Raw genomic sequence first — 122,649 nt, 5'->3', positions numbered from 1 at the left:
GAATAAACCATAGCTGAGAGAGTTGAGGTTGTTCAGCCTGGAGAAGAGAAGGCTGTGGGGAGACCTTCAAGCAGCTTCCAGTGCTGAAAGGGGCTCCAGGAAAGCTGGAGAGGGACATTTTACAAGGGTGTGAAGTGATACGATGAGGGGGAATGACCTTATATTGGAAGGGGGAAGATTTAATTTAGACATTGGGAAGAAATTCTTCACAATGAGGGTGGGGAGGCCCTGGCCCAGGTTGCCCAGAGCAGCGGTGGCTGCCCCATCCCTGGAGGTGTTCCGGGCCAGGTTGGATGGGGCTTGGAGCAACCGGATCCAGCGGGAGGTGTCCCTGCCCATGTCAGGGAGTTGGAACTGGATGGGCTTTAAGGTCCCTTCCGATCCAGGCCATTCTGTAATTCTATGATTGGGGGCCACCCTGCCCCACAGAGGCCTCATCAGCACCCTGGAGCTCCTTGCTTGATCTGCAACAAGGGTGAAGGCATAGACGGAGTTGGAGCAGCTTCTCCTGGGCTGTATCAGCACTGAGCGGGGAGGGCTTTTGCTGAGAGCTGCAGCTTTTCCTCCACCACTCACCCTGAATCCCCGAGTAAGCACCAACTGCCATGCACTGAGCACAGGCTCTTTAGCCAAGAGTCAGTCTCCAGCCTCAGCACCGTGTTTCCATGTGCTCCACACAGGTGTCTGTGGTGAAGGATATTGGGACATCATTAAGAAGCTGAAAATGCCAAGAGGAAAGACAAGACACTTGTGTGGGACTGAGGCACCTGGAAGAACCTGCTTAGTCCACAGCAGACAAGCCCCTTGGAGAAACAACCCTCCCACTCCCCCAGCTCCCACCAGCACACCCAGTAGGGAGGGACAAAGACTCATTTCTGTCACCTGCGAACCCCACAGACTCCTCTCCACCAGGGCTGACAGTGTGGGGATGAGGCAGATGTCCCACTCTCCCTGGCCAGGCACGTTCAGGGTGCTTCCTCCAACAGAGGCTGCAGATAATTGCCCAATTCTTGAACATCTTTTAGTCATTCTGGTCTTTACAACACCCCGTGGGAAACTGCTTCACAACTAATTTGGGTGCTGGGTGGAAAGATGCCTTCACGGTCACCAGGAACTTCCCAGCAGCTCTATGGAAGCTGCCCCAGGTCCCACTTCTCCCCACACCTCTCTCGTTCCTCAGAGAGGGTGTTCAGCCCGAGACACAGGCACACCACTGCCATGCCCAAACAACATCCCGTCAGCACGTACAGCCCCACACGGCTCAGTGACGGCAGGGTGCAAGGACACTGACACCCATTGGGTCCCCCTGGTTCACAAGCACATGTTGGGTGAGCAGGAGACAGATAGACGGACAGCACAGGGTGAGGAACAGCTTTGGTAGGGCCATGTGGGTTGCATGGCCAGGTGTGGTCACAAGAGCTCCTGGAGGCCCACGGTCACACAGAGCTGGAATCCTCCAAGAACTGAGGTCCTGGTGGAGGACACCCACCCCAGCAGCCCAGCGTGGCAGCTCAGCACAGGGATAAGAGGGGCAGAGAGCCCTGTTCCTGCCCCACAGTGGAAAGGCCAGCAGAGCGCCCTGAGGAGCAGCAGGCTCAGACAGCCCTGCCCACCGGCACTGGAAAGGAAGGGATGAGTCAGTGCACCAAGGCCACTCATGCATGGTGTGGGTGGAGCAGAGCAGCAATTTCTTCCCCAGGAAATTGTATTCTTTGCAGAAGTTCTTTTTATTTATTTCTTCTTATGGAGCACAGCAATTAGCTGCTCCTCCATTAGCTGCTGCATGTGGGAAGGGGACACTCGCCATTCCTCCTCTTGTGCCAGGCGGGCAGGCGCGGACGACAGCATGACACTCAGCCAGGGCTGGGAGCTCCTCTGCCACCGATGCGACACTGAGGGATCAGGGCTCGACCACCCAGTCTCACCCCCAGGCCACGAGTGGTTCCCATCTGCACCCACAAAGGCGCCACACTCCTGGACGCACGTCGGTGCACTCACCACGCCGGTGCTGCAGATCTTGGCACTATCAACCATCACACCAGCTGTGGTGGATAGCCGCGTACCAGTGTTGTTCCAAGGGTCAGAGGCAGCCTTGGCTGGGGTGTGTGGTGGTGGAGAAGCAGGAGAAGACAAGAAGATCATGGAGTCACAGATTCATTAAGGTTGGAAAAACCTCTAAGCTCATCCAGTCCAACCCCACTGTGCCGGCTAAACCATGGCCCCACGTGCCACGGCCACATGGATTTTAAACCTCTCCAGGGATGGGGACTCCACCACTGCCCTCGGCAGCCAGTTCCAATGTTTCATCGCTCTCTTACTAGAGAAATTTTTCACAATATCCAATCTAAAACTTCCGTGGTGCAACTTGAGGCTGTTTCCTCTCATCCCACCCTTGTTACCTGGGAGAAGAGCCCAGCACATGCTTCCCGACAACCTCCTTTCAGGAGCTGCAGAGAGCAATGAGGTCTTCCCTCAGCCTCCTCTTCTCCAGGTTAAACAGTCCCAGGGCCCTCAGCCGCTTCCACAACCCCTGTTCTCCAGACCCTTCCCCAGCTCCGTTCCTTTCTCCAGACACGCTCCAGCCCCTCAATGTCTTTCCTGGAGTGAGGGGCCCAAAACTGAACCCAGGATTCGAGGTGCGGCCTCACCAGCACCGAGCACAGGGGGACGATCCCTTCCCTGCTCCTGCTGCCCACCCCATGGCTGACCCCAGCCAGGCAGCTGGTGGCCTCCTTGGACACCTGGGCCACTGCTGGCTCATGTTCAGCCACTGTTGACCAACACCCTCAGGTTCTTTTCCGATGGGTGATATTTGGAGAAGCCTTGGGTCTCCTCCTGGCTCTACTGCACCCTCACTGTGGAAGATAAGGGCAGTTTCCCTGGGCAAGATGCAAGCATAACTCTTTGCTACCTACAGACATATAGCACATCCAGTGCTTGGGCACTTCCAAATACTTTCCAGGGACACACGCGAACTTCATCCACCTTACAGAGCCCACCTCAGCTGGGGCCAGCACACTGCATCTGCCTGTGGCGTAATGGAGAGCAGCCCTCACCAGGCTCTGCAGGACCTCAGTCCCAGCTCTGCAGGGGTGGCCACCACCTCCTTCCAGCTCTGCCAGGCCTCAACGTTCCGGACACTGCCTGGCCTGGTTCATGGGGAGATAAAGAACTGAATGTGTTTGAGGGCACTTGTTGGACGAGCTCTCCGAAGCGGCGCTATTCCCAAGCTGTGCTGTCCTTTGGGAAGGGAGCCAGGCTGAGGACCGCACCCAACTTACGCTGTGCCTTGCACCACACTGAAGCATTTGAGCTGTCTTCGATCAGTGTTACAACAAGGGAGAGCAGCTCCCCTCCAGCGAGCATCTTCAGGCCCCATCTCTGCTGCGAGAGAACAGAACATCTGACAGCTGTTGCCCAGGCAGGATCAGAAGGAAAGCAGAAGCGCTCCAGGAAAGGTGACCCCAAGGAAAAGCTCCTCCTGTTGTCCTCTACACTGTCTCTCTTTGCTTGCAAGGACCCAGGGAGAAGGATTATTTCCTGAAGCCTTCATAGCACATCATCTGCAGGGGGAACTGAGAGGCAGAGTGCTGCTTGGTGGGGTTTGCGACCCAGAAAAGGGGGATTCCACCGACAGAAGGGCACAGGGAAGCATCGATGTCCCCCGTGTTCTAACAGGCAGCGCTCACCCCATGGAAGACTGCATGCTTCAGACCCCGCACAGCCATCAGCCTGTAGGACAGATGGGGTGTTCTTGCTTTTGCAGTCATCTCCTCCGCAGAATATAGTGGCGTTCAAGACAACGCCAAAGAGTGTGGTGCTGCCACTTGGGCTGGTCACTCCTTACACACGGGTTCCTCTCCAGCCAGGCAGCTCAGAAGCACATCAAGGTGCAGGAGCTGGAAAAAGGATGTCCCTGGAGGTCTGCCCCAGCTCTGGGCAGAGCTGCACACACAGCAGTGCAGGTCCTCCCCCACCCCTCTCCCTGCTGTCCTTCAGGGGGAAATCCTGCTACTCAAAGTCATCTTCCTACCAGCACATTTCCAACTCACATCAAGACGTGACTGCCAGGTGCTGGTTGGGTCACTCCCTGGAGAACTGACATCTCCCAGGGGCACTCATGTATCTCCGTCCCTGTTGTGAGCTGCAAAGACCAGAAAGGGGCAACCTTCTATAGGCAGCTCTCCGTGGACACCTCCACATGGTCAGATCTCCATGTGGACAAGGCCAGGTTGGTTGGGGCTTTGAGCAACAGGATCCAGTGGGAGGTGTCCCTGCCAGTGGCAAGGTGTTGGAACTGGAGTCCCCTTCCAACCCAAACGATTGTAGGATTCTATGACCCAAAGCCCCCCAGCTGCTTGGTAACATCAGCTGTGTGATGTGCACGTTGGTAGCTCAGCTCTGTGTACATCCACACACCTACAAGTTCATGGCACAAGCTTGTCAGGCAGCTCTGGGGGACCCTACCTGGTGGCACTGCTAAATCCAGCCAAAAGATGATTTTACTGAGTGATGACCAGACAGGAGTATGGAAAAAAAATTGGTTTACTGCTGGCACAAGACAAAACCTGCCGTTTCCTTTCAGTACTGAAGCATGGGAAGGCTGATGGAGTTAAGTCATAGTAGAATTGGACTAGGACCCGTGACATGACAAGAGAAGTTGTCTGGTCCTTTGAAGCAGCAATAAATGTTTTGTCATTGAAGAAGCAAAGGAAGAGGGAGGCAAAATGTAAATCAAAGGTAACGTTTTCTTTGGGAGTTTAAAAGAACCCTGGCAGGGAATGGTGGATAATAAGGAAGGTGGAACACCTTGCTAATGCAGGAGAGCTCTTGACCTGCCTGCTTCTGCTGAGGAATAAAGTGAGTTAGAGCCCCAGAAGGAACATTAGATCACACTGGTTATTGGTCTTGTTAAGAAAATAAGTCCATTAAACGAACACATTTAGGCAGCGTGAACTTCCAGCATGGATGAACATGCCCGACCCTCCCCAGTGAACTCCTGCTAATGAAAGAAAGCCATTACCGGCACCAAGAGACCGTGCACCGCAGTGGGGGGCTGTGTTTAACAGGTCCCTGCTGGATTGCACATGGAAGGTCTCTCAGAAGTCTGTAAACCTCACAGCAATGATCAGCACACTCTCAAGTGACGCTTTTCAAATCCTGAAGTGGCTGTTTGAAAAACAAAACAAGAATACCCGCAGACAAGAGGCTGTGCTTGGCACTGACAGAAGAATTGAGCCCACAGGCCACCCAGCGCTTCTCCTCCCCGAGTCGCCTCCTCTCCCCAGTTGCTGCGAGGTGTGTCAGCTCATCTCTCCTCCAGCATCTCCTGTCCAGATGTCAGGAATTCAATTCAGCGAGATGCCTGAGTCTCACAGATGGGGTTAGGTGTGAACAGGGGGTCCTGGGGCAGGAACTGGGCTGCACCCCATGTCACCACCCTGCTCCGGACCCACTAACCACATGTTTCCCAGGAGCAAACCATCCCCACCAGCGGAGTTGTCAACTGTGACCTGGCTTGGGGTCCCCTTGGTTCACACAGGGGTTCAAGTCCCCTGTACTTAACCTGTTTCGTAGCTCACAGTAACCTGAAGAGCCCAAGAACTTACACAGAGGAGGAACAAGCAGCATGGAGTGAACACCTGGTAATGCAGCCATATAAAAACCTCTAGCAAACCTTATGAAAACAACAATTCACTTCCTGCTACTGCGAACAGCTGACCCCTGCCTGGAAGGAAAAACTGTCCCTGAAAATCAGGTTATTGCAGAACTACACGCACTCACCAAGCATGTGCAGGTCAACCGGGGATCAGGCCCGGCCAGTACAAGTTCATGAAGGGCAAATCCCTCTTGAAACAACCTGATCTCCCTCTATGACAAGGTGACCCGCTTAGTGCAGGCTGTGCATGTTGTCTATGTGGACTTTAGTGAAGTCTTTGACATTGTTTCCCATAGCATTCTCCTGGAGAAGCTGACAGTTACGGCTTGGCCAGTGCTCTTCACTGGCTGAAGACCTGGCTGGATGGCCAAGCCCAGAGAATTGTGGTGAACGGATCTAAATCCAGCTGGTGGCGGGTCGCAAGCGGTATCCCTAAGGCTCAGTGTTGGGGTTGGTTCTGTCCAATATCTTTATAAATTATCTGGATGAGGGTTTGAATGCTCTCTCAGTTTGCAGATGACACCAAGTTCAGCAGGAGTGTTGATCGGCTCCTGGGGCTGCTTAGCCTGGAGGAGGCTGAGGGGAGACCTCATCGCTCTCTGCAGCTCCTGAAAGGAGGTTGTGGGGAGGGGGGTGCTGGGCTCTGCTCCCAAGGGACACGGGACAGTATGAGAGGAAAGAAAGTCTCTGCAAAAGGAACTGGACAGGCTGGATCCACAGGCTGAGGTCAATTGTATGGGGTTCAAGGCCAAGTGCCAAGTCCTGCACTGGATCACAACAATGACATGCAGCTCCAGACCTGGGGACAGGTGGCTGGAAAGCTGCCCCATGGAAAAGGCCCTGGGGGTGATGGGTGACAGCAGCTGAACACGAGCCAGCAGTGGCCCAGGTGGGCAAGGAGGCCAACAACCTCCTGGCTTGGATCAGCCATGGGGTGGGCAGCAGGAGCACGGAAGGGATCGTCCCCCTGTGCTCGGTGCTGGTGAGGCCACACCTCAAATCCTGGGTTCAGTTTTGGGCCCCTCACTCCAGGGAAGACATTGAAGGGCTGGAGCGTGTCCAGACAAGGGAACAGAGATGGGAAAGGGTCTGGAGAACAGGGCTTGCGGGAGCAGTGAGGGCCCTGGGGCTGTTAACCTGGAGAAGAGGAGGCTGAGGGGAGACCTCATCGCTCTCTGCAGCTCCTCAGGAGGCTGTGGGGAGGTGGGTGCTGGGCTCTGCTCCCAAGGGACAAAGGACAGGTTGAGACTAAACAGCCTCAGGTTGTGCCAGGGGAGGTTTAGATTGAATATTGGGAAAACATTCTCTACTGACAGAGTGGTGAAGCACCGGCAGAGGCTGCCCAAGGGAGTGGTGGAGTCCTCATCCCCGGAGAGGTTAAAAAACCATGTGGCCATGGCACTTAGAGACAAGGCTTAGTAGTCACAGTGGGGTTGGGCTGACGGTTGCGCTGGATGAGCTGAGAGGTCTTTTCCAGCCTTTATGATTCTGTGATTGTATACATGGTGTAATGCCCGCTTTGTTCCTCTGTGGAGTGGGCAGTACCAGGTGTGGAGCAGCCAAGCCCCTTCCAGACCAGCGTGTGGCTGCAGTGCCTCAGCACGTGCGTGAAGCATCACCTTCCCAGGCAAGACATCCAGTAAAGACTCAGGATATATCACCAGTGTTCAGCAATGAAGCTGCGCTCCCTGAGCTAACAGCCTGCTATAAGCAATTCCTTGGACTGACTGGAGTAAGACTGTCTCCAGCTGGCTGCATTCCCCAGGCAGGAATACCCACTGCTGCCAAGTACTTAAAACCTAAGGATGGATCAGGAAAATAAAGTTGTTCATGCAGCACGCATGCAGAAATACAATATCCAATGCCAAACCTGTGAAGATGGAGCCACCCAGAGGTCTTTCTCCTTCACTGAAAACTCCGTCTCTGCAAAGAAGCAGCTTTCTTGATCCAATCCAGTTTTATAGAAACATAGATTCATAGAATGATTTGGGTTGGAAGGGACCTCAAAGCCCATCCAGTTCCACCCCCTCCACTGGACACCTCCCACTGGATCCGGTTGCTCCAAGTCCCATCCAAGCTGGCCTGGAACACCTCCAGGGATGGGGCAGCCACCACTGCTCTGGGCAGCCTGGGCCAGGGCTTCCCCACCCTCACAAGAAAACATTTCTTCCTAAGATCTCATCTCAATCTCCCTTCTTGCAGCTGAAAACCACCCATTCCTGTCCTATCCCTGCACTCCCTGATCCAGAGCCCCTCCCCAGCTTTCCTGGAGCCCCTTTCAGTACTGGAAGCTGCTTAAGGTCTCCCTGGAGCCTTCTCTTTTCCAGGCTGAACAACCCCAACTCTCTCAGCCTGTCCTCATACAGGAGGTGCTCCAGCCCTCAGATTATCTCCGTGGCCTCCTCTGGGCTCGCTCCAACATCTCCATGTCCTTCCTGTACTGTTTTTAACAGTAAAGCTTGTTTTGCCCCAACCAGGTGAAGCCTCTGCTCCTCCCAGCGATGATCTCCTCGCAGGAGTCTCCACAGGGATGGCAGAGCAAGTGGCCTCGCCCTCCTTGAGCACGACGAAAGATATTTTAGGGGGGAAGCTGTAAGAACTTCCATCATGAACAGGGCTGCTCGTGGAACATTAACTCCCAGGCTTCTTGCCAGTTCAGTAAAGTTATGAGCAAGTTCCCCAGTAAGGGAAGAGAATCCCAGGCAAGTTGTGCCACTTCTATCTCCCAGCTACAGAATGAGCTTGGGGTATCCAACACTGGCTCCTAAGGAACAATTAACAGCAACTCACAGTGTTTAAGCAGAGCTTCATTAAAAAAACCCCCAACCTCACAGAACAGAAGAGGTCAGATTCTCAAGGAGATTAGTGTGCCTTGGAGATCCCTTCCTAACAGATGTGGCCACCTCTTGGCTTGCTCAAGAGGAAGGAGAATCCCAACTTCTGTCCAGATGAAAGAAACAGCTCTTGTTTTGTGCAACATCCGATACCTATGATGAGCAAAACCAGACAGGGGTGCTTGGGAATGCTCACTGAACCCGTGCTGTTCGTTAGCAAAGGCTTTAAAATTTGATAACAAGGGAGCTAACTAGCAGAAGTTCACTGATAACAGGGGATTGCAACGCGCGCCCCAGCAGAAAGCTGCCTGCATCTTGTTCAGTAGTCTGGAAAACAAACAGAAGGGGACTGCGCCTGCGCACAGATCGAGAGAAAAAAAAAAGTTCATCTTGAGGAAGACTATTGACTTCATCCCTGAGACCCCGGCCCACGGCCATCAGGAGGCACTATGCAGGCGCAAGACTGGAGAGAACCTTCCGGAACTAATTATAATATGGGGAGGAAAATGTTATGAATATGTAGTAGGCGCTTATAACTATGCATGTCTTTACACTATAAGTAGCTGTTTGTTAAGTTATACGGTGTGCAAGCTATGAGGAGAGCCCCCTTGCACCCCAGTGCTGGAAACAAACATACCTGCTTAATAACTCATTTCTGGGTTATAGGGTTTGATTCCACAAAACACCTACAAAGCAAGGGCAAAACTGGGCCTACTTCAGCGCTGGGAGGGGACTCTCTTCCAACCCCAGCTTTTCAATAGTAGCATCCTTGATGTCCCTCACCTCCAAATCTCAGTAGCCTCCAGGGACCTCACAGCCAGCCCTGGGTTAAGTCTGTCTGGATGCCACCTGCTCTTCCTTCTGCTCCCCAGCTAAGGGATTTTTGAATATAAAACAATAATAATTTCCTTGAATTGTTATTAGGTTTCTTTAGAAATGCCTTTAAACTTGAAACTTCCCTGTGTTAAGTTTTACATTTACTGTGATGTATAAAAATTATCAGAATCGCCTTTACTCTACCATCCTAATAAATTCAGGCACAGTCATCAGAGCTGGGCAGGAGAAGCAACATTTGCTTTTAAAACTTCTTCCAAAAAAATTCAAATGTGGTTAAAGTTGCCTTTGGGAGAAAACAAAGGGCTGAAGCCTGCAGCACAGGTTAAAAATACCTTCTCTTCTGCAAGTCTTGCCCATGCCCTAAGCCAGAGCTGGCCCCCAGCCTCCAGCCCAAGCTCCAGCAGCCAGAGCAGCCGTTTGCTCCTTGCCCACCACCACCCGCTCCGTGATCACCATCTGCACTCTTCACTGCTCTTTCTTTACAAATTCCAGTTGATTTCCTGCATTATTAATGGTTACGTGAGGAAGAGATGCAGTTTTTACAGGCAGGGAGACAAGTGAATTACAAAGGGTCCTGCAGGAGTGGTCCTGCGCGCTGGCCTTTCTCTTACCAGCCTTGCACGCCATCTGTGTCTGCGCTGCAAGCTCCCTTGCAGAGGGGGAAACATTCAAGCGTTACAGCTTCAGGCATCTGAAGTGGGAGAAACATCTGTACTTCGGATCTGCATCCCATCGGATCCCACCCAGCACAAGGAGTCGCTTCAGCTCAGCATCTCACCTCATCTGACACAGCTCTGCATGAGATGAGAAGTTAACCCACCCATTTCCTTCTCCCTCACACACTTCTTGTCTGCCCAAAGCTGAGACCAGGCAGGAGCCACCTTGGCTTTGGGCCACGCCACGACCAGCACAAGCACAGCCTTTATCTTTCAAACCTGTGGTGCCCCTTAAGCGGAGGTGGGTGAGCACTGCTGGCACAGGAGCTCTGCTGGAAGTGGGCAAGGGGCAGATGTGGCACCTCCCTGTCCAGCCTGCAGCCGCACGCCCAGTTCTACTGTGTCCTGACAGCAGCTTCTTCCTTACAAAGACCCCCCGACCCCAGAGCCAGCCGAATCAGTCCCACCGAGGCAGGCTTTGGACCAACACACGCAAAGCAGCAGCTCCAATAGTCTGTATATATGGATTTTTCCTCCTATTGATTAACCCATTTGGAGTTTATTTGTAATAAGGCTGCCTTGCAGCTCATTTATGCTCTCTTAATGAGGCCCCTGCAGAGCTGTTGCCTCCTGTGCGTTAATTACAGCCTCCAGCAGAGTCCATGCTTTCCAGAGCATCCTCCCACCCATGCTCCAGCTCCGCTCCATGGGTCGCACACCGCTTGCCTCTGCGGGACAGGCTCCTGCACTGCCCAATCCCAGCCCTGCTCTGCCAGGCAGACGGCAGCTCCAGGAGGTGGAGATTCTCAGGGAGGGAGCAGAAATAGCTATGAAATCACTGACCGCACCAGGAAAGAATGACCACAGAACTAGGAAGGAATGACCATGCCCAGCACATCCCTTTTATAGTAACGGGGCTGCGGAATCACCCGCTGTCACAGCTTCATTGGACAATGAACAGCAGTATCTGAGGATGCTGATTTCCTTTTACAGTGACAGGAATCAAAATGTTCCATTTCATCTTTTTCCACAGTCCAGGAGCTCAGTGGCAGCTGCTCCATCTGCAGCAGCAGGCACAGCCCATGTCCAGCTGTGAAAGCAAGAGCAGAAATAAACACTGCTCCAGAGGGGGTGTAGTTCTAAGAGACCCTGAAATGTCTCTCACTCCTGGTATTTGTCAGAGGTACAAATGGCAAATGGATATCAATCACTTGTTACTTGTGGATTAGAAAAATAAGGGTATAGTAGTAACAAACACTAGAAAAGCCTAATAAAAATAGAAACAGACTGGAACTGAAACAGAAAGGCTGAGGTTACCAAATGCATATATTCAGCAAACAGCCACAAATCCAACTTACCATTAAGCAGTAAAGGTGAAAGCGTCACGAAAGAGTTGCTGGGTCAAATAACGATTAACTCTAAGCTCCCTTCCAATGTAAAACCACAGCACTAAGAAGCTGCACAGTCAGTGATCGCTTTCTGCAGCTTTCTCTCCTGCTCCCTTTCACCTTCAGTTTGCATCTAGAGGGTGAAAGCTGTGGGACGAGAACACAGCCTCCACGTGCACGGGTAACGCCCAACACTGTACAAACCTGGTGCTGTTCAAGGCTTGGAAGCACTGCTGTTACAGGAGTTACAGCTGCCACACAAATCCAATCTGGATTACAAAACAACACTGTGTATGTTCATCACAGAATCACAGAATCGTTGGAAAAGACCTCTCAGCGCATCCAGTCCACTATCAGCCCACCCCACCGTGCCGGCTAAACCATGGTTTTGAACACCTCCAGGGATGGGGACTCCACCATTGCTCTGGGCTGCCAGTTTCAGCGCCTCACCACACACTTGGTAAAGAAATTTTTCCTATTATGCAATCTAAACCTTCCTTGGTACAACTTGAGGTTGTTTCCTCTTATCCCACCCTTGTTACTTGGGAGCAGAACCCAGCACCTTCTTCCCCACAATCTCCTTTCAGGAGCTGCAGAGAGCGATGAGGTCTCCCCTCATCCTACTCTTCTCCAGGCTAAACAGCCCCAGGGCCCTCAGCCGCTCCCACAACCCCTGTTCTCCAGACCCTTCCCCAGCTCCGTTCCTTTCTCCAGACGTGCTCCAGCCCTTCAAAGTCTTTCCTGGAGTGAAGGGCGCAAAACTGGACCCAGGATTCGAGATGCAGCCTCACCAGCACCGAGCACAGGGGGACAATCCCTTCCCTGCTCCTGCTGCCCACCCCATGGCTGATCCAAGCTAGGAGGCTGGTGGCCTCCTTGGACACCTGGGCCACTGCTGGCTCATGTTCAGCCACTGCTGACCAACAGCCACACGGCTTTTTCCATCCAGCTGTTTTCAGCGACACAACAAAGTCATTAGCAGAAAACCAACTGAAGAAAACTGAAGCGGTCTGGGTGCTTTTCTGGCAGCTGGGGAGGAGGTGGTACAAATCCCCAAGGAAGCTGCATGAACCAGGAAAGCAAGAGGCACCATTTCTCTTCCCAATGAGAAAAGGGTGAACTACACCACTGGAAGAGGAAGGCCGCATTCCACACCTCAGGTGGCAACATTCCACATCTCTGCATTTAAACAGTTGATGGAATAAAAATCAAGTCTCTTTGGGGTGGTGCAGAACAACGCAGAGCCCGCATACAGGACAAAAGTCTCCAAACTTGGGTTTAGCGAATGCTACTGAGCCTGTGGGCAAGTGGAAAAAAAAAAGGAGGAGCAGCTCTCAGGGCTGGAATCACTCACACTGGTCTTTGTGTCCTCAATGAAGCATGCGGTGCATCTTCTGGTGTACCCGGTGATCAGCTGGAGCCACTGCTGATCCACAAGGAGTACCCTCACCCAAGGCATGGCAGGGCCCACGCTTCAGCACAGCCTGTGACAGTGTCACAGGATGGGAACGATGCCAGTCTGCCTCTCTGGCACAACTCTGGCAGCTGGACAACTCTCTGCGTAAGCAGGAGGCCAATGTACCTCATGCTTCAGTGGTGCTTCACAATGCACCAAAAGCTACTTGTCCTGACCCTAATTCATCGCTGGATCAGTGCTGCAAACACATCACATATTACACTTCATTAGCTCACAGCAATGCTTGTTTACATACACACACAATCGCTCTTCCACTCTCAGATCATTACGTTCATCTCAGCTGGAAGAAGGGCCAGTGCTATCACAGTCAATCCTCGCCTAAGGCTACGTAGGAGCAAGAAAACGTTCCTTCTACTACGTCTTACCCCTTCCCTTTTACACTCTCCCTCCTGCTGACTAAAATGGTAACAGCAGCACTCTTTTCCCTCCCAAAATTTTTAACCTCCACCTTGCAAACATCCAACACATGTTGCTTCACATGCTCCAGCTTACCTTCCCCTCAGTGCGCAAATGATTCATGGAATAAAGTTGAATTCTCAACACCTCAACCTTTATTTAACTGAAAGTTCACAGCTTCTGTTTCACACCCAAAGGGAATGGATGTAAAACAGGCCCCCAGAGGCGTTTCCCCCCACCTACTTTGTGGGTCTGATAAGAAATATTACCTCTCTCTATAGCAACCTGACAAAAAGGAAGAAAGCACAATGGAAGAACAATTATTTTCTCTTTCCTCATAAAATCCCAGAATGGTTTAGGTTGGAAAAGACCTCAAAGCTCATCCAGTTCCAACACCCTGCCATGGGCAGGAACACCTCCCACTGGATCCAGTTGCTCCAAGCCCCATCCAACCTGGCCTGGAACACCTCCAGGGATGGGGCAGCCACCACTGCTCTGAGCAACCTGGGCCAGGGCCTCCCCTTCTTCTTCCTAAGATCTCCTCTCAGTCTCCCCTCTTTCAGTCCAAAACCCTTCCCTCTCATCCCATCCCTGCACTCCTTGATCCAGAGCCCCTCCCCAGCTTTCTTGGAGCCCCTTTCAGTACTGAAAGTTGGTCCAAGGTCTCCCCACAGCCTTCTGTTCTCCAGGCTGAACAACCCCAACTCTCAGCCTGTCCTTCTACAGGAGGTGCTTCAGTTTCCAATCATCCCAAACTCTGAACCCCAAACTCCCTCAGCCTGTCCTCATACGGGAGGTGCTCCAGCCTTCGCATCATCCCGTGGCCTCCTCTGGACTCGCTCCAATACATCAATGTGCTTCCTGTACTCCGGATTCCAGAACTAGATGCAGGGCTCCAGGTGGGGTCTCACCAGGGTAGAGCAAAGGGGCAGAACCCCCTCCCTGGCCCTGCTGGTCCCACCACTTTGGATGCAGCCCAGGACACAGTTCGGCTTTTTGGGCTGTGAGCATACACTGGCAGCTCATGTGGAGCTTCTCATCCCCCAGCACCCCAAGCCCTTCTCCTTAGGGCAGCTCCCAATCCATTTTTCATCCAACCTGGCTTTGTGCCGGGATTGCCCCAACCCACGTGCAGGACCTTGCCCTTGGCCTTGTGGAACTCCATAAGGTTCCCAGAGTCTCACCTCTCCAGCCTGTCAGGTCCCTCTGGATGGTGACGACACACCCAAATTACCATGCCCATCAAACAAGGGTGGCACCACCAGGACAGCCTGCAAAGCCCCAACAGTGCCTGGTGAGATTGGTTTGCAGCTGCACAGCGCTGTGCCCCTCTGCCTTCCACCCAGGCAGGTTCTCAGGCTCTATGCTGACTTCACTACTTCCTACTCACAGCAGTGCCTGGTGTCCTGCTCCGACGGAACAGAACCAGCTATCAGGTCGGTGCAAAGAGCCAGACGACGGAAAAGGCATCTTTGATGAAAGCTAGGACCATTCATCACAAATTATTTGTCCAACTGGCAGGTGCAAAGATGGCACTAACGCTGCCTGTGGACACAAAGAGCAAGACAAGAGGAAAGTACAGCCAAAGCTCTGTACTGAAGATCTCAGAGGTGTAAAGGACAAGACAGCATAGAAAGCAAGACTTGAGAACCAAGCACGTGCCAAATCGGAGTACCCTCCCCTATGGGCCTGCAGTTAACACGGAGTGCATTCGGAACAGACATCGCGACACGGGAGTCATGAAGTGCAGAGCCCTGGAGGGCAGCGAGGGACAGCACCGAGTGGGAGATGAGGGCTTCCAGCAGCTGATTCCTGATTACCTGCAACCACCGCATCATATACCTGCTTCCCAGAACACGCTGCCCTTTGTGCCATGCTGTGTACCGCTGTACTGTGAATTGTCCTAGGATGTCCCCAATACCACTGTGAGGTCCCTTCAGGGGACACCAGAAATCCCAGTGAGAGAGAGGGCAGTGTCACTGCACCACAAGCTTTGGCTAAATAACTAAACAACCATTCACGTGGATGTTTTCTGTAGGCAAGGGTCTCTTGAGATTTATTTTGAGCTAGAAAAGACAAACAAACAGCATTATCTCATTAGAAATGCATACAGACAAACTCCTGAAGGAGTCTAAGAGCCGAGGAAATACCAAGCAAGTGGCAGGACTGAGTCCCTGTGCAGCTCTGAACAAGCACCACACGTTTCCTTACAGCCTGCCTGTGGAAAACGAGGAGAAAGAAGGGACTGGCACCAGTGAAAATACACAAGATTTCCAGCCGTCACAAACCAGAGGATTCAGTTCATGTGGAAGTCCAACCTTTTTTCTCACACTGGCTCTCTTCTTCAAGACATACGTGTTCAATAACTCTATTTCTTGTTACCAAACTGTTAACTTTCTTTTACACTGGGCTTAAACAGAGAGTCAGTAGTAAATACAAAAGGTTTTTACAGAACAGTACGGATAAGGTATTAGGGGTATGAAATGGGAGGAATTCTGCTGTGGCTTTGAATCCTCCTCCAAAAGAGGTCACTGCAATATATCACAGTGAGCAGCATAAGCATCCAACACAGTTTTGCAACAGTTGAGGTTACCTCCCTGCAACGGGAGCCTAGGAAGAGCAGAGCTGCTCAGTTCACAGCCTGGGTCCAGGCTGTCAAAAGCTTCAATAACCAGTCCCGTGGGCTTAAAACTGCTCGCTCAGGAGGCACCAAATCGGAGCAGCAGAGGCTTCAAGTGTGAAGCACAGCTGGCCTCCAAACAGGGCGACCCCTCCAGCCCAGGAGGAGGTAAGGGAGCCGGGATGTAGAGTTTACCTGTGTCCAGAACAAGGAGAATCTGCAGGAGAGCTAGGGGAGAAAACACGGTGCCCGAAGTAACTGCATGGCAATACTCAAACTCCTCCAATAATTCTGGTCTCCTTACAAAATTAGGAATCCTCCTGGGTTTTCCACATCTGCCTCCATGGCAGAAAGAGTCGTCAGCCTCACAAACATACCTTAGGAAGCTCACAAGGTTGGAGAGTTACTGTAAAAAGCTGTTTCTAAGCAATCATTTTGCTTAGTCCACCTGCACGCCCTCAGGAAGTTCTACCACTATAGGAGCACAGTCGTCAGGCTCTGCCTCAAAGTCCCATTTAAATTTCTTCGTCAGGTGAGCCTTGAATTTTTCAGCCTTCTTCCTTAGGGTCCCATCAACAGCAGCGCTGCACGTGCAGGAAAAAAACACCTAAAAGAACAGAGCAGAGGTCAGTGAGAACTCAGCCACGGCACAAGCTGTGCATCTCTTTCCTACAACAATCTCATCATCAGGGTGCACCAGGGAAAGTTTCAGGATAGGCCACTGTAGCACAGGGCCTGACAGGTTGTGGAAAAAGTACAGAAGGATTGTTTAAGGGGGATGTGCTGGAACTCGTCGGCCACAGACCCTGGGAAGGATTAAGATAAGAACCTGGACGCGTAGGCAGTCTCTAGTCTCTCCTTATTTATGCCCTTGAACATTGTTGTTGTAGAACAGTAGGACTTAGATAAAGAGGTACAAAGAATCACAAGAATGTATCTTAAGGAGGAGTTGTCCTTTAACGATGTAACCAATAATGAGCTCACCTTTTGCAATATGTATGAACCTTAATTAGTTGTAACAAGTAGTATAAATATGTGTTAGCTGCACAATAAAGTGGAACACCTGCTTGCATCAAGCCGAGTCCCGTCTCTCCATCGTGGCAGGCCACTGGTAAGAGATCAACCACCCTGGAAACTGCTCCGGCTTTGAGGTTACCCAAACTTTGCACTTCTCCTGCCATCCCACCACAGAGAGAGACACAGAATCACAGAATCCTAGAGTGGTTTGGGGGGAAGGGACCTCAAAGCTCATCCAGTTTCAAACACCTGCCATGGGCAGGGACACCTCCCATTGAGATGTCCCACTTGCTCCAAGCCCCATCCAACACAACCTGGAACACCTCCAGGGATGGGGCAGCCATGAGTCTTCTGGGAAACCTGGGCCAGGGCCTCCCCACCCTCTCAACAAAACATTTCTTCCTACGATCTCATCTCGGTCTCCCCTCTCTCAGCTCAAAACCATTGCCCCTCATCCTTTCCTTGCACTCCCTGATCAAGAGCCCCTCCCCAGCTATCCTGGAGTCCCTTTCAGCACTGGAAGCTGCTCTAAACATCTCCACGGAGACTTCTCTTCTCCAGGCTGAACAACACCCTGGCCAAAGGGACCCTCATTCTACTGGGTCCACGTTAGAAATATTCACACTAAGGTAATGACTTTGTTTGAAGCAGAAGTATACATGGAATTCAATACGTACTGTGGAATTCTGAAATGCTTCTAAGTGGGAGCAAAGAAATATGTCTGAGCAGAAAGACAAAAACTGAAGAGGACTCAGTTTTCATTTGCAACATAACTGGTTTTACAGCAGGTGTCACAGAGGCCAACAGGTAATTATACTCCAAAGTATTTTTGTTACATGGTATCACCAGCACCTTAGGATGCAGAGGAAACTGGATAAAATGATCTTGAAGGTAAAAGAGGACTGGGGGCTCTCTGGATATAGTCCAATTTTCCCCAGCCACTCCCTGGAGCATAGGGCACTGCCATCCGGACTGACCTCTGCAGCTGGCTCCCCTCTGTCATCCAAACCCCGACAAATCTGTTTTCACAACATCGAGAATTAAAGTGTCTGTATGTGATTAAAGAGGGCATTTGGCCTCAGAGCCCATCCCTCACCAGCCTGATTCTTCTCCTCTTTGGAACTTGTCATCCCAAATTCATTTCCAGAGGAAGAAAGTTATATTTCAAAGTAAGAGGAAAAAAAAAATCATCGGATGTTGGAGGTGAAGGGAAAGCCCTGTGGGCAATAAGCAGGCTCTGATTTGGGAGAGACCTTCTGACAGCTGGATAAAACACTGACAATGAGCAGCAAGATTCATTGCCTTGTTTATGATCATTTGCCTTTTCCTTGCTTATTCTACCGTGAAACTGCCTCTTTAGAGCAGAACTCTCGTACTCAGCAAGGCTGCTATTCAAAAAGAAAGAAAAGATGATACTTCCCACTTCTCCTCAATGAATTGCACATTAAATTAGTTATTTCATCAGTATTTTTCTTTCTTCCAACATTGTTAGGGCTGCACACTCAGTGGAGATTACGCTGTACTCGTCTTGCCTTCGATCAAGCTCCAAAAACAAAGCTGTCATATTGAAAGCTAGCGGAGATAATCTGCTCCCACCACACAAATCGCTCTGCACTTGTCTTGATCCACCTGCTCACATTCCCTTCTGACTGTTGGGTGCGTACAGTGATGGGAGAAGGCCCAGAGGCCCCCTGGCACCAGGGAAATCACAGGAGCAGAGGAACGGAGAACTTTTAACACGGAGAAGCTCAGTTCAACAATAAGACTAATTTCCTCATTGTTACCAGAAGTGTGGTGACTCCTGTAAAGGCTTAGCAGTGATCGCTGAAGGCAGCGCAGCCACCTGAAGGCATCAGATTCTAACACCTATGATGAAGGCAGCTGGTGGTTGGTCACAAGCGACATCCCCGGGGCTCAATACTGGGGCCAATTCTGTTCAATATCTTTACCAACATCACGGACAAGGGGATCGAGTGCTCCCTCAGTCAGTTTGCAGATGATACTAAGTTGGGCGGGAGCACTGATCTGCCTGAGGGTGGGCAGGCTCTGCAGAGGGATAGGGACAGGCTGGATCCACGGGCCGAGGCCAGTTGCAAGAGGTTCAACAAGGCCAAGTGTCAGATCCTGCCGTTGGGCCACAACAACCCCCTGCAACGCTCCAGCCTTGAAGAGTGGCTGAAAAGTTGCACGGCAGAGAAGGACCCAGGGGGGTTGACTGACAGTCAGCTGAACATGAGCCAATAGTGGCCAAGAAGGATCAACCACAGGCTGGCCAGAAGCAGGGATGGGATTGTGCCCCTGTACTCGGCGCAGGTGAGGCTGCACCTCAAAGGCTGAGTTCACTTTTGGGCCCCTCACTCCAGGAAAGACAATGAGGGGCTGGAGCATGTCCAGAGAAGGGAACGGAGATGGGGAAGGGTCTGGAGAACAGGGGTTGTGGGAGCGGCTGAGGGTCCTGGGGCTGTTTAGTCCGGAGAAGAGGAGGCTGAAACCTCATCGCTCTCTGCAACTACTTAAAAGGAGGTTGCAGTGAGGTGTGGGTTGGTCTCTTCTCTGTAGTAGCCAGTGACAGCACAAGGGGAATGGCCTCAAGTTGTGGCAGGGGAGATTTAGGTTGGATATTAGGAGGAATTTCTTTACTGAAAGGGTTGTCAAGCACTGGGAGAGGCTGCCCAGGGAGGTGGTTGAGTCACCATCTCTGGAGGGGTTTAAAAGACGAGTAGATGATGTACTTGGGAACATGGTCTGGTGGTGGACTTAGCAGGGCTGGATCAACGGTTGGACTCAATGATTTTAAAGGTCTTTTCCAACTGAAATCATTCTGTGATTCTATTAACACAAGGGTGTATAAGACTCGAGTACCCAAAAAGGAAAGACAACCTGCAAGAGAGGGTGCTTCCAAAATTCCCTTCAGATGAAAAGAACAGCTGGTTCACACATTCTTTGTACTGCTCTAAACCGACAGTGCAAAAGGCTACTTTCTGAGCGTGCTGCAATCAGAGCCAGATTCGCCAATCCTGTGAAGGGATGGAAAGAAACTACCAACAAAAATCGAATAAAAATAAACAAATAGAAACTTTTATGAATCCAAAATTTAACAAAAAAAAAAAAGTGAAGAAAGTAATTTGATTAACAAGGAATCACAGAATCACTCAGGTTGGAAAAGACCTCTCAGCTCATCCAGTACAACTGTCAGCCCAATCCCACTGTGCCGGCTAAACCCTGTCCCCAAGTGCTATGACCACATGGCTTTTGAACCCCTCCAGGGATGGGGACTCCACTACTGCCCTGGGCAGCCAGTTCCAGTGCTTCATCCCTCTGTCAGTAAAGAAAATTTCCCTAATATACAATCTAAATCTCCCCTGGCACAACTTGAGGCCCTCTTTCGCTCGTCCCATTGCTTGTTACTTGTGGGAGCAGAGCCCAGCACCCACCTCCCCACAACCTCCTTTCAGGAGCTGCAGAGAGCGATGAGGTCTCCCCTCAGCCTCCTCTTCTCCAGGCTAAACAGCCCCAGGGCCCTCAGCCGCTCCCACAACCCCTGGGCTCCAGACCCATTCCATAACGTTTCACACACCAAATAAAAATCAAACACCTCTCCACGCCCCAAATCTACAGAAGAACTTGGAGTTAAACGTAGAGGAATGCAAATGCTCCTGAAGAAAGGGGAAGGCAGCGCCAAAACGCATCGAGCATGTGCAACATAACTTACTATGGTTTCTGCTGGGATCATGTCATCACTGCCGAGCTTCACCAGGATCTAGTTTTGCCTTTTTTCTTTTTTAACCAAGTTTTGCTCAATCTGTTTCCTGAGCTGTTCACATGGTCACCATCAGTGGGGGTAATGGGTTTTACCAGCTTTGCCCGTGTCTCCATAGCAGCAGTGTTCTCTGCCTTTTGCACTACCATGAAGTCCCTCTGGATAAGAATCTTATTAGAGGAAATCCTCAGCTTTGCTTACGGCTAACAGGAACGGAAAAGCTTCTTAAATACTATCAATGCCCTAAGCTCAGTAAGTTTTCACTGAAGCTTCTCTGCATACTAAACATACCATTCAAGCTGACCACACATCACAGAACAGACTGGATCAGAAGGGACTTCAACACCCATCCAGTCCCACCCCCTGCCATGGGCAGGGACACCTCCCACTGGATCCAGTTGCTCCAAGCCCCATCCAACCTGGAACACCTCCAGGGATGGGGCAGCCACCACTGCTCTGGGCAACCTGGGCCAGGGCCTCCCCACCCTCAGAGCAAAACATTTCTCCCTAAGATCTCATCTCAATCTTCCCTCTTTCAGGTGAAAACCATTCCCCCTTGTCCTCTTCCTGCACTCCCTGATCCAGAGCCTCTTCCCAGCTTTCCTGGAGCCCGTTTCAGCAAAGGAAGCTGCTCTAAGGTCTCCCCAGAGCTCTCTCTTCTCCAGACTGAACAAGCCCAACTCTCTCATTGCCTCTCTCACCTCCCCACACCGCCTCACTTTGCTGGCCTCTCAGCATGCAGACTAACTCTTTGTCTTACACTGCATTAGACTCCTTTGGGCAGATCCAACTCCAAGATGTCAAGGGCATTTCTTTGCAAATAACACAGCGAAAGAGTAAAAGAAAATATATGTCCTTAGATAGGCTCACTATCTCCTGCACAGCTCAACAGTAGCTTAATTCCATTTGCAGCTGCTCCCTGACTTTGCTCTGACCTCCTGTTTGCCCTCTACTCGCACTCCCACTTTTCAGAAGAGCTGCAAACATACCTGTAAAGTGCTGGTTAAAAAGTTGTCCTGGGAGACAATGTCCACAAAAAAATCAGCTGGGATTTCATTGAGCTGGTGATACAGCACCGAAATGAGATTGATGTAAAGGTCTTGGTACTTCCCTATGGCATCTTCAGATCGGCACAGGATGTTCAAAAGTCTTTTCCAGTGCTCAAAAGCATCGTACACGTTCCCGATCAGGAAGCAGATGAAAGCAAACTGCAACTCGGCTGCAGATATTCAACAGAACAGAACACGTATAACAGTAAAACCATGCCCATGGTACATGTCCTCTCAAAAACCCTGTAATGACTGCATCAAACTTTTACCTTTCGCAGATGCACTCTGCCCATCCAGCAATTCTGCTAATGGCAGTCACTATTCCCAACACTGACTATTTCCTAATGCTCTGCTCTTCAGGCAGAGAAAAAGCAAAGCTTAACGGGCCAGGTCCACTTCTCAGTGCAATTATTGCCTTTGGAGGGCAACTGTACTGGCAATCAGCCCTCTATGGGCTCCCCCCCGTCATCTGTGTTCTCAAAATGACGCTCACATGAGAAGACAGACATTGCTGTTACCCTGCAAGAATTCACCCTGCACGTGCATTTTCAGAGCTACACCGGAGTGCAAACGCTGCTGCCCTGAAACGCAGGGGCTGTGGGGACACAAAGAGGCAAGTGGCATATGAACTTTTTCCTCGCTGAATGAAGAGTTAAAGTTCCTTGCACTGGACACTTGGCATCAGCTGTTTTGCTAGGATGAGGGCATCGCCATATCCTAAGGTAATTTGTTCCTCCTGTATCCTAAAGCTGTCTTTGATAATTTTCATAAAGAATAAATTGTGTATTGTTAATACAGAAAAGAAGGGGAAACCAAAAATTTATTCCAAACCTCAGCAGCCTCCAGCTCAGCTGGGTTTCCAAGGCCTCCTTCCATCAAGTCAGGAAGCAAACCCACACTTTGGGACCTCGATGGATTTGAATCGTAGAATCACCTCATTGGAAAAGACCTTTGAGGTCACTGAGTCCAACCGTACCTGTCCACTACTAAACCAGATCCCTGAGCACCTCACCTTCCCATCTTTTAAACACCTCCAGGGATGGGGACTCCACCACCTTCCTGGGCAGTCTCTGCCAGGGCCTGAAAACCCTTGCAGTAAAGACATTTTTTCCTAATGGCTAATCTGAACCTGCCCTGGAGCAACTTGAGACCATTCCCTCTCATCCTATCACTTGTTACTTAGCAGAAGACGCCAGCACCTACCTTGCTACAACCTCCTTTCCAGGTAGTTGTAGACAGTGATAAGGTCTCCCCTCAGCCTCCTTTTCTCCAAGCTAAACATCCCCAGATACCTCAGCTGCCTCTCAGAAGGGTCTTTCTCAGCCCCTTCACCAGGTCTGTTCTGTTCATCCAGAGATGCCCTCCAGCCCCTCAATGTCTTGTAGCGAGAGGCCCAAACCATCACACCTTGTCAACGAAGGTGGGCAAATAATTAAGCCCCCATGCCCAGGGGCCACAGTCCTCACTATGGATGTCACCAGCAGCAGGGCTGGCAAACCCCAAATGGTACCAGAGAGTCACCTGCAGAACAGAGCTGAGCTGCAACAGCTCCAGCCTGGGATGGGACTGGCCACTGCTCTGGGAGCCTCAGCACCACCTCCCCACCAGAACAGGAACTAGAATCCAGAAATTATGATGCCCAAGGCCCTCAGGACTCTGTACTCCATCCTCATAGGTTCACTCACAGGCAAACAGCCAAGCTGGTACCAAAGGACAAGGCAAGCTGCAGCTTGCGGCCACCTGCTTTTGACTTAATTTGAGGCAATCTGGGCTCCAAGTACAGCATCCAGGAGCGAGAGAGGCAAATGTGGCAGGCTGGCAGCTCCAGACACGGAGAGCCACATCCCACAACAGTGCAACTGGAACAGGTCCTGTGGCTGCCAGAACTCCACCAGTTAAGAGAGCTGCCTCAGGGTACACGGCAGGGTTAGGCTGCACATCAGGAAAAGGCTCTTTCTCTAGGGGATGGTGGAGTACTGGAACAGCTCCCAGGCAAGCAGTCACGGTGCCGAGCCTCACAATATTCCAGTGGACTTTGGCCAAGGCCCTCAGACCCACAGTGTGAATGCTGGGGTTGTTCCGTGCAGGGACAGGAGTTAAATCCCTGTGGGTCCCTTCCCACTCAGGATACTCTGTGATTCCATAAAACCCTTTAGCCTGGAAAAAACGAGGCTGAGGGGAGACTTTATCAGTGTCTACAACTGCCTGAAAGGAGGCTGGAGTGAGGCGGGTGCAGGTCTCTGCTCCCAAGTGACAGGCAACAGGACGAGAGGGAATGGCCTCAAGTTGCACCAGGGCAGGTTCAGATTGGACATCAGGAAAAATTTCTTCACTGAAAGGGTTCTCAGGCACCGGCAGAGGGTGCCCAGGGAAGTGGTGGAGTCCCCATCCCTGGAGGTGTACATGAGGTGCTCAGGAATCTGGTTAAGTAGTGGACAGGTACGGTTGGATTCGATAATCTCAAAGCTCTTTTCCAACCCAGCGATTCTATGACTCTATGACTTTACTTCCCCAAAGTGCCCCAGGACAGATGGGACTCACCAAGCAGATCCCGAGGCTGGCTGGCGTACCGCTGCTCGATCACTTTCTCCAGAGCATAGCTGAGGTCCATGCTGTGCCGGGTTATCTCCTGCGGTGTGGCTCCGTCGGGGTACGTCTGCTCGGGCAGCTCCGTGAACCTGATGCGGGTGCCGGCCCGCGGCTCCATGCGGGGCAGCCTCGCCAGCCCCTCGGCGTAGCTCTGGCACTCGGCGTCGAAGCGGGGCAGGTGCTGCTCGGCCCGGTCCCTGCTGTGCCGCCCCGCCGCCACCGGCAGCACCTCCGAGAAGGCGCAGACGAGCCCGCTCTCGGGCTGCAGCATCTCCACCGCCGCCTCGCTGAGGCACCCGCTGAGGGACACCCACCTCTTCAGGCTCTCGTACGGGTACGGCCCCAGGAACGGGTCGAGCTCCCGCAGGTTCTCCCGCAGCGCCTCGCCGTCCCCCTCCGGCAGCGGCCGCAGGGCCTCGAGGGCCGCGTCCCAGCGCAGCGGCCGCACCTCGCGGCGCCGCAGGCTGAGGAAGAGCCCGGAGCGCGGCCCCGTCTCGCCGCCGCGGCCCGCGCTGCAGTGCACGAAGTGCAGCCCCGGCGGCACCATCTTCATCCCGCGGAACCGCGGCCCCACGCGCCACGCGCCGCAGTCGATGCCGAACTCCGCGCCCTCGGGCAGGGCCAACACCACCACGGCCGCGCCCTCCGCGAACAGCTGCCGCGCCAGATCGGGATCCATCTCGGCCGCCATCGCCACCGCCGGAAACTGATCCCACACCGACCGGAAACCGATAGGCGGCACCGCCAGCCGGAGCGTTCCGGGTAGGAGCGTTCCGGGCTCCCCGTGTGCCCCGTCACGCGAAGGGCTCCCCCTCCTCCCGGCCCCTTCACCCCGGCTCCCAACACCCCAAAGCCGGCAGCTGTTCTGCTGTGCCCTCCCGGAGCGCTTTGACTGCTCATCATGGAATCACAGAATGGTTTGGGTCAGAAGGGACCTCAAAGCCTGTCCAGTCCCACCCCCTGCCATGGGCAGGGACACCTCCCACTGGATCCGGTTGCTCCAAGCCCCATCCAACCTGGCCTGGAACACCTCCAGGGATGGAGCAGCCACCACTGCTCTGGGCAGCCTGGGCCAGGGCCTCCCCACCCTCACAGAAAAACATTTCTTAGAATCATAGAATCACCAGGTTGGAAAAGACCTCTTGGATCAGTGAATCCAACCGTTCCTATCTGCCACTAAACCATGTCCCTGCGCACCTCATCTACCCGTTTTTTAAACCCCTCCAGAGATGGGGACTCCACCCCCTCCCTGGGCAGACTCTGCCAGGGCCCCATGACCCTTTCAGTGAAAAATTTTTTCCTGATGTCCAGCCTGACCCTCCCCTGGTGCAGCGTGAGGCCATTCCCCCTTGTCCTGTCCCCTGTCACTGCGGAGAAGAGCCCAGCACCATCCTCTCTACACCCTTCTTTCAGGTAGTTGTAGACAGCAATAAGGTCTTCCTCCTAAGATCTCATCTCAGTCTCCCCTCTTGCAGCTGAAAAACCTTCCCCCTCATCCTCTCCCTGCACTCCCTGATCCAGAGCCCCTCCCCAGCTTTCCTGGAGCCCCGTTCAGGACTCGAAGCTACTTTAAGGTTTCCCCAGAGCCTTCTCTTCTCCAGGCTGAACAACCCCAACTCTCTCAGGCTGCCCTCGCTTCAGCCCTCAGATCATCTCCATGAAGCCACCCCAGCTCCAACACCGACAGTGCCCAACTGGGTGGCGTCATCTCTTTAAACAGAGCAGAGCGCAGCATCTCCATGTGCCAAGACCTTGGCTGTAACGTCCCCTCTTCAATTCTCCATTCTCTTGGTAGAAAAGAGTCCACCAAGGCCCCAAGCTGATTTAGCATCAAACACATTTATTTCACTTTTATTGAGTACAAGAACAGTGAGCACACACGCATACACCACCGAGCACTGAAAAGGAGTCCGACCGAAGGGGGAGAGGGAGAACAAGGGAAGAGTGAAGGAGAGTTAGTGAAGGAACAAGAGCATTGCAGTTGGTTGGTAAGGTGCTTCTGAAATAAAAATAAATAGTAGTGTTATTGTTACTGTTGTTATTACTCATGCAATTGCAGGCCAGGTTCGGAATGAGTTTGTGGGATCAGGTAAAAACAGGCACTCGTGTCTCCCACCCCTTTCAACAGAAAGGTCCCTGGAAGAAACCAAGCGGTGATCTGCTGGCTTAGCCGGAGCACGGCAATGGGCAGACTGGGGGAGCTGAGCCTGCGGGGTGCAGTTGTTGCTGAGCAGCAGAAACCCAACCCTCGCCAGGCAAACAAGCGGTCAGCTGTTTTCTTTCCTTTATTTTTAACACGTTTTTTAAACACTGCCACCCATTAAACGTGTTGCGGAAGCCAGGGACTGAGTCTGCTCACTCCAAACCTAACTCATTTCAGTCCAAGCGCACATCATGTCTAACTGCAAGGCCACTAATTTTAGCAGGAACCTTCAATTTTATAACTGTACACAACATCAAAAGCAAGTCTCTAGTTTCACAGTAGCCTCTAGTGGGTTGTAAAGGTGTCAAAGCCAGGTGGGCTTCTCCGAGCGTGATCCACACCAGCGGATGGAACACACTGTGCAGATCCACACCAGCGCCGTGTGCGGAGTGCAGGTCCTGCGCCACCCCGCCTCTCTCTGAAAGTGCTGATTACAGGTTTGGGTGGATTGAAAAAGGAAAAAGAGAGAAAAGCAGCCTCTCTGCAACTGCCTTAACTCTTTTTTTGGGTGGGGGTGGGGGGGTTGGTCTCTGAAAGCACTCAGATGGAAGCTGGGGAGACCCTCACAACCTGGCAGCACCAGTGGCAGCCGGCAGCACTGCTCACTTCCCAAGCAGCCCGTGCTCAGGCCTTTCGTGCTTTAAGAGAAAACTCTCTGCCCAGAAGAACAGACCTCACTGGGACACACTAGCAAGCAACTGGCCAACTGTGGCTGCCAGACAGCAGGCTCTCCTCAGAGAGCAAAGGCGTTGAGCAGGGTCTGCCCACATCAGAGGATCATGGAATGGTTTGGGTTGGAAGGGACCTCAAAGCCCATCCAGTTCCACCCCCTGCCATGGGCAGGGACACCTCCCACTGGATCAGGGTGCTCAAAGCCCCATCCAACCTGGCCTTGGTCATCCTCACGGTGCAGACTCTCCTGCTCACTGTCACTCTCCGAGCCGCTGCAGGACCTGGCCAAACACACCTGTTTCTGGGCACAGTCTGCATGAGGGGTAGGAGACTAAAGGCAAAATGGTGCAGAATCATGGGCCCTTCTGTTTCCACAGGAGCTAGGGATGATTCCAAGAAGGAAACCCATTTATTTCCTTTCCTTTCTGGTTTTGGTTCAAATTTACCCTAACTGCCTGGTTCACAGTGTACGAGGCACTGGGCTTGGCCCATGATCCCCTTCCAAAGGCAGCCGTAGAGGAAGCCTGTGGCTGAAGGCTGAGCTGGGATGGTTTGGGGGAAGGCAGTGCCACCAACCTCTCCTTCACAGTCCTCTTACATGGAGAGCCTGGGCTCTCTTGTCCAGCCTGGGGTGCTGAGGATGCTCTGCAGCGATGGAGACTCACAGTCTCTCCGCTGCCCATCCCTAGGCAGGTTGCGGAAGGACTGCCATCACCCTGCGGCCATTGTCACCAGCCCTGGCCACTACACCCGGGCAGCAGGGGAGACAGGGCGGAAACACCACCTCTGTCTTTGATCCTACCACAAAGCTCAAGTAACTTCATTACTGGGATCCAGAAACAAAGCAAATCCACCTCAACCACCAGCACGGCTCCACGGTCTGGAGAGGAGTGATGCACACAGTCCTGTGGCTGCCACCTTGCTCCTGGCTGACTTCTGTTGCTCTGGGTGGGGGCCAGGGAGATGATCCTGCCTACAGGTGCCTACGCTACAGTCTCACCCTCCTTCCTCGCCCCTCCAAGCCACCACTGATGCTCCAAACCCAACCACCACAAGCTGCAGATCAGCCATAGGACATTGCCTGTCTCTTGCCCCCCAAAACCAGCAGCAGCTGAAACCTTCCCCATTCTCTTCTTGCAGGACTGAGAATCCTATGTGTGAGCTAAGAGTCTCAAAATACACCAACCACGGTCAATCAAAGAGTTAATAACTGAAAAAGGCTGTCATCATATTTACCAGCACTGTTGAATTATCTCAGCATCGTTCCCTCCCTCCCCCCTCATTATATATAATAATATACAGAACTGAAATGCACATCCATATGAAACCCCTACAGGCTGCTTTGTTATCAATGAGAAACCATATACATAGCATTTGTCTTGTTTGAAATGGAATCCATTCTTAAATACCTTCAGAGAACAAGAGGTTGGACAAGTGCACAGAGAAGAAGATAAAGGAACGGAAGGGGAAGAGTGAACAGAACCCCAAAAGATGCAACAGAACCAGAATGGGATGAGGAGAAGGGCGAAATGACACTTGTGAATCAGAAAAGAAGTCTAAGGTGATCAATTCAATGGTTTTCTGTCTTCTTTCCAGAGGTGGGGAATGGTTTTGCTTCTGCTTGTGGGTCTGTTTTTATTTCAGTTTGCTTATTTCTTGCTTTGTTGCAAAGCAGTTTTCCTTTCCATTCAGTGTGCAACAAATAAACGCATGATTGTGTTTCCTTGATGTAACATGCAGGATGGTGGCTTATCATATTGTTAACAAGATTATTGTTATCACGAGGACTTTTAAAATTTCATTTCATCACCAATCCAGTAAATTCTTCAATTTGTCTGCAGAAGGTTGGCTTTGTTTGTTGTTGGTGGTGTTTGCTATTCATTTCCAGCATATTAGCAGCAGTGCAAGGATGCGTTTTGTTTCCTGTTTATATATATATATATATGTATGTATGTATATATATATATAATATATTTGCTATTCCTCTTTCAAAAATGTCTCTCGCCATGAACATTGCACCCAGGATGTCTATGTCTTGCTGACAAATCCAGCATGAAGGCTCCTTCTCTGCTGTTCTCCAGGATTGAATATAGATGCCGACTTCCATGAACATGATGGTCAAGATTCCTGTGTGAGGCAGAGGGAAATGAGCAGTCATGGGGTGCAAATTCTTTCCGCTGTAGAAGGGCTCCTCTTTGTATGAGGACATGGAAAAGTAAATTTGCAAACACCTGGAGCCACAGTTTGTACTTAATTACCAGGAACTCTTAATTCACTGGGCTGGCATTGCTGTGTAGGGAGGGAATGGTGAGTTATTGCTCCCTAACTGTCACAAAACCACTGACGTTGGAGAAGACCTCTAAGCTCCTCCAGTTCAACTGTCAGCCCAACTGTGCCTGCTAAACCACGGCCCCAAGTGCCACAGCCACGAAGTTTTTGAACTTCTCCAGGGATAAGGATCCTACCACTGCCCTGGGCAGCCAGTTCCAGTGCTTCACCACTCAATCACAAAGAGAATTTTTTCCAGATACCCAATCCAAACCTCCCTGGGCACAACTTGAGGCCATTTTCTCTCATCGTATCTCTTGTTACTTGGGAGCAGAGCCCAGCATCCCCTCCCCACAACCTCCTTTCAGGAGCTGCAGAGAGTGATGAGGTCTCCCCTCAGCCTCCTCTTCTCCAGGCTGAACAGCCCCAGGGCCCTCAGCCGCTCCCACAACCCCTGTTCTCCAGACCCTTCCCCAGCTCCGTTCCCTTCTCCAGACATGCTCCAGCCCTTCAAGGTCTTTCCTGGAGTGAGGGGCCCAAAACTGAACCCAGGATTTGAGGTGTGGCCTCACCAGCACCAAGCACAGGGGGACGATCCCTTCCCTGGTCCTGCTGCCCTTCCCATGGCTGATCCAAGACAGGATGCTGTTGGCCTTCTTGGCCACCCGGGCCACTACTGGCACCCCCAGAGCCCTTTCTGCCCTTCAGCTAAAACTGGGGGCTCCCTACATGTTGCAGAATTGTCTGGGCTTAGCTTGTTTGTATGGTGCAATAGGAGGTAGGATGGGGCAGATGCAAGTACCTCTTCTGCCCTTCCAAGCTGCAACAGAGCTGGTCACTTTTCCAGGTTTAAAAGCTCCCAGTCAAAATCTTCATATGACAAAGATATACAAACTCCCATTTCCTCTCAAAATGCACCCACAGCCCGGCTGCTGCCCTCTGAAACTCCCCCTCTCGTTTCCACTGTGCTGCCCTGCTCCTCGGCTGCTGTGACACAGAGCTCTGCTGGGCTGAGCCACTGCTGAAGAGCTGCAGCAACTCAGCTGCTGGGTCACGGCAGGAGGTTTGGAACAGGGGGGGATTGCTCAGGCCAGCTCTGCCCTGAAGAAAAATGTCTGAGACATCTATGGGAAGTCGCAAACCTTGTTTGCTGCTGCCTGCACCTGCGTGTGTATAAAAAGACAGCCTGGGGATCTGAATGGGACTAAGAGTCATAGAATCACAGAATGGTTTGGGTTAGAAGGGACATCAAAGCCCCTCCGGCTCCAACTCCCCTGCCACGGGCAGGGACACCTCCCACTGGATGCGGTTCCTCCAAGCCTCATCCAAACCAGCCTGGAACCCCTCCAGGGATGGGGCAGCCACCACTGCTCTGGGCAACCTGGGCCAGGGCAAAACATTTCTCCCCAAGATCTCCTCTCAGTCTCCCCTCTTTCAGCTCAAAACCCTTCCCCCTTATCCTATCCCTGCACTCCTTGATCCAGAGGCCCTCGTCAGCTTTCCTGGAGTCCCTTTCAGGTACTGGAAGCTGCTCTAAGGTCTCCCCAGAGCTTTCTCTTCTCCAGGCTGAACAACCCCAACTCTCTCAGCCTGTCCTTATAGGGGGGCTTTTTCAAACACTGATCTGATACTTGGGTCTGGTTTTGCACCACCTGTAGGCAGCTCAGCCCATCCACAAAACTGGTATCACCTCTTTCCCTCCCCGCCTCTGAGGGACAAGCAGATCCTTTCTTCTTTACATAGAAATGATGCTGCCCTCTCTGCTGACCAGGGCAGCAAGGTGACATCTGCAGAACCGCTTTTGGTGGCATCAGCTTTCTAACCACAGCCAGGTGGCTGTGCCCAGAGCCACATCTCATTGGAACCACTGGCCGAGAGCTGCCATGCTTAGTGCTGAGGAGCAGCAACACCTGCCAGCACCAGCAGCTGGCGGAGATCAGAGACACCGGCCCAGTTCCATCCACCCCTTACCCAGAAGGCATAAAGTAAACCCGGCGACTTCTGCACTCACCTGAGGTTTCTTGTCCCTTTCCTCTGGAGAAGGTTCTGTTTCTCTGTACACCACAGCTTTGGTTACCAGCATGTCAGGATGCTGTAGTTTTGCCTCTTTGATTGCTAAAGCCAGTGCCTAGAAACCAGAAAGATGAAAGCATTTATTGTCCCTTCCTTGGAATCTGGTACCAGGCAGAACCAGCAGACAGCATGAGGCTGCAGCTGAGTGGGATTCAGGGAGGAGATGGATGCAGACGTTCAAAGCTGACCTACAGGACACTAGCAGAAGAGGCTGGAGCCCACCACTGATGAGAGAATCATAGAATCGCTCGGTTGGAAAAGATCTTTGAGATCATTGAGTCCAACCATACCTGTCCACTACTAAATCAGATCCCTGAGCACCTCATCTGCCCATCTTTTAAACACCTCCAGGGATGGGGAATCCAACACCTCCCTGGGTAGCCTCTGCCACGGCTGAAAACCCTTTCAATGAAGAAATTTTTCCTTATATCCAATCTGAACCTGCCCTGGTGCAACTTGAGGCCATTTCCTCTCGTCTTCCTGCCTGTCACTTGGAAGCAGAGACCAATACCCACCTCACTCCTTTAATGCAGTTGTGGACAGTGATGAGGTCTCTCCTCAGCTTCCTGTTCTCCATGCTAAACAGCCCCAGGTCCCACACCTGCCTCTCATAAGACCTGATCTCCAGACCCTTCCTCAGCTTCATTCCTCTTCTCTGGATGCGCTCCAGCCCCTCGATGTCTTTCTTGTAGTGAGGGGCCCAAAACCGAACCCAGGGTTTGAGCTATGGCATTACCAGCACCAAGTGCAGAGGCACAATCACTTCCCTGCTCCTGCTGACGACACTGGGATCCCTACACCACTGTGCATCTGCACTGCCTTTCTCTTGATATTTTTATCTGCAGAGATGTTCTGCATCCCAGGTTTCCTACTGAAACCCAAGCAAAGAAATAGCAGCAACTCTTTCTGTAGCAAAAACCTGGAAAAATCTATAACAGTCTGATTAAATTATCATACTAAAATATCTAAAAACTATTTTAGAGCCTTTTCAGTCACAGAACCACACAGAATGGTTTCAGTTGGAAAAGACCGTTAAGATCATTGAGTCCAACCATTGATCCGGCCCTGTAAGTCTGCCACTAGGCCATGTCCCCAAGTATGACATCCACTCATCTTTTAAACCCCTCCAGGGATGGGGACTCCACCACCTCCCTGAGCAGCCTCTGCCTGTGCTTGACACCCCTTTCAGTAAAGAAATTCCTCCCAATATCCAACCTAAACCTCCCCTGGAGTATCTTGAGGCCATTTCCCCATGTCCTGTCACTTACTACTGGGGAGGAGACCAATCCTCACCTTGCTCCTTTTAGGTAGTTGCAGAGAGTGACGAGGTCTCCCCTCAGCCTCCTCTTCTCCAGGTTAAACAGCCCCAAGACCCTCAGCTGCTCCCACAACCCCTGGGCTCCAGACCCTTCCCCAGCTCCGTTCCCTTCTCCGGACACACTCCAGCCCCTCAATGTCTTTCCTGTAGTGAGGGGCCCAAAAGTGAACTCAGCCTTTGAGGTGCAGCCTCACCAGCACCGAGCACAGGGGGACGATCCCTTCCCTGCTCCTGCTGCCCACCCCATGGCTGACACAAGCCAGGAGGCTGTTGGCCTTCTTGGCCACTGCTGGCTCATGTTCAGCCAACTATCAATCAGCACCCCAAGATCCTTCTCCTCCAGGCAGTAATACTTAAGCTTTATAGTTTTTCTTCTTAGGCAGCAAATCCCAAAGCATTAGGCTACAGGAAAATGACCCTGAGGCCCTAGGGAATTGTGACAATCTCTGCTATTTCATCATAAGAGCTTGTCCGTTCTTGTTCCTCTATTATGGAGGCAGATGCAAAACAACATTCCTTGGAGTAAGACAAACTGTAGTGAGACTGTGCTGGAAAGTGAAGAAGAACCTGGGTTGCTTTGGAGTATTTAACAGAAAAAGGGCACTGGAAATGTGCTTTAAGGAAATACAAAGGTGATCCCACCCTTGGGATGGCCACGCAGAGCTGGTAGGTTACTGGACTTAAGGATCGGTTTTGGAGAGAAGGACTAAACAGGTATGAGCCAGAACCAGAATCATGTGCTGCTGCAGACAGAGGGGGCAAAGCCAGGGCATCCTGCTCCTACCTGGTCCTGGTCCACGTCTTCATCTCCTGTGATGATGATGCGCTTCTCTATTCGGGTCTCAGAAAACCCTCCTTTCACAGTCTGCCCAATGAAAAGGAAAGCACTCACTCACGGCTGCCTGACCACCACAGGAGGAGGAACAACGCCAGCAACACCTTAGGAGGTCCCCCCATAATTTAGCTTATATCCCACCCTCCTTGACTTGGTGCACGGTAAGAACTGGCAAGACACAGCTGGCCAGAGGTAGGGAGGAAGGGAAAATGATGGGTGGCAGGTACGAAGCACCCCTCCGTCCTGCTCAGGCCCCTCACTGAGCTTCTGCTTTCATTTATGTACTCTTAATTTGGGAATGAAATGGCCATGGGTGAGCTCTTCTGATGCTCTTCATTCCCTACCATCACCCCTCCTTGCCCGCACCACTCCAGCTCTAATAAACGCAACACCCTCCATGTTAACACGGCTCCCGTAGCTGACACAAGTTGGGATGCTCCAGCACTGGTGCTGTAGGCTTCTTGGGCCAGGAGGACCTGGGCTGTGGCTGTAGGTACATATGGAAGCACCCAATCCAGCTGCACAGGCACGGACTCGCAGACACGCTGCTGGCAGCCGAATTCAGAGCCCCTTCCATCCCTACAGTTGCCTTCAGGAAGCCAGCAATGCTGCACGCTGCCCTCCCTTCTCACCCCAAGAGCTCTCTGCCTTCCCAGTCTCGAGGTGTTTGCAGTCCCCGAGGGTGGCACGCAGACAAGGAGTCCCCAGCACCAGGCGGTCCTGGGACAGGCAGCACGGCAGGGCTGAACCAGGCACCGGGCGCTGGGCTGGCTCAGCATCCCCCACGGGACAGTGTGTGCTTGGAGGGAGAGGAGAAGGGCAGTTTCTGCTGTACCAACCACAGTGTAAATCCCCCCACCCTCCAGTCGCAGTGGCTCGTGTCGGGAACCCCCCAGCTGCCCCCTCTGGAGCTGCTCTTACCTTGGTAACGTGGGTAGTGGTGGAAGTGGAGAGGGTTTCTGCAGTGGCACTGAATATGCTGGTGAGCATTTCCTTCCCAGCGGAGCCGCTGGTGATCTGCAGGACAGAGAGCGGTGGAATCAGCAGGGATCCCCCAGTGCTGGTTTCCCAGGAGCTTGGACCTTCCCCTGGGATACACCTACTCAGCCAAGCATGGGACGGGGGAGAGCAACAAGGGGAAAAAAGACACTGCATGGTGCTTCCAACCGGATCCAGGGTTTTGTGGGGCCATGGAGAAGTTTCCACAGCTACTAAAGCACTGAGCTGCAGGAAAGGGTCTCTGCAGTGGGGAGATGATTTCACAGCTGTATTTCACTCTTCTCCATCCATCCTCAGGGCCACCCTAAGTGCAGAGCACTCAGGCGACCTACGATGCTTTGCCCATCCTGCTTTACATGGGGATAGCTGGGAAGATTGTGATGGTGGCTCAGCCACACGGTGCTGTGGACGTCCACCATGCTGCACAAAGTGAGGAGCTTCGGGAAGCACACGGCCTTTGGTCAGCCTTGACTCCATCAAAACGGGGCAATAGAGTAGGACTCTTTACCCATGAAGGCTGCTGGGCAGGATTGTTGATGGCCTTCATCCCCATTGGAAGTCAGGAGACTGTGTGCAGTCTGACCAGGCAGGACACCCAAGATACCTCAGCCTGCTATGAGACTTCACCAGGGACTGGGCTATTTTTTAGGAACACTCAAGGTGCATCCAGCACAGAGGAAAGAGGAGACCCCTGCCATCTCGCTTCCCAATCTTCTGAACACCCTTCTGCTCTTCCCAGTACCGACACACCAGCCAAGGGGGTCAGCACTGGGAAAACAGACCCTGTGGGACAACCCCAGCCCTGGGGGCTCCCTCCCTCCTTCCCCACCACGTGGCCTGGCTGGTGGCACCCCATCCATCCCTCACCGGTGAGAGGGAGCGAAGGTCTGTCGTGGGAATGGCCCCTTTCCCGGCCTTGGCGCTGTGATCCTGAAAGAAGAGCAGACAGACACGCTGGCTTGGACCCAACACGGGGGCAAACACAGCAGGTGTCCCTTTGCAGACATCCCCGGTGGGGCAGGGTCCCCTCCCGGCACAGCCAGCCCCAGCCACCCCTCCCAGAGCACAGGGACCACAGGGGACAGCAGCTGCCCCACCTCTCCAGGAGCCAGCCCTGCTTACTGAGGTCGCCGGTGCTATCTCTGTGGTGCCAGTGTGAGCAGCGGCCGTGGCGTCCCTGCTGCCTCCTTCCACCTGCTGGGGCAAAGGAAAGCTGGTGAGCTTCGAGGTGCCAGGAAGGGGGTGACACTCGCTGGGATGGTGTGGCTGTCCTTGCTGCCACAGGAAGCCAGGAAGGGCCATGAGGGCACAGGTTTGTGTATTGCATCATGCATGGTGGACACCACCCTCTGGAGATGTCACCATGTGCCAGCGCTGCCCAGTGGCATGGCAGATGGGACGAGGGACACACACGGAACATATCTGGGTGGGCTTTGGGTTGATGTTTTGGGGACTCCAGCAAGGCAAAGGTGAGCAGAGGCCCCCAACTGCCCCGCTCAGCCACCCGCCCTCCCAGTACTGCTGCTTGGGGACAGGTTTTGTGGGACTGAGCCATCATTGAACAGAAGGATGGAGCCACCACTTCACCTGGGCTGTGTCTGTGGTGCCAACTCGCTGGGGAGGGGAGCCGTCTGCTTCAGGCTTCTTTACACCTGGCCCCGGAGCGGCGGTCACAGCATCCGTTTTTGGGACTGATGACTGCAGAAGAAACAACAAGCAAGTCAAGTACTGGGGCACGATGCCCTGAGTGCTCCTTGGGCACCAGCCTCCATGAGCAGAGCTGCGTGCCACACACATATGTGTCCTACAAGTGTCACACCGAGCCCTGCAGAGGCAAAGAGCAGAGTCCGAGCTGCTGCCTTGGGCTGACATCACGGTGCACAGCGCCCTGTGCTACCAGCGTGCCCCAAAACAGACCTGAGGCTGAACACTTGGGGTTTTCTGGGATTTTTTTTTGATATATATCAGGACAAACTGATCTTCAAAAGGTGGGTGACACCCGCCAAATGCATTACTCTCATGCACTGCAGCAGGTTTATGAGCTGCACCAGCCCACTGTGCCTAGGACTCCAGAACCTCAGGGGAATGGAAACTAGTTTCCAGCACTTCCCTGCTACAGGGAACTGGAGCTGCCAAGGGTTCCTGCACAGTGCTCAGCATTTCTGAGCCAACAGCCTCTCCAGTGCTGGGCATGGGGCACCACAGAGCTGATCACTCATGCCCACAGCCCCTCTGTGACCCTGGAGACCATGGCGTCAGATGATCTGCACATGGGTTTCCAGGTTGGCTCAGAAAAAGCTCCCTCCAATTCATAGCATCATAGAATCCTAGAATGGGTTGGGTTGGAAGGGACCTCAAAGTCCATCCGGTTCCAACCCTTGCCATGGGCAGGGACACTCCCCATTGTATCTGTGTGCTCAAAGCCCCATCCAACCTGGCCTGGAACACCTCCAGGGATGGGGCAGCCACCACTGCTCTGGGCAACCTGGGCCAGGGCCTCCCCACACTCATCGTGAAGAATTTCTTCCTAACGGCTAATCTAAATCTTCCCCCTTCCAATTTAAAGCCATCTCCCTCATCCTATCATTCCATGGTCTTGTAAAAAGCTCTTCCCCAGCTTTCTTAGAGCCACTTTCAGTCCTGGAAGCTCCTCTAAGGTCTCCCTGGAGACCTTATAATTCTGCAGCTTTTTGGCTCCAGGTTTGGATTCACCCTGGCAGCACCATTGGGACTTACCTGCCAGGGCTGGAGGGCTGCCCCAGCGCTGACCGGGCAGGAGATGGCCCTGTCCAGCACACAGCAAGTTTTGTCCGAGCCGGGGATGGCTCTACCATCCTCTCCCTGTGCCATATGCTCGATTTCCACACACATGCCGCATGCATTTTTCTTAGCCGCTTATAATCACTCCTGCCAAGGGACTGACCCTCCACAAGCTTTGGAGCCGCTCTGAGAACCCTCCTGGCCCCAGCACGACCTGAGGGGTTAGTTGGTAGCACGTTCTTCACTATACAAAGTGGTCACTGATTCCATGCAAAACACGAGGACAGAGCCATGGTTAGCGACAAGTGTCCTTCCCTGCTGCCGCCATGCGAGAGACAGGGTGGGGATTAAGACATGACGATGACTTTTCCTGGTTAGCAGATGCACAAAACACAATGACAGAACCATGCAACACAGACGACAGCATGCAGCAGGGGAAAAGAGCTACATCGGGCAGGAGCCTGGGGGTGTTTGAACGCTAGCATGCTCTTCCAAACCAACGTGGGAATGCACATGAGCCAGGCAATACTGGGCACCAGGACAAGGAACACGGAGGCGTGATGGCACTGAGACAGTCTCGGTGGAATGGTGTTCCTGTGTACCTCTAGCTGGGAAACATCTGAGCTGGGTTGGGAGACCTTCTCCCCCGCTTTGCCATCCTCTTCCAGTCCGGGAACTACTTTGTCAGTGTGCTGGAAGGAAACCAAGCCTTCATCTTCCGTTTCACTCTTGTCCTTGTCCAGCTCGGGCAGGCTCCGGGAGATGTCCTCAAAGGCTGTGCCATGGAAGTCACCAATCACTGTGAAGTCCACCTCTGCTTCCAGGCTGGAGGTTGAACTGACCGTGATGCTGGAGCACTTGCGCTCGATGGCCAGGTGGTTGTCCTTCAGAAAGACCGAGTCCTTCTCCTGGTCTTGCTCCTCATCGCCGGTGTCACTCTCAGGAGCCCTGTGCCGAGGCGGCTTAGCTCTCTCCTCGGTGCCCTCCCTCAAGCCCGCTCTCTGAATGAGACACAATTGCGGAGAGAGACGGAGACAGTGAGCACCGCATGGCGGGGCAGCACTGCCAGTGCCGATGGCAGAGAGGGGGAGAGGAGGCGGAGGAAGAAGGCTGCAGCAAACATCACAGAGTAGAGTCAAACACAACTCAAGCACAGAGACTGAAACCTTTCTGACAGCAGCGACTTTGCAGGGGTGGGGTGAAGGGAAGAGGGTTATTTCAATCTGACTTTGCCAAAAGTCTATTGGCGATGAATCATCTCAAAAAAAAGGGTCAGTCACACAGAAAAGCTTGGCCAGCTTGGAGGCACGTCAGTGCACCCGGTGGAAGCAGATGTATGCAAAACAACAGGTCTGGTAAGAGACATTAAGAAACAGCTCAGACGCCAGTGCTATCGTATGCCAGTAAGGCTGGGCACTCGAAGGAAAACAAACGAAAGGAAAGAGAAGAGTTGGAAAGAAAAGGACCCCATCAGCCACGCATGGGGAAGGAGAAGCGAAGGAGCGTGCCAAATCCACTGAGCAGCAGCGTGGGCCCTGTGGAGCATCACCCAAGGGGGAGGAGGACCAGCCCTGCCAGGGGCGAATCTGTCGCAGCAACACAACGCTCCCCATCCAGAGGTCTCACCCAGTGAGTTGTAGGCATGCCCTGCTTGAGAGTTTGGTCAGTGTAATTGGCAGAGCCAAGAGGTGATCTCCTTCTGTTAGCTCTTCTCCAGACATGGACATACCTCTCAACTCCTCTGAGGGTACAATTCCCCTTGCCATGCTTTGTCATGGAACCGTGGGAAATCTAGACCCGTACTGGACTTTGCATCTCGCTTCTGGCAGTCCTCCCAGTAGAACAGTTCTAAGCCCATTGATGTCACAGGAAACACAACTCTTGGACTCTGGACCAAGCGTTTGCAGCCAGAGCCATCCCCTCAACGGGCACAACCTTCCCTTGGTGCTGCTGGGAGGTTGAGAGGTATGAGAAACAGGGTGTCAAACAAACTCAAGAGGAACACACCTGCATACATGTTTTCATGTGTGTGTGTGTATGTATAAATATATACATAACAGCTCTGCAATGGGGAAAGGAGCTGGAAGCAAACAGCCCTCTGATGGTTACGGTGAGCTTTCATACTACCATAAGAAGCAGTTAGTAAAACAGCACTGAGACCTGGAAGACCACTGGCATAGCAGTCTTTAAATTCTCTTCTTTCAGGCTGGATTTTACTGACGGGTCAGATAAATCCTTTTCTTCCCCGCTTGGTTCCTGAGATTTGCTCTGGATTAGAGAAAATGGTTAGTTGCAAGGCAATGAACTCGACAGGAACTGATCTAGCGCTTACGAGAGCGAAGAAAGCTATTTCGTCATCCAGCCACCAGCTTGCCGAAGACAGGGGAGGGTGGGTGAGGCCGGCGAGCTAAGCAAGAAGGGATAACCAATGTAAGAAATGCAAAGGTGAAGCTGGAAGCGTGGGCACGCTGCTGCTAGGTGTGTGTGCGCGTCTGTGACAGTCGCAGCTCCTTCAGCCACCCCCCGTCTCCCTTTCTTGCTCCTTGACATGAAGCTCGGGTGCCCGCTCTCGGGTTTAGCGAGCGGCATTCTCCAGGGAGCCAAAATGTCGGGGGAGGTCACAAAACAAAAGCTGATGAACCGACCGGCCAGCGGGTCTGCATTCAGCAAATAAGCCTGACCATACACACATACATAAAGGACAGGGGATGCAAAGCGACTGCCGTCAGTCAATGGATGTGTGAGGAGCCACTGGACATGATAATAAAGAGCCACACAACATGCGCATGAACTTTCCATCCGGACAGTTCATTGAAGAGTTACCGCGGCTTCTGCCAGTGTGAGTTCGCAGCCAGAGTCGGGGGAGGCCAGCTCAGCATTGTCTTCTCCTTCATGTTCCAGGTCAACAGAAACATTTTCTTTCAGAGAGAGAGGCTGGGAGGCATCTCCTGAACCAGCTCCTTCCCCAAGGGCCAAGGAGCCCACCGGAGGTCCCACCGGAGTGACTGGCCCTGCCGGCGGTGAAGTGAGGCCCGTGTTCAACAGCACATCCTGCACCAGGCCTGTCTTCCCCTTGGGTTTTGTTGATGTCTCAGTTTCAGGCACGTGCTCCCGTCCCTCCTGGGCTGCTGTTCGCTCTGCTTCACTTTGCTCAAACATCTTTATCTTAGAGGCCACTGAGGTTTTCCTGTAGCAATCACTGTCCTGCAAGCTGCCTGGGGCCATAGTGTAATCTCCATGCTCCTGGGACACAGCTCCTGTCCTCCCAGCCACATATACCACCGACTCAGACTCTATTTGATGTGTTCCACTGCTCGCTTGAAGCTCTCTCTCACCTTCATAAGTCAAGGTAGAGAGCCGGTACACCTTGCTTCCTTGACACAATCCTGCTATAGTGGAGTGGGAGTGTGGAACGTCAATAGCTTCTTTGGGAGGAGACTTATGCTGAGGTGGCTGCTCCAGAGTAAGGTCACTGTCCCTAGCAGCTTCTCCTACTGCAGGGCTTCTGCCCTGTAGATCTTCTCTCACATTAAACTCCGAGTCCCAGAGTGGCTCTTGTGCTTTGGGCTCTGCAGTGTGGAGCAGTTCTCCATCCACAGGAGCCTCTTGGGGCAAGTCTCTTACTATGGCCTCAGTCTGTCTGTCCGGTTCTTCTGCCTTGGGAGGCAGCTCTCCCACACAAGGGCTTTTGTCATGGGGCAATTGTTCCATTCCACAGCCTTCACCTCTGCCTGGCTTCCTTGATGTGGGCCCTGTGCCTTGGGAGAGCTCTTTTATCGTGGGCTTCTCCTTCAGTTGTTCTTCTGTGGTGTCGACATTGCTTTGGGTTGCCCTCACTGTGACAGAGTCCACGTCCCGGGCCACCTCCCCTGTGCCTGGGTCTCTGACCTGGATGGGCTCTGCTGCAGCATCTGTGCTTTGGGGTGATCCTTCTGCAACAGGACTCACACTTTGGTGTGGTTTCCACGTAGCATTGTCCATGTCTTGGGGTCGTTCTTCAGATTCAGGATGGACACCTCTGGCAATGGCCACCTCTGCTACAGGGCTCTCTTTCTTGGGTGCTCCTTTGCCTACTGCAGTGCTAACCTCCTCGTGTGCCACCTCTAGTGAGGAGTCCACACCCTTGGGGGTGCCCACACCTCTTACTGGGCTGGTGGCCTGGGACAGGTCTCTGCCCTCAGGCTCAGCGCCTGGAGCTGGCTCCACAGGGCAAGGGCTGGATTGCTGGGGAAAGGGGATAGGAGCAGGAGTGCTGGGTTTATCCCCCTCCAACCCCGCGGTGATGTGAGAATGGTCCTGCCGAGGCACAGCTGACAAAGGTGACTTGGTCTCTATCTCTTCCATCTGAAGAACTACTCTGGCACCTTCCTCCTTGTCATCGTCTGCTTCAATCCTTCCTGAGAACTCCTCTGTTGCTGTGCAGGTGTCTGGGCTCTGTCCTGGGCTCCCTGTGTGCTCCTCAGTGCCATTCCCTGCCAGGCCACATGGCTTCAAGCTTCCCAGATCCATCTCTTCTGGCCCTACCTCTCGGGAACGTGGTAGGGCTTCACCTCTCTTGGGTGCTTCACAGCCTGTCAGCCTAGCAGATGCTTTCTCTTGCAGTAGGGGCAACCTGTCCTTCTGCCCCAAGGTGGTCCCATCACAGCCTGTCCTGGGCTCCTCTGATGCTTCATCAGGCTTCCCAGTTACTGCTGTATGTTGCTGACTTGCTGAGGAAGGTGGCTCAAACCCTTCTGCTGCAGGTGCCACATGCTCAGATCCCTCCCCGGATGTGTTCACAGTGGCTTCTGGTCTCTCCTCCAAGCCAAGCCGTCTGCCAGTCTCCAAGAGCAGGTATGGTTTACTGTCCTTCTCCTCTCCCTCTGGGTCTCCTAAGTAGATGATCCTCTGTGTTGCAGAAGTCTCCGAGGTGTCATCACCAGTCTTTACTTTAATTTTAAGGAGTTCTGTGGTTGTGACTGGCACTCTGGCCTCCTGCTTCCTGGAGGCTGCAGAAGCATGCTCCTTGGAGATCACCTCATTCTCTCCCTCAGAAGACTCTGCCACCAAAATCTTGGCCCTTTGCCTCTCTTCAGACTGCTGACATGGCTTGGGCAGACCTGGTTGGCTGGTGGTTGCTTCCTCACCCTGCTCCTGGGGCTCCTCTTCTGCGCTCTCCACTGGCAGGCGCTTTGCCTCCTGGCTGGGCTCCCCTTTGGTTTCCTTCTCATAGATCTCATCCTCCCAGACAGACTCAAAATCCTCTGGGCTAGCGATCATTTTTGCTCTCCTCCGGGTATTCAGCACTGCGTCAGCGGGATCTTCCTGGCCTGCCACTTCCTTGGCTTTCCCTATCGCCATCTCCACTTTTGATACACTCGCAGTCATTTTCACCTCTGAGGTCCCTGCATCTTCCTTCTTGACTGACAGAGTTTTCTTTACAGCTACTGTTTCCAGCCTAGGAGTTTCTCTCTCTATAAATACCCAGTGCTCCGAGCCCTGCATTGCAATTGGAGCAAGAAGAGTTAGCATCAAACATACTTTACCCAACTGTCCCGAGGAACGGAGAGTGGACCTGCCTCCAACAGCGCTGCCTACATCACTATCGTCATTCATGCAAGAGTGGAGGCAGGGTCTCTACAAAGAGCCTGGCAACTCGCTGGTGGAGAAGAGGGACTGAAAATAAGGGGACTGATGCTGTGACGAGGCCTGAGCCCCTCTGTCCTCTCCAAGGACTGTGTTTGGCTCTGAGCGGTGGCTCACTGACATACCTATAATATCAGCAGCTTTCCTGGAAGTACAGAAGTGGGAGCAATGCTCCCAGCAAACGCATGAACAGCCATCAGGGCATTTCTCGTGGGGCAGGGGAATCCAGCTGGTTAAACCCAACTGGGACTCCCCATCTGACTCCCATTTCCAGCTCAAGCAATCTCCATGAGCAAAAGGTGGGACTTCATTGTAGGCAATGGTCTGCGTTTTGAGTAGCTTTACTCTCAGCTTCATCCATGTGCCTTAAGACTACATCAGATTGCCAGGAGCATGAGCAAGAAAAGACACCACCTTTAGGCACCACAAAAGCCCTTCTCCTTCCTACCAGATGCTGCAGCTCAGGTTCACTCTGAAATCCATCCTTCCTTTCAAGCTCTCCAGGGAAATCTCATCAGAAGCAATTACTTAGCAGAGGTTTCTAGCAAAAAGTGGTTCAGAAAATGTAACCTGTAACAGGTTACCTATGACACATAACAGAAGACCTCATGCTTGGCACCTGAAACACCTATGGGTACTGCAGCAAAGACCAAGGAAAGGTTGTGGAGCAACCAAACAGTTGATCCACCACCCAGTGCACCTGGGGGAAGACTGGGTCACTGTCACTACCTACGCTTCGTACACTCACATGTGTGTCATACAAGACAGCTGAAGCCTTTACAGGTGCCAAGAACAAAGCACTGCTAAAATCCAACCTCTTCTGGAACAGAAGGTAGAAAATAACCCATGAGAAGACAGCAGCAGGAGAACGTTTGCATGGACCAGGAAGCCCAGCAGCCTCCCCAGCCATCCTACTGCGCAGCACGTGTGCAAAAGGTGACGCTGTGGACATGATCCTGCAACATCTCCCACGGGGCTGAATCTGCCCACGACACAGACTGCCTGGGCACCAGCCAGCGGCACTTCTGCAGGCTGGGACCAGCTGACCCGTTGCAGCACCAGGACACTCTCTGGCCCCAGTGAGAAGGGGGGTTGATGCCCACTCCCCACTCAAAGTAGGAAAAATAATCCATACAGCCGCGAGCCATGCCCCACGCAAGGGGGGTCAGGGTGAATGTTTGGAGCAGTTGCCCCCTAACTGGGAACCTAACAACTGGTATTGAATAAGGGGAAACAGGGGGGCAGGGAGGAAGCAAAGTGAAAGGGAAGGGAAAAGAAGACGAAATCAGAGAGAGAAAGGAGGAAAAACAATTACAGCAGAAGGGCTTCCACAAGGAGGGGAATCAGAAACTGGTGAAAGCCCCAGGCAGAAAAATGCCACCTCCTGCCTTCTTTACCAGGTGAGCAAAGCTCCGGCAGCAGCCGGGCCAGCAGCAGCCCTCCTGCCTGCCTCCCAGCAACCCTCACGAGTGCCAGGGCTGTCCCTGGGTGGGAGGCACCATGGGTCTGAGCGTGGGCACAGACGGCCACTGGACCCCTGCGAGGACTTTGAGCCTCCCGAGGGCAGAGGTGGGTGCAGGCTCTTCCCACTGCTGGGACAGTCACCGCGGTGGCACATGTGCATCGCAATCCATGCCACACACGTGGCAGTAAGGGCACTTCTCCTCCATGGATGGAAGATGGATTCTTGCCAGGAACATTTGCACCCTGCCACAGCCCTGCACCCCCGTGCTGGAGGAGCAAGGTCTTCAGGAGACCTGTCCCACACCAGCTCCCTACAGCATCGCTTGCACAAGCCCTTCCAATATCTCTTTACCCTGCATTCTCAAGCACCATCTGCTCTCCAAGCCCCTTTCTCCAGTGCAGGTTTTATTCTTCCCTAGTCCACGGATATCGCAACAGAGGCAGTCGGTGACTGCCAGGAGCATTAGGTAGCATCCAGGTCTTTCACAGCTGGGTTTGACACATCCAAGCATCATTATCACTAACTCCGCAGCTGTGCTGAGAAAAGCCCCTGCTGGTCTCCAGCATTCCCTCAACACCAGTGTCCCCGTTCAGTAGCGATGTTCATGGGTGATGTAACTAGAAGACTGCTTACTTTCCTGAGGGTACAGCAGCTTCTCTGTGCTCCAGCACCATGGTCTCATTGCTGAACCCTTTCTGCAGCCAAGGTGAGGATGGACAGGTTGTGACCACATGTACAAATCTCTTCAGTGAAGACCTCTTGCTGCTCTTCTCTGGCTGCAAACCACAGTCCTTTGGAAGAGACCTTTCTTGGACAAAGATGATGAGTTTCTTCAAGCTTCTTCTCTGAGTTAAGGCTTAAGATACAAAAAGCCTCAAGACAACTCTTCTGAAGCCTGAAACGTGTTCATCCATGGCAGGACCTCTTAAGCAGTAAGGAAAACTCAAAAGCTCCAAACTAGCTTCCTTCTCCTTAAACTTTGTTGGGATGAGCCCTCTCCAAGGGAACAGCTGACTCCTCTGTGGTGTGATATGAACTTTGCTCTGGAAGGCACAATGCCAGCTCTGGTTCCACAGCCCTGGTTCCACAGCTCAGGGCAGCCTTTGTGTCTCCAGAGCTTGAGGACTCTTGGGGATGTTTGGAACAAATATCTGGATACTTAGGTACATCCTCCAGGAAAGAAGAGAACTTCTGGAGCTTTGGAGATCAGTAGACTGGCAGGACAGAGCATGAGCCAAGGCAGGAGCTAGTCTACGAAGCTATGATGCTGGGAAGCGTCTGTCCCTAGAGCAACCTTGACTTCCCAAGCGATAATTCACTTTCACACTTGCCCCTTCTCCCCCCAGCACGTCTGCTCTGGGAACAGGAGCATTTGGGAAGACCATTCTCACTGTGGTCTACACATCACAAGAGAGAGCAAGTTGGTAGAAAGGAAAACAATAGCAGCTTGGAGCAGAGAGAGCCCCCTGCCTATGTCAACAAGGTCCATAACCTCGGCAGAGCCCAGGTCAGGCAGGAGACTCCTCTCTTTGACATCCTTCAGGTCAGGCAGGAAGCTTCTCTCTTTGACATCCTTCAACATCCCTGCCACCTGTCTTTGCTCCTCAGTGAGACCCCGTTCACCTGAGTGGACCACACGAACCTCACGACAAGGAGGGGAGGAGGAAGGAAACTGAGACATTGAGACAATACATCGGGCTACTTTGTCAGCTAAGGATGAGGAGACTCCTGGCACCTCCTGGCTAAGCAGTATGGTCCTCCAGCAGCAGTGAGGACTGAGGGAAGGAGGGGAGGGTGGAGATGACCGATAACCCAACCTCAGCAGGTCTGAAGCCCACAGTTACTGAGGGACTTTCTGTTTGAGCATGATGAGAGCTCCAAGCTCTCCTCATGTCATCACCCCCTCAGTGCCACAAATTCCTCATGGTGACCACAGGCTAGGAGAAGACAAGTTCTCACACATGAACTGCTGAGTCTCAGCCACTAACGCCTGAAGAGAAACCACTGGTGAGACCACCTTGGCATCTGCACCCCAGTACAGCCCTGGCACCCCGAGGGCCTCCAGAGGGGTAGACTCACTAAATCAAGAGATTTGTGCACATCTCATTTCTGCTCTTTCTGTCCACCAGCTCCTGAATATTGGCACGTAGGGGTTCTCACCATGGACTAGGGGATGCTGTTGTGAGCCCAAGCTTCCCTGAAAGTGCCTGTATCCTTATTGAAGCCCAACACTGTGCCCAAGCCCTTGCTTCCACCCATACAGCCTCACCTCCTCCAGCCAGCTTAGGTTCCAGCTCTGCTGGTAGGGCACAGCCTGCCAACACTGCCAACTTCTGCATGGACTAAGGGAGGTGACAAGGAGTGAGTGTGGGACCAGCCTCGCCCCTGCCTTGTCTGCACCCTTGCCTGATGCTGCTCTTGCTCCGCTGTCTTCCCTGGGAGCACTCAGGCAGGATGTGCACCCCAGCACTGCTGCGGTCCGGTCACGCCAGAATCAAGTCACGAAGAGCAGTTTTCCTCTGCTCTGGGAGAGCTTTCTTGGCCGTCCTGGGCACCAACCACCATCATGTGAGATAAACCCTGCAGGCAAGCAGTGCTGAGCCCACACTCCTTACCCACAGGCACCGTGTGAGGGCATCAAAGGCAGCGTGACCCTGCTTTGCACAAGCTTCCAACACTCCTGGTGCCTCCAGAAATGCCCTGTTCTGGCGCGCCTGGGAAGCTGTAACTGTAGCCAAAGCGAAAGAGAGGCACAAGGGATTGCTGAAGACCTGGTGCAGACACCCATACTCTGCCAGTGCCAAAGGGCCAGTGCTGTCTCGGAACCCCAACACTGGCCACCAGCACCCAGAGCATGGCCAGCCCGCGGCACGCACCACACGGCTCCACTGGAAGGTCTCTCCCCAAACCCTGTCTCACAGCTCAGATAAGAAACAGTCAGGGGAGCAGATTTCACCACCAGGCGAGGGATCCTGCCCATCGCTGGAGAGGGGACCCACCCAGAGGGGCCAGCAAATGGCTCAAGCTCTACTCAGAGGGCAGGAGCCACCTTGGCAGGGCCCCAGGGTGGGCAAACCGTGATAGCAAGGGGCAGGGAGAGAAGGAGGATGGTGACAACCTCAGGAGAGGAGACAAGGCTTTTCTGCGTGAAAGACTCCATGCTTAGAGAAGCTCCGTGCTCAGATGCAAAATCATCTAGGGTGTCCTCTTCCATCGTCTGTGCCAGCACGGAAACCCCAGCACCCACGGGGAAAGAGAGAGAGAGACAGACAGACAGAGAGACAGAGAGAGAGAGAGAGAGAGAGAGAGAGAGAGAGAGAGAAGAGCGCACATGAGCAGGAATGAAGGAACAAATGGTGGGTGGGAGGGTGGAGGGATGAATGGATGAATAGATGGATGAACAGAGGTCACAGCTGTGCCAGCTCTAGATGCTCCACCTCAGCACAACATATTCACTTGTAAAAAAGGTGTGGGGTGAAGCCCCTCTTCCTCTCCCCAGTTTGATGAGGGGCTGTGAGCTCACATCTGCCTGGGTCACCCTGGAGCCCCGGCTCTCCGCTCGGTGCTAGGGACCAGCAGGCACATGTGCACATCACGAATGCCCTGGCCCAGCCACCCCACAGCACAGCCCCCCGTCCTCATTGCTTTGCAAGACTGTCCTGGCAGAGAGCGAGGGTAAAGTGGGTCCCACAGCTGGGATTGCCCTTGCCCCGGCCCATGCCCACCATGGCGGGTGCAAGACCGGTTCCAGAGCCACCGTCAGGGGGTGCAAGCAGGGGAGGTCCCTGGCAGGGGGAGGGCATCCAGGCTGGCAGCGGGGATGCCCTTGCCACACAATGCCTGTACTGAGCCAAGCAGGGACCCAGCGCCACAGAGCACCCGGCTGCGCCACATCCATGCCCCTCCCGCTCCACCGGGGGCTCTGCCTGTCCAGGCACCACCAGTTCCAGCTCCCTGGGTGCCTTTCGTTCACACTAGCGGTCCCGCTACAAAGCCAGTAGGCAAAACACCAGGAGGGGAGGACAGGTCCCGGCTGGTGGGAGCACCACAGGGCACCTCTGCGCAGGCGCCTGGTGCTGCTCTGCAGAGGACACCCCTTGGGCGTGAGCTGCACCGGGCACCACAGTGCAGCAGCACTGCTGATACGAGGGCTGAGGAAAGCCCCATCTCATGGGCCAACAAAGCCATAGCCCAACTCTCAGGTACCCCCAAAACACAGCCCTCCAGAGAATGGTAAGAAGTTCCACCTCACGCAGTGCATGGACTCAAGGGGAGATCTCTGTCAGCAGTGTGAAATGGTTACAAAACTTAGAGACAAACGGCCCCCTCCCTCCACCCTATGTCCCCACCACGTAACTTCCACCACGCTCCCCGGGGCAGCACAGGAGGCAGAAAATCAGAGCCCAACAGCTGAGGAACACCTCCTCACAAACAACCTGATCCCCTCATAAAAGAAGCAGCAGAACAAACCTCAGTGGCCTTTTCTGGGGTTCCCTTTGGTGTTTCATCCTCATGTTTGGGTGAGGAAGAGGCTGGTGAGGAAGGCAGCCTCCTGTCCCGGTCCCTGTGAACCAGCTTGCTGTTGGGCTCCTTCAGGGTTCGTTTCAGCTCATTGATGCTGGCCTGATGCTTCAGCAAAACATCTTCTGGCTTGTCTAAAAACTTGGGGAAGGAGAGAGGAAGATAACTATGATTAAGGCACCATCCAAGCCAAAAGAGATGAGCAGGGGCATTGTGAAGGTTTGCTTCACCCTGGGCTTGAATTTAGGGTCTCGAGAGCCAAATGAAGAGCGCGTCAGAGCACCCTGGTCTGCAGTTCTCACTGACACCATCGCAGGGAGCAGCAAAAGGCAGCAGGAGGCTGAACGTGCGTGGTGGGCTGCCCTCCATGAAGGGTGCAGCATGCCCCTTCGGCATCTCCAGCATGGCTGGCAAGGACAAGTTAAGCCACCTGGAGGAAGAGTGGCTCTCCCTTGGAATCAGCAATGGATGGGGTGCTACTGGATATACCAGACACCTGTGCTGCTCTCTCGTGCCAGGCACAGCAGGAACCCGAGCCTCTGTCCTAGCAGGTCATGGCGCTGGCATTTCCAACTGAGCGCCTTGAATGTAGGCTTCTGCCAAAGGGCAGGAGGTCAAGGGCTGGTCAGAGATGTCCAGTGTGGATCCAAGTCTGGATCACCATGGACCAGCCCAGCCCCAACGGTAGCCTGGGGTGGAAACTGGCCTGCTGTGGAGAGAGGACAGCTCAGAGCGCTCAAGTGCAAAGTAGGGTTTAGGTGTTAGAGCATCATTCTGTGACGGTACAGGCACCAAGGTGGCTCCCCTTGTGCTGCCGCAGAGGTGGGCAAACTGGCTCAGAGCAAGGACCAGCAAGAGCAAGAGCCCTGGCTTCTGCTTCAAAATCAAACCTCTTCTGAGGTTCGAAAGGAGTCACCTAAAATACCTCCCTGGCATTTCTCCTTGGCCCAGAGACCAAAAAGTCCCATAAAAAACCCTACCAAACTTTCTAGATCCTGAAGGCTCAGCGTGAAGAAACTCCCCTGTGGACCTGCGTGTCTGAGCCGTGGAGAAGCGCTTCACAGTTTGCCCACCTCTGGGCTCGGGGTGCGCCAGGGAGCAGCACATGCACATGCAGCGGAGGAAGCAATGAGCTGGGCAGGGGAGGGACTGGGACCGGTGCCCACCACCCTGGCAGTGTCTGCCCTGCAGTGCTGAGCAGGACGGCATGGGCTGGGTGGTGCCAGCACGGCAAACCCCATCGCCTGGCTGCGTCTGCCCTCATCAACAGTTCCAGCGAGGATCTACGTCCCACCATAAGCGAAGGCGAGAACTCCAAGGAGCAGCCATGGATTTTAGGCTGGGATGAATCATTCCTGCTAGGGGGCCACCACGGACACAGGAGTCATTGCAGGGGAGGGCAGAGCCTCCATCTTCTCTGCCACAGAGTTGTTGCGCTGATAGTTGGGCTGGATGATGTTTGGGGTCTTTTCCAACTTTAATGGTTCCATGATTCTATGATTCCATGACAGCCCATCCTCAGGCTGGGCACAGGGGTGAGTGCCAGCGCCTGACGGGCACTGAACACAGCTCAGAGACCCATTTGCTCCCCAGCAGGGTGGGATGGCAGCCACAGCGCCGCAAGGAGCTCCAGCCCAGCTCTCCATGGAGGGGAGGCACGCAGTGGTAGTTCGGGGGCTGCGGGAGAGTGGAGCCACCACGCAGGGCAAGACGACACAGGCAGTTCAGGTCAAGCAAAAGCGGAGCATGGGTCAGGGTGCCAGTGGGAGCGATGGGACCAGCCTCCACGGGAGAGCAGGGGCCGTGGCGCCGTGCGGAGAGGAGACACGAGGTGTGGACATGGAGGAGTCAGTAACACGAGCAGAAGCCAGGTCTTCCCAACGGGCCAAGGACTCAGCGCAGGGGCCTGGCCGTTGTGCCTTGGGAGGGCTCTTGCTCATGTGTACAATTAGGACTACCTTACTTAGTGGGATAGAAGATGCTGTGTGTGTGCTGGGGCAGATCCCCAGCCCTCTGCTCATCGGGATTCTCTAGCATCCAACCCCCTGCCCCGGTGCATCTTGTATTCCAGTAAATAGGGTGACACACAGTGTTGCTTTGGAAAGGATGGACAATATGATGCACCAATGACGACTAAGATACTCCAGAGAGAGAATACCTCCTGCTTGTGCCTGGGGGTTGTTTCGTGCTCCGGCTGGCAGCAAAGAGAGGGTTAAAAGTAACCAGCAGGGTAAGTTGAGGGAATTTGTCACAAATATCATAGTCAAGTTGATGGCCTGGTGCAGAAGGACCGGACCCCCCTCCCCTTGCAGCATGGGGCCGGAATGGGCTGGAGTGTCCCTGGGGCAGCCCAGGGGCTGGGGCAGGGAGCGGGTGGGCTGTGCCTGGGCAGCAGCACAAGTGGGCACCAGTGTGCCTGGCCTGTCCCCATCCCTTTCCTGGAGCTGGGCTGCTCCCTGGTCCAGCCCTGCCTGGGGATGAGGCTTGAGACCGCCCAGAGGGCAATGGGGTGTTGAGCCAAGCCCCTCATTTCCACCAGTGAGGCCAAGAGCCGTGTTCCAAGGGTCCCACCAGCCTGGGGCAGAGCTGGCAGAGAAAGGGCTGCAGGGGACTGTGCCCCAAGATGACTCTGCTGCCTGTGCCCTGGGGCCCCTTCCCAGTGTGAACCAGCATCCACTTCCACCTTCCTCTGCCCGCCTCATCAGTACCTTCAGCTCCTTGATTTTCGTTGGGGTGGTCACCTCCTCATCCTCTGTCTCAGATCGTCTCCTGCTTCCAAACTCACCGTCCTCATCCCGCTTCTCGCCCTCCATCCTGGCGTCGTGGTTCTCGCTGACAGAGGCTGGGCGCGAGAACTCTGCCCGTGAGGGAGAGCTCAGGTCACCCCCGCCCTGCCAGCCCTGGTACCCCCCTGGTCCCCTTAGCTCCTGCCCTTCTCCCTGCCAGCTCAGCCCTCGGGACCTCAAACTGCCCAACCCCAGCCCTGCCACATCCCCCTGCTCACAGCCGGGGCTGTCGCTTAGGATGGGACAGACCCTCTGCCATGGGGATGAGGGTGGGAGATGCCCTCCAGAAGGACGCCTGATGGCCAAATGAGCCAACCAGCTCGCAGAGATGACCCAAACAACATCCCCTTTCTCCCGCCAGCCGAAAAATCTCCCTCCCCCTCCCCAATTTGGGGCATACCTCCGTCAAGGCTGCGAGACATGGTGTACCGTTTGCTGGAGGAGCGCTCAAAAAAGGGAGCTGGGCGGTCGATGAGGGCGCTGGCCTGTCGTGTCTGCGCCTGCGTCCGCCCACTGTAGCGAAACTTGGAGCCCATCACCAGGAAGCCCTTGGGGGGTGGCTCTGGGGACACCAGCCTAGGGTTGACAGAGGTGGAATGGCGTCAGCGAGCCCCAGCTGTGCTGCCCCAATGTGTACCCACTGCGGCAGAGGCAGGAGCACGCCTGCCTCCAAGAAGGGGGGCCTGGAGAAGGTCTGGAGAAGGTCACCTCACCTGAAGAAGGTGTGATGCTCTATGCAGACCTTCCAGAGGCGCTTGGCAGAGCGATGGTTGGGCAGCTTGAAGCCAATGGTGCTCTCAAACTGCTCATACTTGGGGGAGACAGAGACATGCCGTTACAGGCAGATCCTGCCCTAGAGGACACGGTGGGCCAGGACCTGCCTTGACAAGGCCCTCAGGTTCCCCTGACAGGAGCCATGACCATGCTAAAAGAAATCTCTAAAGGAGTGCTGGAAGGTCCGTGCCCAGCCCCATGGGATAGTGGGATCACACTCTTTTGGTTTAAACACTTTCCCCAACTGCAAATGGCTTTTCAGCACAAGATAAATTCCCTCAAGAAACAAAAGCCTTTTACAGCTTGTTTTGGTGAGAGGACATCCCTCTCCTTTTTAGATGCACTGTCCCTGACCTCCTGCCTGCTGGAAAACAGGTGAGGAAATGCATTCTCCAACCAGTGCACGGAGAAGTGAAAAGAGTGAAAATAGAGTTGGAAAGGGAACAAAAAAAGACCTCCCAATGTTTTTTGTGAAGCATGGAAGACACCTCAACTCCTCTTCTTGGGTGACCTCCCTATGCCAGAGAGGTTATGGTGTCTGCAGGGTGTGGAAGGGAGCTTGGGGTGCCCCGACCCTGCTGACACTTTGCCAGTGAAGAAATGAGAGCATGGACAAGAAAGCATTTGCTGAAAGTCTCCCTAGGCCACAGATCGTGTGCCACCTTGGCCAGCGTGGTCAGTAACCCGGGATCCTCGGGGCATTAGCTGCAGCCAGGCATGGACCTCCCCGCTCCGCAGCCCCAGTCCAGCCCAGCAGGCACCCTACCGTGCTCCGGGGCCACACTGGCACATGGCACCCACCTCACCCGGGCGGATCTTTATGTAGAAGTTGCTTCTCTTGTAGGAAATCTTGAGGATCTTGGGCCAAGCAAAGCGGTTGATCCTCAAGCGGTCCCTGTAGATGAGGAGGCCATTGGCGCAGACACCCAGCATGATGTCGATGCCCTCTGAGTCCTGGAGGAGGCAACAGGGACAGGAGGGAATTGCTCAGCTGCCCAGTAAGAACCAGTCCAGCCAGCAGTGCCATGCTCCCTCCTGCCACGGGGGACCAGCTGACAGAGTGGTTCACTGCATCACAGACTGGTTGAGGTTGGATCTCTGGAGGTTTTCTAGTCCACTGCAGGGCCACGCAGAGCTGGCTGCCCAGGACCTTGTTGAACCTTTGCTGTGGGACATAGTGCCTGGGCAGGCAGGAGGACAGGATAGGGTGGCAGTGGCCATTGCTCTGGCAGCCCCAGGGCCCCGTACCTTGGCGTGGTGCAGGTCCACCCCATACATGGAGAGCTTCTTGGCATTCTCCAGGAAGTGGATCTCTGCTTCCCCGGGAGTCATTCCCCTGCAGGGAGACAGAGAAGGGTACACGTGGCCCGGTGCCCCACCAGCTGGGGGCCAGCTGCCTGGTGCTTTCCTCACCACCAGCCCATCCTCTCCTGAGGCTCACCGGTAGGTCTTGTGCAGCTCCATGATGCGCTCCTCCAGCTCCCGTGTCTGGTTGGGGGCGAAGCGCAGCTCGCTGACGTAGTTGCCCACGTGCTCCTCGGCATCGTAGTCACCCAGCTCAGCCTGCACGGCGTAGGAGCCCAGCAGGGCGTGGGTGACGAAGGAGCAGGGCAGGCGCCCCGTGATGATGTCTGCCCGGAGCTGCAGGCACAGGTAGTATCTGCAGGATGGGACGGAGGGTGAGAGCAGGTTGGGGCTTCTTGGGCACCCCACCTTGCACTGCTCCCCATGGGGACTGCCACCTCCCATGGCCACCTTCCCAGCCCTCGAAGGTGTCCTTCAGACACACCACATGCAGCGGAAGGCTGCAAGCCCTAAGACACCCCTCAGCTGCCCACATCCTGGCTGAGCCCTTCCACACACTCCCAGCGGGTCCCATGGGAGCCGCCCCAGCACCTGTGCCCATGGAGGGGTGCTCCTCACCTTGTGATGTCCTCCGTGAGCTGGGCAGGGTCTGGAGGGTAAAACTTCACAGTGAAGGCAAAGTTCCAGGGCCCGTCTAGGGAGGGGAGAGAGCAGTAAGGGCAGCACGCACGCTGGCTGTGTGCAGGAGCATCCGAACACCCACCCATCAAGGGTCCCATCACTCCCCCCAAGCCCAGCACAGGCAGGGCTAAGGGAGCCCGAGAAGCTGTCAGGAAAGTGGCCATCAGGACACCAGCACAATTTGGTTCATCCTCCCCAAACAGCTGGGGAGAGAAAAGCATTACAGCTTCAGGAGCCAGCAGGTCAGCATGACTACCAACATCAGAGCTAAAGCCTCATGTGGCCCAGAAGGTGACACCTTCAGCAACAGCTTTCCTGCTGCCCCAGCAAGGCAACATAAAGGGCAAAGGCACCCCAGGACTTGTCCCAACAAGACCCCCACTCTTCTGCTCATCCCTGTCCTCCCTGCTTGGGGCAGGCAGGGATGGCGTGCAGAGAGGGACCAGGTCCCAGCCAGCTCTCCAGTGACACTGATGGGGTCTTCCACTCCCCCCATGCTGTCATGAGTAAGAGGAGAGATGGGTAAGCGGCAGCACAACGAGCAACAGCATCCCTGCCAAAGGTCCTCTCCAGGGTGGGTGGGGAGGGAACCTGCTGGAGGACAGCCATGGCCGAGCCATCTGAGGGGACTCATTGAAGGACAGCCACAGTTCAGCCATCCAAGGGGACCCACTGGAGGACAGCCATGGCCAAGCCATCTGAGGAGACCCACTGGAGGTCAGCCAAAGCCAACCCATTTGAAAGCCTTACAGAACACCCCAGAGCTGGTGAGGGTGGACCCTCCCAGGGCACTTACTGCGGATCTGCTTCTTGATCTCCTTGGAGGGGTCCAGCCAGTTCTGCAACAAGGAGACAGCAGGTCAGGGGGGCCCTGCATCGTGGAGGGGACGGCCGCAGAGAGACCCCCTGTGCTCACCTTTTGGCTGTCTGAGTCGCAGAAGGTGAGGCCAAAGTAGTCCTTCTCCAAGAGGTTGAGGTGCTCACACACCATGTCAAAGAGGACTTGGCCTCGGGCATGCTTCTGTTGGAGACAAGGAAACACCGATGGTGAATCAGCTCCCCTGTGCTCCTGGAGAGTCAGCAGATGCAGGCAGGGAGCACTGGGGAGGGTCAGGGTAGCTCGGCCCTGAAGGTGACCAGAAAAAGGTGCTGGACTGCCTTTGAGAGCAGCCCTCTCACCCAGCAGCCCTGTTCTGGGGACACCCAGGAGGTCCTGGGGCCGCGGGGACAGGGCATGGTTGAGCCCAGCCCGCACAGTGCAGGCAGCAGGTCTCATGGGCCAGGGGAAAACGATGCCCACCAGTTCATCCCACCAGGAGACAGTGATGCCAAACAGAGTGGGCTCCAGCCAGCCCAGGCACCTCCACCCCAGACCAGCAAGCTGGGACAAATGTGTCACTCAGCTCAGGTGCTGCCTGTGGGACAAGCTCCTTCCCAGTGGCAGAGGTGGCAGTGGTGGCCTCCTTGATCCAACAGATCCATGTCCTTCCTGGGCTGAGGACTTCAGAACTGGATGCAGAGCTACATCTGCACCAGAGCGGAGCAAAATGGCAGAATCCCCTCCCTGGCCCTGCTGGTCCCACCACTTTGATGCAGACCGGGACACAGGTGGTTTCTGGGCTGGAAGCACACGTTGCAGGCTAATGTGGAGCTTCTCATCCCCCAGCACCCCAAGCCCTTCTCCTCAGAGCGGCTCCAAATCCATTCTCAGCCTAGCCTGTGTTCATGCTGGGATTGCCCCAACCCGGGTGCAAGACCTTGCCCTTGGCCTTACGGAGCTTTATGGGGAGGGACAGCAAGGGATGAGAAGATGAACGCAGAAAGGATGGATGCAAACCTGTCTGAGGCAGCCATGAGGGTTCATGGGTGTCAGCCTCTTCGCACCAATATCTGCACACACACACACACACACACACACACATCCTTTGCCTTAGCACGCAGGACGGCCAACACGCTGTGCTCTTGAGGTGTCCGCAGACAGGCTGGCACACAGATGCATCATGCACACATTGCCAAGCAAATATCGATTCCCCATCTAAGAAGCTTCTGCTTTTTCAGCACTGTTTTCTACCATGAGTAGCTGCCAAATTTGGATTCCCTGGGCTGAAATTCCATGCTAAGCTCTGTCTTTCCAGATTTTTTCCCTATATTGAAACTTTAACTCAAACGGCTGCTTCTGCGGATGATTTTCATTAGGAGCTTTGCACTACAAACCTGACATGGGAACTGCCCTGACATCGGGGACTCGCCATGCTGGGCAAGGTCCCCAGCCCGAGATGACTCCCCTCCTTGGTGCCAGCGTGGCCCCTGAAGCTGGGACTCACCTCCACCTCACATTCATACTCGGAGGCGTCGAGCAGAGTCACTCTGCAGAGGGCACTCTTCACTTTCTTGGTGGTTTTCTGGGGTGACTTCTGGGTCTTGCTGGGGGTTGTTTTGTCCGAGAGGCCATCGGTCTCGCTGTAGTCCTTCTCCTCCATCTCTGTGCCCTGGAGCGGGGAGACACACAGGGTTACCCAGCACCACTGCCAGGATGACAGGCAGGCAGGGAAAGCCCTCCAAGAGCAGGCAGAAGAGGGCAGCTGATGGTGAGGAGGCTGATGACCTCTGGGAGGTCCACAGCCAAGCCCAGTTCCTCCACCCCACCAGCACAATCAGGGTCCCTGGAAAACGGCCACCCATGAGTCCAGAGTTAGTTCAGGCCCCAAAACTTCGCCCGCAGCCGCCCAGGGCAGCAGGCAGGGCCGGGGCAGCACCGTGCCTGCTGGCGGCACAGCTCCCCGGCCACCCAGAGGCTGACATTTGGGTGCAGCCACTGCTTCCATCCCTGGGACATGGAGACACTTGCTTTGTCCCCTGGCCCTGTCCGGCAGCTGTGGCAGTGCCACTTCCAGCACAGTCAATGCTTTGGATTGCCAACCTGTTCCTTCTGCCCATCCTGCCTGCAAGGAGCCATGCAGGCGGCCGGCAGAGCCCCTCCACTGCCCTGTCTGGAAGGGATCAACAGCACACGGAGGTGCCCACCTCACCAGGCTCCCAGCAGCAAGGACACGGCGATGGGCAGCAGCGTGGTGCCAACACCCCCTCCCTTCGCTGTGCCCTCCTCTCTGCTGCATGTCATGGCACCCCGCTGGCTGTCCCCCACTCACCGGGTCCATATTTCGGGCGTCAGACTGGGCCCCAGGCTTCTCATTGGCCTCAGCGTCCCGGCCAGTGGGGTTGGCGGCACTGGCGGTAGGGCCGTGTGCGGCTGCCTCTGGCTGCTGCTGTGGAGCCTCCTCCTGCGTGTTCTTCACCTCCGAACCAGGCTCCGTCTCTGTCGTCATGACCGCTGGTCAGCCTGCCCTGCCGCCACTGCCCGAGGAGAGACAGGAGGTGTCACCAGGGATGGAGGATGCTGGCCGGGCAGCCAGCAGCTTGGGATCATAGAATCATAGAATGGTTTGAGTTGGAAGGGATCTTCAAGATCACCTAATTCCACCCCCCCTGCCATGGGCAGGGACACTTCTTACTGGATAAGACCATCCAAGACCCTATCCAACCTGGCCTGGAACACCTCCAGGGATGGGGCAGCCACCACTTCTCTGGGCATGCTTTGGAGCTGCCCATCTCTGCCCTGCTGTCCACACACACAGATCCGCTGCCGGACACCCTGACTGTGCCACGAGGTGACTTTGCAAAGGGCCACTGGCAGCAGCACAGGACATCAGGATTGAGCCAGAGAAGAGCCAGCAGCATGGGAAGGACACGGGCAGCAGGGACGCACGGTGGGCAGAGCGCAGGGCTCCCACGCCATCCCCGCACGCGCAGAAGGGAGCAGGGCTGACCATAGCCCCCTGCCCTCCCCAATCCCAGGGCCTTCAGTACCTTCACTACTATTTTTTGTGGGTGGAAGGGTTCATTCAGGGAGGAATAAACAGGCTGTGAGTGAGGTTAATGGCTGCACTGACACAGGAAATTACAGACGTGGACAACTCCACATATTGCATCCGGTGTGGCTGGATTTTTCCCCTCTGGACTTCCCCAAGAGCAGCAGTGCGCTGGGTTCCCACGGCTGGCACAGCGGGACCCTGGGTGGCAGCAGGAGAATCCTGCCTCCAGCTCCAGCTGCCTGGCCTGTGAAGATGGCAAAACAAACCTGGGGCAAGAAAAAGGGGAGAGGGAGGCACTTTACATGCTGGGGTGCTCAGCGACACGTTTTTTGCAAACTACGTTTTTGAAATCTTTATGTATTTGAAACCTTTATGTATCTGAAACCTTCAAGGAAATGCAGCACAAGGCTGGTGGGTTCCTGGGACAGTGCACGCACACATGGGTCACCAAGCATTGTAGAATCCTAGAATGGTTTGGGTAGGAAGGGACCTCAAAAGCCCATCCAATTCCAATCCCCTGCCATAGGCAGGGACACCTCGCACTGGATCAAGTTGCTCCAAGCCCCATCCAATCTGGCCTGGAACACCTCCAGGGATGGGGCAGCCACCACTGCTCTGGGCAACCTGGGCCAGGGCCTTCCCACCCTCATCATGAAGAATTTCTTCCTAATGTCTAATATAAATCTTACCCCTTCCAATTTAAAGCCATTCTCCCTTGTCCTATCACTCCAGGTCCTTGTAAAAAGAATTTCCTCAGCTTTCCTGGAGCCCCTTTCAGGACTGGAAGCTGCTCTAAGGTCTTCCCAGAGCCTTCCCTTCTCCAGGCTGAACAACCCCAACTCTCTCAGCATGTCCTCACAGCAGAGGTGCTTCAGCCCTTGGATCATCTTTGTACTCTCTTCTGGGTCCATTCCAACAGCTCTGTATCCTTCCTATGCTCAGGCCTCCAGAACTGGACGCAGGGCTCCAGGTGGGGTCTCACATTGCGGAGCAGAGGGGCAGAATCCCCTCCCTGACCCTGCTGGTCCCACTGCCGTGGATGCAGCCCAGGACACGGTTGGTTTCCAGGCTGTGAGTGCACATTGCCGGCTCATGTTGAGCTTCTCATCAACTAACACCCCAAGTCCTTCTCCTCAGGGCTGCTTTCAATCACATTGTCCCCCGGCCCGTAGTGGAACCACGGAACGCTCCAATCAAGGTCTAGGACCTTGCACTTGGCCTTGTTAAACTTCATGAGTTGCTTGTCCAGGGGTCGCTGGATGACGTCCTATCCTTCTACTGTGTCAACTGCACCACTCAGCTTGATGCGATCTGCAAACTTGCTGAGGTTGCACTTGATCTCGCTTTTCATTGATGAAAATAATAAACCACACTGGTCCCAATACCGACCATCCTTTGTGACCATCACCCATCCACCAAGTGGGCTGCTTGGGTCCCACCAGCTCGGTATTGCTGGGCTCCCTGGGCTGTGTCCAGCCTGTGACTGTGGCTGTGACCACAGCTGGATGTGCTGGTTCAGCCAGGAGCATCTCCCATGGTCACATCACTGCTCTTGCCCACAAAGCAGCCACACAAACAGCCCTGAGCAATGCCCGCAACACCAGAAAACCCACACTTTTTTCGGAGTGTGGAAGCCCATATGGGATATTCCTGATCCCTGTTTCTGGAATGACAGCCCACATGACATGGGCAGAGAGCTGCCTTCTTCCTGAGCTGCCAAACCCCAGGCTCTGCCCCAGCGCGGGCAGCGTTAACGCAGGGGTGAAGTCTCAGTGCAGCTCCAGGTCACAGCTGCAGTCACCCTGGGGTTGGAGGAGTTGCGTGGTGACGTGACACCCACCACCACCACCTCCTGTAATTCCCATCTACCTAAATGCTGTTCTAGCAGGTATGGGAGAGCAAGAGCTTGGTCAGGACCACGAGCTAAGGCAGGCAGAGAAAGACCACTTTTAGGATCACAGAATGGTGATGTGTGCATGAATCTCTCTCACGTACGTGAGTGCACACACATATGTATGATGCCGCTGGGCTCTGGCACAGCTCCCCATGTGGCTCCCAGCCTGCTGGCTTTACAGGATCCTAGAATGGGTTGGGTAGGAAGGGACCTTAAAGCCCATCCAGTTCCACCTCCTTCCATGGGCAGGGACACTTCCCACTGGATCCGGTTGCTCCAAGCCCCATCCAACCTGGCCCGGAACACTTCCAGGGATGGGGCAGCCACCTGGGCCAGGGCCTCGCCACCCCTGCATGAAAGCACTTCTTCCTAAGATCTCATCTGAATCTCCTGTCTTGCCGCTGAAAATCATTCCCTGCCTTGTCCTGTCCCTGCACTCCCTGAGAGCCCGTTCCCAGCTTTCCTGTGGCCCCTTTATGTATTAGAAGGCTGCTCTAAGGTCTCCCTGAAGCCATCTTTTCTTCAAGCTGAACAACCCCAACTCTCTCAGCTTTTCCTCGTACAGGAGGTGCTCCAGCCCTCTGTCCATTTCCGTAGCCTCCTCTGGCCTCGCTCCAACAGGTCCATGTCCTTCCCACACTAAGGACTTTAGAGCTGTGTGCAGGACTCTTGTTCAGGTTTCACCAGAACAGAGTAGAGGAACAGAATCCCCTTCCTCAGTCTGCTGACCACACTGCTTTGGATGCCACCCAGGTTACTCTTGGCTTTCTGGGCTGCAAGTGAACATCACCGTTTGACATCCAATTTGCCGCCCACTGGTGTTCTCGGGTCCTCCACAGGGCTGCTCCCAGCCCATCCATCCCCCAGCCTGTGCTGGTACTGCAGGCTGCTTCAACCCAGGTGCAGGGCTTTGCACTTGCCGTGGCTGAACCTCATGAGGTTCCTACAAGGCCACCGCTCCAGCCTGCCCAGGTCCCTCCGGATGGCGTCCCTTCCCTCTGTCCGTCAGCTGCATCACTCAGCCTGGTGGCCTTCACAGATTTGCTCACTTTCTCTCTTTCACAAAGAAAACACAACTCCCACCAGAGCTCATGTCCCACCTCCGTGTGCCCTCCGCATAATGGGGAGATACGAAATCTTAGCCAGCAAAACTGCTAAAACTGGTTCCAGGGTGGAGCAGGGGACAGAGAGGAGGCAAGGGAAGGGACTTGGTTCACACCAAAAGAGCCAGGATTTCATCCCACTGCCCCAGGGCCATGCTCTCCTGGTCAGAACAGGCAGGACAATCCCTGAGAAACATCAGCTCAGCTTCTCCTAACAGACCCCAGTGCTCGGCTGAGGGCACGGGAAGATTTCAAAGGTCACCACTGGTTTATTTTTTCTGCAGAGGAAGCAGAGCTGTTGATTTTCCACTGCGGATTCAAGCAGTTGCACGCTTGCAGCTCCAGTCCCTCCGTGGATCATTCCCAACCACTTCTGCCTGGACCTCAGCGTGTGAATTCTCTAATCCAACTGAAATCTCTACAAATGACAACTAGCACTCTGATCCCTGAGGAAATGGTGGGGGATGTTCAAGGGTGGCAGGTTGGGAATCCATCCCATCACTCTCAGCCAGCCCTGCTTTTGCATACAAAGCTCCAGTTCAAATCATCAATAGGTATAAATGATCCAGGGATCCTAACTTCCAAAGGAAGCAGGTGAGAGCATGAGTCAGGAGCATTAGGGCAGCAAAGCCCTGACAAAGGTGTCCAGCAAGCCCTCAGGGACCATCTCCCTGCTCCTATCATGGCCTGGCACCTCCTGGCACCCTGCTTTGGGATCCTGGCCACTGTGCCATGCTTGTGGCACAGACTCCACATGGTGCACATCCTGTGGTCCACCCCTGGTCCCAGTAGGCTCAGCACTACCCATCTCCGCACCTTGGCAGGGAGACAAGGCTCAGTGTGAGGGCAGGGGAAACCCAAGCACCATAGAATTCTAGAATGGTTTGGGTTGGAAGGGATCTCAAAGCCCATCCAGTTCAACCCCTGCCATGGGCAGGGACACCTTCCACTGGATTCGGTTGCTCCAAACCCCATCCAATCTGGCCTGGAACACCTCCAGGGACGGGGCAGCCACCACTGCTCTGGGCAACCTGGGCCAAACTATTGTGAAGAATTTCTTCCTAATATCTAGTCTAAATCTTCTCCCCTCCAGCTGAAAGCCATTTTGCCTTGTCCTAACTTTGATGGACCTCATCACACCAAGGACCCATTGAGCGCATCCCTGTAGCTCTGATCCTACCCCAGCAGTGTAGAACATGGAAGAGAAGCAGCCCCTCTTCTCTTCTGCTCCCAGGGCAGTTCAGGCTCAGGGAGGAGCAGGAAGCCCCTCAGTCTCTCAGCTTGGGGAGGCTCCAGCCCCACATGGGGTTACAAACTCATTGCTGGGGTATAAAGGGTCCAGGAGATACCCCAGAGCAGGTGGGGCTGGAAGGGGAGGCAGCACCCCAGCAGCAGAGCACAGCCCTGCAGACGTGCACAGTCCCAGCACAGCCACAACAGCTGCATTCAGGAGCTGCTGGGGCCTCGGTGCCACGTCCATGTGGGCAGAGCTGCTGCCTGGGGCTCACAGCCCACCCTCACCCTGCCCATGGTGGGGCTGAGCAGGGAGGTCAGGAGCACGGGGTTGGAGCTGCCTGTAGCACTGCCACTCGCCCCAATGCTGCTGGCAGCAGCAGGGGCAGCGGGGCTGGGTGCTCATGGGCACCAAGGGTCACCTTTAGCCTGGCAGCATCCAGCCCTGGGGGACGGTGGCACCCAGCAGTGGGATGGTGCCACTGCTACCACAGCCCCGTCACCTACACCCAGGGCTGCTGCAGGATTCCATAGGGACCGGAGCCGCACTCAAGGTGAGGCTGCTGTGACCCATCCCAGCTCCTTCTCCCCCTCAGGGCGCTATAGATCTTTTCCTGTGGACATTCCTACAGCACATAAGAGCTTCCAAAGCAGACGATCACAGAACCATAGAATCATTAAGGTTGGAAAAGACCTCTAAGATCATCCAATCCAACTGTCAGTCCAACCCCACCGTGCCTGCTAAACCATGGCCACACGGCCTCCAGGCATGAGGACCCCACCACTGCCCCGGGCAGCCAGTTCCAGTGCTTCACTGCTATGTCAGTAAAGAAATATTTCTGAACATCCAATCTAAACCTCTCATAGCACAACTTGGGGCTTCATCCTATCCCTTGTTGTTTAGGAGAAGAGACCAGCAGCCACCTCACCACAATCTCCTTTCTGGGTGCTGTAGAGAGTTATGAGGTCTCCCCTCAGCCTCATGTTTATTGTGGTGTTTATTATGGGAGCATTTCTGCACCTTAAGCAGAACCACTCCTGATTTAAAAGGCAGAAAGCACAGCTTCAGACAGGGAGAAGCTGGTCGTGTGGAGCACTTGCCATCACACAGCAGTTCCTAGATGCAAAACCCAGCTCGTGCTGCCCCCCAGAAGACCCCAGCTGGGGGGTAACACGGGTCAGGAAAGCACACGGGTCCCAGCCTGCTGCCAAATGGACAATTTAACTGATGTACTTGCATGCCAAGCCTTTGGAATAGGTTTAGACCACAACCACAGCAAGCTTGATTGACACCAGTGGAAATACTGTCCCAAATCATTGAATTTGTTTCTCAGTATTACCCACAGGAGGAGCAGCACCAACCAGGCTGTCCCACTCTGGCTGTCCCAGCTCTTCCCAGCACTCAGCCCAGCTCATGCACATTCCCTTGAGAGCGAAGCCAGGGCCGGAGCAGCTCCAGCACTGAGGCTGGCAGCTGCCCCGGCAGCAGCTGGCAGAGAAAGGAGACAACGGGTGCCATCTCCTCAGACCCATCCTCCATGCAGGGCACTGGCTGAAGGACTCCTCCTGCCAAGCACAAGCCGGTTCTTCAGAGCTGGCTCATTTCTGCTGCAGCTGGACAAAACCGGGCTGTGGGATATTCTCCTCGGGGCAAACATCAAGGGAAATGGCCAGAGCCAAGCTCCAGGCTATCGAGACAGGCATGTGGGAATGGTGACTGCAAAGAAAGCCCTGGCAGGATCAGAGGTGAACCTGCTTGTCATGCCTATAATCTCCTCCCATCATCTCGCTGCCTACTCCTCCTTCCCTTGGTGTTTTCCTCTTCCTTCTCTTCAAGCTAGAGTGTGGATTCACGGCTTTCCCAGACGCTCTGCCCCCACACTTCCTCAGCGCATCCTGGCTCCAGACTCCGCAGCGCTCCCCTCCCAGAGCCTTTCTTTGCTGGCGCATCCTAGTGGGGGTTCTCCCAAGCCTGCTTTCCCATTCACCCCCTGCTGCTGGCTGGGTTTCAAGGCTGAGCATCCTTTGCTCCTGGGCTCTGCATTCCCCACCTCGCTCCCTGCCGAGGACGCTGCTCATCTATGCTGCTTCATTCTTGAAGCATCACAGACCAGCCAGGCACAAGTCGCACTGCAAAGTCCCAAGATGAGCACCCGAATGCATCTCCACAGGCTCCAGTGCTGCTGGGGTGCACTGAGCTGGATAACAACCAAGTGCCCTTCTCCCTCACCACTGCGTTCAGCAGCAGCCAAGGGCTCTGTGGGGCAAATCCTGCTGGCAAAGCCCAGTGCCATGGGAACATCTGGCTGCTGTGGGACAAGGAGAGATGGGGAGCAAGCTGGGCAGGGAAAGTGCCCCAGATGAGTGGCAGCGGCTGCACAACACCAGGCAGGGGGTCCAGTTACTTGTCAGCCCCCAAGAACAACAGAGAAGCTCACCAGGGCTGCAGCACCCAGCATCCCTACCACAGAGCTGAGCTGGCAGGGGACAGGCAGGGTGGGAGCGCAGGCAAAGCCTTGCAGACATCTCAGAAACAAGAGAGGACACTGGCAGGGAGTCCTGAGGATCCTCCACGTACACATACAAGTGATCAAAGAAAGCGTTTCCCGAAGCCCATGGCACCCCTGAGATCCCCCGTCACCCAGCCCTCGCCCATGCCCTGGCACTGGGGGACAAGCAAACCCCAAACAGCTCTGCATTGCCAGCCCGGGGAGCTCTCCTGTGCTGCTCTGCAGGGAGGCCAAAAAATCCTATGAGCTGCCCTGCATATGGTGAAAGGGGGGATCAGACACACAGGGTGCCCCCTGCTCCTGAAGACTACTCACCGCTCCTTCTTGTGCAGGGTCGGCAAGTCAGAGATCTGCACGGCTCCGAACATTTCCCCAGCTGGAAAAGTACCCCATCCCCCTGAGCCAGGCTCCAGGACCCGCATCCTACCGAGGCTGGTGCCCCACTCGCTGGGCACCCGTTGCCAGCTAAAGCCCTTAGCATCCCGTGGGCAGCCAGCAGCACTGCAGAGCATCCCATCTAGTTGTCTTCTCCACAGTGGGGCCAGCCCTACCTTGGTGCCAGCTCCCCATGTCTCCAGCACAGCTCATCGCTGCCAGGCTGCCGCCGCGTCCAAGGCAGCACTTTCTGCAGAGCCGCCTCTTCCCCAACCCCAACACCCCCGCACAGTGATTGATGTGTACCGCAGCCGCAGCCCAGCTGGGAACTGGGCTGCCTTCCCATCCCAGAGCCAGGCTCCTCCACGATCAGGAGCTCTGTGCCCACACTGTAGCCCCTCAGCGTGGCAGGAGGATCCCACCCGGATGCTGCCACTAGCCCTGGCCACCCCCTTGCCTGCAAAGACCTGCCTAATCCCGGGCCAGCACTGGAGAGCCCACAGGCTGCGATCCTGCCAGCATCTTTCCTAGTGCGTGCACTGGCAGGAAGAACTCGGCTCCTGCACTGGCTGCTCAGCAAAGAACCAGACCCGCTACATCTCCATCCCGAGTTAATCTGGTACTTCCTTACATCATCCCCTCCCATCTCTTACAGGGTCCTAAGGCAGCAATCCCTGCATCGCCTCCAAAACACGTACCTAAGCACCCCACTCGCACGAGTCAGCTTGGAGATGTGCCAGCAGCCAGAGCGGAACAGAAGCTCTTTCATTACCCCTGTCCACAGCGAAGCGCAGAGCGTGACACCCAGCACATCCCTGCCCACCGGGCATGTGGGTCCTTGTCCCCCCTTGTTGCCTGTGAGGGACAACATCACAGAGCAAACACCAGGGCTGGGTACCGCACCGCAGGGGTGCCTCGTACCCCTGTAACGCAGCAGCACAAAGGGCCCGTAAAGCACAGCGCTGACACCAACGCAGTAGAGGGATGGATTTTGCCTTCAGTGAGCGATGGGAAACCCCAGAGCAGAGGCAGGGGCACAGGCAGAGCGGCTGCAGGATGGCAGTAGGCGCTGATGGGTGCCCCAGTCTCAAGGCTGGCAGCGCTTAAGTAGCACTCACCAGTTTGGATACATGCTGATGGCAACTCCAGAACACAGCAAGCCATCAGGAGCCCCAGGAAAACAAGCACAAGCCGACAAAGTGGCAACTGGCTGGCAGACTCCTGGCATGCTCCTGCTGTCGGGGTGCAGGCATCCGCATGTGTGGTCCAGCCACATAGAGCCTGACAGTACTGTGAGCAGAGGGAGGAAACCCTGCTGAGCTCCAGCTGCCCAGTTGCTCACCAGTATGAGTTCTCTAAGTGGTGCCATAGGCAGGGATGCTCACAGACCATCAATGCTGGGGGAAAGCAGGGCAGGAACCAGGTTACAGCCCTGATACCCTCCCCATGAGCCTCCTGTGCAGCTGGGCACGGCTCAGCCAGGCTGGTGTGTGCTGTGCTGGTAAACAGCAAGCTCAGACTCACACAGGGACTCCAGGAGCTGGAGTGGACAGCACGGGGGGGATGCTCAGGGTGCAGCAAGGGAGTACCTGTCATCTCACACCTCCAAGCAAGCCCCCCCTCTTCCAAAATCCTAGAATGGTTTGGGTTGGAAAGGACCCCATCCAGTTCAAACCCCCCACCATGGGCAGGGACACCTCTGACTGGATCCGGTTGCTCCAAGTCCCATCCAACCTGGCCTGGAACACCTCCAGGGATGGGGCAGCCACCACTGCTCTGGGGAACCAGGGCCAGGGCCTCCCCACCCTCACAGGAAAACATTTCTTCCTAAGATCTCAGCTCAGTCTCCCCTCTCTCAGCTCAAAACCATTCCCCCTCATCCTGTCCCTGCACTCCCTGATCAAGAGCCCCTCCCCAGCTTTCCTGGAGCCCCTTTCAGGACTGGAAGCTGCTCTAAGGTCTCCCCAGAGCCCTCTCTTCTCCAGGCTGAATAACCTCAACTCTGTCAGCCTGGCCTCATAGCAGAGCACCTTAACCTTGGCAGTGCAATCCCCACAAGCCAGGCTTGCAACTTCCCTGGCTCCTGGCAGGGCAGCAGCTTCCACTGGAGCAGCATTCCAGCACCCCACGTGCAAGTGGGACCTCAGCCTGGGCATCCAGCATCCCCAGTGGCATCTCCAGTCTCGAACTTTCCCTCGCCCTCACCCCTGTGGGCCGCAGTTGCAGCGATTTGGAGTCTGGGGCCACAAGTTCCTGGCTGCCCTGCATCCCTCCTGCTGTGGTCAGGGCTGGCATCACCCATTTCTGAGCACCCACAATGGTAAACCCTCCTCGCTGTGTGAACAAGAAGGAGGAGATGCAGAAAGTGGAGGGAAGAGTCAGTCCAGAGCCAAAAGAGGAGACTAAGCGTAGGCAGGAGAAAGAGGGGGAGATGGCGGCAGACAAAGACCCTGAGACCCACAAGCCATGTCTCGCATTGGACCTGACATGTGATGGGAAAGACCTAATTTATCGTGTCATGAGCAAATGCCCCAACCCTGGGGAGCGCTGCCCAAAACAGGACGGAGGCAGCAGGAGCCAGCAAACCAGCCGGGGGGGGGGGTTGGGGGGTGGCTGGTGATGACCATGGGTCATCCTCCCTCTCTGATGAGTGCTGAACCCCATGAAACACCCCTATGCTGGATCCACAAGGCAGACTAAGGAAAACAAGAGCAGAAAGCAGCTTCCCTCCATCCCAGACAAGAAGCAATGACGAACCCAGCCTGAGGTGTTCAGGCCCCAGGGGGCCAGTCTGGAGGAGACCCATTGGAATGGCCTCAAACTGCATCAGGGCAGGTTCAGATTGGACATCAGGAAAAATTTCTTCATCAAAAAGGTTCTCAGGCACTGTCCGAGGCTGCCCAGGGGGGTGGTGGAGTCCCCATCCATGGAGGGGTTTAAAAGATGGACAGATGAGGTGCTCAGGGATCTGGTTTAGTAGTGGACAGGTACAGTTGGGCTTGATGATCTTAAAGGTCTTTTTCAACCTAAGGATTCTATGATTGTGTCCATTGTCTACTAAAAGGAATGGAGCTGCCTGTGGAAACGCTTTTCTCCCTGGCTCTGCAACTCTCCACTGGTGACACCCACGGGGTGCACAAGGTATTGGAAAGACCTGAATAGCAACAGGTTTCACATGAGGTCCTGCTGGCACCTAGATACAGAAGTGAGGATTTGGGGGGCCAGGGGCTGCAGCACAGCATGCCGTTCCATGCTGAAATAGTCTTTTCCCAAAACACCACACCTGAACTGCTTGTCCCTGTCACCATCTGGTCAGCTCTGTCCTCACTTTAGCAAAAAAAGAGCTCAACACCCGCCTTGAGGTCCACAGAGGGTGAAGCAAGCACTGGAGGGGCTGTTATTAGAATATTTGTAGGTTTTAACCCCATTCCCCTGGCTCGTAGTTCCTGAACGCCTAATGACACCAGCACAGGTTTCGCTTTGGTTTCTTCCCGTCTGACCCTCTGCCAACAACTAGGTATGTTCAGCTGGGAAAGAGGAGCAGTGGCTCCCATGTGGCTGTGCAGCCGTGGACAACATCTCCAACAGTGACAACAGACTGAAGCAGGATCAGGACCTTAAAAAGCCCCAGAACATCTACACTGGACACTTAGAAGGCTCAGCTGGACAGGATGGTACGGGGCCATCTCATTTAAACTATATATCACCTAAGAGGGTTGCACCAGATGATCTTTGAGGTCCCTTCCAACCTGGCATTTTGTGATTCTATGATTAATTACAACAGCACATGCAGCACGGTTACCCCTGCCCATCTCAGGGTTCAACATCCCACGAACGAGCTAGTTCAGGGGCACTAACCAACCAGATGAGGCCAGGAGCAAACCAAGGAGCAGCCCATCTGCTGGTGAAGAGCTCCAATGAGGAGAGGGCAGGCAGAAGAGGAGGAACCCTGTCCTATGCACTGAAATATCCCATCCCTGGTCCCTGTGGTGCAGCAGCTTCCCAGGCTGCCACAGAGGAGGACACGCACCCTCTGCATGTGCCCAGGCAGAGGAGAAAAGAGCTTTTAAGTTTTTTCCAAGGCAAGGACAGCTCTGAACCCTCGGAGATGTTCCAGGCTTGCAGACAATTATCAAAGATAAGAGACAAATCTTTCAAAAGCCCAGAAGGGATGGAAGAGGGATAACAGAAGCTGAGGAGAAGAAAAAGCAAGTCAGCTCAGAGCTGCCACGGAAGAGGGGAGCAGCCCATGGGCTTCCTCCACGGGCTATGACCTTGCACAGAGGATACCACGGGCCACTGTGGGGATGGGGACCATGTGAGGCTACTGCAGAGAAGTACAAACGGTGCCAAGAGGCAGGTACCTCAGTCCTGCTCCAAAGCTGCAACCACACTGCAGGGTGCACCCCAACCCAGCCTGGACCCCTGTCACGCTGCCAGTGGGCAGGACACGCCGTGCCATGGCCCTGGGTCCTGCTTGTGGTGGAGATGTCCTAAGAGACAAAGCTTTTAAAAGCCAGAGGGATGGAAGAGGGACAACATGTGGTGCTCTGTTTGTTGGGGAAGTCCCTGCCTAGCCTCACGTCTTCCAATTTGCCTGGGACAATGCCCCTGGGTAGAGACAGGGAGAGGACAGGCCATGCCACTAAGCCTGGAGGAGCAGGAGTGGAGCTGCCCCAGCCCCTGTGCTGCCCCACACCCATCTTCAAGAGCTCCACATGCTCCCGGCCCTGCTCTCATCAGCTCCCCATCAGGCTGCATCCCCAAGACACTGGGATGCCATGTCCCACCAGCCCTGTCCTGACTTCGCTGCGGCACAGGGGTTCCCACCACAGCCAGTTCTCAGGAACAGATTTCCTCCAATCCCCTTCTGCTTTATATTTGTGCGTCCCCTGTTTGTCTTTCAGCAGCAATTAGCTCTGCCCGGGCTGCTTTCCCTGCCTGTTTTATATTCCGGATGTATCTATAATGTATATATTACATACATTAATGCAGCATCATCACCACACAGGCAAACGCGCCATGCACCATCATTTCAAAAGGTCTGAGTCCTAAAGCCACCGTGACGCCCATCCCCAGCCGTGCCTGCAGCGACCGGCACTGCAGTGCCCGCTCCTACGCCCAAGTCCTAAAATATATGTGCGGCATAGCTAGATTCCAGCTGCTGCGGGAAAAACTGTAACTTGGAAATTTCCATGCTCTGAAGCATTTCGCAGATACGCAAAAGGATCAAGAAGGTGTCAAAGGAGCCTGAAAAAGTCACAGGGCTGAGCAGGAGCCAGAAATAGCAATCAGGAGCCTGGGCTACAGCCGGACACCTTTCCAGCAGGCTGCCCTGCAGCAGAGAGCAACCTTCGAACAGCTGCCTTGGTGGAGATGGATGGCAAGAGGATGATGGCCTTGAATAACCTTTCCTACCTGGCCCTGACTCTGCTTTGCAAAGAAAATACTTCACCAGTCTCATTTCAATACATATTTGCAAGCAACATTATTTGTCTTCTCGCAGAGCTGTGGAGAATCTCTCCTCTGACATCTGAGTGCCTGGACATGACGGGCACATAAACTGGGGACAAATGGAGAATGCCTCAATGACTTGCAAAATGTAACCAAAAGAACCCACCTGTTATGCAAAAATCCTACAGGAGAAGGAAATCAGAGGCTGGAAAGCACTGACCCGGACACTTGTGCACTGAGGACACAACACTTAGAATCACTGAATCATTAAGGCTGGAAAAGACCTCTAAGATCATCCAGTCCAACCATCAGCCCAACCCCACTGTGTCTGCTAAATCCAAAGTGCCACGGCCACACAGCTTCTGAACCCCTTCAGAGATGGAGACTCCATCACTGCCCTGGGCAGCTGGTTCCAGTGCAAGACTTCAGCCTCTGAGCTGAGCTACAGCATCGAGGATGGGACCCAGCTCCCAAGAAGGTTACACTTTTGGGCAGCTCTGACCGTTTACATCTCAGGCTGAGGGCATCTGAGCCCGAAAAAGACAGAGAGATGCTCAAAAAATTCTCTTGATACATAACAACGGTACTTGGCCCTCATGCTAGAGCTGCTTCAGGACAGCTCAACGGATTTACAGCTGTGCCAGATGTGCTGGGGGTCACTCACCACCCACCAGGAAAAGGGAGGTGGGTGACCCCCACTTTTAATCTGAATTACAGAAACGTGTGCTCAGCACAGAGCCCTGCAGCGTGGTTTGCAGGGACCAGAGCTGTCTCCCTATGTACGCACAGGGAGGAGGGAGGTTGTTTCATCCTCCCCAACAGATTGCAGGAGGGCAGGAGCTGCCTGTGACCGAAACAGTGCACCAGGAGGTCCGGCTAAGCAGGGGACCATACTCTCAACTTAGGACAATGATGGCTGGATGCAGCCACCAGGTCACCAAGGTGCCACGACACCAAACCCTGCACCCGGGCCGTTGTCAGAGAAAGGAACAAAAGGTGGAGCTCCCTTTGCAGGCAAAGAACATCTCTCTCTCGCTCAGTGCTGGCATAGCTCACAGCCAGACTTGGGAAATGCTGATAAGATGAGGGAAAACATCTTCTCTTCCCTCCTCTTGTGCTGCTCTCCTTCCAGACAATTAATTTCAGCCCTGCGCCAGCCCGTGGCTGTCTTGCAGCGCCGCTGTGAATCATCGGCAGTGAAATGCTGACTCACAGAGGTGAGGCTCCGGATGCGGCTGACGTGGGAGCCCTGGTCCCCACAGTCTCCTGTGCACTTGCCCTCAATAACCCTCCTTCAGGTCCCCATCCCAGCTCTGCCAGCCTCAGGGAGGCAGCAGCAGTGGTTCCTCTTGAAGACGGTGCTTCAAGAAGGCATTTAATCCTCCTCGGCTCAACACAGGGAGCAGCTCCATCCATACCAGCCTGACAAGCCATTAATAGTCTGCTGTGGTGGAAACCTCTCCCTGCGCTGCCGCCTACACCAGGGCTTTATGGCTTTATCCTCATCACATCAGAGAGGGATTCTGTGGCATCACACCAAACCTCCTTCCCTGTAGTTGTGGGTTGTGGTTGTGCACAGCTCCTTCTGCCTTTCCACTATTCCAAGCTCTGCAGGTCCTCACCATCCCCAGGCCACTGTGACCCCTCCATGGGATTCCTCCACAAGGAGCCGGTACTGGTGCCAGCTCAGCCCTGCACAGAGGAGGGAGCAATAACCATGACATCTCCCTCAGCCCAGGGCAGAAAACCCCTGTGGCCACCACTCAACCAGCAAGAACTGTGTTATAGAATCATAGAATAGTTAGGATTGGCAGGGACCTCAAACATCCTCTAGTTCCAACCTCTCTGCCATGGGCAGGGACATCTCACTAGATGAGGCTGCCCAAGGTGCCATCCAACCGGGCCTTAAACACCTTCATGGATGGGGCAGCCACAACTTCCCTGGGCAACCTGTTTCTGTGCCTCATCACTCTCATAGTGAAGAAATTCTTGCTTACATCTAGTCTAAATCTGCCCCTCTCCAGTTTATAGCCATTGCTCCTCATCCTATCACTAGAAGCCTTTGGAAACAGTTCCTCCCCAGCTTTCTTGTAGCCCCTTCAGATACTGGAAGGTTGCTATAAGGTCTCCTCAGAGCCCTTATACACAACCCCAATGCTCTCAGCCTGTCCTTGTATGGGAGGTGCTCCAGACCCCTGATCATCTTTGTAGCCTCCTCTGGACCCATTCCAATACTTTCATACCCTTCTTATGTTGAGGATTCCAGAACTGGACGCAATACTCCAGATGAGGTCTCACAAGAGAAGAGTAGAGGAGCAGAATCACCTCCCTCGACCTGCTGGCCACACTAGTTTTGATGCAGCCCAAGATATGGTTTGACCTTCTGGGCCACGAGAACATGTTGCTTGCTCATGTCAAGCTCACCATCAACCAGCATCCCAAGTCCTTCTCCGTACGGCAGCTCTCAATCACATCATCCACCATCCTGTACTGAGACCGGGAATTGCCCCAACCCAGGCGTAGGACCTTGCACTAGGCCTTGTTGAACCTCATGAGGTTTGCACAGACCCACTTCTCCAGCCTGTCCAGGTCACTCTGGATGACATCTTGTCCTTATGGTGTGGCAACTGCACCACCCTCATGGGAAAGTGCCTTCTCAGGTCCCTCAAGTTCCAGCCTTGGTCCTTCCCAGAGGTGATGTGGAGGCCCTCAGAGAGCAGCAGGTCTACAGATCCACTGAACCAAGGCAAACATGGCTGCCCAGGGAGGTCCCCGCAGGACCAGCATGAGCAACTCCTCTCCACTCCACTCTGAGAGCAGAAAGCAGCCAGCAGATGCATGGGTAGCTGGGCACACAGCTCTGCTGGCTCCAAACTGAGAGCATTCCATTCCTCCTCCTGCCATCAGTTCCTCGGTTGTGCCATGAGGGTCTACTCCACATGCCTCTGCTGCCTGTAGCCAGAGGGACCTCAGGGTTCACCAGTCTCTGCCCGCCTCGTGCAGATCCTCCTTAGCCAGGACAGCAACGCTCTGCAATCACAGCACTGAGATTCGCCGTCTGGTGCGTAACCACAGCTTTCTAAAACCCCTCATGCCCACACACCTGTTTCAAGCCCCCTCTCTACGTTCACTTCTCCTGTCTCGCTATTTTCTCTCTCTTCCTCAGATCAGTCACACAGATGAGTGCTTTAGCATCCAAGTCTTTTTCCCAGACAATCACAACTCCTTCTGATGTTCTCTGTTTACTATAAAGCAGTTCCCCCTTCACCTCACACCAGAGGCATCCTCCTGTTCCCAGGGATCTGCCTCCTCTGCCCAGCAAAGACTTAAAATGTTAAGCTGAAAGAGGGAAGACTTCAATGAGATCTTAGAGAGAAATGTTCTCCTGTGAGGGTGGGGAGGCCCTGGCCCAGGTTGCCCAGAACAGTGGTGGCTGCCCCATCCCTGGAGGTGTTCCAGGCCAGGTTGGATGGGGCTTGGAGCAACCGGATCCAGTGGGAAGTGTCCCTGCCCATGGCAGGGGGTAGAACTGGATGGACTTTGAGGTCCCTTCCAACCCAAACCATTCTGTGATTCTAGGATTCTATGAAATGTGCACACAACAAGCACGACTAAAGCCCTGCAGCCCCCGGCACCTGGGCAACAGGACTCAAGTACTGCAGAAGCCAGCAGGGTATCAGGGTGCTTGGAGAAGCCTTTTTTGTTCACCTCTGCCACTGTCAACCTCATCCAGTCCCCACTGCAACCATGAGGTGGACGCAGGCATTTCTCCTCCATCTACCCGTGAGCCTTGCTTCACGCATCCATCTGCGTCACCACATACATGTGTGTCTCACAGCCACGTTGCCCAGCACTCACCCCTCTCCCATCACCTCCAAGCTTGCTCCCTCCCACTCACTTTGCCAAGAGCATTTGGAAAGACGTCAGACCGACACAGCATGATGATCTCCTGCCCAGCAGGATGGGGTGAGCTCAAGTAGGTCATGCAAGGAACATAAAGAATAGCACAAGCATTCCCTCTTCACCTCAGTCGCCTTTCTCACCAGCCTTTGAGCAGACCTCGCACTGTCCTGACTGAGCCCTGCTGCCTTGTCCAGCTAACCAGACCCACCACACAACAGCACAGCATCAGGAGGATCCAGACCTGCCAGAGCTCCTGCCTTCCAGTACGGAAGAGCAACAAGGTTTGAAGCTGCTGGTGGAAGAGATTAGCATCAACTAACCTCAGGAGTGGAACTGCGGGGACACGTCAGCTCCTGTCCCTCCAGCAGAGATGACAGGTCTAGCCCGAAGCCTGGCTGGCAATGGAGGACAGGAAGGTCTCATCAAGGCTGTCTGGACCAGCCCATTCCCGAAGCCAGGCCCAAGCCTGCCCTACAAGCAGGCCTTAAATCAGCATAGGGCTTTGATGGCTACTTCAGAAACGTTTTTCATGAGAGGTGGTTGCTCTCCTGCCCCAAGCAAGCCTGGCGACCTTGGGCTGTTAAGTTGGCGTGCTCTGCAACCACAGACCTGACTTGGAATTCCTGAGGGATACTGAACTGGCAAAAATGAGTCAAACCCAGGGTTGAGGCAGCTGCTGAGCACCACGATGAGAAGCAGCTGGTGGCTCTTCACCAACAGGGTGCACAATGGTCAGGCTGGACATGCCAACTGACGAACTGGGTCAGGAATTGCCTACAGGAAAGCTGGGAAGGAGCTTTCCTCCAGGGAGTGCAGGGACAGGACGAGGGGAACAGTTTTGAGCTGAGAGAGGGGAGATTGAGATGACATCTTAGGAAGAAATGTTTTGCTGTGAGGGTGGGGAGGCCCTGGCCCAGGATGCCCAGAACAGTGGTGGCTGCCCCATCCCTGGAGGTGTTCCAGGCCAGGTTGGATGGGGCTTGGAGCAACCGGATCCAGTGGGAGGTGTCCCTGCCCATGGCAGGGGCGCGGAATTGGATGGGCTTTAACATCCCTTCCAACTCATACCATTCTAGGATTCTGTGATTCTAAGTGGGGAAAAATATGAGAGTAAACGCAGCAAGGTGAGATGCTCCTGCAGCAACACACTTCTGTGAGAGCAGTGATTCCATGTAACAGCTCCACAAGTTTTGGGATCCATCACGTGGAAGGAGCCCAGGGTGTGGGGCTCTCCCACCTCTCTGAACGGGGCTGGAAATGCTGCCTTTCTGTAGCAAGCTCAGACTTAATTTACACATGTTGAAATCTGTGTTTAGGCAATTATGTATTTATATTATGTCAGCAGTTGCCAGGAGCCCGGACATCTGCTCGCTCATCATGCATGAGCCAGGCAGCGCTGAGACATTTGACCCCAGAGCAGGATGCTGGGCTTTTGCAAACACAGCTGACAGACAGAGAAGTGCCTCCCCCACCACAAATCTCCCCTGGCATCACAGTTGGGAGCTGGGCAGTGACCTGCTGCCCACGGTGGCATCCGCCTGCGCCCGGGTTAATAGAGCAGCCTGAGCTTGTTTCATCAAACTACATTCCCGAAGCCAGGCTCAGCTCCCCTGCAGCTCCAAAGGCATCATGCCATGGGTCAGAAATGAATCATGAGAAAGTTACGGGGAAAAAAAAGCAAGCAAAGTTAAGAAGCCGCCGAGTTCAGAGGGAGAGGGCAGGGCTGTCCCCAAAGTCAGCCTTGAGCCAAGCAGCGATGGCAACTCAGCACCTCTCTGGTTCAGCTGCCAGTGGCTAGAGCAGCCGGAGCAGACTCCGTCCCGAGAGACCTCCTGCCAGATTGCTCTCTCCATGCTTTGCTCCAGCCCTTTTGGCACCAGAAAAATCCAGGGAAGAGGATCATGACCCTTACTGTGTCCCAGCACAGGGGAACAGGGCTGAGGTGCCTCCTCCTCCTCCAAGCCTGCCAGGCTGCAAAAGCAGCACATCCTCCCTGCTGCTCCCACCACGGCACACGGTCGTTTTGCAAGACCTGGGAAATTTTGGGGCCATTTTAAACAAGGTTTCACTCCTTTCTAGTGACATCTCCCAGCTGAATAAACAAAGTAAAGCATAAGTCGTTGTGACCAGGCACCAGACAGCTTGGGAAGCCAAGAAACACTTTCCATATGTCTTCATTAACATGAAAACGAAGATCTCTCAAACCATGGGTCAGGAGAGCAGTGAGTCAGCCCTTGCAAAAACACCCCAGATTTCTCCAGATGAAAGTGCAGCCCAGACACCACCCATCAGCGAGATGAAAGAGCCGGAGCAGACTGCAACCCCCAACCACCCACCATCTTCTGGTTTGCTCTCCCTGCTCCCAGAGGCCACAGTGAGCTCGTGGGAAGGGACCAGCAACACCAGCCATGGCATGCTGCATGCCAGCACTGAGCCTGGACATCAGAGCGTCATCATTTCAGCAGACCATGACCTCCTCTCGGGATTTCTTTTCTTTCCTTGGCCCTCACAGACCCCTCCAGTCACTCCCAGGCCACTGTGACTCCTCGATGGGACCCCTCCGCAGAGGGCTGGTCCCTCCAGTCTCCCTTACCAGTTTTCCCTTCCAAAATCCAAGGTTGACCAAAGCCCTCAGCTATGCCAGGACCCTGCTGGCACCTGTCCAGCCCCACCAGGGCAGCATCTCCACAGTGCCATAGGCTTTGGAAATGCCAAAGGGCTGATGCTATTCCAGAGCTCTCTGGTTTCAGCCCAACTTCCTCACACTTAACTCCCTCTCTGATCAGAGCCACTTGGTAGCACAAGCAGCAATGCCTGTCACCAGATGGCTAAAAACCATCCCCTGCTCCCAGGCAGGACACTGCTGCTGCTTCCTGCAAGCTGTCCTTGCTGCCAGCCACCCACCCTCCCAGCGGGCAGATGCAGGCAGGTGGTGACGGCCAACTCGTTGCCTCCTCTGGAAGAGAGCCCGGTGGCAAGGCTGCACAGAACCAGCACCTTCACCAGCTCTCAGAGCATGGCTCTGCAGGGAATGGCTCACTGGCCCCCTTCCTGACCAAGGAACAGCCACACAGGACCTTGTGCCAGTGCAGGCACGCCAGCCTGCAGGCTTGCAGGGACCCCAAAGCTCAGCCAGCACAGAGCACAGGCTCCCACCTGTGAGCCACCAGCCTCCTGGCTTGGATCAGCCATGGGGTGGGCAGCAGGAGCAGGGATGGGATGGTCCTCCCGTACTGGGCTCTGGTGAGTCCACATCTTGAATCCTGGGTACAGTTTTGGGCCCCTCACTCCAGGAAAGACATTGAGACACTCCAGGCTGGAGCGCGTCTGGAGAAGGGAATGGAGCTAGGGAAGGGTCTGGAGCCCAGGAGTTGTGGGAGCAGCTGAGGGCCCTGGGGCTGTTTAGCCTGGAGAAGAGGAGGCTGAGGGATCGCTCTCTGGAGCTCCGAGAAAGGAGGTCGTGGGGAGGTGGGTGCTGGGCTCTGCTCCCAAGTAACAACGGATGGGATGAGAGGAAATGGCCTCAAGCTGTGCCAGGGGACATTTAGATTGGGTATCGGGGAAAAAATTCTTTACTAAGAGAGTGATGAAGCTCTGGCAGAGGCTGCCCAGGGCAGTGGTGGAGTCCCCATCCCTGGAGGGGTTCAAAAACCATGTGGCCGTGGCACTTGGGGACATGGCTCAGCAGGTACAGTGGGATTGGGCTGACATTTGGCCTGGATGAACTTAGGGGTCTTTTTCAACCTTAATGATTCCATGACCTGCAGCCTGGTAGCTTGGCCACTCAGGAGCAAAGGGCACAGCAAGGACAGATCCTCACACCAGGATCCAGCGGCCAACCAGGCAGCCCCTGTGCCAGAAACCATATGGCTACCAGCAGAACCCCCCCAACACTTTCCCCTGGCCACCCGCCCACATCCTGCCGGATGCTCCAGGAGAGCCTGCGGCAGTGTGAAAGTTCATTAAGGCTTCTTGCAAAACCAAAGGCTGCCCAGCTTGCCCCTGTCAAGCCAGGAATGTGCCTCTTCCAGGCAAACACATACCTTTTAAAAGGCACACTGGTGTTGTTAGCAGAGTTCAGAGCACACTAGGAGGAGGAAGACTTATGATAGATTTATGATAGACTTATGACAGATTTATGATAGGATGGTGCACAAAGGGCATTCAGCTCTTCCAGCTAAGGTCCAGCAAGAAACACTGGCTGTGGGCAGGAACGTTATGGGAGACAACAGGGGAGAAAGCAGGTTCCTTAGCACAATGTTGTCTGACGTGATGACACACAGGCACCAGCCCTGCAGATGCACTGGAGAGTTTAAGGCACCACCCAGAGCTACCTTCCATCCTCCAGACCCAAGTAGTCATCGACACGGCTCCTGCCCATCCTGCAGTATGTCATTTGATCCATCTGCCGTACAAACACACAGCCTTGAGAAGGTCATAAAGAAGAAGGAGCCAAGACCACAACTTAGCCAGACAGGGCTGCAGTCACCTCGAGGGACAGCTCAGAGAAGGGACACTGGAGCAGTGCAGCCACCAACACCTCCCCAAACCCTGCAGCCTTCCCGTAGCACCCAGACCATCCGATCTCAGCACTGGTGAGGCCACACCTCAAACACTGTGTTTAGTTTTGCGCCCCTCACTACAAGGATGTCATTGAGGTCCTGGAGTGTGTACAGAGAAGAGCTATGAAGCTGGTGAAGGGGCTGGAGAACAAGTCTTACAAGGAGTGGCTGAAGGAACTCAGGTTGTTTAGTCTGGAGAAAAGGAGGCTGAGGGGAGACCTTATCATTGTCTACAGCTGCCTGAAAGGAGCTTGTGGAGAAGTGAGTGTTCATCTCTTCACCCAAGCGACAGGTGATCGGATGAGAGGAAATGGCCTCAAGCTGTATGAAAAGAAGTTTAGATTGGACATCAGGAAAAATTTCTTCACTGAAAGGCTTCTCAAGCACTGGAACAGCTGCCCAGGGAGCTGGTTGAGTCCCCATCCCCAGCGATGTTTAAAAGATTAGTAGATGGAATGCTAAGGAATATGATTTAGTAGTAGACAGGTACAGTTGGACCTGATGATCTCAAAGGCCTTTTCCAACCTAATGATTCTATGATCTCGACACAGCCACCACCTAAGGAGGACTGAACACATACAAACTGCCCTAGCTCAACTCTCCTATGGGAAACACGTTCCCTCAGCATTTCACAGCCAGCCCACCCTGCATCCACAGCCCACAGCCCAGCCAAGGGGTTGCACTGGGTGCAGGAGCCTTGGGGCTTCCTACTTGTTGCCCCACTTCTGTGCAAAATGGCAGAACCAGGCAGAAAAGCAGCATTGAAGGAGAAGCCCCAAATAAAATGGTCAACAGAGCTTCAAGATATCTTCCTTCCCTAGAGTGAGGGTGTCGGCAATCTTGGGCAGAGGAGCTTCTCATCAGGGTTCAGCGATGCCCAAAGACGCGCTGAGGTGTCCTCCAGCCCCAGGACGGTGTGGGTGGCCGGCAGGACCTCCTGTCTTGCTGCCTGGGAAGGATGCGGGCAACGCTGGAGCAGACAGGCAGCAGCACCAGGGGGGATGGTACCCAGAAAGCTCCACCTCTGCTGGTTGCTTAGCAACCAGCATCCCGCAGGAGCCACCTCACCCGCAGGTCCCTGCCAGCAGCGCCAGCTCTGCTGCAACAGCTCTGGCAGCGAAGGTGAGACCAGAAACCTCCACCTGGTATCCATCAGCTTCTCTCTTCCCCATGAATCCTAAGGCCTGGCTGTGCTGAAATGCATTCTAATTCTCCCTGCACTCCATCAGCCCCCATGTCCCACCCCTCAGCCTTGCCTCAGACCCAAAGCCTAAAGGAAAGGGAGCAATGTTTGTAGAGACAGACCTTGCACCCCGAATCCAGTTGCTGCTAGATAGGGGAAGGAGAAGGACAAAAGGAAACTACTTCATGCTGTCCGAGCCCACCTCAAGCAGCCAGCCTGGCTGACTGGGAATGAACATCTCCCACAGCACCACATAACCTGCTTTCCTGAGGACACTCAGAGAAGTCATAGATCCTAGAACGGTTTGTGTTGGAAGGGACCTTAAAGATCGCCCAGTTCCAACCCCCTGCCATCGGCAGGGAGCATGGAGAGATGGGAAATAACAGAGTGGTAGATGGGGAGATGCCCCATCCCTGAAGGTGTTCAAGGCACCAGGGAAGGTGTCCCTGCTCATGGCAGGGGGTTGCATGGATGGGCTTTGACGCCCCTTTCAACCCAAATCATTCTATGCTTGTACGATTCTACGACACTGATGTACCCGAGCCCTCCTCGTGCTCTGGTCAGCATCATCCCTCAGGCAAGTCCCCAGGCTGAAAAGGGCAAATCATAAGCCTCAGCATCACTGTTGCGTCCCAACTGATATCCATACTTCAGAAAACCCCTCCAAACACCGAATCATCTCAAAATTCCTTTGCAGGCAAGAAAATGCTACAAGGGCAGACCAATATGTGGAACAAACAGGAGCCGGAGCTCAAGGAAGAGAATTGCTCTTGCAAACGTCTTTTTTGACACTGCCTGCAGTTTATGCTGCTGTTCATTTCACTTGTGAGTGAAGACAGATCAGCTGGCTGGAAAAAAAGAGCAGGAAATTGCAGTGTTAACCATGGAAAATCAAGACTAGAAAATAGACCTTCTGGGGCTGCCTTAAACTGTCCCCATCACCACTGTCTCTAGCAGAGGTCTGACCCCTCATGGGTCAGAGCTAGAGAGCAAATCAAGCTTTTCCCTCGACTTGGCACCTGAAAATCTCATTAATCATCAGTGCTGAAAGAAATCGATGTGACCACAAGCACATAGGATCCTAGAATGGTTTGAGTTGGGAAGAACCTCAAAGCCCATCCAGTTCTACCCCCTAGCCATGGGAAGGGACATCTCCCACTGGATCTGGTTGCTCCAAGCCCCATCCAACACTTTCGGTATTATTTCCAAATACGACAAAGCTTAAAATCCCTTTTTCACACACCCCTTTCCCCTGCAAGTTGCAGTCAGATTTACTGCTCAGCAGCTGGGTGGGTGCAGGTCGGCTCCTGCTGCCCGGCCTCACCTCTGCCCACGGCTCTCACCACCCCACAGCAGGAATCCAGTCCAAGTATGACACCAAATTTGCCATTTAATTTTATCCCATTTCATCCCTGGCTCTGCTCCTCCACTTCCTGGTGACCAGATGCCAACCCTGCCAGAGGGGTGGCAGGAATCGGAGTCACTTAGATGATGCACAGATAAAACCCTGACTAAGAGAAACCCATGCTGGGGTCAAAATGGGGAGAGACGTGCGTGGAGACCCTCAGCTCCCAGCGCAGAACTGCTCCAGCCTGGTGTTCCCCCACTCTTCACCCTCCAGGTCTCACCCCGGCAAGGAACCTGCCACAACAGCCAGCTTTCCAGGCACTCAGCGGACTTGTTCTGGTAAGCAAACATTGCTGGTTTTCCCTTGCTCTCCCCCAAGCCTTCCATTTTACCTCTCGGACAATCCCGAGCAGTTGTTTTTCTCAGCTGCTTAATCTCTATCCAGCTCCCAGAGGATGTACGGTTACTGCCTCCAGAAGTTCACTGAGCTTTGATGTGTCTCAAATTCTACCCCCAGGCAGGTGACGGGTGTTCAGAGAACTTGGACAATGAAATGACAGCAGAAGGAAGGGCTGGAGAAGTTTAAAAACAACTAACTAAATAAATGAATGGTAAAAAAAAAAAAAGGCAAACCTGAATGAAGCCTCTCCTCCCACCTTACCCAAGGGCAGAGCCCCAAGGTGGGCAGAGCCATGGTGACCACCAGTGCCTCCTGCTCGGAAAGGGACATCCCAATCCATAGCACAGCACCCTGGGCACAAAACCAAGAGCACCTCCCACACGAGGACAGGCTGAGAGAGTTGTTCAGCCTGGAGAAAAGAGGGCTCCAGGGAGACCTTAGAGCAGCTTCCAACACTGAAAGGGGCTCCAGGAAAGCTGAGGAGCGGCTCTTGATCAAAGGAGTGCAAGGATAGGACAAGGGATATGATTTTGAGCTGAGAGAGGGGAGATTGAGATGAGATCTTACGAAGAAATGTTTTGCTGTGAGGGTGGGGAGGCCCTGGCCCAGGTTGCTCAGAGCAGTCGTGGCTGCCCCATCCCTGGAAATGTTCCAGGGCAGGTAGGATGGGACTTTGAACATTTGAATCCAGTGGGAGGTGTCCCTGCTCACGGCTGGGCTTTGGAACTGGATGGGCTTTGAGGTCCCTTCCAACCCAAACCATTCCATGACGCTATGCTAACGCTGCTTCCAGGACAGGAGGGTGCTGCGGCTGGTCTGAATGCAGGGAGCCCCGATCCCATCGCTGCAGCCGAGCTGGCCTCACCATGGCACAACACAAGGGAGGGATTTGTGCCCAGGATCTGGCTGGCAGAGGTGACAGCACTCCCCTGCACACGGCTTGGGCCACGCAGACCCAGGCACAGGCTGGCACAGCTGATGCCTTCTCAGCTAAACCGGGGAAACCTCAGCCAGGCTGTGGGACATAAAGCCAGCAGTGGTCCCAGGCGGATCTGGGTTCAGCCAGGTCCATCCGAGCTTGATCCCTCTGTCCCGCACAGCTCAGCCTGGCACCTCGGCTATCAGGAGCGTGGGGTTCCAGTGCTCTCACTACACCAAGAGGGGAACAAGACAGTGGAGCTTCTTATACCTCTTATCCTCAATGGCTTCGCTGCTTCCCACTATGGCCTTTGCACAGTGGGCAGGACACGCATCCCACTGCCAGGAGGAGGGGACATAGGGGCAACAGTGCACGCAGCTGCATGAGGCTGCCCAGGGCTGGGCATGCAGGCAGAAGACACAATGATCTGGCCTGGAAGAAGTGTTGGATGGGTGATGGCCACGTAGAGACAGAGGCAGAGCTATAGTAGAGCACCAACACACTGCACCCATACCCAGCTGACACTGTGGTGTCTGCTCCGTGGTCCCTGGTCACTCGTCAGGGACCTGAAGGGTCTTTTAGAAAAGGAAAGAAGTCTAGGCTTTCTAAGAAATGTGGCTGTCTAGCTTGGTCACTGGGTGGATGACCTGAGCAGTGGTAAGGTCACCTGTGTCCCACCCGAGGCAGCCTCTCTGCCCCACCAGCATCACCCCACTGGGGCTGGCATGCAGGACCCACTTGGAGATGGCCCTGGAGCACATGGCCCTGATCCATGTCAGAAGCTTTCCCCATCCTGCTCTGACTTCAGGTCATCCATCCAGGGCACTGGTGTGGTCACAGCCACCGGGAGCCACTGGCTTGGGGCTTCCATCACCAGTGCCACTTGGGATGCACTGCATCCCCTCCAACAGCATCAGGACACCACTGGGGTTGTCACTGGCGGCAGCGAAGGGGTGAGACAGCAATCCGCCACATCTCCCCAGTGGCTGCACATCTCCGTCTCCCCGGCAACCTGGGTACCAGCACCTTCTTACTTGCAGCTGAGTGGTCTTGTGCAGCAAAAGCCACACTGAAAGAGTAGCAGGATTACAGCAGCCCTCTCCTTCCCTTGCCCTCCTGCCCTTTCCATCCAGAATTCATAATTAAAACATAGCCTTGTGGTAAGGAACAAGAAGAATCACACCAGAGCCATGGGAGCAGCAGTGCTCCTGCTCACCTCTCCAACCACCACAAAACCATTACTGGGCTGTGCTAAGCTTTCAGCTAGTGGGAAGCAGGACCTGTGCAGCAGCCACCTGTAGAGCCACAAACACCATATCAGTGCCAGCTACCCCAAATGGCCTGGGCCACTGCATGCACAGGGGAGCAGGACCAGCACTCTCCAGGTGACACCAGTGGCAAAGAAACCCAACCTCACCCTCCATCCAGCATGCCTGGTGGCTTCAGAGGCTCTGAAAGTTCCTCACCATCAGGAAAGGCTCTCTCCAGTGCCCCACCAACTTCCCCATCGCCCTACCAAGCATCGTGCCTTCTTGGCAAGTGGGGAAGGACACAAGCCTAGACCTGACTCCCACACACATGGCGTCGTGACAAACTGGCCCTTTCCAGAGGTCACTGAGCAATGCCACAGTAGAGAATCTACCAGCCATACTGAGGACCCTCTCAGCAGGCCAAGATGCTGTCTACAGAGGCATGACAACCACCCAGCCACTATGGAAGGAGCATGCCCTGGGGAGGCAGGGGAGCCCCAGCACCCCAGACCTGCACTCTGAATGGGGCTGAGCCCAGCAAGCTGCAATGAGGAGAGCAGATCATGCCCCACAGAACCTCCTGGCCTCCCACCCAGCAGCTCTCAGCACCTGTTCTTATAGTTGCTGAGGATAGGAAGTGGCCCAAACACTGTTTAACCCTTTCAGCAGCAGGGAGGAAAGCCAAGAAAGGAAAATCAAAAGCCTCTGTCTCAGAATAAATGAGAGAGCAGAAAGGGCAGTGGGGAGTCAGATTGGAAGAAACCCAGACAGATGCCACCACCAGCACTTGCTTGTTGGTAGATTATGCTCCAAAGCATGTCCAGACCAGGTCCAAGTGTCTCCTGCACATGGTCCGGCCTCCACACCCACCACTGAGAGCAAGTGGTGCAGATCCCCATGCTGCGCCTGCTCAGGTGCTGCCTTCAGCTTCGCATCCCTTGGGTCCTGCTGTGCCAATCAAGCTGCTGAAACACCAGTCCCGGGTGGCAAGTCCTCCTCCGCAGGGACCTGAGAATGGACAGCTCATTCTATCCTCCCAGCCCTGCTGGGATCACCAGTTCAGCAAGGCAGAAGCCTGTCCCAAACCTTGGCCAAAATCAGTGGTGATGGTGGTACAACACATGGGAACAGAGCTCTTGACCACGCTGAGATGCCACAGTATAAAAAAGATCTCAAGCTACTGGACAGTGTCCAGCGGAGGGCATGGAATTGGTGAAGAGTCTAGAAGGGAAGTCGTATGAGGAGCAGTTGAAGTCACTTGGTCAGTTCAGCCTGGAGAAGAGGAGACTGAGGGGAGACCTCAGTTTACTGCTTCCTCACAAGCGGAGGAGGAGGCGCTGAGCTCTTCTCTCTGGTGACCAAGGACAGGACCAGAGGAAATGGCAGGAAGATGCACCAGGGGAGGGTTAGGTTGGACTTTAGGAAAAGGTTCTTCCCCCAGAGGGTGACAGAGCACTGGAAGGAAAGCAGTCACAGTGCTAACCCTGAACACGTTACAGAACCATTGGCCAACACCTTCAGCCCCATGGTATGAATGTCGGGGTTGTCCTGTGCAGGGACAGGAGTAGGACTCAATGATCCTTGTAGGTCCCTTCCAACTCAGGGCATTCTGTGATTCTGAGGCCTTCGGAGGCCATGGGTGAGTGCATGGCTGTAGCAGCAGCAAAGGTGCATCTTCCAAGGGAAGGCCCATCTTATGCCAATCACCATGGGGCAAAGGTGGGGCAGACCACAGCTCTCAGGCAGAGAAGCCTTCACCAGCCAGGCAGAGAGGGTCAGAGACGGGTGTGCACCCCAGCTCACCCCAGCATGGGGGAAGCTCAGCTCCTAATGGAGGTGATGCAGAAGAGGTTAAAAGCATCAGCCAAAGCAAGCAGGGTGCTTGGCCAGAAGCCAGCCTTTCCCAAGCTGAGTTTGAGGGAGTTGGCAGCTCTCACCAGCCTTCAGGGCACACATTGCCACATACCGCAAACCTGTTTGCTCAGCCCAGGCCAAAGCATCTGGGATGGCACAGAGCAACCTCCATTGATCAAGGCATGTCTCCCAGCGAGGATAGGCCCCAAATCAAGAGGAAAGTGGCAGCAGTGCCGAGCTGTGGTGGGGGAGAGCAGGCACGGGGGCAGCAGCACTGCCTGCCCTGACAGGGTCCCACCGCTGCACAGGGTGAAGGGCAGGGAGGAGAGAACACTCTTGTCTTCTGAACTACTCCATAAACCAGACCAATAGAGGTTCTCAGGCAAAAGGTGATCCATGCAGCATAAAATCAAGGAATGGGTTGGGATGGAAGGGACCTCAAAGCCCATCCAGTTCCACATCCTGCCATGGGCAAAGACACCTCCCACTGGATCCAGTTGCTCCAAGCCCCATCCAGCCTGGCCTGGAACACCTCCAGGGATGGGGCAGCCACCACTGCTCTGGGCAGCCTGGGCCAGGGCCTCCCCATCCTCACAGCAAAACATTTCTTCCTAAGATATCATCTCCTCTCCCTCAGCTCAAAACTGTTCCCCCTCATCCTATCCCTGCACTCACTGATCACGACCCCCTCCCCACCTTCCCTGAAGCCCCTTTCAGGACTTGAAGCTGCTCTAAGGTCTCCCTGCAGCCTTCTCTTCTCCAGGCTGAACAACCCCAACTCTCTCAGCCTGTCCTCATGTGGGAGGTGCTAAAGCCCTTGTATCATCTCCGTGGCCTCCTCTGGACTCATTCCAACAGCTCCATGTCCTTCCTGTGCTGAGGACTCCAGAACCGGATGCAGAGCTCCGGGTGGCATCTCATGAGAACAGAACAGAGCAGAGGGGTAGAATCCCCTTTCTGCTGGTCCCACTGCTTTGGATGCAGCCCAGGACACAGTCTGGCTTTCTAGGCTGCAAGTACACATGATGTTCCCCATGGCAGGAGGGTAGAACTGGATGGGCTTTGAAGTCCCATCCAACCCAAACCATTCCATGATTCTATATTACATCAGCTATGAGTGAGCTGTAGAAATACAAAGAAATGAGAAGCTCATCGCTGGTACAATCACCGTGCTGTGATGGGAGCATCGCCAACCCTTCCAGAAGCAGAAGGACACCTCCCTTAGCACAAAGCAGCACCTGGCCTGGGCTGTGTCTGCAAGGCTTTGCTTGCTTGGACTTGCCAGGGAGCTGGGACCCGCAGGCGACCAGCACACGGCTCAGCTAGCCCTCCCAGCATGCACGACCATGAAACAGCCCTGCTGTGGAAGTGTTCCCCAAACCCCCAGTGCTGGCTCACGAGATGAATCCAAAAGAGGGAAACATTAAACCAAAGACACCCAGACCTGGGCCACTGACCCCCCAGCTGCACCCAGGACACTGAGGCCACCAGTGAAAGTAAGGGATTGGCTGGGTATGAGGCGTCACCATAGAGGTGATTTGTGTCCTCCTGCTCCCCGTGCTGCCTCAGTGCCAAGAACCCCGACAAGGACTCCCATGAGCAGTAGAGCTTCCCACCAGCCATTGCCCAGGAGCCAAATGTTCCTACATCGGGGGAGGTCAGTGCCCAGACTCACAAGCAGCCTTCCTTGTACTGAGACCCAGAGTGAAAGCTCTCAGGCCCCCCACCCCACGCTGGTGGGAAACCGAGGCACGCGGTGATGCAGAACCCTACGCAATCCACTACTGAAGCTGGGCCTGCATCTCTATCCCTACCAATTCCAAAATTGGTTTTCCAGCACCCAAACTCTTCAGCATGCAGAGATGAGACAAGAAACCCTGTCATTCTCCTTGCATTCCCTACAGATACAGGGAGAACTGATATTGCACCAGCGCTGCAAAGAGTCCTCCCAAAGGGATGATCTGATAGAATCAACATAGAATCCTAGAATGGTTTAGGGTGGAAGGGACCTCAAAACCCACCAAGTTCTAACCCCCCCACCATGGGCAGGGACATCTCCCACTGGATCCAATCGCTCCAAGCCCCTTCCAACCTGGCCTGGAACACCTCCAGGGATGGGGAAGCCACCACTGCTCTGGGCAACCTGGGCCAGAGCCTCCCACCCTCACAGCAAAACATTTCTTCCTAAGATCTCATCTCAACCTCCCCTCCTTCAGCTCAAAACCCTCCCTCCTTGTCCTGTCCCTGAACTCCCTCATCAAGAGCCCCTTTCAGGACTGGAAGCTGCTCTAACTTCTCCCTGGAGCCTTCTCTTTTCCAGGCTGAATAACCCCACCCCTCTCAGCCTGTCTTTGGACTGGAGGGGCTCCCTGGGCTGCGAGTTCACATTGTCACCTCATGCTGAACTTCTCATCCCCCAGCACCCCAAGTCCTTCTCCTCAGGGCTGCTCCCGATCCATTAATCCTGTAGCACCACTGGTGAGAAACCACTCATAAAAAAGCAACAAGCTGCCCTCTTCAGAGCCAGAGACACCTCTAGCCCTGAGGAGCACTTCAGAACAGCCCATTACAAACCTTGGCAAGGATGTGGTTCCCTGCCTGCATCCAGGGTGGTGCAGCTTCTGCACCCTTTGACTCGTGCAGGCAGGAGCAAACCCAGCGGGCAGCAGGGCTCCAGGGATGCAGCAAGCTCCACAGTCCTGCCACTGAGGAAAGAGCCCGGATTGCAAGGTGCAGCCCTGGAGCTCACTGTCTCCTGTTTTCAGACCATGACACCTTCCTCCCGTCTTGAATCCAGAGCAAGGGCAGTGCTGCTATGCTGCTCCCTGCCCAGGCTCACCTTGCTGCTCAGGGAGCAAAAGCAAAAGCAAGACCTTGTCCTCCTTGGCCACGCACCATCTGCAGGACACATGGAAGCAGCTCATGACTGGTTTCTCACGGACAGCACTGTGCAAACCCACCATGCACCAGGGCCCTGGAGCAGAGCAGCCCACTCAGCCGGATGGACAACGAGGGTCTCCAAGGAGGCCTGGATCACAACTCCTTAACTCTTTCAGGCACCCTAGCAGTTTTATTCTGGAGCTCAGACCTATCACCATTCTCTCCTAAGCTCTGCGGCGATGCCAGTCTCCCCGGGACACATCACAGGCCGGCTGTGCCCAGCCCCCACGAGCCCAGGGACCTGCGCCCGGGCTCAGATCCTCGCTCAATAAAACAGAATGGCTAGTTTGCAAACACACCGCCCTCCTCAAATCCACTGCACAAAAGAGAGCAGGGAAACAGCGCTAAGCATGACGTCCCACAGCCGCTCCCTCAGTGGGCAAAGAGTCCGGCAGCTGGTGGAGCCTTTCTGTTGGCAAAGGAGCTGTTGCCCAACTCCTAACTAAAGCAGGAAAAATCCTCACACATAAAGAAAGCCAGAACAAGCCCAAGCCCAGTCGTTTTGTGCTTTGGTGGTAGCAGGCCAGATTTCCAGTCCTGCTTGGGGTTTCTGGCAGATGAACCTCCCTGCAGCACCAGCTCCATACTGAGCAACCCCTTTTATGCTACAAAACCCACTCAGCATTATGTGGGATCTAGAACAGAGAAGAAAAGCTTTTAGGATCAACTCACGCTGCTTCCAGGGGCTGCTCACCACACTCTGCTCAGGCACAATTCAGAACCTGCAAAGAAGAAATCTGATTTGGTTAAAAAGAAAAGCAACAAACCCTTTTCAGAGACGATGGCAAGTGCAGGGACGGACGTTAGCCAGGCACTTCAGCACAAGATGGTGCCTGCACAGCTCAAGCCCTGCGTTTAGACTCCGCACAAATCTCCTCGCTGAAGAATGCAAGCTCCAGATTACGTTAGATGCCGCTTTACTCTCAAAAAGACTGATGTGCAAACAACTCCCTCTCCCACAGTCAGTCCGCCCGCTGCGCTGCCAGCCAGCTCTGCTCATTTCAGTGAGAAAAGCAAATATTTCTTAGAGGCAGCGCTGCAGAACCAACCTAGCTCTAAGAGGTGAAACAGATACCCTTCTGGCTCGCACCACTGGGCGCCACCCAAGTTCTCCTTTCAGGGCCATCTGTGTCATCCCACTGTCACCCATCCAGCCGGCTCACCGGTGCAGTCTCTGTGGTAACACCAAGGGCAACATCTGGTCGGCTGGACTCTTAGCTTGGGTTAGGATGCAGGTCAGGGATGCAGGACCCATGGGAGCCAGCCCTGCTCACGCATCCATGGAGTGACCAGCAGCTCCAACACACCAGAAATAACACCAGCAGTTCTAATAGGAGCAGCCCAAACCCTGCAACAGCATTTTCAGGGCCACTTTTTAGATGACAACTGTGTCTAACAAGGGAGGAAAAACTGCGCAGCAGGCATTACAGAGACAAAAAGGAGGAAGCACAGCTTCACAGCACAGCAAGGATACCTTCTGCTTGTCCAAGGGTTAATTTTCGAACATACCTTCAACAGGCAAGGATCAACCATCCTACCAGAAGCACAAAAGCAAAGCAGGCAGGATGACCTGCCTATGCAAAGTACCCACTGCTCCCATGCATCCAGCAAATCCCTTTCACTCTGCAAGCCAGCATCAGTGTGCAGAGTCTGACACAGCCTGCCCTGAGCAACACTGATCCACACCAGCTTTCCCAAGAGCTCGTCTTGGGCATAAAAGCTGCTCCACTTTCCATTTGGACGGAGTCCCCAAGCAGGTGACACACAGCAATTGATTCATGGCTGGGCTGCTACTTCATGGGGCTCGAGCCATTCCCGCCGGGACAAGGACAGCACCCGCTGCTCTCACCCCAGGCAGCAAACCTGATGCAATAAGGTCAGGAACTTTGGAACCTTCAAAGAAACAAAATCACCTTTGAGCAGGGAGAAAATGCATTTCCAAATGATTTGCATGAGAGATAGGGAAAAAGAAGGGAGTTGCAGCCAGCACCGCGTGCTTTGTCCTGTCCCAGCTCTCTGCTGCTGTCACATGAGGAGAAACACAAGCAGGATGCCACTGTGTGCTGGTGCTGGGCACGGTCTCATACACCCCTGCCCAGCCAGGACAGATTCATCTGCAGCCACCACATAGACTGGTTTTACTCACTCAGCTGTCTCTCTGCATGAGGAGTGGGGCTGAGATGGGGAGCAGGGCACCCTTGTACCTGGCCAGGTGGCAACGGTGGTGGCACTCACAGTCCCAGGTCTCCCCACCCACATGCACTGGGAGGCTGGTGTCACACCAGTGCCCAGTACAGGAGCTGAATGCATGCCCCCATGCACAGCTTTTTGTTCTCTCAGACCTGGAAACAGTATTTTCCAGACCCATTCACAATTACACAGAGCCTGCACTGCCCACAGACCAAGGGATGTCACTGGCGTGTGGAGGCAAGTGTCCCACACCACCACCTATGTGCCCACATCCCTTGATCCCAGAGCTCATGACAATCCTCTCTGCTTCACTGCCTGCCCTTCACGTGCAGACACCACTGCCCAAAGGATAAGGAGTCGAAGGACAGAAAGAGCCCCACCACAAGAGCTCCTTCCTCTCCCAGTGGCAGGATCCACGGGTGTCCCAACAGAACAAGCTGACCTAATACCAGCAGCTCCTGCAAATGGTTACACAAAGCCACAGGGATCTGCAGGGCTCCCTCTCCTCTGTGTCCCTCCTCCTATTCTGCCAAGCCCAGTAATTTTTGTAGGGGCCCGGTGCTGCTCCCACGTTTGTAGGCTCGGCTTTCTCCCATCCCAGCTCAAGGGCAAGTCAAGAGATTCGCAGCAAGGCTGGGCAGGCAGACACACAGCCAGGTTCAAGAGCCACCAGCTTTCGGTAGACCCAGAAGCATGAGTATCACGCCAGCAGCCCCAGCACTCGGGGCTCACCAGGGCTGCACTGAGTTCCTCCCGCGAGGGAGGATGCAGTCACCAGGGGCAGGGCAGTGGCATGCAATGCTCCCCAACCTGCCTGTGTTAACGCTGCCAAACAAAGCCCCTGCACTCTCCATCAGACACCCACTGTCCTTTCTTCCGGTCTTCTGCAGCGTGAAGCAGCATTCACCGCCTGCACCGCAGCAGGCTCTGAGCTACAGACATTTTGGGCTCTGAGCTACTGCATCAATTAGTATCATATTAACGAGGTGTTCTGAGAATACAGGCAGCAAGAGCGAGACCCTCCCCCAACCCTACTCACTTCTGCCTGCAAACCAGCAGCTCCCCACAACGCTCCTGGTAGCAAAAATCCATGCTAGGCTGCATCACGATCTCCTGCCACGCAGCTCTCCCCGGCGCTGGGCTGGTGCGTACACCATCTCAGCTACAGACAGTGCCTCGGGCTGCAAAACATCCCACAGTGACCCACATTGTCACAACATCGTCATCGCAATCATCCAGCCTGACCCTGATGGGGTGAGCGGGAGTGCTGGCTGTGGAAGCAGGCGCGGGGACACCACCGGCAGCCGGATGAAGGCAACGTCCATGCAAAGGGCAGAGCCCGGCCAGTGCCGCTGGCAGGCTCAACTGCCGGCTGCGGTCGGAGGGAGCCATATGCTGAGCCCGGCTCACTCAGATCTAAGCCATCACATTGCAAAAATGCTGATGGGTCCAACGAAGGGCAAGGAAGCGGACACGGAGTCATACAGTCCCTTCCCACGTCCACCAGAGCAGGAACATAAATAGGGCAGGACAGCACACCTGAAGAGATGTCCGGCTCTGCACAGCTCCACTCTGCACTGGGATCACATCAGCTCTGGTGAGCCGGGAAGGAACAGCACAGCCTGCACCCAGCAGGAGATGAACATGGACCACAACACCATGGAGCTGCTGCCTACACGGCAGCCAGCAGCACTGTGCCAGGCTGAGATGGAGCCCTAGAACTCTTGCAGCAACACAGAAGTGGCCAGGTGGGTTTGCAGTGCAAGTGGCCACCAAAACACAGTAAGGCCACTTGAATTTTCTTTACATCCTGAAGTAGTTACAGAATCATAGAATAGAATCATTAAGTTGGGAAAAGACCTCTCAGCGCATCCAGGCCAACTGTCAGCCCAACTCCACCATCCCTGCTAAACCATGGCCCCGGGTGCCACGGCCACGAGGTTTTTGAACCCCTCCAGTGATGGGGACTCCACCACTGCCCTGGACAGCCAGTTTCAGTGCTTCACCACTCTGTGAGTGAAGAAATTATTCCTGCTATCCAGTCTAAGCCTCCGGTGGCACAACTTGAGGTTATTTCATCCTACCCCTTGTTACCTGGGAGAAGAGCACCCACCTTGATACAACCTCCTTTCTGGGAGCTGCAGAGAGCAATGAGGTCTCCCCTCAGCCTCCTCTTCTCCAGGCTAAGCAGCCCCAGGACCCTCAGCCGCTCCCACAACCCCTGTTCTCCAGACCCTTCCCGAGCTCCGTTCCCTTCTCGAGACATGCTCCAACCCCTCAATGTCTTTTCTGGAGTGAGAGGCCCAAAACTGAACCCAGGATTCGAGGAGTAGTCTCACCAGCACCGAGCACAGGGGGACAATCCCATCCCTGCTCCTGCTGCCCACCCCATGGCTGATCCAAACCAGGAGGCTGTTGGCCTTCTTGGCCACCTGGGCCACTGCTGGTAATGCAGAGGTAACAGCCCCTGCCTCAAGTAGGCATGCAAAAACCAAAAGCCAGATCAGACCCTAAAGGAGGTTTCTCTTGCTCTGGCCAGTTTACTCTGCAGGACTTTTACACATCAGGACTTGCACTAAGTTTCCTAAAAGCCAACACTGCTGAGAATTCAGGCTGGAAGTTTTCCACCCTAAAGTTCACCATCAGCGTTGAGTTGGTCTCCTTGTCAAAATTTGCACCTTCCCACAGCAGGCAGCAGATGCAGCTACGTGACCACCCCTTAGGCCTCAAGACAGAGCCACTCACCCATGTTGAGACCATCACCACGTACCTCTTGCCACTGATAAAGCAGAGCCCCAAAGCTTTGTCAGGTGCCACCACACACTCAGCAGGAGCTCCTGCCAGCAGAACCACTGCCAGATCAATAGCTCACCTAATTACAACATTTAATTGCTTCTCTCATTCACAGGAACACCGCTTCCCCAATAGAATCATTAAGGAGGAAACCCTGCAGGACCCCTCACAACACTGCAGCCTTCCGTGTGTGGGTGATGCTCCTGTGTGGATGGGCAGGAGGAGGATAAGGAGGGCTGGTCCATCTCCCTTCACCCCACAACCTGCCTCTGGCCCGGTCACGCTGGCTTTCTGCTGGCCCTCACCCCAGTACAATTAGGTGGTTACAAAGGGGAACATGTAATTTCAAAGGCACAATCACATTTCCCGGCCCTTCTGCCCATAACAAAATGTCTCGTGAAATGGTTCATTCTGCTCTGTCATAGAAATGTGGTTCCCTTCACAAGCCTGATTGGGGGGGGGAAGACAAAGCTAAAAATATCTTCTGAAAGATACCATGACAGCAACAGATTCACAGAAAAATGAGGTGGGAAGGGGGCTGTGAATGTGTTAAGATCCCGTTTAATCTCTCCCCAGCCACCTAAGAAACCCACCGAAGGCAGAAATGATACCTCAACATTTCCTTTGTGTGAGAGATGACTCCGCCCTGTGTTTTCCTCTCCATCTGATACTCGGGGATGGATACCAGCACTCATCTCTCCGCTTGCTGCCAGGCAGCGCACGGGGCGCCGGCAGTGGGTTAGTAGGAGCAGAGGGAAGAAGGAGACGGTGGGTGGAACCTGGCAGCAGGGCTGCGCTGTGAATCCTCATTCAGCATCACCTCAAACACATGATGGGGTTTACACCAGCACAGCACCTAGTCCTGATTTCCACCTCATCACCAGAACCTTGCAAAGGAGCATCAGTCGTTGCAATGGAACAAGGGACAGGGACAGCGAAGCCCTGTGAGATGGCCACGGGGTGCAGGTATTGCTGGTGGGCAGAGGGCTGGTTTCTGAAAGGGGGACGGAGCAAACACTAAACTGCTACCAACACTTCATCTCCACAAAGAGGCCAAGTGCCCGAGTAAAGCTGCTGACCTGCTGGGTTGCCAACGGCAGATCTGCAGCTTCAGCCTCATTTGTTGTGTGTTTTGAGCACAACAGGTTCATCCCAGTCTCCTCGCTGTGCTGTGATCACACTGGACCCGGGATGCTGCTCACCTGGACCCCGCTGCTCCCGGACACAGCAGCTCCTGCCCAGGGCACTCCAGGAGAGCCAGTATTGCCCTCCAGAGGGCAAAAGACAGACCACCAGGAGAAGATGGAAAGATTCCTCTTCCAGAGCACTAACATCCAGATTTTAAGACTCTGTCTGCTACTCCCACCCTCCCAGAGAGCAACCAGGGAGTGTGCACAGCATGCATACACTACAGAGAGGGCAGGACTAATCCTTGGCATCAATTCAGAGCACACTCTGCTGTGGAGTGGGACATGCAGACATGAAGTATGTGTACCAGAACACCCACCTAGGGCTCTGGGATGACTGCCCCTTTCCACACAGCTCCCTGCCTAGCACAAGGAGAGCAAACCTTGGCTCCTGTCCCAGTTGAACAAAAGCCCAGCCAAACAGCTCTTGGTTCAGATGCCTCCATGCACCCCTAAACGGTTCACTTCCATGGGACAAGGCAGGGCACAGGGAGCAACTATCATCCAAGACAAGGTTTTGGACCCAACATCCCGCTCAGCACGAGGAACATGTCGTGTGCATAGGACAGCTGCTGCAGAAAGCAGTCCCTGCTTCCATGGTGAAAGATGCTGCTCAGCTCTCCTCCTCTCCCTTTTAGGGCACTGTTAGGTCCTGGACAACCCACAAGCTTCCACCCAAGGGCTGGGAGGAGGGAAAAGATGGATCTGCAGCCAAATGGAAATACTGCAACATGCCTCCATCAAAGACGGTCTCCTCCCACCACGCTTCACATCTCCTGTAATCCAGACAAGGTGACATGCATGAGAAAGAGTAGTCCACTCAACAAGCTGCCTCACTGGCAGTAATGATGCTCACCTTTAGAGACCCAAACAGCAGAGGGAAAGGAGCTCCCATGGGAGACTCCTCCAGCTCCCACGGCTACACACACCTCCTTCCAGGCTCAAGTGAGAGCAACAAGCCAACAGTGAGCACTGAGTTCAGCTCAAACGCCAAGGTCCCCAGGCAGAAGTGGACAGCCAGGGCCAGCTCCTCCACTCAGCACCACAGAACCTCGAAGGCCTCCCCGGTGTGATCGCCCCGGCTGTGACAAATCCAAACCTGCTGACTCAGAGCCACACGACTGCTCTAATGAGAACAATAGGCCACACAGCCATCACTGTCACAGCCTCAGCACAAGCACATTTTTAGATGCCGTATGAGAGTCACGTATTTGTAGCTGCACAAGTCTTCCTGCACAGGAGCTTCCAGCAACCAGGGACCCAGGAACTTCTGCCACTTTGCGTTTCTTCTTTGGCATCTTTGCTTAAAACAGAGCTTCAGACTCAGCTCAGACCTCCAAGTGACAGGCACCACATGAAACTCTACTATGCAGCTAAACACAGGCCTTACAACCACCCACACTGATCTGCTGCAACACTGAGCCCGTACTCAGCCCATCTCCTTGCACACACTCGCTTCCCCATCGGGATCCCAGCTGTCACTCGGATGCCAGAGTGCTGTCCCCAGGGCGGCAGGGAAATATTCCCAGTCCATAGCCAAGGAAAACTAAGGCAAAGAACACTCAAGTGATGTCTGCAAGACAGGGCAGGAAACTCGGAGCAAGGAACAGCCAAGCCTACCCATGCCCTTTAACCGACAGGTCGTTCTCTGTGACTTCCTAATTTAGAAATCCTAATTAGCCATGGGAAAGATATCTTTTCTTAGGGACCAAATTAATCAGGCACCTGGCTGGTCTTTTTGTCTGTCTCTGAAAAGCTCTTGTAGTAATGCCGAAGCTGTCAGCAGTGTGAGAGGAACACAGGCAACACGGAGTGATGCTGGAGTTACACATGGGATGAGTGCTCGGCACCACCAGCAGAAAGCATGGAAGGTTGTTCTGTAAATCAATGAGAGAGACAGCTCCTGGCCAGGACCAAGGTCATCACCCACAGCCTAGCGCAGAGCTCAATTGCCTGGGGGAAGAATGTTGATTTTTAAGCTCTTCCCCATTCTACACTGCAGTGACTTCTCCAGCTGACCCAGCAGCTTCTCCTGGCTGCGCATAAACCACATGCCAGAAGGTATCATGGAAAGTTGTTGTGGTGGTGGTGGTGGCAACCACGGCAGCAGCGCAGGAAAGGGGGTCCAGCAAGCTCCAATGCCTGCCCCAGACAGGAAAGGTCCAAAAACCTTCACCCTCCACGAATGCAAGCTCTCTTTCACACTCAGGCTTTTTGACCAGAAATACTACACTGGATTTCAAAAACCTTTTTTAGAAGCTTCCTTCAAAATGAAACGCCTCCCCAGAGAGTTTAGGAAAATGTTGATTTCTCAACTATTGGTAAAAATAAAAATTCTGGACAGTTCCAGCTACAACATCGACAAGCAACCGAAACAGCAGGGGAAGAATGCATCACCTGCAGTCAAAGCCAGCCTGCTGTCAGCACAAACACCAGCTCTGCAGCCGACCCAGAGCTGCATCGCACCCTCCCAGACACCCTGCACCCCAGCTCGGCGCTCTGTTCTTTACAGGAGTGTGTGGTTTAATGCCTGCGTTATCATCTGAAGAGGCTGCTAAGCAATCAGCACTGCACAAGGATGGCACAAAGGGAAGAGTATTAATACTCCGCTGCAGGCTGGGAGGTGGCTCACACCCACTGAGGGAAGGGTACATCACGGTCCTTTGACACCAAACAGAGTTACACCCTGTGTAAGGTGGGAGAAAGAGAGTAGTTGTGGATGTACCATATGCTACAACAGCCACAGGTTCCAGAACATGCCCTGCGTCTCTGCACACAGCAGGAAGTCAGGTCCTCATGGAAAGCACAGCTCCGGGAACCCTGGGGAGGCCCCCACAGACAGGCTCCATGCCTACCAAACCAGGCTCTACAAATAACAGAATTAAAGAGTAATTCCCTTTTGCAAGGACCATCACCCAAACCCAGCCTCCCCTCAGCTCCAAATGTGCTTGATGGCAACCCGGGCACACAACTGATGGTCACCCCAACACCTCTCCAGCCTGCGCATCCACTGTCAAAGGGATCTGACGGATGCAGAGTCCTCCAGCAGGCCGCAAAGGACACTGCGATCGGAGCAGACCTCGCTAACAATGCCCTTCCCTCATCTCAAGGGGTTTGGAAGCAAAAATCCCTTTGGACAAGTCTAGCATGAGAAATCTGGAGGGAAAGTGACTGCTAAGTGCTGGAAGGTGCCTGATGCATGGGCTGGTCTCTCCAGGGATGCTGGAGAAGCCACACCTCATCCATGGCAGCGGAGAGGGGCTGATCAGGAGTTACCTCACACCATCTACAGCTGAAACACAGCTTTTCCATTGCCTGCTCCTGCAACACATGATGAATGCTCAACCGCGCATACCCAGACCATTGTTTGTCCACAGAAGGGTCCCCATCGTAACATGCTGAAGGCTGGGCATGCCGGAGGGAAACAATACCTCCACAGAAAACGCAGGAGAAACCACGGAGAGAGAAAAGGGCCAGGCAAGTCCTCTCGTACAATCTCCCGGGTAACCAGCCTATGGAGAAAACGCTGAGCTCAAGGATACCTCCAGAGCCCACCTCCTGCCATATGACGATGCTCCAAAAATAACCACAGAAATATGCGCGGACCCATTCCAAGTTGTTCCTGGCTCTCTCCACATTCTCCCTCTAATGTAAATCATCTTCCAGAAATCACAGCCTGGCAGTTAAATGCTATTACAGCAACCCGCAGCTCGGGGCTACGGATCCCTGGGGTTTGGCTCAGCCCGGTGCGAGGAGCTGACTCAAGCCGCTGCTCCCCTGCTCTTCACGAGTGGGAAGTGTGGTCCCCACCCCATCCTCTGGGCTGGACCCCTGTGGGGTCCCGACCACAGCATCCCACAGGGAGGCAGGAGGTGATGTGGAGTAGGATGGGATGCGGTGGAGTTGGATGGGATGAGATGGGATGGGGTGAAGCAGGATGGGGTGAAGGGGGATGAGATGGGGTGAAGTGAAGCCAGATGAGATGGCGTGGGGTGGGATGGGGGTTGAAGTAGGATAAGATGAGATGGGATGAGGTAGGGTGGAATAGACTAGGATGGGGTGAAGGGGGATGAGACGGGATGAGGTGAAGCCGGATGAGATGGTATAGGGTGGGATGGGGGGGGTGAGGTAGGACAGGATGAGATGGGATGAGGTAGGATGGCATGAGGTAGGGTGGAATAGACTGGGATGGGGTGCAGGGGAATGAGATGGGGTGAGGTGAAGCTGGATGAGATGGGGTGGGGTGGGATGGGGGGGTGAGGTAGGACAGGATGAGATGGGATGAGGTAGGATGGGATGAGGTAGGGTGGAAGAGACTGGGATGGGGTGAGGTGCGGTGGACTGGGATGCGTTGGAGTGGGATGGATTAGGATGGGGTGGATTGGGATGGGATGGGGTGGGGTGGGATGGGGTGGCATGAGGCGGGATGAGATGGGGTGGGATGAGATGGGGTGGGATGCGCTGCCTCCCTTCCTCCCTTCCTCCCTCCCTCTCTCCCTCCCGCTGCCGCCAAGGGGAGGCCGGCGGTGGAGAATCGCTCCCCGGCTCGCAGAAGCGCCGGCGCCGGCAGCCCCGCCGGCAGCCCCCTTGCGGGCAGCGCCCCTGGCCACGCCGCCCCTGCCCGACCGCGGCTGCTCACCCCGGCCCCGCTCCGCTCCGCCGCCGCCGCTGCCGGGCGCGGCCCCCGCCGCAGCGCCCGCTCTGCCGGGGCGGGGCCGCGCTCAGACCGCCCCGCGCCGCCCCGGGACCGGCTGCCACAGCCCATCCCACCTGCGCTGGGACCCCGCCAGCCGGGGGGAGCGGGGGGAGGGTCTCCCGCCCGCACAGCGAAACACTGCTCCCGAAAATGTCATCGCGGTCTCCCCTCTTTAGGTTAAAACCCTGCGCTGGGCACTGGTGAGGCCGCATCTCGAATGCTGTGTTCAGTTCTGGCCCCTCACCACAAGAAGGATGTTGAGGCTCTGGAGCGTGTCCAGAGAAGAGCAACAAAGCTGGTGAGGGGCTGGAGAACAATCTGATGAGGAGCATCTGAGGGACCTGGGGTTGTTTAGCCTGGAGAAGAGGAGGCTGAGGGGAGACCTTATTACTCTCTACAACTACCTGAAAGGAGGGTGTAGAGAGGAGGGAGCTGGGCTCTTCTCCCCAGTGTCAGGGGACAGGACAAGGGGGAATGGCCTCAAGCTGCGCCAGGGGAGGGTCAGGCTGGATATCAGAAAAAAATTCTTCACAGTAAGAGTCATTGGGCCCTGTCAGAGGCTGCCCAGGGAGGGGGTGGAGGCACCATCCCTGGAGGGGTTTAAGGTACGGGTAGATGAGGTGCTCAGGGACATGGTTTAGTGGCAGATAGGAACGGTTGGATTTGATGATCGAAGAGGTCTTTTCCAACCTGGTGATTCTATGATTCTATGAAAACCCTTCCCCCTCATCCTGTCCCTGCACTTGCTGATCAAGAGCCCCTCCCCAGCTTTCCTGGAGCCCCTTTCAACGCTGGAAGTTGCTGTAAGGTCTCCCCAGGACATTTTCCATTGGTTCAGGCAAATTCTTGCAGAACCCCAACCCTCTCACAACAAGGTCACCAGCCCGGGTGGGTTTGTGTCACTATACCCAGGGGGTGGTATTCATGGTTTGCCTTCAGTCAGAAGACATCGTCAGTAACCATAGGGGGTACTGATTGCTATGAAGATACCAGAGGGAAGGCTCTGATTATAGAATCCTAGGATCACAGGATGGTTTGGGTTGGAAGGGATCTAAAAGCCCATCCAGTCCAACCCCCTGCCATGGGCAGGGACATTCTCCCACTGGATCCAGTTGCTCCAAGCTCCATCCAACCTGGCCTGGAACACCTCCAGGGATAGGGCTTCCCTGGGCAACCTGGGCCAGGGCCTCCCCAACCTTACGGCACAGCATTTCTTCCTAAGATCTCATCTCATTCTCCCCTCTTTCAGCTTCAGACTGTTCCTCCTCATCCTATCCCAGCTTTCCTGTACCCACACCCCATTCCTGCTGAGCCCCTTCCCACCCATAACCACAGTCCCGGATGGATGTTTCCTTCGTCAGGGAATGTACTTCACCCCACTGGGACATTGGATGGAATCATGGAATGGTTTAATTGGAGAAGAGGGGACTGAGGGGACACTTCATCACTTTCAACCTGAAAGGAGGCTGGAGTGAGGTGGGTGCTGGTCTCTTCTCCCGAGTAACAAGGGAGAGGATGAGAGGAAAGAGCCTCAAGTTGTGCCAGGGAAGGTTCAGGTTGGATGTTATGAAACATTTCTTTACTGACAGAGTGGTGAAGCCGTGGAACTGGCTGCCTAGGGCAGGGGTGGAGTCCCCATCCATGGAGGGGTTCAAAAAACCATGTAGCCATGGCACTTGGGGATATGGTTTAGCAGGCATGGTGGGGTTGGGGTGATGGTTGGACTGGATGAGCTTAGAGCTCTTTTCCGGCCTTAATGTTTCTATGATTCTGTGAAAATACCTTTAAGATCATCAAGTCCAACTATAAACCTCACACTGCCAACTCAACTGCTAAACCATGTCCCTAACCCTTCCTGTGGTGTCCACAGCCCCAAGTCCTGCGTGTAGTGTTTGTGCGGACACAGTAAGCCAGTCCCAGGAGAGCTCCACAGCATCAAGGGACTGGACTTTGTGTTTTGGATGTGTCCAGGCAAGCAGCCCACTCCAGCAGATGCATGTCAAAAGAGGGAACAGTTGTTCCACCATACATGTGTGGACCCACAGCATGGATGCCCTGAGTGCAGGGATGTACTGGGTTCACAGCTTGCAGGCACTGAGTGTATGGATGCACTGGATGCGCAGCACAGATGCACTGGGTGTATGGATGCACTGGATATGCAGCACAGATGCACTGGGTGTATGGATGCACTGGATGCACAGCACAGATGCACTGGGTGTATGGATGCACTGGATATGCAGCACAGATGCACTGGGTGTATGGATGCACTGGATGAGCAGCACAGATGCACTGGGTGCATGGATGCACTGGATGCGCAGCACAGATGCACTGAGTGTATGGATGCACTGGATGCGCAGCACAGATGCACTGAGTGTATGGATGCACTGGATGCGCAGCACAGATGCACTGAGTGTATGGATGCACTGGATGCGCAGCACAGATGCACTGGGTGCATGGATGCACTGGATGCACAGCACATATGCACTGGGTGCATGGATGCACTGGATATGCAGCACAGATGCACTGGGTGCATGGATGCACTGGATGCGCAGCACAGATACACTGTGTGTATGGATGCACTGGATGCGCAGCACAGATGCACTGTGTGTATGGATGCACTGGCCACTATGGCCATAGGGAAAAACCTTTTGGGAAGCTACATTGGTGCTCATAAACAGGAAGAATGAGACTAGAGGTGTGCTGCACCCTCAGCCTTCTTTACCTCACAGATGCCGAGCAGCAAAGGTCGAAGGGGATGTGTCACACACAGGTTAGCACTGGCTCTGGTTTCCTCATTCTCATGGCTGATCCTGACGTGGTACCCTCCACCCACTGGCACTTGCTGCTTCACATAAGGCTCCAAGAAACAGGTTGTGCACCTGAACATCCCTGTGGGGTCTTGGCTTTGCTCTGTTACCCAGTAGCACATCTGCCATCAGTTACAGTGCTGTTCCCCTACAGTTTGAAGGGTGCAGCTCTGTGTGGGACCCCAGGTCTCCAGTGGCAAGAGGGAGACCTGGGGACTCTCCCCGCAGGGAAGCTCTGACCTGTCTCTCTCTGCTTGTCCTCCACAAGCTGGGGCTGGCCTGGGGCACATCGTCACGGTGTGTCAGGACACGGTTGCCTGTCTGGCAGCACTGAGTGCCAGGGCTCTGTGCTGGCTGCCTCTGGGTGCTGCTCCTCAGCTTTCTCCCCACCAGCCTTCAGGAAACCTGCTGTTCCCACTTACATAGGGAGCCTGACCCCTGCAGCCCCATGACCAGGATGAAGCACTGGAATGAGGCAGGCTCTTTTTTTTGTACTGCTTTATAAAGTGCCTCCTTTATTAGCCACACTGAGGCTTTTTTCCTGACAAACCACATTCCAGCAGAGTACCAGAAACAAAATGAGGCTGCATGGTCCAGTGGTTCAAGCCAAGGCAGCAATGCCAGCGGGATTGTGGGCTCTAATCCCCTGCTGAGCTGTTGACTCACTGTACAAACTCAGGCAGGTCCTGCCTCTTTATGCCTCGGAGAAGCCCAGCTGGAAAGTTGGGTAAATAGCAGGAACCTCTTGGAAGAAAAACAACCCACCACATTGGAGCCAAGCTTGAGGGAGGGCATTCATTTACAAGTAAAAGACATTTCAGCTGGCTGCCCAGGTTCCCCTTGAAGGCATGGTTTTCACCCCAGCCCTCCATCCTTAAGGGATGCAGGGTGATCCATTGCTGCAAGGGTGGCTGTGCTCCAAGTGGCTCATTAGTGGGTCGTGCTGCACTGAAAGCGTAGGGAACTCGTGCAGGAGAAAAGTTGCATGGTCCTTTTGCAATAAGTAATTGCAGTTGTAGCTCTGGGCAGTGTTTTCAAGAGTTCTTATCTTTTAGATCATTCATAGAATCATGGGATGGTTTGGGTTGGAAGAAACCTCAAAGCCCATCCAGTTCCACTCCCCTGCCATGGGCAGGGACACCCCCCCATTGGTTCCATTGCTCAAAGGTCCATCCAGCCTGGCCTGGAACACCTCCAGGGATGGGGCAGCCACCACTGCTCCGGGCAACCTGGGCCAGGGCCTCCAAACTCTCACAGCAAAACATTTCTTCTTAAGATATCTCAATTTCCCCTCTTACAGCTGAAAACTCTTCCCCCTCATCCTATCCTTGCACTACCTGATAAAGAGCCCCGCCCCAGTTTTCCTGGAGCCTCTTTCAGTGCTGGAAGCTGTTCTAAGGTTTCTCCACAGCCTTCTCTTCTTCAGGCTGAACAACCCCAGCTCTCCCAGCCTGGCATCGTATGGGAGGTTCTCTAGCCCTTGGATCATCTCCATGGCCTCCTCTGGACTTCCTCCAACAGCTCCATGCCCTTCCTGTGCTGAGGACTCCAGAACTGGACACAGGGCTCCAGGTGAGGTCTCACCAGAGCAGATCAGCAGAATCCCCTCCCTGGCCCTGCTGGTCCCACTGCTTTGGATGCAGCCCAGGATATGGTTTGGCTTTCTGAAGTGTGAGCACACTGACGGCTCATGTCCAGCTTTTCACCCACCAGCACCCTGAGGTTTTTCTCCTCAGGTCTGTTCTCAATTCATTCAAAGGAAAACTAGCAATTTCTGCTCAGTGGGTTGGGTTCTGTCATACTCTAAAAGAAAATCTAAGAAATCAAAATTTTAAATTCTCTTTTAAGTAATTTGGGTAAAATAAGTCAGTGGGTGACCGAATAGGCCAGATGAGCACAGACATCCTTGAGTTCTCCAGCACCCACCACAGGGAGCATCCCTCTTGCAATGGCAAGGAGACAGAAGAAGAATGCGTAGAACATAATTCCACCAATGAATCCTTCACTGTCCTTCTCACACTTGGTGCAAACTGTCTTCCAGTTACCACCAAGATACAACTTGAACCTCTTCAACAGCCTTGAAGACAGAAAATATCATCTGTGTGCTCACCTGACCTCTGAAATGAGGAAAAGATCTTAATATGCAAAATATTCACCTATGAGCTGCTGTTCACCCCACAGCTGGGTGGAGCTGACCCTCTGCTGGCCCCTCGGATGCTGGAGAACTTTGTTGCTCACACAGGGAAACTTTTGAACCTCCCACCACGGTAATGTGAATGGAGGAGCCTGCAAGCCCTGCTACTTGCGAGCAGCTCCCTGGGAAACACTCTCATGGGAGTCGAGGCATTTTTGCAACCCAAGTAAGGATCTCCTGTCCAGATTCCCATTGTCCAGCAGAGTCAAATTGAAGTGACAACCTAAGAAAACACAGATGTCCATAAGAATAAACGAGGACTGGAATAGTGGTGTTGGGCTGATGTTTGGACTGGATGATCTTAGAAGTCTTTTCCAATCTCAATGATTCTATGATTCTATGAATTGCAAGAGCTTGCAGATGTTTCATGGTCCAGTCTTCGGATAGGTTTGTTCACCAGGCTTTTCCCTTTCCATAGGGAGCACATGCTCCTTGTGTGCTCCTCATCTCCATTCCCCTTAGCAAAGCTGTACCCACAGGGAGGCATGGGGGTGCCTGTGGGCTGAGGGGGGCTCTCAGAAGTGGGCACCGCACAAGAGGGGGAGCACAGCTCCTCATGTGGAGCTCCTGGGTGCTTTCTGCCCTTCACACCTGTCTCCTTGAGAGTCTCCAAACTCTGTTATTCCAGACAATTTTCCCCTTACAATTTGACTGTAGTGACTCCAGCCTGACTTTGTGGGTTAGAAAGCAGAGGATCAGCACATCCTCTGGTAGAGACTCTTGAGTGTATTTCTGTATGGCAACCTGCTCTTCCTTTGAGAAGACAGATGAGACAGGGATACAGGTAGGGGTTCAGCTGCACAGGACCAGCTATGAAGAGGAAACCTCCAAGGACGAGCACCTTGGTGCTCTTGGATCTTCAGCTTTCAAGCACAGAGCAAACTGTAATCAGCCCTTGTGGTACCAGTGTCAGGGAAGCACATCACTAGTTACTCATAATCATAGAACCATGGAATGGTTTGGGTTGGAAGGGACCTCAAAACCACATAGGTCCAACCTTCCTGCCATCCTGCCATGGGCAAGTACTTCTTCTTCAGACCTAAAACACAAGGATGCAGCAAAAGCTGAAGCATGGTTGTGTTCTCCCTCCCTTCCAGCACCAGGGGAAGAGACGCACACCTGTGCATCCTGGAGCATCGCCAGCTCTGCCCTTCCTGGCGGGACGCACCGGCAGGTCCAGGGGTCAAGCCCTGCCTGTGAGCCAGCTCTTCAGCTACAAGATTCAAACCCGAACCCCCTTTATTCCATAAAACCCAGCAGCATGGAAAAGGGGGCGTGCATGTCTGTGTGATTTTGGGAGAAGGTTATTTTGGGAATCCCTGCCTGAGCTGCTGCTAGTGCTGATGCTCTGCGATAACAACCTTTCATGCCTCTTGCTTGTTTATGCAGGGCATGAAAAGGCCCTTTGTGCAGCTCGGGAAGCTGGCTGCCAGCTGGGATCAGTGAGACGCTCCCTGTGTGCTCCTCAGCTCCGTCCCCCTTGGCAAAGCTGTGCCCACAGGGAGGCATGGGGGTGCCCCTGGGCTGAGGAGGGCTCGCAGAAGCGGGCACCGCACAGGAGGGGGAGCACAGCTCCTCACGTGGAGCTCCTGGGTGCTTTCTGCCCTTCACATGTTTTGAATGATGGGAACACAGCGGTGAGCTCAGACTACTTCACCCCCAGGAGCTCCAGGCAAATGTTTCCATCCAAAGAAAACATTTCCAGCTCTCAGTTCCATCTTCCTCCGGGCTGTTTGAGTGGGATCCAAAGCTCAAAGAAGTCCCTGGGACTGAGATGTCATCAGAGACATCAGAGCAAGCCCTTATTATCCCTGCGTGTTTGGAGCCCTGAAGTTCTGGGGGAGGAGCAGGCTTCCCACTGTCTACATCCTCTGCTTCCCAAGAAAGAGCACCCAGTACCCAAATGCTGTCCATACCTGTTGACCTTCAGACAGCTGGGCAGACCTTCAGTTATGCACTTGGTAGAGAACTAGGAATAAAAGCATCAGGAAACACATTTTTTTATTTAACTCAAAGACATAAATAACCCATGTAAGAGTTATGACAACCTCCCACCTTGACACCTTGCTGGGGGAGGAGGAAGATCGTAATAGAAAGCCTTGCAGCACCCCCTGGAGATGCAGAGGAAGGAATATTTCCCACTGCACAGGCAGGGAACACAAGACCCAGGACAGGGTGTGGGTTGCCTGATGCTACCTGACAGAGCTGTAAGCACCTGCAGGGCAACCGCAGAAAGCATTTGTGCTACGGCCACCACAGCATCTGTGGTCCTCAGTGAGCCATTGATGGGGCTAGGAGCCACCACCAAGAGAAGTGGCAATATTGGCAATGGATTACTGCTATCCTGAGAGCTGTGAGGAGCAGGAAGAAGGGCCAGGCAGGTCCTGCTCCCAGCTGCAGCTCCAGCCCTCTCTGCACATCCTGCCTCCCTCAAGCGAAAGTCCTGTGGGAGCCACTTCTTCCTTAGCTGGATGTTCTGCATGGATGCAATCATGGGCTGCGAGTCCCTGGAAAGCATCTGTCCCATCCTGTCTAGGAATGTAGTGAGGCTGTGGCTCTGCCCCCGACTGCGCGGCGGGCAGAGCAATGGGATATGCTGTGTCTTTCCATCTTGAGGCTGCCAGGAAAGTACAGTTCTCCTGAGGGGAGCCCCTGGCACAGGTCTGACACGCTCTGATTAAAGGGAAGGCTCTGACAGCTTAATTAACTGCCAGCTTGAAGAGGGCAGAGATTGAATGAGGGTGAGTCTGACACCTGCCTGCCCCACTGAGAACAGCCAAGACCCCCAGCAAAACACGTGGCACTGAAACAGGGAAACATGAACAAGGTGCAAAGCAGGGAATCATTGTGGTCCCCTTTGCTCCTTTAGCCCATTCTGCTAATCACTCTGCAGCAGGGAAGATCAGCTTGATGTCGCGGCATCCTCCCAGTGAAGCATCTCATCCTCTCCCATGACTCCTGCAGCCCTCGGCTGCCCTCGTTAGAAGGATGGTCCTTAACACTGTCTGTCCTGAATTGCTCCACTTTGGGGAGCCACAGGGGACAGTGCAGAGTTAATTACAGGATTGCAGCAGGAGTGCTGAGCTGGGGGATAGCACCAGCAGCAAATGGTATTTCTGCCCAAGAGCCTGACTTTGTGCTGCAGAAGTTCTCATGCTGCCCAAGCTATTACTTTGCAGTGCAAACATTCTACAACTGTGTGGATTTTTCCATTAAGAATCATAGGCATGAAGGGAACAACACACAAAAAAAATCCCATCTGTTCTGGATTTCAGATCACCAGTTACAACCCCCAGTGTCCCAGCCTGGGAAACCAGGTGGCTAAGTGAAAATCTCAGCTTCTAACACTTCTGGGAACAGCAAAGACAGGAAAATGCGAAACCTAAAGGCAGAAAACAAATCGAGAGAGAGTCAAGAATGATCTAAGGATCTGTTTAGGTGGAAAAGGCACCAAGCCATGTGGGGCTACTGCAGCTTGGTGCCTTGCAAACATCTAGCCTTGAGAACCGACCCCACAGCCACCCACAAGGCCCAGGACTGGTGGCTGAGCAGGAATATGCCCATGGGAGGTACAACAGGCTGAGGGGTGGTGGCGAGCTGATGCAGCCCCGAGGAGGCTAGTGACTCCAACTGTCCAAGCAGCACCTCAGCCATGATTTAGTTATGTCCAGTTACCAGGCACTAGGTCCTGCTGCAGGAATTTGTTTACAGAGTGCCCTGGGATGCACAAACCCCACCCCACACCGGTGTCTACGGGTCCCATGCACACCTCTGGGCATTCTCCTGGAGAAACCCAAGTGGTTGAAGTTCTTTGGTCTGCTGCTGCCAGGCAGGTTCTCCTGACTGTGGCTGTGTTTTCAGGCCTCTTTGGACCTTTTCCAGCTTCATGCATGATGCCAGTGAATATTTTTGGGTTTAAGACACAGTTTCGCATAGAAAGTGCTCAGGATGGGTGCAGGAAGAATGACACGTTGTTTACCAAGGAGCCCTGAGAATCTGAGCTCCATACCTAGGCTGAAGTTAGTGAAGTGCTGAGCACAACCCCCTTCCCAGCTGATGCAGAGAGGTGGGGCGGTAGTTGTAGGGAAGTGAGCTACAAGGAGCAGAAGTTCATGAACCTCATGAAGCTCCACAAGGCCAAGTGCAACGTCCTGCACCTGGGTCAGGGCAATCCCAGTACAAACCCAGGCTGGGCAGAGAATGGATTAAGAACAGGCCTGAGGAGAAGGACTTGGGGTGCTGGGGGTGAGAAACTCCACATGAGCTGGCAACGTGCCCAGAAAGCCAACTTTATCCTGGGCGACATCCAAAGCAGTGGGACCAGCAGGGCCAGGGAGGGGATCCTGCTCCTCTACTCTCATGAGACCCCACCTGGAGCCCTGCATCCAGTTCTGGAGTCCTCAGCACAGAAAGGACATGGGTCTGTTGGAGCAACTCCAGAGCAGGCTATGGACATGATGTGAGGGTTGGAGCACCTCCTGACGAGGACAGGCTGAGAGAGTTGGGGTTGTTCAGCCTGGAGAAGAAGAGGCTTCAGGGAGACCTTAGAGCAGCTTCCAGTAGGGAAAGGGGCTCCAGGAAAGCAGCCAGAAGCCTGTTGGCACAGGACACACCTCACCAAGAAGCCCTCTGCTGGGCTCTTGGCCTTTCAGCGAGCTTGACCCCTATGGAGAAGCACTGAGATTCATCTTTTCCAGGAGAGGCATTGAGCCGCTTGCAGCCCCTGTGCTGCAGAGGCTGGCACAGCGTGGTAAGATTACTGAGGTGGGATGAGGTCAGCTAGAGCCTAAGTTTCTTTGGGGAAGAAGGAGGGGATTTATTTCCAATCGATCTACCCCTGCCTTAACTGCTCCAGGAGCTTCTTACAAACTTTCTTGTCCTGAACCTGGAGTGCTTAGGGACACAGTTTAGTGGTGGACTTGGCAGTGTTAGGTTTGCAGTTGGTCTCCATGATCTTAAAGGTCTTTTCCAACCTAATTTATTCTGTGATTCTACAGAGTGGGCAGGGTGGATGCTGCCAGGTCCCGGCCATGGCTAGTGGGAAGCTGAGCAGAAGGTGTGCTAAGGGGACAAGGAAGAGTCAGCATCTCTCCGCCTTGGTGAGAAAAGACCCTGTGTGACCACCCCTGTGGACCACCTCCAGGAGAGCAGGGCCAGTGGTCCACAGCCTGTCTCACAGGCAGGGAGCAACTGCCTAGCCCTAGGCAGCGGTGTTTCCAAAATGAGTGGTGGGGTGGTTGCCACCAGGCAGGAGAGGTGGTTCTGATGAGCATCAAGCCCTGCTCTCTCATCTGCTTGGGCTGGAGGGATGATGGCTGCTGCAGCTGGAGCCACCTTCACTTGTTGGCTCCCAGACTGTGCCATTTACTGTTCTGACAGGGGGTCTGTTGAAGGCACAAAAAGGCCTTAGTTTGCTTTGCAGGCAAGAATTTGGACTAATACTGACTTTGCCCAGTCTTGTGCATGTGAGCCAGGGCTTATGGGGGCAGGAGGGTGGTGGCAGGCAGGGCCATCTCTCTCCTTGATAGGCACCCAATCCACTCCCCACTGGATCCCAGGCAGTCCCTGAGATGCTGAGTTCCTACTGCTTTGTCCCAGTCCACAGGAATATCAGCCTTTGGTCCATGTCTGATGGAAGCTGGAGCTCTGAAGCTCCTGAGACAGGAGAACCTCTCTGTGATAACTAATGAGCAGGAGAGTGTGTCAGGGACACCAGGGAGCCTGCGATCAGCCAGATCCAAACCTGGTTGCAACACAGCTTTTCCTGGCATTGCCAGGTGGGAAATCACTGGTGCTGGAAGGAGGAGCTCTGCCTATTCCCTCCATCCACACATCAGCAGGAGCAGGCAGGGTGGCTCCTGATGGCCAGCTTGACCCTCATGGGTGGTTCCCCAAAAGGTGAGGGAGGGCTCCTGTTCTCACAGCCCTGCCTAGTCCTGACTGCACTTCCTGTGCCCACCCTTCTGCTTTTCCCTGCTGCTCTGGTGCCTCTGGACAGCCCAACAGCCCTGGCCCATCACAGCATGACAGGTGTCCTGCCCAGGTGTCAGGGCCCCCCACCAGCAGATTTCCACAGAGACCCGAGGCAAAAGCTGGGCCGTTTTAAAGTTAGAAGCCGTGGCCTTCTCCAGCCTCCCAAATCAGGGGAGTACTTGTGTCCTCACTGCCCTCTTAAAGTGGCTCTGTCTCACATCTGTCCTGCCCGGGAGCACAGGACTAGCTCCCAACAGTCTAACCTGGCTCCACTGTCATTCACTGACCTGACACCTACCTGGGGCTGTGCAGTTCATCGAATCATAGAATCACACCCACTCTCCTACTTCAAATGCCCAGGAAGGTGTACAGAGGGCAAACCCTCACTGTCGGACGTGCTGGCCAGAAGTATCTGGCAGCCTGGGAGAAGTTAATAAGAAAAGCTTAAGCCAATATTGCTAGATTACAGCCATCTCTTCCAGAGAGGATTAGCGATCAAATCACCAGTGACAGGCTTGTGGCTGCGCCACCAGTGCTGGCTGTGCCCATGGGCTGGAGGACAGCGCAAGCCCAGCCCCAGCACTTCCAAAACCTGGGGAACTGCTCTTGTCTCCTTCCCAAGGGAGACTGCACTGCGCTCCCTTCTCAGTCCACCAGCCCCCAGCCAGGACCATCAAATCGCCTGCAGGTGTCCCACGGGCAGGATGATGCAGGGAGCTCTGCACCCTCCTGCATCCCCTGAGTCAGAGGGTCCCAGATGTGTGGGGCTGGTACAGTCTGCACCATCACTTCCTCACTGTTGGACACACCTTGAGCATCCCTCAGGGGCGTTCGCCTCAGAAAGGCACTGATTCACCATCTCCCTGCTCCCATGCACTCCAGCCCCTTGCAGGATGTGATCGATGCTCCAGGCTCTTGTTGAGCTCTCCTGTTCTGCAGCCCTGGAGCTCTCCTCACGGGGCCCAATCCCACAGCCTGCACAAAAAGAGGGTCATCAGTGACTGAATCACGCCCATTTCCCCACTCAAAATGCCCAGGAAGGTATGGAGAGAGCAAGCCCTCACTGATGGATGTGTTCACCAGAATCATCTGACAGCCTTGGAGAAGTTAATAAGAAAAGCCCGAGGGTCCACTGAGGACACAGGACCTTTGGCTTCCACCCCATAAATGCCATGGGACAAGAGGAGCATCCTCCTAGGACACCACCCCACTGAGAAATGGGAACACAACCCCGCAGCTGAGCTGATGCGAGAAGTCACGACTGGGGAAACAAATTCAGTTTTGTTGCAGATTCCTGCTTCCCTGGACTCTGAGCAACCTCCACTGAGCTTCTGGCATGAGCTGCCCCCGACCCCATGGCCAAGGGCACAGTGAGCAGCCTCTCTGCTGCAGCCGCGGTGCTGCCAGGGCTCAGCACACCCCATGCTGCGAGAGCCTGGCCCAGGCACCCCAGCAGAAGCACACAGCGAGATCCCAGCCTTATTATTGCTCATCACACACAGGCTAATGAATAATATTTGGAAAATTAAGCTACATGCACAGCCAGCCCCTGCCGGGGGTGGCCAGCACGCGGCTGGAGCCTCTCCCAGCAGCGCAGGCTCAGCCTCGAAGCAGGGTCCTCTTTCCAGGCTATTTATTTGTGTGGCTGAGACCTCTCTGCCGGCTTCCGCTGATGCTGGTTAATGGGATCAGAGCTGAGGAGGAGGGAAGGGCCCTGTGGGTCACCTTGCCCTGGTGCCAGCTCCATTCCCTGGCCAAAGCTGCCGTGGTCCTCTTTGACCCCTCACAGATGGAGCAGGGCTTGCCTAAGGTTCCCTCAGCCCCATGGGATGGAGGCCAAGCACAGGCTCAGGGAGGAAAGAAGGGGTCTGTCAGGGAAGGATCAGAGCCATGGAGGCTTCACATCACCAGCTGATCCCCCAACAAAACATCCTGCTGGCAGGAGCAAAGGGGCCACGTGGCCATGGTACAGGGTGTATTGGGCAAGGTGAGGAGTGCAGGAGGAATCTCTCCTGATCCCTGGTCCTGCCCCACATGCACTGGTCAAGGGGCTGGTGGTGACCACACGGGCGCTGAGCTCAGTGGTGCACTCCAGTTAGCGAGTGTGAGGGACAGATGTGGGTATTTGGCAATTACTGGGATCAGGCCCTCGCTGACTGCTGGTCTGAGATGCTGGACCCCGATGAGGAGCCCAGCCGGGTGGCAGAGCTGCCGCTGCACCCAGGTGGCATGGGGACCACCAGCTGATGCTGCCAGCTGGGTGCTTTTGGGACACGCTCTTGTCTTTCCCAACAAGAAGGGCTGCCACCCCCGGCGCCAGCACTCAGCTGGGTCTAGGGGGACCTCCTCCACCCCTTGCACATCCCCCCTGCAAGGCTAGCGTTTGGGGAGCGTCAGCCACATCAGGAAAACAGCAGGTCCCCTCCTCCTCCCTTGGGACATATCCTGCAAGTCTCTCAGCCAAGCAGGGTCCTGGCTTGGGGCTTCACCACCCTCAACATTTGAGGTCCTTTCCCTGTCCTAGGAGGGACCCGTGCGGGTGCCAGCTTCCTTTCTTCAGGGCTGGGTACAGGAGGACAATGGTTAATGGCCTTGGGGAGTGGGCAGCGCTGGCAGGCTTTACACTGAAGGTGCTCACATGGACAAGTCCAGATCACTGGAGTCAAGGAGTCCAGTTTGTGAAAGTCCTGATGTGCTAAAATTGAGACTTTTACATCTGAGACCTGGACCAGACATAAGCACCAACACAGAAATGCCATAAACCTGTTGGAGTGGCTTGTGCGAGCACTGGGGAATTCATCCTCACCCCTTGGCTCTGGTGATTTGCACACAAGACACATTTTCATCTCTTATGTTTTGTCCACTCGTGGCAGAAGTGCCAGTGCCAGCCCTGCCCTTGCATGAGGCTGGGTTTGCAGGCACCTCTGCGATGACCTGCACTGACCTTTCTGGCTGACCGTCATAGAACCATGGGCTGGTTTGTGTTGGAAGGGACCTTAAAGTTCTAGTTCTGCCCCTCTGCCACAGGCAGGGACACCTCCCACTAGATCCGATTGCTCCAAGCCCCATCCAACCTGGCCTGGAACACCTCCAGGGATGGGGCAGCCACCACTGCTCTGGGCAACCTGGGCCAGGGCCTCCCACCTTCACAGCAAAAAGTTTCTTCCTGAGATGTCATCTCAATATCCTCTCTCTCAGATGAAAACCCTTCCCCTTGTCCTATCCCTGTACTCCCCAATCAAGAGCCCCTCCCCAGCTTTCCTGGAGCCCCTTTCAGTACTGAGAGCTGCCATAAGGGCTCCCCACAGCCTTGTCTTCTTAGGTTGGAAAAGACCTTTAAGGTCATTGAGACCAACCACAAACCTAACACTGCCAAATCCACCACTAAACTGTGTCCCTAAGCACTCCAGGTTCAGGACAAGAAAGTTTGTAAGAAGCTGCTGGAGCAGTTAAAGCAGGGGTAGATTGATTGGAAATAAATCCCCTCCTTCTTCCCCAAAGAAACTTGGGCTCTAGCTGACCTCATCCCACCTCAGTAATCTTACCATGCTGTGCCAGCCTCTGCAGCACAGGGGCTGCAAGCAGTCCAGTGCCTCTCCTGGAAAAGAAGATGAATCTCAGTGCTTCTCCATAGGGGTCAAGCTCGCTGAAAGGCCAAGAGCCCAGCAGAGGGCTTCTTGGTGAGGAGTGTCCTGTGCCAAGAGGCATCTGGCTGCTTTCCTGGAGCCCCTTTCAATACTGGAAGCTGCTCTAAGGTCTCCCTGAAGCCTTTTCTTCTCCAGGCTGAACAATCGAAGTCTCTCAGCCTGGCCTTGGCTTTGTTGAACTCCATGAGGTTCACACAGCCCCACCTCCACAGCCTGCCCAGGTTCCTCTGGATGCATCCCTTCCCTCCAGCATGTGGACCATACCACACAGCTTGGTATCATCACCAGGCTTGCTGAAGGTGCATTCTGTCCCACTGTCCAGCAACTGGACGAGACTCAGATGAACCAGGCTGACTCTCTCCTCCCCAGCATCACCTGGCTTCTCACTTTCCTGATCCACACACCAGCACCGGCATCATTCAGCAGCTCCAAAGGCCCTGCAGGCACTGATTAATTTGGGCTGAGGAGAAAGGTTAATGACTGGTGCTACAGAAAACATTCAATGAGCTGCATTGAGTCAAGGACTGCGTTTTGCAGTGCTGCGAGGGCTGGAGGTGGCTGGAGAACTCTCTTCTCATTGCTGCAAAATGTAAGAATATGCCCTGCAAAGTCTCTGCAGCTCTGCCTGTGCTCCCTGGCAGCAGCTCGAGCATCCCCACTGTGGAGCCGTACGTGCTCTGCCTCGTGTCCCGCTGAGCCTCCAGGCCACACATGCGAGATGTGAAATGTGGGCTGCCAATAACTGCAAGCAATGATCACGCCCTGGTACATGGATGATGATGATGCCTCAGCAGGTCACGCTGCACATAGCTGCACTTCAGAAGGATTCAAGGATCAAGTGTAGCCTGGGATTCACGTGCCCACCTAGACCTGGGGACACTTTCTGGGCAAAGCATCTTGCAGGCATCCTCAAAAACACCACTCAGATTGTCAGATCTTGAGGACAAGCCCTCAGTGGGAACTGGAGCAGAACCAGGTCCTGCCTCCAGGTTCCTGCAAAAAGACAGATGCATCAGAGGGACTGGTGAGACACTTGCGTGGGAAGGCCCTGGCCCAGGCTGCCCAGAGCAGTGGTGGCTGCCCCATCTCTGGAGGTGTTTCAGGCCAGGTTGGATGGGGCTTGGAGCAACCGGATCCAGTGGGAGGTGTCCCTGCCCGTAGAAGGGGGGAGTGGAACTGGATGGACTTTAAGGTCCCTTCCAACCCAAATCATTCTGTGATTCTATGAAATCCGGGCCTGATTTCTAACAGCCTCAAAAGGGAGAATTTCCTGCAAAAAGCCACATTAGCCTTAGCTCCCATGATCCATGTAAACCTCTCCTCTCCCCCAGCTGCAGGTGCAAATCCTCTAACTGTGTGAGCTCTTTGCAGCTGTAATTGCTGGGATAAATGAGCTGATCATTTGTTTAAGGAAAGATTTTAGGACTGAAATTAGCATTATCATCTCTTATCAAAAGCTGATAACGACATTTCCCAGGTCAGCATTTTTCCCATGACAAGACTCTGAGTGGCAAGCAAGCAGCTCCCTGCTGTCATATTTGCAGCCCGGGCCCTGCAGCCCAGGAGTGATGCAAAGGAACTGAAATTAGCTGGAAAATACTCTCAAGCAGCCCTGCTAAATTGCCATGAACATTTAACAACCCAAGCACAAAACCTCTTTGCCTCTTTGCTTTCCTCCATCATGGCAGAGAGAATGGAAATCAAGTGCTATTTTAACACAGCGGCCAAAGCTGAAGGGCAGAAGCATCGTCCGCACTGCTCCCCCCCAACCGCTCTGCTCGTACAGTGCGAAGGTCACCCCGTATCGGTGGATTGTGAATGGCCATCAGGGGAATGCAAACATGACTGCCAAATACTTGATTCCACACTGTTACTTAGCAGCATCTGACCCGCTTTCAAATAGATGAACTTCTGGGTGACGACTCTGCTTTTAGAGACAGCAAGTGGAAACCTGAGCGCTTATTTGGTGTGTTGGTCTCTTCTCCCAAGTGATAGGTGATAGGACGAGAGGGAATGGCCTCAAGTTGCACCAGTGCAGGTTCAGATTGGACATCCGGAAAAATTTCCAAACTGAAAGGATTCTCAGGCACAGGCAGAGGCTGCCCAGGGATCTGATGGAGTCCCCACCCCTGGAGGTGTTTAGAAGATGGGTAGATGAGGTGCTCAGGGATCTCATTCGGTAGTGGACAGGTACGGTTGGGCTGGATGATCTTAAAGGTCTTTTCTAACCTATGATTCTATCATTCTGTTTCTCTTCCATGATGAGCAGTCCTCAGTGCCTCATGTCCTTAGCACCACCTGCCAGCACGCTGAGGGTGCCTTGTGCTTTGGCTGGTTAAGGGTTTGAGGCTCCCCTGAGGATATCAGAGCACCAACCCTGCTCCCACCTGCTCTGTCCCTGGAGAAGGGACAGGCGGAATTTTTACTTACAGCCCAATGGGGACCATAGCCCTTTTCCTGATGGGAAACAGCCAGGTCACTGCAGGCCCACCACATCCTCAGCTGCATCTGTAGCCCTCCATCAGACCAAGCTTCTGCATCCTCTGTGCAAAATGGAGCCCTCTCCAGACCCTCTCCCATATCATGCCGCTGGCTGCCGCAGCCCGTGTTGGCCAGGAAGCATTGCCCTGCCTTTCTTCTGTTGCACCCGCACAGAGGCATCTCCAAAGTGGGCACTAGTTCCACCTGGCATGGAGAGAAGTTCACCAGATACCAACTGGCTCTTGGTTTTTCTTTAACCAAGAGGTTAAAGAAAGTGTCGAAGGGCTCCCTGTTTGCCAGGGAGAAAACTCCTGGAAGTTAACGATTAACTGGCACCTGATAGAGAAGGAAAGAAACAGCCTGTGAGGCTGGAAGCTATTTGCCGGTGTGTCCACCTGGTGCTGGGAAGATAATAAATCTTATTCAGCCTGGGCAGACTGCAAGATTACAACGGAGAGAGACAGAGCTCTGCAAGGCTGAGCACCCAAATGAGTCTCAAGAGAAGAGAGAAGAGGGTGGGGAGATGGCCATCCCTGCCTTCCAGACCGAGGAATCTAAGGGGATAGGCACCCGGGGAGAGGACTGTGTCTTGGGACTTTACATCCATGGAGAGGTGGCCCACAGGATGGGATCCTCTGGCTTTCTGTCCTGCAGATTAAGAAGCCAGAGGACCTCAGCCAGCAGCCCCAGGAGGACAGGAAGGGCTGAGGAGTTGCCACATGGCCCCTGCATGATGTGGGCTGGTCCCTGGTGGGTGTTCATGTGTGCTGATGTAGAAGTAAATACACGTGTGTGTGTGTGTGTGTGAACATTGGATATTAGGGAACATTTCTTTGTGGACAGAGGGGTGAAGCACTGGAACCAGCTGCTCAGGGCAGTGGTGGAGTCTCCATCCCTGGAGGGGTTCAAAAACCACGTGGCCATGGCATTTAGGGATATGGTTTAGCCGGCACAGTGGGGTTGGGCTGATAGTTGGCCTGGATGAGCTGAGAGGTCTTTTCCATCCTCAATGATTCTGTGGTTCAATGATTGCATGATTTCGGGGGACATGCACACACCCAGCTGAGAACCAGGAGGACACATCTCAGCCTAAGAGCCTGGCTCTGGGAAGGCTGGAGGAGGGAGAGACAAGGCACAGCTTACCTCTGCTTCGGCAGTGTCCCGGTGAGGCTGAGCACCCAGCTGAGCAAAGCAGAGCGACCCCTCTGTGGTTGATGTGGCTGTCGCATCCCGTGTGACATCAGGTGTTTCAGCAGAGATGGCTCCACCTAAGCCCTTGTGCTGCCCCGCTGCCTCTGGTAGAAAAAGAGCTGCTGCGATGGGGGACTGAATGGCAGTGAGTGGCTCTGGGAGCATGGGGCTCCGTGACATGCTCCTCAGGGAACAAACACAACTCATCTCATTCAGTTTGGACAAGGCAATGGCTGTGAAAAACAGGAGGAGTTTAGACACTTTGCACAGACCACAGCATGGTGCTCAGAGGGCCTTGAGAAATGCAGAAAAGAGCCATTTTGTCCCAAAACACCACCCTCAGCATCCAGATGAATCCTAGAATCCTGGCATGGTTTGGATTGGAAGGGACTTTAAAACCCATGAAGTTCCACCTCCCTGCCATGGGCAGGGACACCTCCCACTAGATCCGATTGCTCCAAGCCCCATCCAACCTGGCCTGGAACACCTCCAGGGATGGGGCAGCCACCACTGCTCTGGGCAACCTGGGCCAGGGCCTCACCACCCTCACAGCAAAACATTCGTTCTTAAGGTCTCGTCTCAATCTTCTTCTTTCAGCTTAAAGAACAGGAACACATGGAGATGGTTCTTGGGAAGGAATGGACTTTGCCAGAGTCCACGGCTAATCCGAGGGCCTATGTAGAGCTGGGGAGGTCCCTGCACTGAGGTTGCTCAGCCCAGCACCCACACCCAGCCCCACAGCAAACACTTGACCTGGCTCCATCCTGGTGAGATCGGACCTCTGCTACTACCAAATCAAATGCCTGCTAGGAAGACCACCTGCTGGCCATCCCTAGCCAGCAGATCCTACAAATATCCACCTGAAGATCCTCCTCACCACATTCATCTCTTGCCTTTGCTGTTGCGGTTCCTGATTTGGCAGGTGGGCTCCCAGATGGGCCCACAAGGACAGTGGTGGAGTCCCCATCCCTGGAGAGGTTTAGGAGCCATGTGGGTGTGGTGCTCAGGGGCCTGATTCAATGGTGGGCTGGCAGCCCTGGGGCATGGTTGGGGCTCTGCCTTATGTGGAGGAGCTCCTCTGCCTGGGTCACCTCCCACGGGGCTCTCAGTGCTGTCAGCCAGCACCCGGCGCAAGAGCAGGGTCAACCCTGCAATTAACACCTGGGTGGCTTCTTGTTCCGGATGGAGCTGTCTTGGAAGCTGAGTCGGCTGTGGTGGGTGCAGAGCTTAGAGAGTCCATGGCTTCCTGCTGCGTGAATACCATTTTTCCCTGGTGGAGCTGGTAGAGGTCCAGTGTTCTGACGTGCCCTGCTGCTGCCACATGCCCTGTTTGCCCACTCTGGTGAAAGTGCTCCTGGTTGCTTGTGGTCCCCAGGCTGCTGCTTCTCCATTCTGGAGTGGCCACCATGGGGGAGGAGGATGTGGGGCAGGCTGCATGGTACCACCACTGCATCCTGCTGGGGCAATGCCTGCTGCTCCAAAGGCAGCCTCAGTGTCTCAGGCCGGCTCCTCAGAATGTGCATCAATGCTTACATTTGCTATGATTCTATTTGGTTAGGATTCTGCTTCTAGTCTATTCTCTCTTCTGGAAGTAAAGGTCCTGTTTTTCATAGCAAACTCTGCTTCAGTCCCATTCTGGCTCATGTGCAAGGGAAGGACTCCACACCTGCTTCGTGCACAACGAGGCTCTGGCCAGAGAGGCAGGCATGAGGACTCTTCTCAGGTGGCTTAAGGAAACCCTCCTGTTGAGCCACAAGACTCAAGAAAGACACCCCTTGCTTTCTAAATGCCCCACAGAGAAGACGTCTAGGTGCGGCTCTAGTCCCACACTTACTCAGCGGTTTATGTCTACAGGACTATGTGTGCGTGCTTAAACATGGGTTTGCCACAAGTCAGACACTGGTTACCCGTGAGAGTCTCCTTAGAGACTGGTACGCACAGGGTAAATACATCCGATTTGCAGCCTAAAAGGTGCAGCTGCTTGCAGCAAAGCCTATCAGAGAGAATTTCGCGCTGCTGGAGGGCAGGGACGGCACAGACCTGTGCGCCTTGCACCCTCGGCAAAGCAAGCTGCAGACCCAGCAGACTGCAGAATACCCCTGTTCCTCCTCTGGGGATGCCAGTGGGGAGCACTCACTTTGTCTCCAGGCAAGCCTTACTGTCACTCCTTCTCCGCACGCGGACTGGAGCCCAGCACATAGGGTAATCCTGCTGCCCAGGGAAGTGACTGAGTCCCCATCCCTGGGGATGTTTAAAAAGCAGGTAGATGAGGTGCTTGGGGACATGATTAGACAGGTACGGTGGAACTTGATGATCTCTATGGTCTTTTCCGACCTAATGATTCTATGATTCTCCGATGCAGGCTTAGCTCAGCTCGCGGGCAGAGAGGAGGGCGTGGGAGCTGCTGCCACGCATACAGAGTGGCTCTGCTGGGGACAGCCGGCACCGTCCACGTGAAGCTAATGAATGTGGGGTAGGACAGGATGCAGCACCCTGTCTGGCTCCTGTCCTGGATGGAGTCAGGAAAGCAATTCAAATGGAAATGTCAGTGCTGCTGAATGAAAAATGCTGGTGTGAGAAGGAATGAGAATAAAGAGGGAGAGAGAAGAAAGGAGGAGGAGCACAGCTGGAGGGATGGGGAAGACAGACAGCAGGAGGGGTACAGCAGAAAAGATGATGGAGGGGGTGCAAGCCAGAGGCACACAGATTGGAGAGGAAAGGATGGCATGGCAGAGGACAGATCAAAAGCGGGAGATATAGTTATGGAGCTGGTTTGCCTATTCAGTGGCACAGATCACCAAAACATTTTCCACCTTCTGCCACTGGGCAAAGACTTCCTTCTCCCATGGCATGGAGGCAGGCAGCTTCCAGAGCCCCTGCTGCCTCCCCTCTCCCTTGCATCCTCACCTCTAGTGGTGAGTGCTCCAAGAAGGTTCTGCCTGGCTCTGATTTACCAGGGAAGGCTTCCCGGCAGAGGGGAGGCCCTCCATGGTGCCTTGCAGCCCCGAAAGGCAGGCGGGACCGTGAGGAGCTGCTCTTCTGCAATGCCCTTTTGAAGGAGCTGGATGCCAGCCAGCCTTCGCTATATCATGATACAGCCCAAGGAAAATCTCCTTGCAATCCTAATACCTACCCCAAATCTCTCTAGATACAAATTAAGCCAATTACTGCACAAAATATCCATGCTAGACCTGAGAATAAATGATCACTAATCTCTTTCTAGTGATTTTTAGTATTTTAGAAGGCTTTTCACAAATCCCCACTCAGGCTTTGCCCTGCCAGACCTAGGCAGATTTGGTTTACTCTCCCTCTTCTTGCAGCTCATGTTTTTCCATCTTCTAACCAAACTTGTAAGCGTCTCCTCTGGACCTTCTCCTGTTTGCTACCTCCTCCTTATGATAAGCAACCCAAATCTCCAGCTGAAATTCCCACCAGCCCAAGAACAGCAGCTCTGTGACTGTCCCTGCCTGACTAGAGCCACTTGGCTGGTGGCAGCAATGCCCAGCATGCGCTTCCCTTGCTCCCAGCAGCAGAGCAGCCTCATCAGTAGGCACTCAGTACTGCTCACCAGCCCAAGAGTTTCCATATGGGGTTTGTGCATTGCAGGCTGCCTGATTTGCATTTGTTTTTATTAAACTGAATTGTATCAATTAATTTCTAAGTGACTGGGTTTTATTTTAAATCCTGATTCTAGAATCCTAGAATGGTTTGGGTTGGAAGAGACCTCAAAGCCATCCAGTCCCACCCCTTGCCATGGGCAGGGACACCTCCCACTGGATCCAGTTGCTCCAAGCCCCATCCAACGTGGCCTGGAACCCCTCCAGGGATGGGGCAGCCACCACTGCTCTGGGCAACCTGGGCCAGGGCCTCCCCGCCCTCACAGGAAAATATTCCTCCCCAAGATCAGCTGAAAATTGCCCCCCTCCCTCCTATCCCTGCAATCCCTGCCCAAGAGCCCCTCCCCAGCTTTCCTGGAGCCCCTTTCAGTACCAGAAGCTGTTCTAAGGACTCCTCAGAACTTTCTTTTCTCCAGGCTGAACCCCTCTAGGGATGGGGACTCCACCACTGCCCTGGACAGCTGGTTCCAGTGCTTCACTACTCTCTCAATAAAGAAATTATTCCCA

The 122,649-nt window shown here is 54.3% G+C and overlaps 2 protein-coding genes across 14 annotated transcripts; both read right to left on the bottom strand.

Moving 5' to 3' along the window:
- Nucleotides 1-11,776: 11,776 nt before the first annotated feature.
- On the bottom strand, nucleotides 11,777-24,998 carry AAR2 (AAR2 splicing factor). 2 transcript variants are annotated; one of them, XR_008452594.1, is made up of 4 exons: nucleotides 24,235-24,998; nucleotides 21,634-21,863; nucleotides 14,638-16,474; nucleotides 11,777-14,518 (listed from the first exon to the last, which is right to left on the bottom strand). XR_008452594.1 is itself a non-coding variant. In XM_054081504.1 (3 exons), exons 1-3 carry the CDS (start codon nucleotides 24,971-24,973, stop codon nucleotides 16,307-16,309), a joined length of 1,137 nt encoding a protein of 378 aa, XP_053937479.1. In that variant the 5' UTR covers nucleotides 24,974-24,998; the 3' UTR covers nucleotides 11,777-16,306. The 2 variants fall into 2 exon arrangements, 1 of the variants encoding a protein (XP_053937479.1); XM_054081504.1 differs by having other exon boundaries at nucleotides 11,777-16,474.
- A 3,201-nt stretch (nucleotides 24,999-28,199) lies between these two features.
- Nucleotides 28,200-100,255, bottom strand: EPB41L1 (erythrocyte membrane protein band 4.1 like 1). Of its 12 annotated transcripts, none has more exons than XM_054081288.1 (26): nucleotides 100,176-100,251; nucleotides 90,039-90,088; nucleotides 57,717-57,921; nucleotides 56,892-57,056; nucleotides 55,484-55,588; nucleotides 55,364-55,406; nucleotides 54,505-54,580; nucleotides 54,023-54,241; nucleotides 53,830-53,917; nucleotides 53,383-53,535; nucleotides 52,521-52,618; nucleotides 52,208-52,383; nucleotides 51,730-51,878; nucleotides 51,180-51,215; nucleotides 48,971-49,162; nucleotides 47,619-47,717; nucleotides 40,234-42,888; nucleotides 39,571-39,678; nucleotides 38,013-38,411; nucleotides 36,238-36,348; nucleotides 35,773-35,844; nucleotides 35,518-35,580; nucleotides 34,573-34,668; nucleotides 33,601-33,681; nucleotides 31,437-31,553; nucleotides 28,200-29,284 (listed from the first exon to the last, which is right to left on the bottom strand). In XM_054081288.1, the coding sequence occupies exons 3-26, from the start codon at nucleotides 57,891-57,893 to the stop codon at nucleotides 29,276-29,278; spliced, it is 5,487 nt and encodes a 1,828-aa protein (XP_053937263.1). In that variant the 5' UTR covers nucleotides 57,894-57,921; nucleotides 90,039-90,088; nucleotides 100,176-100,251; the 3' UTR covers nucleotides 28,200-29,275. The 12 variants fall into 12 exon arrangements, with proteins under 12 accessions (XP_053937263.1, XP_053937268.1, XP_053937267.1 ...); XM_054081293.1 differs by having other exon boundaries at nucleotides 51,730-51,863; XM_054081292.1 differs by lacking the exon at nucleotides 90,039-90,088 and having other exon boundaries at nucleotides 100,176-100,255.
- Between the last annotated feature and the right edge of the window lie 22,394 nt (nucleotides 100,256-122,649).

This window comes from Cuculus canorus, chromosome 16 (assembly GCF_017976375.1).
Source record: "Cuculus canorus isolate bCucCan1 chromosome 16, bCucCan1.pri, whole genome shotgun sequence".
Classification (NCBI taxonomy): Eukaryota; Metazoa; Chordata; class Aves; order Cuculiformes; family Cuculidae; genus Cuculus; species Cuculus canorus.
Note: the sequence above shows the minus strand (reverse complement) of the source record. Positions and strands in the feature narration are given on the sequence as shown.

Bases quoted from the DNA above. Each gene is read 5' to 3' on its own strand.
- EPB41L1 (XM_054081292.1), bottom strand. From the start codon at position 57,893: ATGACGACAGAGACGGAGCCTGGTTCGGAGGTGAAGAACACGCAGGAG. The intron at 51,879-52,207 runs GTATGCCCCAAA...CCTCACGGGCAG, and splicing joins GTCTCGCAGCCTTGACGGAG to AGTTCTCGCGCCCAGCCTCT. The intron at 35,845-36,237 runs GTGAAGTGGTGG...TTGCCCCAGCAG, and splicing joins GCACCACAGACACAGCCCAG to GTGGAAGGAGGCAGCAGGGA.
- AAR2 (XM_054081504.1), bottom strand. From the start codon at position 24,973: ATGGCGGCCGAGATGGATCCCGATCTGGCGCGGCAGCTGTTCGCGGAG. The intron at 21,864-24,234 runs GTGAGTCCCATC...GAATATCTGCAG, and splicing joins CCAGCCTCGGGATCTGCTTG to CCGAGTTGCAGTTTGCTTTC. The intron at 16,475-21,633 runs GTATGTTTGCAG...CTGTTCTTTTAG, and splicing joins TTTTAACCAGCACTTTACAG to GTGTTTTTTTCCTGCACGTG.